Source organism: Triticum aestivum, chromosome 3A, assembly GCF_018294505.1.
Source record: "Triticum aestivum cultivar Chinese Spring chromosome 3A, IWGSC CS RefSeq v2.1, whole genome shotgun sequence".
Classification (NCBI taxonomy): Eukaryota; Viridiplantae; Streptophyta; class Magnoliopsida; order Poales; family Poaceae; genus Triticum; species Triticum aestivum.
Genome location: NC_057800.1, coordinates 347204809 through 347348987, shown reverse-complemented (window position 1 = coordinate 347348987; position 144179 = coordinate 347204809). Strand labels below are relative to the sequence as shown.

Genomic DNA, 144179 nt, shown 5'->3' with positions numbered 1-144179 from the left:
CATCGACCACTATCCAACATGCATCTAGAGTATTAAGTTCATAAAGAACGGAGTAACACATTAAGCAAGATGACATGATGTAGAGGAATTAACTCAAGCAATATGATGAAAACACCATATTTTTATCCTCGATGGCAACAATACAATACGTGCCTTGCTGCCCCTACTGTCACTACGAAAGGACACTGCAAGATCCAACCCAAAGCTAAGCACTTCTCCCATTGCAAGAAAAACCAATCTAGTTGGCCAAACCAAACCGATAGTTCGAAGAGAATTACAAAGATATCAAATCAAGCATACAAGAATTTAGAGGAGATTCAGATAATATTCATAGATAAGTTGATCATAAATCCACAATTCATTGGATCTTGGCAAACACACTGCAAAAAGTGTTACATCAAATAGATCTCCAAGAACATCGAGGAGAACATGGTATTGAGAATCAAAGAGAGAGAAGAAGCCATCTAGCTACTAGCTATGGACCCGTGGGTCTGAAATAAACTACTCACGCTTCATCGAAAGGGCAATATAGTTGATGTAGAAGCCCTCCATTATTGAACCCCCCTCCAGCAGGACGCCAGAAAAGGCCCCTAGATGGGATCTCACACATACAGAAGGTTCGGCGGTGGAAAAGTGTTTTCGTGGATTGTTCTGGTGGTTTGGGGATATAAGAGTATATATAGGCGAAAGAATTAGGTCAGGGAGTGCATGAGGGGCCCACAAGGGAGGGGCGCGCCCTCCATCCTTGTGGCCGCCTCGTGGCTCCTCCGACTTCATCTCCAAGTCTCCTAGTTGTCTTCTGGTCCAAGAAAATCATCACAAAGGTTTTATTCTGTTTGGACTTTGTTTGGTATTCCTTTCCTGCAAAACACAATAACAGGGAAAAAACAGGAACTGACATTGAGCTCTAGGTTAATAGGTTAGTCCCAAAAATAATATAAAATAGCATATTAATGCATATAAAACATCCGACAGATAATATAATAGCATGGAACAATAAAAAATTATAGATACGTTGGAGACGTATCAGGCGCCTAGATTTGCGGACCGCCTTCCCGCGCCAATCCGAGGCACCATGCTTTCTGCCATGGCGCTTATTCCCGCACCCTACCTGTCTGCCACCTACCCTGTGCAATGCATGCAGCATACATGGCGGAAATGGCAGGCGTGGTGGGAAGAGTGAAATGGCAGTTCCCCCTCCACTGGGGTCGTGCGCGGGCACTTCACTGAACTCCCCGCGAACGTGGGGAGTCGTCTGGCCCGTTACATGGATAGACCCACGCCGTCTGACATCACACAACTCGCGGAGAACCCGTGATTGATTCAATCTTGGGTTAATGAAGAAGCAAGGAAAATCTCAGAGGCTTGGATCCCGCCACGGCAAGGTCATCTTGCCTACCTCTGCAATGTTAGGGCCTACCCAACCGATGCCCAGCAGCACGTGTGGGCCAGGCCCGTGGGCTCCTGTTGGTGCAACAAACATCCATGTTTGGTGACCGAACCATGCATAGGCATGGCGACAATCGCATATTCAATCTCCAAGGCATGGCATCAAGCCAATCGAGAAAATCCGCTCTTCATGAGATCAAGGAGAGCATTAAGAAGAACAAAATAGTTGTGAGCCAGCTTGGGAGGGCCTCCCTTGCCGGGCAAGAAAACCTGGCCAGGTCAAGGCCGCCCCAAGAACAAGGTCAGGTCCGCCCTGGTAGGCTTGCCGGGGCCGCCAAGATCAAACCCCGCCAGGCTCCTTCAAAGGATCATCACCAAGATGCCACCACTCCACCCCATCACACCCAAGTCACTTGTCAGTGTGGTGTCAAGGTGCTAAGCAACAAGGAGGATCCTATCAGGCACGTGGCAGCATCAAAGAGAAGAGCTTTGCTTTATTCACACCCGTCCAGGAGGCGTGTCAAGATGATGAGAAGAGGCGGATTAGTGACGCAACAGGCATGCCGAGATTCGCCCTCGACACGACACCAACTATGAATTTAATGCACCTTTCCTAACTATCAGAGTTAGGTATGATAGCACTATTAGATATCTAATCACATCCAAATGATTTTTTTGCCACTGTGGTCACCCCTTAACCTATAAAAGGAGGCCGAGGAAACCTAGCATAGGGTGTGAACACTTCGACCCCCTGTGCTCGTAAGCTCATGTCGCTCTCCCTGAGGCACCCTTGCCGGGCCAGAGCGCGTCGAGCCTTTGTCCACCTCCAAATCAATCCACCAAAGCAGGAGTAGGGTTTTACGCTGCAAAGCGGCCCGAACCTGGGTAAAAATCAAGATGTCCATCGTCGTGCCATCCCCTATTACTTCTTCTCTTTGTGCAACATGGTCGTCCCCATGCCGAAGCACAAAGGGGCACCCCTGCCCCATTGGTGATCGTGCTTCCACGCCAACACCATTGTATGCGAACGTAGAGTCTATCACACTCGATCATCATGTGGTGCTTCGAAACGATGAACTTTCGCAATGGTGCACACTTGGGGAGAACACAATTTTATCTTGAAATTTTAGTAAATCAAAATTTGCCACAAAACACGATGGTGACCAGTCTACCTCCGTCCTGGTTTATTAGTCCCCATTGCAATCTATGCCAAATTTTGCGCATGTTGAAAGACTTGTTAGATGACGTGGCACTAGTACTTTGAGCATGGTTAATAGTATAGACAACAATCGGCTATATGGAGTTGCCATGTCATATATAGTCAACCTAATAGCTAATGTGTATAGTATAGCTAGTTGCTAAGCAGTACTACTTTATTAATGCATGGGCCACTATACACTGTCACCATGTTTCTTAGAGTCTGTGTTGTAGACGGATGTTAATCTAAAACCCACTTCCCTTCTCTCTTCTCTTCTCTCTCATCCAACTCAACACAAATATAATTGTTTATTCATTATAGCCTGCTGACTGTAACTTATTATACTTGCTCTTCCAGTACATGCAAAGCAAGTAGGAAATAAAATACTAGGAAGTTTTTGTTTCGGGAGATGTATCTTTTTCCAGTCAATATATTTTTGAATAAAATGATGGGGGAGCTCAATGAAGCCACATGGCACATGTGGAGGTGTTGTTTGCCAGCTTCTTGCGTCGATTGATCACACTAACATGTTGATGCTTCCAGAAGAACGTAGACACTGTTGGGTACAATGAGGTTACTGTAGACGCGATCCTAGCCATTCCTAGGCACTTAGACCGTTGGATCAACATCAATGAATGGCTAATATCATGCCACACATGAAATTGAGAATTTCTAAACTGATTATAGAAATAGCCAGCAGCGGGCTACTCATTTTTTGCTCTGAGAGGTTGCGGGCGTTTGGCACCACCACGATGGCCTTTGAGAACGCGGGCCCATGTATGCGTCCAAGAAACGTATGTAATGAGGATTTCTAGTGACCGACTCTTTAAGGAGGCAAATCACATGTTACCCTTTACAAATTAAGTTAGGCGGTAAACTTACAGCCCGTCACAATGGCGTCGCCCCAACACACAGTCGGTGCGGCCTGCCGCTCACCAAAGGGACAGGCATCGGCTTGGTGTGTCACTGACATGTGCGACTGCATGTAAGAAGTAGCACCAACACACGGTCGATCTGCCACTTAGCATGAACATACAGTTTGTCCGGCCCGCTGCTCACCGAAGCGACGTGCATCAGCTTGGTACATCACTTATGTTCGACCACATGTGAGTTGTAGCAAACCGACAGGCCAAGCTCACTCACCTACTGTGTGCCTAAAGCCTGGCCTTTTATTGTAGATCCCTTTAAAAAACTGAATATTTCACATAGGAGTGGACCATGGAAGTTGTGAACACTCGAGTGGTAGTTTCATGGGTAGGGGAGGGGCGTCGTGTGCCAGTTTTGTAATATGCCACGACACTTCTTTTTCTACTGTTGTGTACATGCAATAACTGGCACCGTCGGATACATATCTTAGTTATTGGGGCGTTCGCCAGGAATAGCCTCGTGGTGAGATATTGACTAGTGTTTTTTCACACGCATTACATCGACACATATCATCTCTCTCCCTCTTTCCCACGCACACACCTAGCCTCTTGGGACTTCTCGCACGCACCATCTCTAGCTATCTAGGTCGATGCCACCCACATACACTTGTACTCTATGTTTAGTATGTTGTACATGAAGAGAAGAGGTGCACGCATGCACTCGTCCTCTCTCACACACGCATTTGTAGCTACAAATTGTAGTGTTCTCAACCATCTGATTGGATCTATCATAGGTTCACGTTGCTCCTTGGCCTTAAGATTGAGAAGTTTAAAATGCGGAGGCTCAAGTGGAGGTGTGATGTTTTGGTTTAACGTGTGGGCCGCACACGGCACCAACACAACACGAGCTTGGTCTGCCTGGTGCGCAGTCGGGTGAGTACTACTAGTAGTAGTACTAGCATAGGTTGTTGGTGCATATAGTTGAGCCTAGATTATTTAGGTTTTGTGTGCGATAAATTAAATGCTAGTTTTGTTCCGCTTTTATTCAAGCCTGAACCACCATTGTTTCGAAAACCAGCCATTTCACCCCCCATCTAGGCGATATCCACGTCCTTTCACATTAGCAAGGTCTTACTTCTACCAAGCAATATTGAATTGTGGTTCATGGTAGGCTCCCCTCACGGTGCTCTAGCTCGAAGAACACCCGGTGCCCCTCAAAAGATAGTTCCTCATCATCTCCATTTTTTGATATTTTTTCAACATCTCAAGAAAAGTTAACAAAACCTAAAACAAATGGTAGTAGCTAGAGGAAAAACTAATTGGACCAATGTAGAAGTCACATACAAGGAGAAATCCCTCCAAATAAATGCAAAAATGGAGTTCAAAGCAAAGAGAGTGAAAACCGTTCGCAAAGGAGCAAGAAATCATGCTGAAACTTTTTGTGAATTTTTTCTAGACGTAGGAGAAGGTAGGGCACTAGCATCGCTTGAGAGGGGCAATGTGGGCCCCACATGCCCCATGGTACGCCCTAAGAGGGTGCGCTACTTGGGCGTGTGGAGGCCTGATGGCCCCCTGAGTTGTCTGAGGTACCAATTTTTTATAGAAAAAATCTCCTAATTTTTTAGGTCATTTCAAGAACTTTTTTACGCCTTTTTATTTGTACGAAAGTCGGAATCTGGGCAGAACTGGCTATTCTAAAAGCATTTAAACATTAACATAACTAAATAGATGGCAAAATAAAAATGATAGAAAGTTGTGCTTATAGAATTCATCGATGATATGCTTTTCAAAAACAATCTATTTACAAGGTTGATCAAGTCTTATTAACAAACTATTTTCGAGTAATATAAACCGAAGAATTTATAATACACTAAGTTACCTCAACATGAATAAACATGGTGCCAATCATAATAGTTAGATTTTTGTTTCAGGAACCAGAATAGGGAATTCAAAGTCTCCAATAGTGATAGTCATAATTTTTTCAAGTGGAGTTGAGATTGCATCCCTTGTTTGCTTTCTTGGGCAAATAAACTGTATGCTCATTGACATTGACATGAAAAGTTTGGTCTTATTACAATCAATAACAGTCCCTGCAGTGTTAAGAAAGGGTCTATTAAGTATGACAAAGCCAGTTAACATCATAACTGTAGGAATGAAGTATCTGCACGAGACGGTGGTGAATGGGAGTTTTAAAATTTCTTCAGAAATATCAAAACTCTCGGAACCCAGTAGCAAAGCGAATGTAAACTAACAAACGGAAACTAGAAGCATGCATGAAGGCAAATCACATGATAGATACATTTCGAATGTAAAGAGGAGAAGCAGAGGTAACAAGTGATGCTCTATGGCGACAAGGAATTTGGTAGACTAGTTCGTCCTTCTGCACAAGGACTACGTCTAGTTAGAGGGGTTGTGACTTAACACGGAAGATAAACTCTCTTCGCCCTATTCTCCCCGACAATTGGTTCGTCAACCAATGCCGATCACTCATGGTAGATACTTGAGACGATCTCCAAACCTTTACGGCCTTCTTTGAGAACCCTAATTACTCTTGGTATCTGAAGAAAATGACACCTAACTGTCTAGAGAGTTTGCAGCTCTCAAGAGTAATAGGCGGAGCGTATTGGACATAGATCTGAGTGATGTTGAACCACTATCTAATTTTTTGGCTCTATGTTTTTCTCTCGGTGGATTTTAAACTCAAATCACTCTGGAGTGGGGGTTGCTCAACAATCTTCTCACAATCAAACGGAGCAGCCACCGAACAACATTGGTGCAGGGTGGCTATTTATAGCCACAGGCTTCCTTAGTGGGAAATGACCATTTTGGACACGTGGTCTAGCCAATGGCCAACCGACACGTTTACAATGGTCAGATTGTAAGAGCAACGGTAACATTGCTTGCGGAACAAGTAATGCTAACTCCTCGGTCTGAGACAAATCTCTCACAGCAAAGAAGGTCACAGTCTCTTGGTGGCAAGTATTTGCTCGGAACACAAAGAGATTTCTCTCGCAACTTTCATATGACTTGGATTTAGCATGAGAGAATCAAAGTTTCAAATTCTACACCCCTCTTAATAGTATAGTGGTCCGGTGACTCAATAAAGAGAAGAGAAACAACAAAATAAATGCTACGTCTTTACTTTGTCTTCAATCTCCTCGGTCATAGTCACTTCCTTCAGACAAGCACCGAACCAATTGCTTCGCGTCAGCAATTTTTGAAGGGTCACTCTTGTTATCATAATCTTCATTGATAACCTACTTCAGATGAGTACTCATGGTTGCTTTGTTACCTATTTACCCCCATACCTGGTTGTTGTGATCAGAAGATGGATCCCAGGAGCCAGATGCCGCCACCGACGACTACTACTACACCGAGGGTGCCTACTACTACGTGGAGGCCGCCGACGACTAGGAGTAGTTAGGAGGCTCCCGGGTATGAGGCCTTGCCTTTTTGATCATTGTTGATGTTTGTGCTAGCCTTCTTAAGGTAGACTTGTTTAACTTATGTCTGTACTCAAATATTGTTGCTTCCGCTGACTCATTTGTACCGAGCACATGTATTCAAGCCCTCGAGGACCCTGGCTTGTAATATGAATCTAGTATGACTTTAATTTGTGCTTAGAGTTGTGTTGTGATATCTTCCCGTGAGTCTATGATCTTAATCGCACTACAAAAAACCACTTCCGTGATGATACGTGTTTGTTACAGTAGGTCACGTTTTCTGTCATGCATGTACATCCATGACAATTTTTGTAACGCCCTCGATGCGGCTATATCTCCTACGTGTCGAAGCACGACTTAGAGGCATAACCGCATTGAAAGCAATGTTGCAAGTAAGGTAATCTTCACAACAACCCATGTAAATAGATCAAAGGGGAAAATATACATAGTTGGCTTACACTCGCCACGTCACACAAATACATGAATAACATTACAATCATCCAATACACGCATGGTCCGACTACGGTACCAAAATAAAGATCAACCCCCACATGCAACACGGTCCCCGATCGCCCCAACTGGGCACCACTACTGATCATTTGGGAAAGACACATAGTAACGGCGAGAGTCTTCATCGAACTCCCACTTGAGCTCAAGCGCATCGTCTGGAACGGTATCATCGGTCCCTGCATCTGATTTTGGAAGTAAACTGTGAGTCACGGGGACTCAGCAATCTCACACCCTCGCGATCAAGACTATTTAAGCTTATAGGTAAGGCAAAGGTATGAGGTGGAGCTGCAGCAAGCGACTAGCATTTATGGTGGCTAACCTGTTCGCAAAAGAGAGCAAGAAGAGAAGGCAAAAGCACGGTCGAACAACTATGATCAAGAAGTCATCCTAGAACAACCTACGTCAAGCATTACTCCAACACCGTGTTCACTTCTCGGACTCCGCCGAGAAGAGACCATCACGGTTACACACGCGGTTGATTCATTTTAATTAAGTTAAGTTTCATGTTATCTACAACCGGACATTAACAAATACCCATCTGCCCATAACCGCGGGCACGGCTTTTGAAAGTTCAAATCCCTGCAGGGGAGTCCCAACTTAGCCCATCACAATCTCTCACGGTCAACGAAGGATATTCCTTATCCCGAGACATTCCGATCAGACTCGGCATCTCGGTTACAAGACATCCTCGACAATGGTAAAACAAGTCCAGCAACACCGCACGAATGTGCCGACAAATCCCGATAGGAGCTGCACATATCTCGTTCTCAGGGCACACTCAGATGAGCACTCCATACAACTAAAACCAAACCTCGAGTTTCCCCGACGGGGCGCTGCACAGGGCTCTAGTTTGGACCAACACTCAGAGGAGCACTGGCCTGGGGGGTTTAAATAAAGATGACCCTCGGGCTCCCGAAACCCAAGGGAAAAAGAGGCTAGGTGGCAAATGGTAAAACCAAGGTTGGGCATTGCTGGAGGAGTTTTATTCAAGGCGAACTATCAAGGGGTTCCCATTATAACCCAACCGCATAAGGAACGCAAAATCCGGGAACATAACACCGATATGACGGAAACTAGGGCGGCAAGAGTGGAACAAAACACTAGGCAAAAGGCCGAGCCTTCCACCCTTTACCAAGTATATAGGTGCATTAAGATAAACAAGATAATATGGTGATATCCCAACAATAAACAATGTTCCAACAAGGAACGATCTCCAATCTTCACCTACAACTAGCAATGCTATAAGAGGGGCTGAGCAAAGCGGTAACATAGTCAATCAACAGTTTGCTAGGACATGGTGGGTTAGAGATTTGACATGGCAATTTGGGAGGCATGATAAGCAAGTGGTAGGTATCGTAGCATAGGCATAGCAAAAGAGCGAGCATCTAGCAAGCAAAGATAGAAGTGATTTCGAGGGTATGGTCATCTTGCCTGCAAAGTTCTCAGAGTTGACTTGATCCTCGTAAGCGAACTCAACGGGCTCCTCGTTCATGAACTCGTCTCCCGGCTCTACCCAAACAAGAACAACAAGCAAACTGAACACAATCAACCACGTGCAATGCTCAAACAACATGATGCAAACATGGTATGATATGCGGGATGCGATATGCGATGCATATGCAAGATTTGACAAGGAATGATTGAACCTGGCCTCAACTTGGAAATCCAAGAGTGCCACTAGAAAGGTGAGGTGATTTCGGTTGAAATCGATATAAAGATCACCGGAATCGGATGCACGGTTTGGAAATGGCAAGCAAAACAAATATGGCACCCGTCTGCGATAATCAGCAAATGACCAACTAAATGCATCAAGATAAATATGCTACAGCACTCAAACATGACAACAAAATACATGGCAAGGATCCACTCATGAAGCTTGACAAAAGATGAACACTGAGCTACGGCTAATTCATCCACTAACAGGTTCAAACAAGCATGGCAAAAGTGCAAATGATAACATGTTTCAGACTTAGTGAAATTAACACAAGTCTGGAATTTATCATCAGGAAGCACACTTTAGAGCATGAAAACTACATGCTACAGGAACTTAACATGGCAAATCAAGGCATGGCATGAAGCTACTCAAAGCGCTTAACAAAAGTCCCTTAGTGACCTTGCGCCAAAAGGGATCAGAAAATACAATTGCAAGCATGTGAACATGGCAAAAACACAAACAGATCTCAGACTTAGTGAAACACTGGAGCATGCAAATCAGTTAACGGGTAGGCATGTTTACGAGCTCGATGCACTCACTACAGAGCATGGCATGGTAAATTAAGCATACACCCATCAAGAATACATGGCATAGAAGCTAGACATGGCAAGAACAACAACATAGCATGCACGGATCAATAGCAACATCCTCGGCAAAATCGCTAAACATGTCAACAATCTGCCAGGATTCACTTTATAGCAAAATTAGAGCTTGATTGACTCAAGATAGGGTGCTCCATAAATGCAAACAAAGACATGGATGTATAGAGCACCACAATGTTAACAAAACATCCTTACTGATCATCCTCAAAAGAGGCACGGATCACTAGGAAACAACATGAACATATGGCCTAACGACAAAATCAGGACAAGGACTTAGTGAAATTCTAAGTCCCTAAAATCAGCATTACCGATTACGCTACTTTGCAAGCTTGTGCTAGTCACCACAAATATCACAAAAATACATGGTAAGCACCTCTGTAAAGATGGCATGGCATATAACAAAACTCATGTAGAGCTCAGGATCATAGCATGCACACATTAATCATGGCAAAAATGACAAAATGCCATTTGCTGAAACAGATCTGACAAATTCATCACATAGCCCTCTTCCAACAGCATTTCGGGCATCAAGATGAGCTCAAATAAAAATGATGCAATGAGATAAAATTATGTACTCGTTGAGGCGAACATTTTGATATGATACACGCACGAATCAGAGCTACGGAGAGGAAGTTATGGCATGCCAAAGTTTGCAAAAAGACTAGGGTTAAGGGATAAAAGTCAACCCTCGTTTGAAAATGGATCTGGATCCAGATCCGGTACTGTAGCAGCGCAGATGCCGAGGTTCTCCGGGGACGAAGAACGCGGCAGCCGGAGTGGAGGGGCTCGCAGGGGTGCGCTGGCGACGGAGAGGAGGACGGCGGCGTCGGGCGCGGTGGTCGGTGGCGGCGCCGGAAGCGGATGGCGGCGGGGCTCGGCGCCGGACTTGGAGCGGATGGCGGCGGCGGGCGGCACCGGCATCGAGGCGCATCGGTGGCGGAGGGGGAGGCCGGCGCGGGCGGCGCGGCTCCCTCGCGCGGGGCGCAGGCGGCGGGAAGGCGCGGGCCGGGGAGGGCCTGCCCCGGGCCCGAGCGGGCTGCGGTGGCGGCGGTCGGAGTGGAGCCACTTGGCAGCTCCTGATTGGCGCGGACGGTGGCGGCGGACGCGTCCGGTCCGCTCCGGACGTGTCTGGCGCGGCGAAGGAGCGGGGAGCTAGGGTAGGGTTGGAAATGACCCGAAATTTCGGGGGAGTGTCTATATTTATAGGTAGAAGGAGCTAGGAGGCTCCAAATTGAGCACGGTTTTCGGCCACGCGATCGCGATCGAACGCTCTAGGTTATGGAGAGGGTTTTGGTGGGTTTTGGGCCAAATTGGAAAGGGTGTTGGGCTGCAACACAAACGAGGCCTTCTCGGTCCCTCGGTTAACCGTTGGAGTATCAAACGAAGTCCAAATGGCGCGAAACTTGATAGGCGGTCTACCGGTAGTAAACCAAGGCCGCATGACAAGTCTCGGTCTAATCCAGAAATGTTTAACCCCCACACATGAAAAGAGGTAGAAAGGACCACCGGAGGGCATAGGAGCGCCGGAATGCAAAACGGACAACGGGGAAAATGCTCGAACGCATGAGACGGACACGTATGCAAATGCAATGCACATGATGACATGATATGAGATGCATGACAAAGGCAACAACACACGGAGACAAAAACCCGACACCGAGAAAATAAAATAACTTAGGCCAGAAACGGCAAGAGTTGGAGTACAGATAAGGTAAATTACACCCGGGGTGTTACAGTTTTATGATAGAATCAAGATAGTCATACATGTGTTGTCGTAGAAGTGTTCCATGACAATACCAAAATTATCATCACAGATGTGTCCACTTCCATGACGATAAATCACGTGTCATGGAAGTGTTTTCGTCAAGGGTAACTGACACGTGGCATCCACCATAAGGGTTGCCGTTAAGATATCGGGTTTCGGTTTGGATATGATAACCCGTTAACAACCCTGACCAATGGGGATTTTCCACGTGTAAATTTCTCATTCATCGGAGTATCCACGTGTCGGGATAGATGTCATCCAGCGAATGGACCGGATGCGCCTACGATATGTCGACACGTGGCTCGGGCCAACAGTGGCCCAGTCAGGTCAAAAGGCCGACCTGTTTGACTTGGTCAAAAGGTAGCGGCTCGAACCATAGAAAGCATGTTAATGGCATGTTCGCATATAGCCCATTTACAGCCTGCTAACTCACGGCCCGTTATAACCTATCTGAATTAGGCCCAGTAGCGTCATATGGACCATCCAATATGATTCCATCTCATTGTAACTTCCGGCCCATGTATGGCCCATGACTTGTTTCGGTCCATATGAGGCCCTTTGTAACTCTTGGCCCATAAATGGCCCGTGGTGAAATTGGCCCAAAGTGAATAGTATATCACTTTATACCATTAACGACCCATTATGCCATTCGGACGTTTCTAGCCCATGTTATCTTTCGGCCTTCTAAGGGCGCATTTATTATTGGGCTCATTTCCGGGATTCGGTTACTTACGGTCCATTACTGGCTGGTTCCACTAGTGGGCCAAATTCAGCCCATGGTTAAAGTCGGCCCGTCCGTGGTCCGTTAATCCATTGGGTCGTTTTCATAGAATCATCAAATATGGCCCATTAACGATCTGTTATGCATGCCGACGGAATTAAGCACGTTGTACACATCCGCCTATTAACGGCATGTTATGGTCGGCCCATAAAAAGACGATTCCCATTCTAGCTCGTTTACGGCCCATATTACGGTCCGTTAATGGTCCACGAAAGTACGGCCCATGTTTGGCCAATCGATCATACGGCCCATAGAAGGCCCATTGAATTTGCAGGCCATAGAAGACCCATGGATACTACGGACCTTAGGAGGCCCGCTACAATAGGCAGCAGGACCATGATTACAACAGTCCTTATGTTGCCCATGGTTATTGTAGCCTAGTTCTAAATAAAAAGGTTACCACGGAAAAAGAACTGCAATGACTACAAAGAAAAAAATAAACAAGACAGTAAGGAAATAAATAAGCAAGAAAAATGTTTTCTTGGAGTTTGACATTTTTTGGACGGATTAAAAGAGGGGGATGGTTCCATGTTCAGCATGCTAGAGGCATGTGACAGATGAACGGATTGCATAAATGGATTCATTGGACTTTTTTGAGCAACTTTCATATATAAATTATTTTCATCTAAGTTATAGATTATTTTATATGTTTTTTCAAAGTTTTAAATTATTTTTGAATTTATTGACTAAATTTAATTCGAAAAACATTTAACTGATAAATGCTATGGGTGCACAGAAGTGTACCCATAGATGTGCATGTGTGTGGCTGACATGTGGGGCCAGGGGGCTGAGTCAGTAGGTCAACCTTTGACTTGTTGACTGGTCAACTGGGTCAACAGGGACCCATATGTCAACCATTGTTAGCTTTTAATAAATCTTAACCACTTAAACGGTAGAACGGGCCCACATGTCATTCTCAAGTTAGCTATCAAGGCTATATTTTTAATAAGGTTATTAGGGCCGGCGGGGCTCGGTGTTAGGGAGGTTTAGTGGCGGGTTAGAGGCTAAACTAGCGAGGCCCACGAGTCAGTGACCCCGGGTGTGATACGCCTCCAACGTATCTATAATTTTTGATTTCTCCATGCTATTATATTATCTATTTTGGATGTTAATGGGCTTTATTTTACACTTTTATATCATTTTTGGGACTAACCTGCTAACTGGAGGCCCAGCCCAAATTGTTGTTTTTTTGCCTATTTTAGGGTTTCGAAGAAAAGGAATATCAAATGGAGTCCAAACGGAATGAAACCTTCGGGAACGTGATTTTCTCAACAAACGTGATCCAGGAGACTTGGAGTGTGCGTCAAGAAATGATCGAGGAGGGCACGAGGCAGGGGGGCACGCCTACCCCCTGGGCGCGCCCTCCACCCTCGTGGGCCCCTCGTTGCTCCACCGACGCACTTCTTCCTCCTATATATATCCACGTACCCCCAAACATCCAGGAGCACCACGAAAACCTAATTCCACCGCCGCAACCTTCTGTACCCGAGAGGTCCCATCTTGGGGCCTTTTCCGGAGCTCCACCGGAGGGGGCATTGATCACGGTGGGCCTCTACATCAACTCCATGGCCTCTCCGGTGATGTGTGAGCAGTTTACTTTAGACCTTCGGGTTCATAGTTATTAGCTAGATGGCTTCTTCTCTCTCGTTGGATCTTAATACAAAGTTCTCCTCGATCTTCTTGGATATCTATTCGATGTAATCTTCTTTTGCGGTCTGTTTGTCGAGATCCGATGAATTGTTGGTTTATGATCTAGATTATCTATGAACAATATTTGATTATCCTCTAAATTCTTTTATGTATGATTGGTTTATCTTTGCAAGTCTCTTCGAATTATCAGTTTGGTTTGGCCTACTAGATTGATCTTTCTTGCAATGGGAGAAGTGCTTAGCTTTGGGTTCAATCTTGCGGTGCTCGATCCTAGTGACAGAAAGGGAACCGGCACATATTGTATTGTTGCCATCGAGGATAAAAAGTTGGGGTTTATATCATATTGCATGAGTTTATCCCTCTACATCATGTCATCTTCCTTGAAGCATTACTCTGTTCTTATGAAATTAATACTCTAGATGCATGCTAGATAGCGGTCGATGTGTGGAGTAATAGTAGTAGATGCAGAATCGTTTCGGTCTACTTGTCTCCGACATGATGCCTATATACATGATTATACCTAGATATTCTCATAACTATGCTCAATTCTATCAATTGCTCGACAGTAATTCGTTTACCCACCGTAATACTTATGCTCTTGAGAGAAGCCACTAGTGAAACCTATGGCCCCCGGGTCTATCTTCCATCATATTAATCTTCCAATACTTTGTTATTTCTATTGCCGTTTATTTTAATTTGCATCTTTATTTCTCTTTATCATAAAAATACCAAAAATATTGTCTTATCATATCTACCAGATCTCACTCTCGTAAGTGACCGTGAAGGGATTGACAACCCCTTTATCGCGTTGGTTGCGAGGTTCTTATTTGTTTGTGTAGGTGCATGGGACTCGAGCGTGATCTCCTACTGGATTGATACCTTGGTTCTAAAAAACTGAGGGAAATACTTACGCTACTTTACTGCATCACCCTTTCCTCTTCAAGGGAAAACCAACGCAGTGCTCAAGAGGAAGTAAGAAGGATTTCTGGCGCCGTTGTCGGGGAGATTCACGCCAAGTCAAGTCAAGATTTGACTCCCAACGACGATCCATTACTGGCACCGTTGTTGGGGAGTCTACACACAAGTCAAGACATACCAAGTACCCATCACAAACTCTTATCCCTCGCATTACATTATTTTCCATTTGCCTCTCGTTTTCCTCTCCCCCACTTCACCCTTGTCGTTTTATTCACCCTCTTTTCCTCTCTCCCTCTCTTTACGTTCTCCTTCTCTTTTTCTATTTGCCCTTTTGCCTGTTTCTTGTTTGCTTGTGTGTTGGATTTCTTGCTCGTCACGATGGCTCAAGATAATACTAAATTGTGTGACTTTGCCAATACCAACAATAATGATTTTATTGGCACTCTGATTGCTCCTCTTATCGATGCTGAATCTTGTGAAATTAATACTACTTTGTTGAATCTTGTCATGAAAGATCCGTTTTCTGGCCTTCCTAGTGAAGATGCCGCTACCCATCTAAACAACTTTGTTGATTTGTGTGATATGCAAAAGAAGAAAGATGTGGATAATGATATTGTTAAATTGAAGCTATTTCCGTTTTCGCTTAGAGATCGTGCTAAAACTTGGTTTTCGTCTTTGCCTAAAAAAAGTATTGATTCATGGAATAAGTGCAAAGATGCTTTTATCTCTAAGTATTTTCCTCCCGCTAAGATCATCTCTCTTAGAAACGATATTATGAATTTTAAGCAACTTGATCATGAACATGTTTCACAATCTTGGGAGAGGATGAAATCAATGATACGTTTGCCCATCACATGGTTTGAATTTATGGATGATTATACAGAATTTTTGTGCCGGACTGAATTTTGCTTCCAGAAATCTTTTAGATTCGGCCGCGGGAGGCACTTTTATGGAAATCACTTTACGAGAAGCTACCAAACTCCTAGATAATATTATGGTTAATTATTCTCAATGGCACACTGAAAGATCTACTAGTAAAAAAGTTCATGCAATTGAAGAGATTAATGTTTTGAGTGGAAAGATGGATGAACTTATGAAATTGCTTGCTAATAAGAGTGCTCCTACTGATCCTAATGATATGCCTTTGTCTACTTTGATTGAGAATAATAATGAATCTATGGATGTGAATTTTGTTGGTAGGAACAATTTGGTAACAACGCGTATAGAGGTAATTTTAATTCTAGGCCGTTTCCTAGTAATTCCTCTAATAATTACGGCAATTCCTACAACAATTCTTATGTAAATTTTAATAAGATGCCCTCTGGTTTTTAATCTAATATTAAAGAGTTTATTAGTTCGCAAAAGAGTTTCAATGCTTTGATTGAAGAAAAATTGCTTAAGATTGATGAGTTGGCAGGAACGTTGATAGAATTTCTCTTGATGTTGATTCTTTGAAACTTAGATATATTCCACCTAATAATGATATCAATGAGTCTCTCAAAGCCATGAGAATTTCCATTGATGAGTGCAAAGAAAGAACCGCTAGGATGCATGCTAAGAAAGATTGCTTTGTGAAAGCGTGTTCTTCTAGTTTTCATGATAATAAGGATGAAGATCTAAAAGTTATTGATGTGTCCCCTATTAAATCTTTCTTTTGCAATATGAATCTTGATAATGATGGGACTGAAGATGATCCACCTTTACCTAGAAGGCGTTCCAAAAATTCGGAGTCTTTAGATCTTGATGCAAAAATTGTTAAAAGTGGGATTGAAGAGATTAAAAATTTAAATTGCAATGAACCCACTATCTTGGATTTCAAGGAATTTAATTATGATAATTGCTCTTTGATAGATTGTATTTCCTTGTTGAGATCCATGCTAAATTCTCCTCATGCTTATAGTCAAAATAAAGCTTTTACTAAACATATCGTTGATGCTTTGATGCAATCTTATGAAGAAAAACTTGAGTTGGAAGTTTCTATCCCTAGAAAACTTTATGATGAGTGGGAACCTACTATTAAAATTAAAATTAAATATCATGAATGATATGCTTTGTGTGATTTGGGTGCTAGTGTTTCCACGATTCCAAAAACTTTGTGTGATTTGCTAGGTTTCCGTGATTTTGATGATTGTTCTTTAAACTTGCACCTTGCAGATTCCACTATTAAGAAACCTATGGGAAGAATTAATTATGTTCTTATTGTTGCAAATAGGAACTATGTGCCCATAGATTTCATTGTTCTTGACATAGATTGCAATCCTTCATGTCCTATTATTCTTGGTAGACCTTTCCTTAGAACGATCGGTGCAATTATCGATATGAAGGAAGGGAATATTAAATTCCAATTTATGTTAAGGAAAGGCATGGAACACTTCCCTAGAAAGAAAATTAAATTACGATATGAATCTATTATGAGAGCCACTTATGGATTGCCTATCAAAGATAGCAATACCTAGATCTATCTTCGCTTTTATGCCTAGCTAGGGGCGTTAAACAATAGCGCTTGTTGGGAGGCACCCCAATTTTATTTTTATTCCTTTCTTTTTTTCTCATGTTTAGTAATTAATAATTTATCTAGCCTCTGTTTTGGTTGTGTTTTTTGTGTTTAATTAGTGTTTGTTCCAAGTAGAACCGTTGGGAAGACTTGGGGAAAGTCTTTTTGATCTTGCTGTAAAAAACAGAAACTTTAGCGCTCACGAGAATTGCTGCCATTTTTATTTGGAGAGTGCTATTTAGTTAATTATTTTTGCAGATGATTAATAGATAAATTCCTCACGTCCATAAATTTATTTTAGAATATTTGGGGTTCCAGAAGTTGCGTTAGCTACAGATTACTACAGACTGTTATGTTTTTGACAGATTCTGTTTTCCGTGTGTTGTTTGCTTATTTTGGTGAATCTATGGCTAGTAAAAGAGTTTAAAAACCATAGATAAGTTGGAATGCAGTAGTTTTAACACCAATATAAATCAAGAATGAGTTCAATACAGTACCTTGAAATGGTGTTTTGTTTTCTTTCGCTAATGGAGTTCACGAGATTTTCTAGTTTGAGTTTTGTGTTGTGAAGTTTTCAAGTTTTGGGTAAAGATTTGATGGATTATGGAACAAGGAGTGGCAAGAGCCTAAGCTTGGGGATTCCCATGGCACCCAAAGGTAAAATTGAAGGACACCAAAAAGCCTAAGCTTGGGGATGCCCCGGAAGGCATCCCCTCTTTCGTGTTCGTCTATCGGTAACTTTACTTGAAGCTATATTTTTATTCACCACATGATATGTGTTTTGTTTGGAGCGTCTTGTATGATTTGAGTCTTTGATTTTTATTTTACCACAATCATACTTGCTGTACACACCTTTTGAGAGAGACTCACATGATTGGGAATTTATTAGAATACTCTATGTGCTTCACTTATATCTTTTGAGCTATATAGTTTTTGCTCTAGTGCTTCACTTATATCTTTTAGAGCACGGTGGTGGTTTTATTTTATAGAAATAATTGATCTCTCATGCTTAACTTATATTATTTTGAGAGTCCTTTAGAACAACATGGCAATAATAAGAACTTTCATACAAGTGCATTGAATACTATGAGAAGTTTGATACTTGATAATTGTTTTGAGATATGGAGATGGTGATATTAGAGTCATGCTAGTTGAGTAGTTGTGAATGAGAAATACTTGTGTTAGAGTTTGTGATTACCATAGCATGCACGTATGGTGAACCGTTATGTGATGAAGTTGGAACATGATTTATTTATTGATTGTTTCCTTATGAGTGGCAGTCGGGGAAGAGCGATGGTCTTTTCCTACCAATCTATCCCCCTAGGAGCATGCGCGTAATACTTTGTTTCGATAACTAATAGATTTTTGCAATAAGTATGTGAGTTCTTTATGACTAATGTTGAGTCCATGGATTATATGCACTCTCACCCTTCCACCATTGCTAGCCTCTCTAGTATCGCGCAACTTTCTCCGGTACCATAAACCCACCATATACCTTCCTCAAAACAGCCACCATACCTACCTATTATGGCATTCCCATAGCCATTCCGAGATATGTTGCCATGCAACTTTCCATTGTTCCGTTATTATGACACGCTTCATCATTGTCATATTGCTTGCATGATCATGTAGTTGACATCGTATTTGTGGCAAAGCCACCATTCATAATTTTCATACATTTTGCTCATGCATCATTGCACATCCCGGTACACCGCCGGAGGCATTCACATAGAGTCATATCTTGTTCTAAGTATCGAGTTGTAATTCTTGAGTTGTAAGTAAATAAAGTGTGATTATCATCATTATTAGAGCATTGTCCTAGTGAGGAAAGGATGATGGAGACTATGATTCCCCCACAAGTCGGGATGAGACTCCGGACGAAAAAAGAGGCCAAAAAGAAATAAATGAGAGAAGAAGAGAGAAGGGACAATGCTACTATCCTTTTTCCACACTTGTGCTTCAAAGTAGCACCATGATCTTCATGATAGTGAGTCTCCTATGTTATCACTTTCATATACTAGTGGGAATTTTTCATTATAGAACTTGGCTTATATATTCCAATGATGGGCTTCCTCAAAATTTCCCTAGGTCTTCATGAGCAAGCAAGTTGGATGCACACCCACTTAGTTCTTTTGTTGAGCTTTCATACACTTATAGCTCTAGTGCATCCGTTGCATGGCAATCCCTATTCACTCACATTGATATCTATTAATGGGCATCTCCATAGCCCGTTGATACGCCTAGTTGATGTGAGACTATCTTCTCCTTTTTGTCTTCTCCACAACCACCATTATATTCCACATATAGTGTTATATCCATGGCTCACGCTCATATATTGCGTGAAGATTGAAGAAGTTTGAGAACATCAAAAGTATCAAACAATTGCTTAGCTTGTCATCGGGGTTGTGCATGATTTAAATATTTTGTGTGGTGAAGATAGAGCATAGCCAGACTATATGATTTTGTAGGGATAACTTTCTTTCGCCATGTTATTTTGAGAAGACATGATTGCTTAGTTAGTATGCTTGAAGTATTATTATTTCTATGTCAATATTAAACTTTTGTCTTGAATCTGATGGACCTGAACATTCATGCCACAATAAAGAAAAATTACATTGAGAAATATGTTAGAAAGCATTCCACATCAAAAATTCTTCTTTTATCATTTACCTACTCGAGGACGAGCAGGAATTAAGCTTGGGGATGCTTGATACGTCTCCAATGTATCTATAATTTTGGATTGCTCCATGCTATTATATTATCTATTTTGGATTTTAATGGGCTTTATTTTACATTTTTATATCATTTTTGGGACTAACCTACTAACCGGAGGCCCAACCCAAATTGCTATTTTTGCCTATTTTAGGGTTTCGAAGAAAAGGAATATCAAACGGAGTCCAAACAGAATGAAACCTTCGGGAACGTGATTTTCTCAACAAACGTGATCCAGGAGACTTGGAGTGTGTGTCAAGAAACAATCGAGGAGGGCACAAGGCAGGGGGCACGCCTACCCCCCTGGACGCGCCCTCCACCCTCGTGGCCCCCTCATTGCTCCACCGACGTACTTCTTCCTCCTATATATATCCACGTACCCCCAAACATCCAGGAGCACCACGAAAACCCAATTCCACCGCCGCAACCTTCTGTACCCGAGAGATCCCATCTTGGGGCCTTTTTCGGAGCTCCACCGCAGGGGGCATTGATCACGGTGGGCCTCTACATCAACTCCATGGCCTCTCCGGTGATGTGTGAGCAGTTTACTTCAGACCTTTGGGTCCATAGTTATTAGCTAGATGGCTTCTTCTCTCTCTTTGGATCTCAATACAAAGTTCTCCTCGATCTTCTTGGAGATCTATTCGATGTAATCTTCTTTTGCGGTCTGTTTGTCGAGATCCGATGAATTGTGGGTTTATGATCCAGATTATCTATGAACAATATTTGATTCTCCTCTGAATTCTTTTATGTATGATTGGTTTATCTTTGCAAGTCTCTTCGAATTATCAGTTTGGTTTGGCCTACTAGATTGATCTTTCTTGCAATGGGAGAAGTGCTTAGCTTTGGGTTCAATCTTGCGGTGCTCGATCCCAGTGATAGAAATGGAACCGACACGTATTGTATTGTTGCCATCAAGGATAAAAAGATGGGGTTTATATCATATTGCATGAGTTTATCCCTCTACATCATGTCATTTTCCTTAAAGCATTACTCTGTTCTTATGAACTTAATACTCTAGATGCATGCTGGATAGCGGTCGATGTGTGGAGTAATAGTAGTAGATGCAGAATCGTTTCGGTCTACTTGTCTCCGACGTGATGCCTATATACATGATCATACCTAGATATTCTCATAACTATGCTCAATTCTATCAATTGCTCGACAGTAATTCGTTTACCCACCGTAATACTTATGCTCTTGAGAGAGCCACTAGTGAAACCTATGGCCCCTGTGACTAATAGAGCAACGGTAGCAGAAGCTAGCGGCTATAGTAGGAGGAGTGGTCAGCATAAGGGGAGGTGCGGGCAGTGGCGGGTGACACGTCAGCCAACAGAGGCGGGTAAGGCGGGAGCATGCCGAGGCAAAGGCGGGGCACGCATGGGGGCCAGCAGGCGCGGCCAGAGCACAGCGCGGGGTGTGGCCGTGTTGGCTTCTACGGTAGGGTGCGTCGACTGCAAATTAAAATTTTCCTATGCGCAGAACAACCAAGAACATGCTACGGAAGATGGATCACAAATCATTACCACTAGACACGCAATGCCGTGCAGCGGAAGAAGAGTTGTGGCAACGCGTCCGCGTGGATCGTCTCCTCATCATCCGATCTCCCTCGAACAGCCGGTCGCCGTATCTCACGTACAAGTTCTTCGGAGTGGCAGAGGTGCACTGCCTCTAACAGTATTCACGCGTGCAGGAGGAACGTCGTGCAGTGGACTGCTAGGTCCGATCACACAACCAGCAGCGAGTGGAGTTGTCTATTCACAACAGATGCAAACCCTAGTGACATCGCCATAGTGATCAACCGCATGAGTGTGCCGCACCCCACTTTATATAGGCGTCCATCGTGGGCTCAACACTTGGGCCTCGCACGGACCCTAAAGCCCATAAGTCTACTCGGCCACAATCCGAATACAGCTCGGATCACATCCAACCAGTGTCCCCGGATCCAACCTCATAGGTTCCTTCCCTTAAGCGCGCGACCCCTTAGGTTCAAGCCGGCTTGGTCGTAGATCGGATCACCTCCGAACTGCATGGTTGGTAGCGGCCCCTAGCTGGGCATGCCGAACACCAAGCAGACTATGAAGCTGGTTAGGCAAACCCGTACATCATGCTTTTGTTCCCTTTGCCACACAATACATGTTGTCAGGCTCAAGGCGAGTATGTCATCCTTGTGCTAGCCCGACCTCTTTCTCGTTCCAGTGATGCCGACCACAAACCGGATTATCTCATAATCCATGTCGCATGGCCATGCTTATCTTGGTCGGATCACACGAGGGGCCCATAGTATATCTCTCCTAATCGGAGGGGCAAATCCCATCTTGCTCGACCATGTCTCGCAGCATGGGTATGGACAAGCCCGAAACCTACCTTTGTAACTACCCAGTCACGGAGTAGCATTTGGTTGGCCCAAAGCAAGTCTGTCACCATCCCGAGTACATGCGCCAGCTCAGGTCTTAGGACATAGAACGTATGTTGTACTAGAGACTCACAGATGACATATCGTTGTGTCTCATAGTTGGGTCTGTCCGACTCGGACCTTATCTCGACTTGGATCCGACTACGTCGAATCCGACCAGATCCTTCCAAGTCCATATTATCCGGTTAGCATCCAATGCTCCATGGCTAGTGAGACCAAGCCATTGACCGTGTCATATTCTAGTCTAGTCGGTTGCGCGTCCACACAACCCTTTCGACTAGGGACCTTTTAGGACAGTCATCATACAATGCATAGTCCCACAAACAAGTCACGTACTTCCTGATACACATCATTGATAATGTCCAAGGACTATCTTTATTCATAGACACATAGGACATATCATCATACATGATTTGCTCTAGGGCATATCTCCAACAGTCTCCCACTTGCACTAGAGTCAATCGAATAGACATCGAATGCCCATAGCTCTAACGTGCCCCTCATGCTTGGATTGTGGAAGCGGCTTAGTCAATGGATCTACAACATTTGCATCTGTGTGAATTTTGCATAACTCAACATCACCATTCTTTACGATCTTTTGTATCAGGTGATATTTCTGATCTATGTGTCTGGTCTTGTGGTGATCCCTCGGCTCCTTGGCTTGTGCGATGGCACCAGAATTAACACAATAAAGGTCCAACGATTTTACCAAGGCTGGGAAAATATCAAGATCATCCAGAAAGTTCCGAATCCAAACACCTTCCTTTGCAGCTTCACAAGTTGCAATGTATTCGGCTTCTGTGGTAGAATCGGCCACCGTATCTTGCTTGGAACTCATCCAGCTCACTGCTCCTCCGTTCATGACATACATGAAGCCAGACTGCGATCGACAATCATCTATGTCAGTTTGGAAACTAGCATCGGCGTAACCCCTTACGGCGAGCTTTTCCTCACCTCCATTCATTGAGACGACATCAAATGAACTGTGGTTTAGCAAGAAACCTAAGTTGTCGTTTCGTAAAGTTTGGGGTTGCGATGCTTATGTGAGAAAGCTTCAACCTGGTAAGCTCAAACCCAAATCGGAGAAATGTGTCTTCATAGGATACCCAAAGGAGACTATTGGGTACACCTTCTATCACAGATCCGAAGGCAAGATATCGTTGCTAAGAATGGATCTTTTCTAGAGAAGGAGTTTCTCTCAAAAGAAGTGAGTGGGAGGAAAGTAGAACTTGATGAGGTAATTGTACCTTCACCCGAATTGGAAAGTAGTTCGTCACAGAAATCAGTTCTAGTGATTCCTGCACCAATTAGTGAGGAAGCTAATGATGACTACGATGAGTTCAAGGAGTTGACTACGATGAGACCTTCTCACCCGTAGCGATGCTTAAGTCTTTCCGAATCATGTTAGCAATTGTCGCATTTTATGACTATGAAATTTGGCAAATGGATGTCAAAACTGCATTCCTTAATGGATATCTTAAAGAAGAGTTGTATATTATGCAACCAGAAGGTTTTGTCGATCCTAAAGGTGCTAACAAAGTGTACAAGCTCTAGTGATCCATTTATGGACTGGTGCAAGCCTCTCGGAGTTGGAATATACGCTTTGACAGTGTGATCAAAGCATATGGTTTTATACAGACTTTTGGAGAAGCATGTATTTACAAGAAAGTGAGTGGGAGCTCTGTAGCATTTCTAATATTATATGTGGATGACATATTCTTGATTAATACAGAATTTCTGGATAGCATAAAAGGATACTTGAATAAGTATTTTTCAATGAAAGACCTCGGTGAAGCTGCTTATATATTGGGCATTAAAATCTAAAGAGATAGATCAAGACACTTAATTGGACTTTCACAAAGCACATACCTTGAAAAAGTTTTGAAGAAGTTCAAAATGGATCAGTCAATGAAAGGGTTCTTGCCTGTGTTACAAGGTGTGAAGTTGAGTCAGACTCAATGCCCGACCATTGTAGAAGATAGAGAGAAAATGGAAGTCATTCCCTATGCCTCAGTCATAGGTTCTATCATGTATGCAATGTTGCGTACCAGACCTGATGTGTGCCTTGCTATAAGTTTAAAAAGGAGGTACCAAAGTAATCCAGGAGTGGATCACTGGACAGTAGTCAAGAACATCCTGAAATACCTGAAAAGGAGTAAGGATATATTTCTCGTTTATGGAGGTGACAAAGAGCTCGTCGTAAATAGTTATGTCGATGCGAGCTTTGACACTGATCCAGATGACTCTAAGTCACAAACCAGATACATATTTTTATTGAATGGTGGAGTTGTCAGTTGGTGCAGTTCCAAGCAAAGCATCATGGCGGGATCTACGTGTGAAGCGGAGTACATAGCTGCTTCGGAAGCAGCAAATGAAGGAGTCTGGATGAAGGAGTTCATATCTGATCTAGGTGTCATACCTAGTGCATCGGGTCCAATGAAAATCTTTTGTGACAATACTGGTGCAATTGCCTTGGCAAAGGAATCCAAATTTCACAAGAGAACCAAGCACATCAAGAGACGCTTCAATTCCATCTGCGATCAAGTCAAGGAGGGAGACATAGAGATTTGCAAGACACATACGGATCTGAATGTTCTAGATCCATTGACTAAGCCTCTCTCACGATCAAAACATGATCAGCACCAAGACTCCATGGGTGTTAGAATCATTACTGTAATCTAGATTATTGACTCTAGTGCAAGTGGGAGACTGAAGGAAATATGCCCTAGAGGCAATAATGAAGTTTTTATTTGTATTTCCTTATATCATGATAAATGTTTATTATTCATGCTAGAATTGTATTAACTGGAAACTTAGTACATGTGTGAATACATAGACAAACAGAGTGTCACTAGTATGCCTCTACTTGACTAGCTCATTAATCAAAGATGGTTAAGTTTCCTAACCATAGACATGAGTTGACATTTGATGAACGGGATCACATCATTAGAGAATGGTGTGATTGACTTGACCCATCCGTTAGCTTAGGACTATGATCGTTTAGTTTATTGCTATTGCTTTATCCATAACTTATACATGTTCCTGTGACTATGAGGTTATGCAACTCCCGAATACCGGAGGAACACTTAGTGTGCTATCAAACGTCACAACGTAACTGGGTGACTATAAAGATGCTCTACAGATGTCTCCAATGGTGTTTGTTGACTTGGCATAGATCGAGATTAGGATTTGTCACTCCGATTGTCGGAGAGGCATCTCTAGGCCCTCTCGGTAATGCACATCACTATAAGCCTTGCAAGCAATGTGACTAATGAGTTAGTTGAGGGATGATGCATTACGGAACAAGTAAAGAGACTTGTCGGTAACGAGATTGAACTAGGTATTGAGATACCGACGATCGAATCTCGGGCAAGTAACATACCGATGAAAAAGGGAACAACGTATGTTGTTATGTGGTTTAACCGATAAAGAACTTCGTAGAATATGTGGGAACCAATATGAGCATCCAGGTTTCACTATTGGTTATTGACCAGAAGTGAGTCTCGGTCATGTCTACATAGTTCTCGAACTTGTAGGGTCCGCATGCTTAATGTTCGATGACGAACGGTATTATGAGTTTATGGTTTTTGATGAACCGAAGGTAGTTCGGGGTCCTGAATATGATCACGGACATGACGAGGCGTCTCAGAATGGTCGAGACATGAAGATTGATATATTGGAAGGTTATGTTTGGACACCGGAAAGGTTTCAGATGAGTTCAGGCATATACCGGAGTATCGGGGGCTTACCGAAATCCCCCGGGGCTATATGGGCCTACATGGGCTTTAGTGGGAGAGAGAGGAGGCAGCCAAGAGGTGCCCCCCAAGCTCAATCCGAATTGGGAGGGGGGACGTCCCCCCCTTTCCTTCCTCTCCTCTTCCCCTTCCTTCCCCCACCTATTAGGACTAGGAAAGGGGGGAAACCTACTCCTAGTAGGAGTAGGAATCCCCCCTTGGGGCGCACCATGAAGGGCCGGCCGGCCCCCTCCTCCCTTCCTTTATATACGGGGGAGGGGGCACCCCATAGACACACAAGTTGATTGTTTAGCCGTGTGCGGTGCCCCCCTCCATAGAATTCCACCTCGGTCATATCGTTGTAGTGCTTAGGCGAAGCCCTGCGTCGGTAACTTCATCATCACCGTCATCACGCCGTCGTGCTGACGAAAATCTCCCTCGGCCTCAGCTGGATCATGAGTACGAGGGACGTCACCGAGCTGAACGTGTGCAGATCGCGGAGGTGTCGTGCGTTCGATACTTGATCGGTTGGATCGCGAAGACGTTCGACTACATCAACCGTGTTTCATAACACTTCCGCTTTCGGTCTATGAGGGTACGTAGACATACTCTCCCCCTGTCGTTGCTATGCATCTCCTAGATAGATCTTGCATGATCGTAGGAATTTTTTTGAAATAATGTGTTCCCCAACAGTGGCATCCGAACCAAGTCTATGCTTGGATGTTATATGCATGAGTAGAACACAAAGGAGTTGTGGGTGTGGGTATATACATATTGCTTGTCGTCACTAGTTGATTCTTGATTTAGTGGTATTGTTGGATGAAGCGGCTCAGACCGACATTACGTGTATGCTTACGCGAGACTGGTTCTACCGACATACTTCGCACACGGGTGGCTAGTGGGTGTCTGTTTCTCCAACTTTAGTTGAATCAGATTCAATAAACAGGGTTCTTTCTGAAGATAAAAAAGCAATCACTATACCGCGTTGTGTTTTTTGATGCGTAGGTAAGAACGGTTCTTGCTAAGCCCGTAGCAACCACGTAAAACTTGCAACAACAAAGTAGAGGACGTCTAACTTGTTTTTGTAGAGCATGTTGTGATGTGATATGGTCAAGACGTGATTGTATAAATTGTTGTATGAGATGATCATGTTTTATAACACAGTTATCGGCAACTGGTAGGAGCCATATGGTTGTCGCTTTATTGTATGAAATGCAATCGCCATGTAATTGCTTTACTTTATCACTAAGTGGTAGCGATAGTCGTAGAAGCAATAGTTGGCGAGACAACAACGATGCTACGATGGAGATCAAGGTGTCAAGCCAGTGACGATGGTGATCATGACGGTGCTTTGGAGATGGAGATCAAAGGCACAAGATGATGATGGCCATATCATATCACTTATATTGATTGCATGTGATGTTTACCTTGATGCATCTTATTTTGCTTAGTACGACAGTAGCATTATAAGATGATCTCTCACTAAATTTCAAGGTATAAGTGTTCTCCCTGAGTATGCACCGTTGCTATAGTTCGTCGTGCCGAGACACCACGTGATGATCGGGTGTGATAAGCTCTACGTTCACATACAACGGGTGCAAGCCAGTTTTGCACAAGCAGAATACTCGGGTTAAACTTGACGAGCGTAGCATATGCAGATATGGCCTCGGAACACTGAGACCGAAAGGTCGAGCGTGAATCATATAGTAGATATGATCAACATAGTGATGTTCACCATTGAAAACTACTCCATCTCACGTGATGATCGGACATGGTTTAGTTGATATGGATCACGTGATCACTTAGATGATTAGAGGGATGTCTATCTAAGTGGGAGTTCTTAAGTAATATGATTAAATGAACTTTAATTTATCATGAACTTAGTACCTGATAGTATTTTGCATGTCTATGTTGTTGTAGATATATGGCCCGTGTTGTTGTTCCATTCAATTTTAATGTGTTCCTAGAGAAAGCTAAGTTGAAAGATGACGGTAGCAATTACACGGACTGGGTCCGTAACTTGAGGATTATCCTCATTGCTGCACAGAAGAATTACGTCCTAGAAGCACCGCTGGGTGACAAGCCTGCTGCAGATGCTGCTGACAATGCTAAGAACGTCTCGTAGAGCAAAGCTGATGACTACTCGATAGTTCAGTGTGCCATGCTTTACGGCTTAGAACCGGGACTTCAAGGACGTTTTGAACATCATGAAGCATATGAGATGTTCCAGGAGTTGAAGTTAATATTTCGAGCAAATGCCGGATTGAGAGATATGAAGTCTCCAATAAGTTCTACAGCTGCAAAATGGAGGGGAATAGTTCTGTCAGTGAACATATACTCAGAATGTCTGGGTACCAAACCACTTGACTCAACTGGGAGTTAATCTTCCTGATGATAGTGTCATTGACAAAGTTCTTCAATTACTGCCACCATGCTACAAGAGCTTTGTGATGAACTATAATATGCAAGGGATGGATAAGACAATTCCCGAGCTCTTCGCAATGCTAAAGGCTGCGGAGGTAGAAATCAAGAAGGAGCATCAAGTGTTGATGGTCAACAAGACCACCAGTCTCAAGAAGAAGGGCAAAGGGAAGAAGGGGAACTTCAAGAAGAATAGAAAGCAAGTTGCTGCTCAAGTGAAGAAGCCCAAGTGTGGACCTAAGCATGAGACTGAGTGCTTCCACTGCAAAGGGACTGGTCACTGGAAGCGGAACTACCCCAAGTATTTGGCGGAGAAGAAGGATGGCAAAGTGAAAGGTATATTTGATATACATGTTATTGATGTGTACCTTACTAATGCTCGCAGTAGCGCATGGCTATTTGATATTGGTTCTATTTCTAATATTTGCAACTCGAAACAGGGGCTACGGATTAAGCGAAGATTGGCTAAGTATGAGGTGACGATGCGCGTGGGAAATGGTTCCAAAGTCGATGTGATCGTCGTCGGCACGCTACCTCTACATCTACCTTCTGGATTAGTTTTAGACCTGAATAATTGTTATTTGGTGCCACGTTAAGCATGGACATTATATCTGGATCCTGTATGATGCAAGACGGCTATTCATTTAAATCAGAGAATAATGGTTGTTCTATTTATATGAATAATATCTTTTATGGTCAAGCACCCTTGATGAGTGGTCTATTTTTACTAAATCTTGATAGTAGTGATACACATGTTCATAGTATTGAAGCCAAAAGATATAAGTTAATAATGATAGTGCAACTTATTTGTGGAACTGCCGTTTAGGTCATATTGGTGTAAAGCGCATGAAGAAACTCCATGCTGATGGTCTTTTGGAATCACTTGATTCTTGCGAACCATGCCTCATGGGCAAGATGACTAAGACTTCGTTCTCCGGAACAATGGAGCGAGCAGCAGACTTGTTGTAAATAATACATACCGATGTATGCGGTCCGATGAGTGTTGATGCTCATGGCGGGTATCGTTATTTTCTTACCTTCATAGATGATTTGAGCAGATATGGGTATATCTACTTAATGAAACATAAGTTTGAAACATTTGAAAAGTTCAAATAATTTGAGAGTGAAGTGGAAAATCATCGTAACAAGAAAATTAAGTTTCTATGATCTGATCGTGGAGGAGAATATTTGAGTTACGAGTTTGGTCTTCATTCGAAACAATGTGGAATAGTTTTGCAACTCACGCCACCCGGAACACCATAGCGTAATAACCCAAGTTGTCGTTTCTTAAAATTTGGGGTTGTGAAGCTTATGTGAAAAAGCTTCAACCTGATAAGCTCAAACCCAAATCGGAGAAATGTGTCTTCATAGGATACCCAAAAGAGACTATTGGGTACACCTTCTATCACAGATCCGAAGGAAAAACATTCGTTGCTAAGAATGGATCCTTTCTAGAGAAGGAGTTTCTCTCGAAAGAAGTGAGTGGGAGGAAAGTAGAACTTGATGAGGTAACTGTACTTGCTCCCTTATTGGAAAGTAGTTCATCACAGAAATCAGTTCCAGTGATCCCTACACTAGTAAGTGAGGAAATTAATGATGATGATTATGAAACTTCTGATCAAGTTACTACCGAACCTCGTAGGTCAACCAGAGTAAGATCCGCACCAGAGTGGTACAGTAATCCTGTTCTGGAGGTCATGTTACTTGACCATGACGAACCTACAAACTATGAGGAAGCAATGATGAGCCCAGATTCCGCGAAATGGCTTGAAGCCATAAAATCTGAGATGGGATCCATGTATGAGAACAAAGTGTGGACTTTGGTTGACTTGCCTGATGATCGGCAAGCCATAAAGAATAAATGGATCTTCAAGAAGAAGACAGACACTGACGTTAATATTACTGTCTACAAAGCTTGACTTGTTGCGAAAGGTTTTTTACAAGTTCAAGGAGTTGACTACGATGAGACCTTCTCACCCATAACGATGCTTAAGTCCGTCTGAATCATGTTAGCAATTGCCGCATTTTATGATTATGACATTTGGCAAATGGATGTCAAAACTGCATTCCTTAATGGATATCTTAAAGAAGAGTTGTATATGATGCAACCAGAAGGTTTTGTCGATCCAAAAGGTGCTAACAAAGTGCAAGCTCCAGCAATCCATTTATGGACTGGTGCAAGCCTCTCAGAGTTGGAATATACGCTTTGATAGTGTGATCAAAGCATATGGTTTTATACAGACTTTTGGAGAAGCATGTATTTACAAGAAAGTGAGTGGGAGCTCTATAGCATTTCTGATATTATATGTGGATGACTTATTGTTGATCTGAAATGATACTGAATTTCTGAATAGCATAAAAGGATACTTGAATAAGAATTTTTCAATGAAAGACCTCGGTGAAGCTACTTATATATTGGGCATCAATATCTATAGAGATAGATCAAGACGCTTAATTAGACTTTCACAAAGAACATACCTTGATAAAGTTTTGAAGAAGTTCAAAATGGATCAAGCAAAGAAAGGGTTCTTGCCTGTGTTACAAGGTGTGAAGTTGAGTCAGACTCAATGCCTGACCACTGTAGAAGACAAAGAGAAAATGGAAGTCATTCCTTATGCTTCAGCCATAGGTTCTATCATGTATGCAATGTTGTGTACCAGACATGATGTGTGCCTTCCTATTAGCTTAGCAGGGAGGTACCAAAGGAATCCAGGAGTGGATCACTGGACAGCACTGTCAAGAACATCTTGAAATACCTGAAAAGGACTAAGGATATGTTTCTCGTTTATGGAGGTGAGAAAGAGCTCATCGTAAATGGTTACGTCGATGCAAGCTTTGACACTGATCCGGATGACTCTAAGTCACAAACCAGATACGTATTTTTATTGAATGGTGGAGTTGTCAGTTGGTGTAGTTCCAAGCAAAGCGTCGTGGCGGGATCTACGTGTGAAGCGGAGTACATAGCTGCTTCGGAAGCAGCAAATGAAGGAGTCTGGATGAAGGAGTTCATATCCGATCTAGGTGTCATACCTAGTGCATCGGGTCCAATGAAAATCTTTTGTGACAATACTGGTGCAATTGCCTTGGCAAAGGAATCCAAATTTCACAAGAGAACCAACCACATCAAGAGACGCTTCAATTCCATCCGTGATCAAGTCAAGGAGGGAGACATAGAAATTTGCAAGATACATACATATCTGAATGTTGCAGACCATTTGACTAAGCCTCTCTCACGAGCAAAACATGATCGGCACCAAGACTCCATGGGTGTTAGAATCATTACTGTAATCTAGATTATTGACTCTAGTGCAAGTGGGAGACTGAAGGAAATATGCCCTAGAGGCAATAATAAAGTTGTTATTTATGTTTCTTTATATCATGATAAATGTTTATTATTCTTGCTAGAATTGTATTAACCAGAAACTTAGTACATGTGTGAATACATAGACAAACAGAGTGCCACTAGTATGTCTCTACTTCACTAGCTCGTTAATCAAAGATGGTTAAGTTTCCTAACCATAGACATGAGTTGTCATTTGATGAACATGATCACATCATTAGAGAATGATGTGATTGACTTGACCCATCCGTTAGCTTAGCACTATGATCGTTTAGTTTATTGCTATTGCTTTCTCCATAACTTATACATGTTCCTATGACTATGAGGTTATGCAACTCCTGAATACCGGAGGAACACTTAGTGTGCTATCAAACGTCACAACATAACTGGGTGACTATAAAGATGCTCTACAGGTGTCTCCAATAGTGTTTGTTGACTTGGCATAGATCGAGATTAGGATTTGTCACTCCGATTGTCGGAGAGGTATCTCTGGGCCCTCTCGATAATGCACGTCACTATAAGCCTTGCAAGCAATGTGACTAATGAGTTAGTTGTGGGATGATGCATTACGGAACGAGTAAAGAGACTTGTCGGTAACGAGATTGAACTAGGTATTGAGATACCGGCGATCGAATCTCGGGCAAGTAACATACCGATGACAAAGGAAACAACGTATGTTGTTATGTGGTTTGACTGATAAAGATCTTTGTAGAATATGTGGGAACCAATATGAGCATCCAGGTTCCGCTATTGGTTATTGACCGGAAGTGAGTCTCGGTCATGTCTACATAGTTCGCGAACCAGTAGGGTCCGCACGCTTAACGTTCGATGATGATCGATATTATGAGTTTATGGTTTTTGATGAACTGAAGTTAGTTCGGAGTCTCGGATATGATCACGGACATGACGAGGAGTTTAGGAATGGTCGAGACATGAAGATTGATATATTGGAAGGTTATGTTTGGACACCGAAAAGGTTTCCGATGAGTTCGGGCATATACCGGAGTACCGGGGGGTTAACGGAACCCCCCGGGGGCTATATGGGCCTACATGGGCTTTAGTGGGAGAGAGAGGAGGCGGCCAAGAGGTGGGGGCGCACCCCCCAAGCCCAATCCGAATTGGGAGGGGGGCTGGCCCCCCTTTCCTTCCTCTCCTCTTCCCCTTCCTTCCCCCTCCTATTAGGACTAGGAAAGGGGGAAACCTACTCCTAGTAGGAGTAGGAACCCCCCCCCTTGGGGCGCACCATGGAGGGCCGGCCGGCCCCCTCCTCCCCTCCTTTATATACGGGGGAGGGGGCACCCCATAGACACACAAATTGATTGTTTAGCCGTGTGCGGTGCCCCCCTCCACAGAATTCCACCTAGGTCATATCGTTGTAGTGCTTAGGTGAAGCCCTGCGTCGGTAACTTCATCATCACCATCATCACGCCGTCGTGCTGACGAAACTCTCCCTCGGCCTCAGCTGGATCAAGAGTACGAGGGACGTCACCGAGCTGAACGTGTGCAGATTGTGGATGTGTCATGCGTTCGGTACTTGATCGGTTGGATCGCGAAGACGTGTGACTACATCAACCGCGTTTCATAACGCTTCCGCTTTTGGTCTACGAGGGTATGTAGACATACTCTCCCCCTCTCGTTGCTATGCATCTCCTAGATATATCTTGAGTGATCGTAGGAATTTTTTTGAAATACTGCGTTCCCCAACAGATGCATTACGGAACGAGTAAAGAGACTTGCCGGTAATGAGATTGAACTAGGTATGATGATACCGATGATCGAATCTCGGGCAAGTAACATACCGATGACAAAGGGAATAATGTATGTTGTTATGCAGTTTGACCGATAGAGATCGTAGTACAATATGTAGGATCCAATATGAGCATCTAGGTTCCGCTATTTGTTATTGACCGGAGATGTTTCTCGGTCATGTCTACATAGTTCTCGAACCCGTAGGGTCCGCACGCTTAACGTTCGATGACGATTTGTATTATGAGTTATGTGTTTTGGTGACCAAAGTTTGTTCGGGGTCCCGGATGAGATCACGAACATGATGAGGAGTCTCGGAATGATCGAGAGGTAAAGATTCATATATTGGATGGTTGTATTCAGACATCGGAATGGTTCCAAGTGATTCAGGTATTTTACCGGAGCACCGAGGGGTTACCGGACCCCCCCCCTCCCCCGGGGGGGGGGGGATATTTGGCCTACATGGGCCATAGGGAGAGGGCAGGCAGCCCACAAGGGGTAGCCGCGCCCCCTCCCTTGTCACACCCTGCATTTTGTAACACTTCATTTGCATTAATAAAGCATGAAAATTTGGACCAACAAAAACTTTTGCATTATTTGGCTTTTGTATTGGAGTTGGATTTCTCTGTGTGGTTTTTCTAGTGCTCTTTAAAGTCAACTACTCCACCTTCTGTACTTCATCTCCTTGCCCCAAACTTCTGCCCATTGATCATGCCATGTGTATAGTACAATATAGCATTTTCTTACAAAAATAATTTGGCCAAATAGTATTTTCAAAAATTAGTTTTCCAAAAACCCCTGGATTGAGGTTTGCACTGCAAGTACCTGATTTGGGGTATGAAAAATATTTCAAAAGGTATATTTGAAACCTATTAGATATAGGATTCCCATAAACCCCAAAAATATAATTTTAAAAAGTTATTTTCCTATTTTATTTAAAAGCTTTTTCTAAAGGCCAGAAATGGTCTTTAATAGGGAAAAATTATTTTATTATTTCAAAAATATTTGAGAAAAATCAGGGAAACTCAGTGGCATATATTTTCCATATATATGAGTTTCAACACATGGTTATGATCAAAATATTGGTCAAATCCCTCAAAACCCCTTTCTGGATACTTCAAGCTTTTGAAATATTTCTACAGGAAATATTTTCATAAAAATCCAGGAAAATTCTAGCAAGTCACATATGCATAATGTGATGATCTTGCAAAGTTTCATATCAATCAAAACAAGTTTGGTTCACAAAAGTGCCCCAAAACCCTTTCTGTCCAGAACCAAATTTGAACAACTCTACATTGCCAAGTGTGTCCTTTTAATCTGAATTTTTGTGGACATGTTCAAATCCCCAAATGATGACACTACACCAAGTGGTGCATCAAGGAGAATGGTTTTGCATGACTAGATCTTGGAAAACCCATTTCTGTTGATTTCTAGGGTTTACCAAAGTTACACTCGCAACTTTTCCCAAATGAGCTGAAATTTGGTGGCACACCCTATTTCTAAGTGTCATTCCATCCTGTTAAGTATAATGGCAATTCGAGTTCATTTTCTTTCCCAAACCAACAACAAACACCTTCTGCCATTTTTCCAAAAACACCATTTTGACCCCTTCCACTAATCTCCTTGAGCTCAACTTTTTACCATAGCCCCTCCTAGACCTCCTCTACCTCGAGTAACAATGGCTGCACCTTAGCTCAATAATTGAGGGGTGAAACCACTTCATTTACCCCTCTGGACAGCCCTGTACCCCTCTTCCTCACCTCCCTCCTCACTCCAGTGGGCATCCATGGCATCCAATGCCCCCCTTTCTTTACTCACCCTAGACCTGCACACAGACGCGCCACCATGCATAAAAATGCCATGCCGGCCATTTGGGCGCTCTGGAGCGCTACAGTGCGCTCCCGCACTGTAGCCCCCCTTCCAACCACCTCCGGCCACCTCGGGCCTCCCCGCGCGCCTGCCGATGCGCCTCGGCGTCCGCAACACGCTACGCGGTCGGCCCCCTCCTCTCTCCTCCTCCCGCGCCTCCGCGCTAGCAAACAGGCCGCCCGAGCGCGCCAATGGGCGGCTCACACGCGCGCGCCTCTGACCTCTCCCCACTCCCTCTCTCTATCTCTCCCGCGTAGTCGACGTCCAGGAACACCCCAGACACCACGCGCCCTGACCCCAGCAACGCAGCAACCTCGCCGGCGCACGGGTCATGGGACCGTGCTCGCCTATTTAAAGGCCTCCCCGAGCCCCTCTCCTCACCACTCGCTCTCTCACCCCAAACACCCCCTACACCCCACCCCTCTCCAGACAAGTCCGAGCTCGAGATCGAGCTCGAGCTCCGCCGCCTCGGGTCGCCGTCGATCCACGGTACAGGCCTCCCCTGCTCCTCCTCTGCCTCGATATGGAACCCCCGAGCACCCCTGACCATTTCCCCCATCTCCCCCGCCTCTTTTGCAGCCGGAAACGGCCAGAGCCATTGACGCCCGAAGCCTCTCCGCCGCGGGACCTCGTCGCCGTCGAGCCAGGCAACTCCGGTGACGTCCACCACCTCCACCCGAACGGCGACTCGACACTGAGTCCAGCCGTACCCTCGCCCGACCTCGCCGTGGCCTACATCATCGCCGGTGAGCTCGCCGCCCTCTCTGACCCAGGGTTGACGACAACGGCCATGGGGCCCGTCCGTCAGCCTCACGCCCTGACGCCTGGGCCCCGCCCGTCAGGTTTGAACCTGGCGCGCGCGCGTGCACCAGTGCGCTGGGCCGCCTCTCTGGCTGGGCCTGCTGCCCTGCGGCTGTTCTGGCCCAGCAGGCACAGGGCCCTTTCCTTTTCCTTTTTCTGGAAATTGCAAAAATTCCACAGGGTTAAATATAATCCGAATGCAATAATCCAACTCCATATTTTCTAAAAATTCCACCTATTTAATGGGTGCAACTTCCATTCAAATCCAACCAACTTTTATTACTGTTCAAATTTAAATTCAAATTTGAAGCAGTTTAATCTGCTTTGGAAATCCATATCCCCTCTTATGTAACTCCAAATCCAAAACTAGGAATTTTCCCCTTCTTAGATTTCCACCTAGTATTTTAACAAAAATAAGTTGACATTTTTCTAAGCACTTTGGTTTTTCTGTTTTATTATTGCCTTATTTTTCTCGTATTATTTTGCAACGATAGATTGCGTTGCTGACGAAGGAGTTGGACCAGAAGACTTTGAAGACCCAGAAGACTTGTTGAGCCAGGCAAGCAGCCCTTTGACCATGTCTATGAAACCCTTTTTATGCATTCATATTGGCACTTTATTATTGTTGCAATCGGAATCATGATGAGGGTAACCACTTTGGTGGGTTGCCTCGTTACTTCCTCGTTGATACTTGCATTGTGCATGACCCTACCTCCTTATGAGGGTTATGCCGGTGGGAGTAGATAGGATGCTAAAGTAGTGCTACGCAAAAAGGGACGGGAATATGCATGGTGATGGAGGCAAAGTATTTCAAAGGACTTTTCGAAAACCCCGTCGGGTGCCACTTATGCCCGAGGGAGATGATGAGTTGGGTAACCACTTGATGACGAAGTGGTGTACCGAGGCAAGTGTGTGTGTTGTTTTCGAAAACGGATTGGTTTAAGTTGCGACCTTATTCCAACCTTACATGCGCAACCACTCTACCCTTATATGGGAAAGGGCATTATTGATTACCTAGGCCGATACTAGCTTGGAGCCCGCATTACTAGTGACGGGGGAGAGTTGGTGCTCTCTCTCGGGACGGGGTCGTGCCAGGTAGGGCGGCCATGACTGTTTTCACAGGGCACCGGATACACCGTTGTGTCCCCTCTCGGATGTTACGATCTCGAGTGAGTCTCGTATGATGTACATCGTGAGGATACGGAACAACGAGTGGACTCCTTGTTAGTGTCGTCTAGGGAAAGATAGTGATCGGGTGCTTACCCGGGTACTTGAGGTACCGCGGGTCGTGGATGACACGGAAGTTCCCCGGATCTTGTGGGTAAAGTGTGCAACCTCTGCAGAGTGTAAAACTATTCGAATAGCCGTGTCCACGGTCAAGGACAGTTGGGCGGTGCTGCTTAAACTACGTCCACATGTTTACAAACCAGTGTGGTGTTTGGATAAGTGGGAAGAACTACTTGGGTCAAGTCAAAGGACTTGACATGATTGAGTTGGGTTGATGCCCACTCTATTTATGTTGATATCTGTAACCTGTCCTCATGGTTAATTGAATTCTCCTGATGCATGTCTTACAAGTTGTTGAACATGTCATTGCACTCAAAACTAGCTTTCCGCAAAAATTTACCTATATCATGCATTTTGTACCTTGAACCAAAACATGGGTTGCTTGCGAGTACATTCAAAGTACTCATTGGCTTGCCACTGGTTATTTAATTGGCCAGGCATGGAAGAACAGGAGTTCGAAGAAGAGTTCTTTGGAGACGAACATGCGAACTAGGACGTTTCCCAGTCAGAATGCCTGTAGGGTTAAGGCAGATGGCATGGGTTCTACTTATCGACGAAGATTTCCGCTGCTTGTGTTTCATTTGATGTTCAGCCCTTAAGGCTTTATCAATGTAAGACTTGACCATAATGGTCATAATTTGTGTAAGACGGTATGTATGGATGTAAGACTCTTGTTATTCAGCTTCTGTGTGTTCAGTGAGCATTGATCTCTGGGATCACTGTACACGTGCATTCGGTGATCTCGACTTATGAGTCGGGGTCCCCACAGAGCTGGTATCAGAGCCATCCTGACTGTAGGAAGCCTTAGTTAGCATGGGCGTTAGTTAGCTTGAGACCATCTAAACTTCTCTTCTTTTCTAAAGCTTACCCAACCCAAGATATATTTCCCTTATTGACCTCCCCCATTCAACCTTTGTAGATGGCTGCCGTACCTGAAGACTTCCTGACCACAGGATTTCCCGTGCTTCTCGAGGATAGCCTCAAGAAGTGCCAGTTCCACCGAGCCCCCATTTTCACCTACCATGAGCATTGGATCAATGACACCGAGACGGAGTATCATGTGGAAGTGATCGTGAAGGCCAATGACTCTCCAACAAGCTGGTTCTTCGAGGGACCCCAGATGGCAACACTAGTTCTTGCCGTCGAGACGGCAACCCTCAAGGCTCTCACCCGCCTCCGAGACCTTCTTCCAGAGATGACAGACGAGTTAGCAACCCGTTTCTTGCCTTATCGGAAGGAAGGTGAGGATGAGAGCAGTGCACCAGCTCCACCATTAGAAGAAGGACTTCCACTCCGATTCCAGACCTACTTCAGCCTTTGTGCCGATAGTTTGGCACAACACTTGGCCTCGGAATCAATGGAACTCCGAAAGGAACTTCATGAGACCAAGGCACTTCTTCTTCAAGCACAAGGGAAGACGGATAGGATCAAGAAGGAAGGTGCTCCCCCTGGACAACCCGCAATCGCATACAGAGGCGGAAGACCCCCAAAGGATGGAGAACCACCACAGCAACACCGCATGAGCGCAAAGGAATACCGCAAGCTCTTCGCACCACCGGCAAAGCAACGCCGTGTTGAGCTCCTCCACTCCCCCACCCCTTCAAGTGAAGAGGAAAGTCAGGCCACCGATGACGAGGAGGAAGACCCAGAAGAGCCAGACTACGCGACCGAGCATTCCACCACTTAGGCATCATTCGCAACCCGGATATGCCCGTTAGTAACCCCTACGGTAGGATAGGTCGTGTACCCCTATGCGAAGTCGAGTCCTTGTAATGGTTCATATGAAACCATGTAGTATTGTGTTTGCTTTTGATGTGTTTGATGGACGTCGTACTTTCCTTCGGGAACTTGTAAGCGACTACATCACCCATTTAATGAATGTGTTTGGCCTTTTTGGCCCTTGCATGAAAACAATTAGTGTCATACCAACCCCCTTACTAGGCATCCCATCTATATTGCTTTCCCCATCTTTCCCAATCATGAGACCTTGACCGCTCCAACAGGATGCCTATTGTAACTCGTACTGGTACCTCTACCCAGCAGTAAGAAGCCGGAGAAGGAGCCAGTCAGGACCAAACCCAAGGACAAGCTCCACCACCGCCACCACCTCCAAACATGGACATGGCTCAGCTTCTCCAAGCCTTCCGAGAGGAACGCCAAGCCAACACTGCAGCCCTCCAGATGATTGCTCAAGCTGTCAACCGCCAGCCGGCGGGAAACGGCAATGGACGTTCCACGTTGGTGGAGTTCAAGAAGCATGCACCACCCACCTTCATCGAGACTGCTGAACCCCTGGATGCAGACGACTGGGTCCGCACCATTGAGGATCTGCTGGAACTAGTCGGATGCACTGAGGACTGTGAGAAGGTGGCGTATGCTGCTCACTGTCTCGGGGGAACTGCTAGAGCTTGGTGGGATGGATTCAAGGCCATGCATGCTGAGCAAAACATCACTTGGAATGACTTCAAGGCAGAATTCCGCAAGGCCCACATTCCTTCCGGAATCATGGCCATCAAGAAGCGTGAGTTCCGAGCCCTGAAGCAAGGTAGTAGCACTGTCAAGGAGTACATGCAGAAGTTTAGTGTTCTCTCAAGGTATGCCCCTGAAGATGTCAGCACTGATGCTGCCAAAAGGGAGCGCTTCATGGAAGGCCTTAACCAGACTCTGCAGTACTCGCTTGTTGTGTGTGACTGCCCGACCTTTCCTGATCTGGTGAACAAGGCACTCATGCTTGAGGACAAGCGACGTGCTTTGGATGATACCCGTAAGCGCAAGATGATCAGCAAGGGTAGCTCCAGCAACCAGAAGCCTCGCCCGTGGCAGCCAGCCCCGGTCAAGCCAACCTATCAGCAGCCAAGAGCTCCTGCACCCCGCACCAACTATCCACCTCAGCAGTATGCCAACCCCAGGCCAGCTTACAACAACCCCAATAACAATGCCGGCAAGAGCAGCAACCCCAACCAAGTCACTTGCTTTGGATGTGGTCAGCCAGGACACTACTCCAAGAATTGCCCCAACAAGAAGCCCGACGCCCCGCGCCCCAATGCGCAGAACCCAGGACAAGGCCGTGGAATGCCACCAAGGAACCAAGCTCCCCGCAACCCGCCCAACAACGGCAAGGGTCGTGTGAATCATGTCACTGCAGAAGAAGCCCAGGAAGACCCGGACGTCGTGCTGGGTACGTTCCTTGTCAACTCAACACCTGCAACTGTCTTGTTTGATTCTGGAGCCACGCATTCATTTGTCACCCAAAAGTTTGCATTAAAAAGTGGCATGACCCCTACACCCCTGAATAACCCTATGGTGGTACAAACCCCCGGAGCAGAGATGAGAGCCAATATAGGATGTAAAGGAGTCGGGATTGTCATTAATGGGGTAGACTTCCTAGCAGACCTTATCATCTTAAGATCACAAGGCTTGGATGTGATCTTAGGAATGAATTGGCTCATCAAGCACCAAGGCTTGTTAGATTGTGCCAACCGGACTGTCACTGTGACCAATGACCAAGGAGTCGAAGTTAAATTTGCCTCCAACCCCTCCTCTGCTCAAGCCAACCAAGTCAACTGTCTGTCAGAAGTTGGATTGGAGCAAGTGCCGGTAGTATGCGAATACCCCGATGTCTTTCCTGATGAGCTACCGGGAATGCCTCCTGACCGAGACATTGAGTTCATCATCGAGCTCATACCCGGAGCAGGACCCATCTATAAGAAGCCTTATAGAATGGGATCGGAAGAGTTAGCAGAGTTGAAGAAGCAACTGGAAGAGCAGTTGAGGAAGGGATTTATCCGCCCTAGTGCCTCCCCTTGGGGATCACCTGTTCTGTTTGTGGCAAAGAAGGACGGTACCATCCGCTTATGCATTGACTACCGCTCCCTCAATGAAGTTACAATCAAGAACAAGTATCCACTTCCCAAGATTGAAGATCTGTTTGATCAACTCAATGGGGCCAAGGTGTTCTCCAAGATTGACCTCAGATCTGGGTACTACCAGCTGAAAATCAGACCCCAAGATATTCCGAAGACGGCATTTGTAACCAGATATGGCCTGTATGAGTGCACGGTCATGTCCTTTGGATTGACCAATGCCCCAGCTTACTTCATGTATCTCATGAATAAGGTCTTCATGGAATATTTGGACAAGTTTGTCGTTGTCTTCATTGATGACATTCTTGTCTTCTCGAAGACGGAAGAAGAGCACGAGCAACACTTGAGGATGGTCCTAGACAAGCTTCGAGAGCACCAACTGTATGCCAAGTTCAGCAAGTGCGAATTTTGGCTGCGTGAAGTTGGATTCTTGGGTCATGTTTTGACTGAAGAAGGATTGTCGGTCGATCCCACTAAGATTGAAGCCGTGACTGAATGGCAATCCCCAAGCAATGTGAAGGAAGTCAGAAGCTTCCTCGGACTCGCGGGATATTACCGCAAGTTCGTTGAAGGATTCTCAAGCATTGCCCGACCCATGACTCAGCTCTTGAAGAAGGACAAGAAGTTTGAATGGACGCCGAAGTGTGAAGAGAGCTTCCAGGAGCTGAAGAAGAGACTGACCACCGCCCCAGTTCTGGCCACACCAGATATACACAAGGAGTTTGTGATATATTGTGATGCGTCAAGAACCGGACTGGGAGGTGTTCTGATGCAAGAGGGCAGAGTCGTAGCTTACCTTTCAAGGCAACTACGGCCTCATGAAGAGAACTATGCTACTCATGACCTTGAGTTGGCAGCTGTAGTTCATGCCCTGAAAACATGGCGACATTACCTCCTAGGGAAGCGGTGTGAGATATACACGGATCACAAAAGTCTGAAGTATATTTTCACTCAGAAGGAATTGAACATGAGGCAGAGAAGGTGGCTAGAGTTGATCAAGGATTATGACCTCAGTGTTCAATACCACCCTGGAAGGCTAATGTGGTAGCAGATGCATTAAGCAGGAAGGCTTGTTCCTTGAATGCTATGCTTAAGGAAAGGCTACCCGCCTTGTATGAAGAACTTGAAAGCTTCGGGTTGGAACTGGTTGCACCAGGATTCTTAGCCAACCTTGAAGTCAAGCCTACCCTGATGGATGATATTAAGGAAGCTCAGAAGGGACACGAAAGTATTGAAGGCATCAAGAGGAAGATCAAGGCAGGCAAGGCCCCAGGATTCTCAGAGGATGAGCAAGGAATTGTGTGGTTTGGGAATCGCATTTGCGTACCCAACAAGATTGAGCTCAAGAATTTGATCTTGCAAGAAGCTCATGACACCCCGTATTCCATCCACCCCGGAGGAACCAAGATGTATCAAGACCTGAAGGAAAGATTCTGGTGGCATGGCATGAAGAGAGAGATAGCCACTTTCGTCGCTAAGTGTGACATATGCCAAAGGGTCAAAGCTGAACATCAGCGACCCGCTGGATTGTTACAGCCTCTCAAGGTGCCTGAATGGAAATGGGATAAAGTCGGAATGGACTTCATCACTGGATTACCCAGGTCAAATAAGGGACATGACTCCATCTGGGTCATAGTCGACCATTTGACCAAAGTAGCCCATTTCATTCCTGTCAAAACGACTTACAAGGGAAACCAGCTAGCCAGCCTCTACATTAACAGAATCGTAAGCCTTCATGGTGTTCCCAAGGAGATTGTGTCAGACCGAGGAACCCAGTTTACCTCAAGGTTTTGGAAGAAGTTCCAAGAGGCCATGGGGACCAAGTTGTCCTTCAGCACTACTTTCCACCCACAGACCGGAGGTCAGACAGAACGAGTGAATCAGATACTCGAAGACATGCTCCGAGCCTGTGTCTTAGCATATGGAGCAAGGTGGGAAGATTGCCTCCCTTTCGCCGAGTTCTCCTACAACAACAATTATCAGTCAAGCCTCCAGATGGCACCATTTGAGGTGTTGTATGGACGCAAGTGTCGCACACCCCTCAATTGGTCAGAGACCGGAGAAGGACTAGTCTTTGGGCCCGATATCCTCCGTGAAGCAGAAGAGCAAGTCCAGCTTGTCAGAGAGCGTTTGAAGACTGCCAAGTCAAGGCAGAAGAGCTACGTTGACTCACGTCGGAGAGACATGACCTTCCAAGTTGGAGACCATGTCTATCTCCGGGTCACACCTCTCAAGGGAACCCAGCGTTTCCATGTCAAAGGAAAGCTCGCCCCAAGGTACATCGGCCCCTTCAAGATCACTACCGACAAGGAGAAATGGCTTACCAGTTGGAACTGCCACCTGAACTATCCGATGTGCACAACGTATTCCACGTGTCACAACTCCGGAAGTGTCTCCAAGTCCCAGACAAGCCTGATCTTTACAAGGACGTAAATCACCAAGCCATTGACCTCCAGCCTGATTTGACTTACCGTGAGAGGCCCATCTACATTCTGGATGAGGCTGAGCGACGCACTCGAAGCCGCACGATCAAGTACTTCGAGGTCTAGTGGAGCAACCACACTGAAGCATAAGCAACTTGGGAACGTGAAGACTACCTTAGATCCGAGTTTCCGTATCTCTTTAAAGCCTAGTTTAGGAATCTCAGGGACGAGATTCTTGTAAGGGGGTAGGTCTGTCACACCTTGCATTTTGTAACACTTCATTTGCATTAATAAAGCATGAAAATTTGGACCAACAAAAACTTTTGCATTATTTGGCTTTTATTTGGAGTTGGTTTTCTCTCTGTGTTTTTCAAGTGCTCTTTAAAGTCAACTACTCCACCTTCTATACTTCATCTCCTTGCCCCAAACTTCTGCCCAATGATCATGCCATGTGTATAGTACAATATAGTATTTTCTTACAAAAATAATTTGGCCAAATAGTATTTTCAAAAATTAGTTTTCCAAAAACCCCTGGATTGAGGTTTGCACTGCAAGTACCTGATTTGGGGTATGAAAAATATTTCAAAAGGTATATTTGAAACCTATTAGATATAGGATTCCCATAAACCACAAAAATATAATTTTAAAAGTTATTTTCCTATTTTATTTAAAGGCTTTTTATTAAGGCCAGAAATGGTCTTTAATAGGTTAAAATTATTTTAATGTTTCAAAAATATTTGAGAAAATTTAGGGAAACTCAGTGGACATATATTTCCATATATAAGAGTTTCAACACATGGTCATGTTCAAAATATTGGACAAAACCTCCCAAAACCATTTCTGCCATTTCAAGGATTTGAAATATTTCTACAGGAAATATTTTCATAAAAATCCAAGAAAAATCCAGCAAGTCACAAATGCATATTGTGATGATCTTGCAAAGCCTCATGTCAATCAAGGTCATTTTGGTCACCAAAATGCCCCATAACCCTTTCTGTTCAGAACCAAATTTGAGCAAGTTTGTACTACCAACTTTCTCTCCTTGACCCCAACTTTTGTGAGCATGTTCATATGACCAAATGAGGCCACTACACCAAGTGGTGCATCAAGGAGAAGTGTTTTGCATGACTAGATCTTGGAAAACCCATTTCTGTTGATTTCTAGGGTTTACCAAAGTTACACTGGCAACTTTTCCCAAATGAGCTGAAATTTGGTGACACACCCTATTTCTAAGTGTCATTCCATCCTGTTAAGTATCATGGCAATTGGAGTTCATTTTCTTTCCCAAACCAACAACAAACACCTTCTGCCATTTTTCCAAAAACACCATTTTGACCCCTTCCACTAATCTCCTTGAGCTCAACTTTTTACCATAGCCCCTCCTAGACCTCCTCTACCTCCAGTAACAATGGCTGCACCTCAGCTCAATAATTGAGGGGTGAAACCACTTCATTTACCCCTCTGGACAGCCCATGTACCCCTCTTCCTCACCTCCCTCCTCACTCCAGTGGGCATCCATGGCATCCAATGCACCACCCCATTTCTTTACTCACTCCTAGACCTGCCAGACACCAAAAGACGCGCTCACAATGCATAAAGAATGGCCATGCCGGCCATTTGGGCGCTCTGGAGCGCGCTACAGTGTGCTCCCGCACTGTAGCCGCCCCCTTCCAACCACCTCCGGCCACCTCGGGCCTCCCCCGCGCGCCTGACGATGCACCTCGGCGTCCGCAACACGCTATGCGGTCGACCCCCTCCTCTCTCCTCCTCCCCGCGCCTCCGCGCTAGCAAACAGAGGCCACCCGAGCGCACCAATGGTGCGGATCACACGCGCGCGCCCCTGACCTCTCCCCACTCCCTCTCTCTATCTCTCCCGACGTAGTCGACGTCCAGGAACACCCCAGACATGGCCACGCGCGTCCCCGTGACCCACAGAAACGGCAACAACCTCGCCGGCGCATGGGTCTATGGTGAGCCGTGGCTCGCCTACTTAAAGGCCTCCCCGAGCCCCCCTCTCCTCACCACTTGCTCTCTCACTCCCCTAAACACCCCCTTACACCACTCACCCCTCTCTAGACGAGCCCAAGCTCGAGATCGAGCTCGAGCTCCGCCGCCTCGGGTCACCGTCGATCCCACGGTACAGGCCTCCCCTGCTCCTCCTCTGCCTCGATCTGGAACCCCCGAGCACCCCTGACCATTTCCCCCTTCTTCCCCGCCTCTTTTGCAGCCGGAAATGGCCGAAGCCATCGACGCCTGAAGCCTCTCCGTCGCGGGACCTCGTCGCCGGCGAGCCAGGCAACTCCGGTGACGTCCACCACCTCCACCCAAATGGCGACTCGACGCTAAGTCCAGCCGTACCCTTGCCCGACCTCGCCGTTGCCTACATCGTCGCCGGTAAGCTCGCCGCCCTCTCTGACCCAGGGTTGACAACGACGGCCGTGGGGCCCGTCCGTCAGCCTCACGCCCTGACGCCTGGGCCCCGCCCGTCAGGTTTGAACCTGGCGCGCGCGCGTGCACCAGTGCGCTAGGCCGCCTCTCTGGCTGGGCCTGCTGCCCTGCGGCTGTTCTGGCCCAGCAGGCACAGGGCCTTTTCTTTTTCTTTTTCTGTCACTTTTTCCAAAATTCCACAGGGTAAAATATATGTCCAAACAAATTAATTCCAATTCCTAAATTCCCAAAATATCCACCTATTTAATGGTGCAACTTTCATTCAAATCCAACAACTTTTCTTCACTGTTAAATATTTAAATGTAATTTTAAGCATTTAAATATGCCTTTGAAATCCATTTCTCCTATTCTGCTACTCCAAATCCAAAACTAGGAATTTTCCCCTTCTTAGTTTTCAACCTAGTATTTACAAAAATGAGTTGACATTTTTCTGAGCACTTTGGTTTTTCTGTTTTATTATTGCCTTATTTTCTCGTTATTATTTTGCGACGATAGATTGCGTTGCTGACGAAGGAGTTGGACCAGAAGACTTTGAAGACCCAGAAGACTTTGTTGAGCCAGGCAAGCAGCCCTTTGACCATGTCTATGAAACCCTTTTTATGCATGTCATATAGCACTTATTAGTTGTTGCAACGGAATCATGATGAGAGGGTAACCACTTTGGTGGGTTGCCTCTGTTACTTCCTCGTTGATACTTGCATTGTGCATGACCCTACCTCCTTATGAGGGTTATGCCGGTGGGAGTAGATAGGATGCTAAGTAGTGCTACGCAAAAGGGACGGGAATATGCATGGTGATGGAGACAAAGTATTTCAAAGGACTTTTCGAAAACCCCGTCGGGTGCCACTTATGCCCGAGGGAGATGATGAGTTGGGTAGCCACTTGATGACGAAGTGGTGTACCGAGGCAAGTGTGTGTGTTGTTTTCAAAACGGATTGGTTTAAGTTGCGACCGTTATTCCAACCTTACATGCGCAACCACTCTACCCTTATATGGGAAAGGGCATTATTGATTACCTAGGCCGATACTAGCTTGGAGCCCGCATTACTAGTGACGGGGGAGAGTTGGTGCTCTCTCTCGGGACGGGGTCGTGCCAGGTAGGGCGGCCATGACTGTTTTCACAGGGCACCGGATACACCGTTGTGTCCCCTCTCGGATGTTACGATCTCGAGTGAGTCTCGTATGATGTACATCGTGAGGATACGGAACAACGAGTGGACTCCATGTTAGTGTCGTCTAGGGAAAGATAGTGATCGGGTGCTTACCCCGGGTATTTGAGGTACCGCGGGTCGTGGATGACGCGGAAGTTCCCCGGATCTTGTGGGTAAAGTGTGCAACCTCTGCAGAGTGTAAAACTATTCGAATAGCCATGTCCACGGTCAAGGACAGTTGGGTAACCGCTCTTGGGCTACGTCCACATGTTTACAAACTAGTGTGTGTGTGGATAAGTGGGGAGAACTACTTGGGTCAAGTCAAAGGACTTGACATGATTGAGTTGGGTTGGTGCCCACTCTTTTTATGTTGATATCTGTAACCTGTCCTCATGGTTAATTGAATTCTCCTGATGCATGTCTTACAAGTTGTTGAACATGTCATTGCACTCAAAACTAGCTTTCCGCAAAAATTTACCTATATCATGCATTTTTGTACCTTGAACCAAAACATGGGTTGCTTGCGAGTACATTCAAAGTACTCATTGGCTTGCCACTGGTTATTTAATTGGCCAAGCATGGAAGAACAGGAGTTCGACGAAGAGTTCTTTGGAGATGAACATGCGAACTAGGACGTTTCCCAGTCAGAATGCCTGTAGGGTTAAGGCAGATGTCATGGGTTCTACTTATTGACGAAGATTTCCGCTGCTTGTGTTTCATTTGATGTTCAGCCTTAAGGCTTTATCAATGTAAGACTTGACCATAATGGTCATAATTTGTGTAAGACGGTATGTATGGATGTAAGACTCTTGTTATTCAGCTTCTGTGTGTTCAGTGAGCATTGATCTCTGGGATCACTATACACGTGCATTCGGTGATCTCGACTTATGAGTCGGGGTCCCCACATCCCTATAGGGAGTCCAAATTGGACTAGGGAGGTGGGGCGCCCCCCTTTCCTTCTCCTCTTCCTCTGCCTTCCCTCTTTCCCCCTCCGGAAAAGGAAAGGGAGTCCAACTAGGATTGGGAGTCCTAGTTGGACGCCCCCCTTTGGCATGCCCCCTAGGTCGGCCACCTCCTCCCCTCCTCCTTTATATATGGGGGCGGGAGGCACCCCAAAGACACATCAATTGTTCTTTAGCCGTGTGTGGTGCCCCCCTCCACAGTTTACCACCTCGGTCATATTGTCGTAGTGCTTAGGTGAAGCCCTGTGAGGATCACATCACCAACACCTTCGTCATGCCGTCGTGCTGGCGGAACTCTCCCTTGACCCTCTACTGGATCAAGAGCTCGAGGGACGTCATCGTGCTGAACATGTGCTAAACACGGAGGTGCCGTACATTCGGTACTTGGATCAGTTGGATCGTGAAGATGTTCGACTACATCAACCGTGTTACATACCGCTTTCGCTTTCGGTCTACGAGGGTACGTGGACACACTCTTCCATCTCGTTTCTATGCTTCTCCTAGAGAGATCTTGCGTGATCATAGGAATTTTTTTGAATTACTATGTTTCCAACACATACATGTTAGGATATTTTGATGCATTCCATACTTTGCATGATTCCCATGATAGTGTACACCATATGCATTCCATGAATCACAATGCTCTAGATGTTACTAGGGATGCATTACACAATTGAGTCTCCATTATGTTATACATAACAACAAACCTATCATGATGGATGACATGTTTTTATATCACACATCTCATTTATTTGAGCATTGGATATTTGGTGCTAACCAACAAAAGCATGTGCGCATCATAATGGACGATGTGTACATATACCACACACGCACAATTTTCCCTTTGTATTTGTTTTGTGTAGGTACTTATGAACACTCGTCAACCTCACAATCCCATGAGTTGACGAAACGGGCTCTTGAGAGCAACGAAGATTTGGGATTCCATGGATTATCCTTACCACCGCTCTCTTCGCGCAATGACTTCGTGCATTCCTTTTACTTGGCTCTCACACGGCTATGGGCTATATATTACTTTTCACATTATGCCCATTTTACCATGTTCAGTTTGCATGTTATGCTTGCTTCTATGCTTTTGCCATGCAATTGTGACCCTTGCTTGCACTTACCCATGATTCACCATTATACTACTCCTATGTCTATTTGCATGCTTGGTGGAGATACTTGTTGTTATTGCCATGTTATATACATGCTCTATGCTATTGTTGATTCTTGTGTTGGGAGATTCATGATGTTCCATTGCTATTTACATAGGACTTCTTGCCAATACAATGAACTTACTTTGCTCATATCTTGCTTTCATGCTTGTGCTATGTCATGTGAATTATTCATGCCCACTATTTGCACACATGACATGATTGCCATGATTACCTCTAGTACATTGCATCTTCGCACTACTAGCTTGGACCACTTGATCGCTATGATTGTTTTCCTTGTCGCATCACCCATGTTCCATTCTTACTCGCTTTCTTGGGTTGATGACATATATGTGCATGCCTCTCACATGATATATCTTGATCATTGTCGCTTGTCTCCATTAGTTGCAACTCTCATATCCACTTGTAGTGAGTGCAACCATGCTATGCTTATTGATCTTGGAGACTTTGGCGCCTTACTTGTGATGCATGCTTGTTTTATTGAGCCTATTGTATTTGGTTGTTCTCGCATCATATGCCTCCATACTATGAAATGCTCCCTTGTCCTTTCTTATGATGAGCATGATGCATACACTTGTTGGGTATCTTACCACATGAATCATAGGTTTTGCACTCCCGCTAACCTCATTTGTTTTTCTGAGTGTTTGTCATGTTCTTTCGGTTTCACTAGGCGGTACCATCACAAGACAACTTTGTCATGTGAAGGCATACACGATGTGTGACACCAACATTTTCGACATTCTCATAAAGGTGAACTCCTTCCCTTTGAGCCATCCTCAAATACACATATTGGATGAGTCATTCTTTCATTGTTGTTTCCTTCTTGTTGTCTACATGATACATCTCGCTAATGGAGGAGTGACATTGGAGATGGACTCTATGGACCTTCAAGTTGAGGAGCGCTCGGACTTATTGGATGCACCTTCGAACCTCCACTCATGCCACAACATCGAGCATTGGGACATCAACACTCCTTTGGCACATTGCACCAACACCCCCATATTTGTTGATTGTGCTCACACATGTCATGCTCGATGGACATATCATACTCGCCACAAGTTTGCACCCATGCATGGATTGACTCACATTATGCTTGCCTTGTTGCATCTTGTATTCCCATGTCATCCATGATATATGAGCTTGTACATTTCCTTAGCAAATTTGTTGTGATCTTCCTTGATGACATATTCATACATAATGATCACATTGCCCGCTATCAATTGCATGATAACATAATAGCATTGAGCACCAATTACCATGTTCATGCTTTTGATACACCATCCCATTATGACATCATTTTGCACAATGGTAGAATATGTAGCTTTTGTGCACCATACCAGTGAGTGCACGCTGAATGAATTTGCTCTGATGAATACATTACATATCATTCTACATCTTTTGGATAAGCATCATGTGTCTTGCCACGCACAATCTTGCCGAATGGACTCATACTTACATGATGGACACTTTGTGTGCGCTAACCATTGTATTTCCAAGTGTACTTTGTGTTTGCTCATTTTGCATGTACCACATACCGGAGACACCTTGGAATACTTGGATTGCGCAATATCTTCATCTACGTTCAACTACAAGTTTGTCCACGACAACCATTTCCATGGTGATGACGATCACGATCCGAGGTCAGATCTTTCCCAAGGGGGGGAGATGATGCGGAGCATCCTATGGTCATCCCCATGTACACTATGTCTACTCTTCAAGCCCCAAAAGGACATAAGACGAGACCTCAAGTATACGCCATTGGACACAAGGTTAATTCGCTCCTCTTCGAACCTTCACTTTCCACATGTGAGACATGTCTACTACCTCAAACATATGTGCTATGCTTGACTAGGAACCAAGAGGAAGACCATGAAGCGGCTAGGAGCATTCGACAAGACGGCGAGGAGTCAGAGCAAGAGAAGGAGCTGCCTGCAAGCTACAGCTCTCTGACATCTGATAGCCACCGGACGATCGGTCCATACCAGACATCCGACACATGGAGTTTCCACCTGCCAGAACACCCATGGCTGCTAAAGTCTACAGTGTCTGGACGACCGACCATGGCCGGACGTCCGACGACCATCAGCCACCAGACGACCGACATTGTTCAGAAATCTGGCGCCACCTCATCCGAGCCGAAACGTCAGAAGTCCAGCCTCCTCCGAACGACCAGACGCCGGCGAGCGACCGGACGATCGACACCCGTCAGACGTCCGACGTCTGTCTGCGCATAGTGTATCAGAGCCGAGGCCCATGTACCCCTTCGCCCCTCACTTACCCCTTCGTAGCCCTAGACTATATATACTCCTCCACCTCCTCCATTTTAGGGGCAGCAAAGGATTAGCTCATTTGAGAAATAGAGCTTTGCTCATCCACTTGGTTACTTCTCCATTGGAGTTCACGACCTCTTTGGAGAAGATCCCCCAAGCAGATTCAAGACCCCTCACGAGAAGACCCCCTCAAGGCCTCCGCACAGAGATGAACTAGTTACCCTATGTATCGTCCTTTGTTGACTTTGGATTGTGTATCTCTTTGTGTTTCTAGGATCTAGCACATGTGTAATGAAATCTTGTTGGTTTGAGTGATTTCTCGCGTGTTTCTCTTCGTGTTCTTCGTAGGATCCACTCCATTTCGTGAAAGATCGGGCATCTAGGGTTCTACCCTACATCAAGAATGTTCCACGTTTGCTATGTTGGAGGCATGTGACAGGTATGTGGATAGCATATTCGGATTCTTCTTATATTTCTGATCATTTTTCATATATAAATTATTTTCATCCGAGTTACAGATTATTTTATATGTTCTTTCAAAGTTTTAAACAATTTCTAGAATTCCTGGATTATTCTAAATTTGAAATTAAAATAGAATATACATTTTATACCCACTGTGGGCTACCCATAGTGGATGGCAGGTGGGCCACCGCTTAGTTAGCAACCTAGTCAGCAGTCCAATGGGTTGACTGTTGACCTGGTCACACTTACAAGCGGGGCCCCACTTGTGACGCCCCCGATTTGACCGTACACTAATCATACACGCAAACATGTATGATCAAGATCAGGGACTCACGGGAAGATATCACAACACAACTCTACAAATAAAATAAGTCATACAAGCATCATATTACAAGCCAGGGGCCTCGAAGGCTCGAATACAAGAGCTCGATCATAGACGAGTCAGCAGAAGCAACAATATCTGAGTACAGACATAAGTTAAACAAGTTTGCCTTAAGAAGGCTAACACAAACTGGGATACAGATCGAAAGAGTCGTAGGCCTCCTGCCTGGGATCCTCCTAACTACTCCTGGTCGTCGTCAGCGGGCAGCACGTAGAAGTAGGCACCTCCGGTGTCGTAGGAGTCGTCGTCAACGGTGGCGTCTGGCTCCTGGGCTCCAGCATCTGGTTGCGACAACCAGGTAGAAAGGATAGAGGGAAGGGAAGGAGAAAGTAACCGTGAGTACTCATCCAAAGTACTCGCAAGCAAGGAGCTACACTACATATGTATGCATTGGTATCAACTGGAATAAGGCTATTATATGTGGACTGAACTGCAGAAAGCCGGGATAAGGGGGGATAGCTAGTCCTTTCGAAGACTATGCTTCTGGCAGCCTCGTCTTGCAGCATGTAGAAGAGAGTAGACTGAAGACCTCCAAGTAGCATCGTATAGCATAAACCCTAACCGATGATCCTCCCCTCGTCGCCCTGTGAGAGAGCGATCACCGGTTGTATCTGGCTCTTGAAAGGGTGTGTTTTATTAAGTATCCGGTTCTAGTTGTCATAAGGTCAAGGTACAACTCCAAGTCGTCCTATTACCGAAGATCACGGCTATTCGAATAGATTAACTTCCCTGCAGGGGTGCACCACATAACCCAACACGCTCGATCCCATTTGGCCGGACACACTTTTCTGAGTCATGCCCGGCCTCGGAAGATCAACACGTCGCAGCCCCACCTAGACCAACAGAGAGGTCAGCACGCTGGTCTAAACCTAAGCGCCCAGGGGTCTGGGCCCATCGCCCTTAGCACACCTGCACGTTGCGTGGGCGGCCGGAAGCAGACCTAGCCTAGTAGGTGTTCCAGTCCAATCCAGCGCGCGCCGCTCCGTTGCTGATGTCACGAAGGCTTCGGCTGATACCACGACGTCGAGTGCCCATAATTGTCCCTGCGTAGATGGTTAGTGCGTATATGCCAGTAGCCAGACTCAGATCAAATACCAAGATCTAGTTAAACGTGTTAAGTATCTGCGAACGCCGACCAGGGCCGGGCCCACCTCTCTCCTAGGTGGTCTCATCCTGCCCTGTCGCTCCGCCTCAAAGTAACAGTCGGGGGTCGTCGGGAACCCAGGCCCACCTCTACCGGGATGGAGCCACCTGCCCCTTCAGCCCCCAACTCCGAACAGTACCACAGGTAATGTAATAGTATAAAGTGTATAGTATATGCCCATGATCACTTCCCGAAGTGATCACGGCCCAGTAGTATAGCATGGCAGACGGACAAGAGTGTAGGGCCACTGATGGAACGCTAGCATCCTATACTAAGCAGTAGGATAGCAGGTAATGGTAACAACAGTAGTAGCAAGGACAGGCTATGCATCAGAATAGGATTAACGGAAAGCAGTAACATGCTACACTACTCTAATGCAAGCAATAGAGAAAAGAGTAGGCGATATCTGGTGATCAAAGGGGGGGCTTACCTGGTTGCTCTGGCAAGAGAGAGGGGTCGTCTTCGATGTAGTCGAACACACGGACATCGGCAGCGGTCTCGGAGTCTACCGGAAAGGAGTAACGGAGGGGGAACACAATAAATAACAAAGCAATCAAATGTAACACAAAGCAAGACGCGGCAATACGTTGTAATAGGGGTGACCTAACATAGGGATAGGCGATACCGGCGAAGGGGGGAAACATCCGGGGAAGTATTCCCATTGTTTCGCGTTTTCGGGCAGATGAACCGAAGAGGGAAAGTTGCGTGTTCGCTATGCTAGGGACGTGTGACGGACGAACGGATTGCGCATCCGAATTCGTCTCGTCGTTCTGAGCAACTTTCATGTACAAAGTTTTTTCATCCGAGGTACGATTTATTTTATTTTAATTTTTAAAGCTTTAAATGATTTTTTTAATTCTGAATTTATTATAATTCGAAAATAAAAACAGGATATACTTTCTATACCCATCGTGGGCTAGCCACAATGGATGACAGGTGGGACCAAAGGGTCCAGTTGACATAGTCAACAGTCTAGTCAACAGTCAATTGTTTGACTGTTGACTGGTCAAAACTGCAGATCGGGTCCAGGCGTCATTGACACATATTCAACATTTTCTTTTAAGTGGATAATTAGAGGGGGTCCACCTGTCATTGTCTAGTATTTTAATAGGTTTATTTAACTAGTTAATTTAGAAGCGGGGATCCACATGTCATCTACTATTAGACTAATTAACTAGTACTCCTACTAATTAAACTACTTCTAACTAGCATGACCGGCCACACACGGCTGTGGCACAGCTGGCCACACACACCACACACACTCCCGCACACACACATCACGTAGCTAGGAGTTGATTCTATTATCTAAACATAGCATTTTGCGATTTTTATATGATTTAATCTAGGCATCGAAGAGATTTGGTCCAGTGGGATAAAATAGAGTTCATCATGCAAACTTTCTACTCATACTATTTTTGCTCATGTTAGTAGTTGGTTAACCACCATTTAGAGACAGTTTAGAGGGTTAGTCATTGTAAAAATAAGAAAGCTAGCTAGTAGCATCTACAGTAGCAAGCACCGGGCAAGAGCAGCGGCGGCTAGAAATAGCAGGAGCAGTAAAAAAAGTAGCGCAGCAGCATGCATCAGTAGCAAGCAGCGGCCAGTCGGGGCGAGGGTGCTACCGGCGAGCGGGCGGCGCGGGCTGGCGGCCAACGCCGGGCGCGGTGACGCACGACCTGGAGGGCGTGCGGCGAAGGAAGCAGGGCGCGGCCGCGGTCGGCGCGGCCAGGCGGGCGCAGCAAATAGCAATGGCAGCGGCAAGCCGGCAATAGGCAGCGGCATAGTAGCGTCAGCAACAGAGCAGTAGTAGCGGGCACAAGTAGAGCAGCAGCAGCAAGAAGCAGAGCAGCAGTATGCAGGGGGGTGCGGCCTTTGGCGTACGCGCACGCGCGAGGACGCCGGCCTCAGGCGGGCAGAGGCGCTGGGAGCGCGCCCGGTGTGGCTACGGCAGGGTCTGGCCATGGCGAACTCAGGTGGGGGCGGGTCTACGGCGCCGATTCCAAGGGAAGAAACAAAGGGAACGGGAGGAGGGCCTCACAGTGGAGGACGCATGCGAGCTCGAGGGGTCGGGGAGGCCGGCGGCTGTCGGAGACGACCGAATCGAAGGCGGCGAGCTCGGGGCAGAGCTTGAAGATGATGTCGAGCTTGGCAGCGCCCCGGCTTGAAGTTGAGGGCGGGGACGACGTGGAGGAGTCCGGCGGAGCTCCTGGGCGGGCAGAGACGGCGAGAAGAGGCGGTTGACCGCGGCAATGGCGACGAGGTGGCCTCGGGGGCAACGAGCGAAACGCAGAGGAGCGAGGGGCGCCCAGATCCATTGAGGAGGGGGGGGGAGTGAGGGGAGAGAGCTAGGGTTTGGCCCGGGGCGAGGCCTTATAGGAGTGCGGGTGCCGGCGGATGGCCGCCACGGCGACGACCGGTGCTGTGGCAGGCATCGGCCATGGTCACGGGGTGGTTCGTGAACAGCGGAGGAGAGGAAGGGTGCGCCTGGGCCGGTGGTCCAGTTGGGCCAGGGAGGTGGGGGGTTTCCTTTATTTTTGTTTTTATGTTCTTTTGTTTATTTTCTTTCTGTTTTATTTTAGTTTCACATTGCTATAGTTTAGATAAAATACCAAACTAGTTCCTAATTTAGTTTCATAAATATGTCACAGCCCCATTAGTTTGGGCAATTAAATAAATTAGTTTAATATTTTATTAATTGAATAGGGCATTTAATTATCTGTTTCTGCTACTGTTTTATTTATCTCAAAATATTTAAACAATTTGTAAAAGTGCGGTTACTTCACCAAAATAATTTAGGGATTATTTTCCGCAAACCGAACATTTTAGTTTTACGTTTGAAAACTTTTGATGTTTGCCATTAATCTCAAATTTGAATTTGATTCGTTTTGAACTAACACGAGATTAGCAACAATAACCATCGTGACGTGGCATCATTAATAGACGTTTACTGTACCTTAACTACCCGGGCGTCAAATTCTCCTCCACTACCAGAAATCTCGTCCCGAGATTTTTAGGAGGGGAGTAAGGGAAAGACGTGGCTACGAAATTCTATCGAGTCTTCTCGGTCTTGATTGCTCTTCTCGGAGAGGTTGATCCCTTTCGTTGATGTCTTCATTTTCTCTGCTTTAAGTCACCATGATCAAGTCGGCATCCTTTCTTCGGAACTCCAACGTACTTACGAATAGGTAAGAGACAACTTGGCTATGTCAGAATGTTTATGAGGGAAACAATCTGGGGTTAACCCATGAATGAGCATAAGACTACCTCTCGAGTTGAACAAATGAAACACATCGAGAGCAAAGTAAGACGGTGCAATAAGAAGTTTCGAGCGGATAGGCAATCGTTCATTGCCTGAATCAGAGTGTAAAAGGGGTTCAGAGCAACGGGAATAAGTATTGTGTCCGATACCAGAAGTGATCACTAGGAATGTGGCTCGCAAATTACATACGAAACAAAGCGTAAGGGATAACTTCGAAACAAAGATGTACAGGAGAGTCAGGTTTCGATCATGTGGAACTGTGGGTTATGGGCCCACCATGTGGTTCAAAGTAGGAAAAGCGTTGATATCTTGCACGGTCATGATAGCAAGACATGTCAGAGGGTAGCCTATCAGTTATGTTGGCAACAATGTCGATACCAAGGGCGAGGGACGAAGAGAACCATTTTCCTGCTCGTTGAAGGAGGCGAGCCATTAGGCAAAGTTCTCATCCATCGGTGGCTACCAAAATGTCATCAATTATAGTAATAGGGTCTTACTGGCAGAGTTGTACCACGAGGTGCTTACCTAAGCAGGGAATTACCACGGCTCAGTTAAGTAGATTATAAGAAAGTTTGAACAAAATAATGGAAAGGAAAATGTGTTTAAACACATATATCAGGGGTATACCCTTCCTAAAGTCAAGCAGAGGATGATATCCAAGACAGGATATAAAGTAGAAAATCATTTAGGTAAAGGGAGAGCAATTTCATGACATTACCCAAACAATGGTGTTTGGATAATTGAGCAAGAAGCATTCAGCATTGGGCTAAAAATGTTCTTGCTGAAAATCGGAGTACCATAGACATGCTTCGAGATAGCATTGACATGGTATTCAAGCAAAGGTCGGACTTTGGATAAACGAAGGATTCATCAGGAACAACTTGTAGAATAAGTCTTACAATTTCCTCATGGAAGAATGGATAACCTCGCATAAAAGGAAACTATAACAATAGGTCCTCCGGTCAGATGTGCTAGGCATGACATCACCTTACCAGGTCATAAAAGACCAGTGTTATAACTCTTGGAAAAATGTCCCAACCATCATATCTGACCGAGATTCATATCTAATCGGTGTTAGGATACCTCAGACTCAGGATGCCTGAGAAGAAAATGTGCCAAACAATTTGTCGAGACGACAATGTAAGATCTTCGAGAAATGAACTATGGGAGCGAGTTTCGACACAAGAGTTCATCATTAAACCAAGAAGAGGATGAGGAGGTAGCTGATAAACTCAGCGACAATTCATCGAGACTTCCAAAAGATGGGTTTCCACAATTATGTGAACAAGGAGATAACATTAGTCAGATCAAATGATATACTGATGTATGCTCGAGGAAAACATACTCGGTTAAACATTGGTTGAGAGGTGCACCCGAAATATGGGCTTAAGTAGCATGATCAATGTTAGTATGGTGGTTTGATAACCAATGGTCTAAGAATGAAATATCGACCATTTACTTGAAAGCAATAGGGTGCTAGAGACACGAACACGTTTGTGTTGAACGGAAGGCAATAAAGTGGTCGATGATAACACAAATCATCAAGGACAAGGAGGGTACTTCTCATCATGAATTCAATTAATATCTTGGAAGGGGTCAAAATGTTGATGATGATCATGACAAATCTTGTCGAGAGGTTTCATGAAGATGTAATCAGTCGGCGATGACATCAAGTCAAATGTTGATGCAGCGAAAGCCAAATAATACTTGAAGAAGAACTCATAAGAAGTTATGCAGTTCCGTGATAATCTCGAGATACCAGAGGGGGTAATACTCGATGACATATCAAAGTAGAGGTTGGACTGGGGTATTGCTCTACAGAAGACAAGCGCTTAAACTTGCACGCGAAATGGTATTTAAAGGAGAACATGGTCGGAACCACGATTGCAAAAGGCCAGATCCCGGATATAAGATGAACTTATACCAAAGGAATAATTTAATTTAAGAGAAGCTTTAATGATAAGATCTACATCGTGTCCATGGGCATGAACACAAAGTTCAAGGTCGACTCCCACTCCTCTAATGCATAACCTTTCATTCACTTCTCACTTTCGAAGAAGTTGTAGTGTTGAAATTTTATTTGGCAAAATACCAGAAGTGTATGACTCGTGAAAACTTTTGAGTTCACACAGTTTAGAGAAGGCATATGTTCAACCCATAGGGGCTTCTTAGAAACATATACCACAAGTTTCGAGAGTAAATATCACAAGCTCGAAAGTAGAGTAAGGTTGAGAATGTAGATGATACCATTTACCAAAGGCATTATGTATCTAAGGAAAGGCTCACAAGGTTATTGAATATGAAGGACGCTGCCGGATAAAGTCCATTAAAGGATCTGTCGGTCCATAACAGAGCTGACGTGAGCATCGGCACACAACCAGAGGAAGTAACAATGCAAAGGCATTGGATTATGGAAACAACTGACTAATCCAGAGCTCAAATGCAAAGGAATTATGATTTTCAAATCAAGGGATCAGAAGCAGTGTTCTGATTAGGGACGAATAAGTTAAATAGCCTTAGGGGTACAATCGACGGCAATTGGATTTGTTGAGAACCAGCTCATGTTTAAAATGACGTCTGAGCCGGAAAGATAATTTAGAAGGATCAACTGATGATTGCGTGCATTCGCACTCATGTTGAATCAAAGGGATCAAAATGACGGTGTCTAAGGATACTAACGAATATTGCCAGACACATGGAAAGCATCCATCATGCAAGCAGGCAAGTATTGCAGAGCAATAAGCTACTAAGGATTTTTGGAGGATCGAATAGTATTTCGATGACCATTGTGAAACACATGAACAACTAATGAGCAGATACTCGATAAGTGCGAGAATTATCCGTAGGGGTATTCAGGTGACAAAGAACAGCAAGGCAGTAAGCTCAAAGGATTATCGAAACAACGACGAGTATTTTGGGGTATCTTGTAATAACAAGACCAACTCGAAATAAAAGTAAGAACGACACGTGTAAGTATTTATCCATAGGGATTTTTCGGTGGTAGGGAATTGCAAAAGCAATGGCACAAAGTTTCGGGAGAACATCGGAGAGTATTATCAGAATCTTCTGTTGAAGCAGTCGATCATCTATAATGAAGGGCTCTCCGGGAGAAAGTGATAACGAGATCCTAATGTTAGATTTAGCAAAATTCATTTAACCCGAATAGAAGAGAGTTCAGAGTCCCAGAGTAAGGATCGAGGAGTAAAAGATCCTAATACCACCCAGATGGCGACATGGGCCCGTAAGCCACACAACCATGTTAGTAAAAGTTTTTCAATGACTAGACTCGACTTCGGCCAAGGAGTTGGAAAGGGGGATTCCTACAGGCAGTCGGCTCTGATACCAACTTGTGACGCCCCCGATTTGACCGTACACTAATCATACACGCAAACGTGTACGATCAAGATCAGGGACTCACGGGAAGATATCACAACACAACTCTACAAATAAAATAAGTCATACAAGCATCATATTACAAGCCAGGGGCCTCGAAGGCTCGAATACAAGAGCTCGATCATAGACGAGTCAGCGGAAGCAACAATATCTGAGTACAGACATAAGTTAAACAAGTTCGCCTTAAGAAGGCTAACACAAATTGGGATACAGATCGAAAGAGGCGCAGGCATCCTGCCTGGGATCCTCCTAACTACTCCTGGTCGTCGTCAGCGGGCAGCACGTAGTAGTAGGCACCTCCGGTGTGGTAGGAGTCGTCGTCGACGGTGGCGTCTAGCTCCTGGGCTCCAGCATCTGGTTGCGACAACCAGGTAGAAAGGATAGAGGGAAGGGAAGGAGAAAGCAACCGTGAGTACTCATCCAAAGTACTCGCAAGCAAGGAGCTACACTATATATGTATGCATTGGTATCAACTGGAATAAGGCTATTATATGTGGACTGAACTGCAGAAAGCCGGGATAAGGGGGGATAGCTAGTCCTTTCGAAGACTACGCTTCTGGCAGCCTCGTCTTGCAGCATGTAGAAGAGAGTAGACTGAAGACCTCCAAGTAGCATCGTATAGCATAAACCCTAACCGATGATCCTCCCCTCGTCGCCCTGTGACAGAGCGATCACCGGTTGTATCTGGCACTTGGAAGGGTGTGTTTTATTAAGTATCCGGTTCTAGTTGTCATAAGGTCAAGGTACAACTCCAAGTCGTCCTATTACCGAAGATCACCGCTATTCGAATAGATTAACTTCCCTGCAGGGGTGCACCACATAACCCAACACGCTCGATCCCATTTGACCGGACACACTTTTCTGGGTCATGCCCGGCCTCGGAAGATCAACACGTCGCAGCCCCACTTAGACCAACAGAGAGGTCAGCACGCCGGTCTAAACCTAAGCGCCCAGGGGTCTGGGCCCATCGCCCTTAGCACACCTGCACGTTGCGTGGGCGGCCGGAAGCAGACCTAGCCTAGTAGGCGTTCTAGTCCAATCCAGCGCGCGCCGCTCCGTTGCTGACGTCACGAAGGCTTCGGCTGATACCACAACGTCGAGTGCCCATAACTGTCCCCGCGTAGATGGTTAGTGTGTATAGGCCAGTAGCCAGACTCAGATCAAATACCAAGATCTCGTTAAACGTGTTAAGTATCTACGAACGCCGACCAGGGCCAGGCCCACCTCTCTCCTAGGTGGTCTCATCCTGCCCTGTCGCTCCGCCTCAAAGTAACAGTCGGGGGTCGTCGGGAACCCAGGCCCACCTCTACCGGGATGGAGCCACCTGCCCCTTCAGCCCCCAACTCCGAACAGTACCACAGGTAATGTAATAGTATAAAGTGTATAGTATATGCCCATGATCACTTCCCGAAGTGATCACGGCCCAGTAGTATAGCATGGAAGACGGACAAGAGTGTAGGGCCACTGATGGAACGCTAGCATCCTATACTAAGCAGTAGGATAGCAGGTAATGGTAACAACAGTAGTAACAAGGACAGGCTATGCATCAGAATAGGATTAACGGAAAGCAGTAACATACTACACTACTCTAATGCAAGCAGTAGAGGAAGAGTAGGCGATATCTGGTGATCAAGGGGGGGCTTGCCTGGTTGCTCTGGCAAGAGAGAGGGGTCATCTTCGATGTAGTCGAACACACGGACATCGGCAGCGGTCTCGGAGTCTACCGGAAAGGAGTAACGGAGGGGGAACACAATAAATAACAAAGCAATCAAATGTAACACAAAGCAAGACGCGGCAATACGTTGTAATAGGGGTGACCTAACATAGGGATGGGCGATACCGGCGAAGGGGGGAAACATCCGGGGAAGTATTCCCATTGTTTCGCGTTTTCGGGCAGATGAACCGGAGAGGGAAAGTTGCGTGTTCGCTATGCTAGGGACGTGTGATGGACGAACGGGTTGCGTATCCGGATTCGTCTCGTCGTTCTGAGCAACTTTCATGTATAAAGTTTTTTCATCCGAGGTACGATTTATTTTATTTTAATTTTTAAAGCTTTAAATGATTTTTTAATTCTGAATTTATTATAATTCGAAAATAAAAACAGGATATACTTTCTATACCCATCGTGGGCTAGCCACAATGGATGATAGGTGGGACCAAAGGGTCCAGTTGACATAGTCAACAGTCTAGTCAACAGTCAATTGTTTGACTGTTGACTAGTCAAAACTGCAGATCGGGCCCAGGCGTCATTGACACATATTCAACATTTTCTTTTAAGTGGATAATTAGAGGGGGTCCACCTGTCATTGACTAGTATTTTAATAGGTTTATTTAACTAGTTAATTTAGAAGCGGGGATCCACATGTCATCTACTATTAGACTAATTAACTAGTACTCCTACTAATTAAACTACTTCTAACTAGCATGACCGGCCACACACGGCTGTGGCACAGCTGGCCACACACACCACACACACTCCCGCACACACACATCACGTAGCTAGGAGTTGATTCTATTATCTGAACATAGCATTTTGCGATTTTTATATGATTTAATCCAGGCATCGAAGAGATTTGGTCCAGTGGGATAAAATGGAGTTCGTCATGCAAACTTTCTACTCATACTATTTTTGCTCATGTTAGTAGTTGGTTAACCACCATTTAGAGACAGTTTAGAGGGTTAGTCATTGTAAAAATAAGAAAGCTAGCTAGTAGCATCTACAGTAGCAAGCACTCGGCAAGAGCAGCGGCGGCTAGAAATAGCAGAAGCAGTAAAAAAAGTAGCGCAGCAGCATGCATCAGTAGCAAGCAGCGGCCAGTCGGGGCGAGGGTGCTACCGGCGAGCGGGCGGCGCGGGCTGGCGGCCAACGCCGGGCGCGGTGATGCACGACCTGGAGGGCGTGCGGCGAAGGAAGCAGGGCGCGGCCGCGGTCGGCGCGGCCAGGCGGGCGCAGCAAATAGCAATGGCAGCGGCAAGCCGGCAATAGGCAGCGGCATAGTAGCGTCAGCAACAGAGCAGTAGCAGCGGGCACAAGTAGAGCAGCAGCAGCAAGAAGCAGAGCAGCAGTATGTAGGGGGGTGCGGCCTCGGGCGTACGCGCACGCGCGAGGACGCCGGCCTCAGGTGGGCAGAGGCGCTGGGAGCGTGCCCGGTGTGGCTACGGCAGGGTCTGGCCATGGCGAACTCAGGTGGGGGCGGGTCTACGGCGCCGATTCCAAGGGGAGAAACAAGGGGAACGGGAGGAGGGCCTCACAGTGGAGGACGCATGCGAGCTCAAGGGGTCGGGGAGGCCGGCGGCTGTCGGAGACGACCGAATCGAAGGCGGCGAGCTCGGGGCAGAGCTTGAAGATGATGTCGAGCTTGGCAGCGCCCCGGCTTGAAGTTGAGGGAGGGGACGACGTGGAGGAGTCCGGCGGAGCTCCTGGGCGGGCAGAGACGACGAGAAGAGGCGGTTGACCGCGGCAATGGCGACGAGGTGGCCTCGGGGGCAACAAGCGGAACACAGAGGGGCGAGGGGCGCCTAGATCCATTGAGGAGGGGGGAGTGAGGGGAGAGAGCTAGGGTTTGGCCCGGGGCGAGGCCTTATAGGAGTCGGGGTGCCGGCGGATGGCCGCCACGGCGACGACCGGTGCCGTGGCAGGCATCGGCCATGGCCACGGGGTGGTTCGTGAACAGGGGAGGAGAGGAGGGGTGCGCCTGGGCCGGTGGTCCAGTTGGGCCAGGGAGGTGAGGGTTTCCTTTATTTTTGTTTTTGTGTTCTTTTATTTATTTTCTTTCTGTTTTATTTTAGTTTCACATTGCTATAGTTTAGATAAAATACCAAACTAGTTCCTAATTTAGTTTCATAAATATGTCACTGCCCCATTAGTTCGGGCAATTAAATAAATTAGTTTAATATTTCATTAATTGAATAGGGCATTTAATTATCTGTTTCTGCTACTGTTTTATTTATCTCAAAGTATTTAAACAATTTGTAAAAGTGTGGTTACTTCACCAAAATAATTTAGGGATTATTTTCCGCAAACCGAACATTTTAGTTTTACGTTTGAAAACTTTTGATGTTTGCCATTAATCTCAAATTTGAATTTGATTCGTTTTGAACTAACGCGAGATTAGCAACAGTAACCATCGTGACGTGGCATCATTAATAGAGGTTTACTGTACCTTAACTACCCGGGCGTCACACCACTGCAAGTGACTCAATTAGTAAAACAAGGTTTATCTAGTTCATTAATTAGGTTAATTAGGGGTGGTCCCCGTAGTCATTGCAACATTTTAAAATGAAAGGGTTATTTAGTCGGTGGGGGGTCCACCTATCAGTGAAAGTTTAGGGGGGTACTTAGGCTTAGCCTAATCTTTTGTTAGGCCAGGCCCGCCGACACGTGGGCCAGCCAGCCGGTTTAAACATGCACGCACATAGCGTACGCCGGCGGTGAGCCCGACACGGTGGCGGGTCACCGAATTCGCTCACAGTGACCAAAATGGACAATGGCGACAGTTAAGCGCATGCACACGAAGCGACACATCCACTGATGCTTGTAGGGTAAGCCGGGGACAATGGAAACGACGGTGGTGACCCCGCTTGACGATGGCCGGAGCACATGAAGACGAACTACATAGTTGAAGCTCGGAATCGAGCTTGAACCTTAGGGGAAAGATGCACTGGCTCACTTTGAGGGGGGAGATGAGCTCGGGGAGGTCCGGGGAGAACGAGGCGGCGTAGACCAGCGGCGCGAAGTCCGATGGAAAGACCCGTCGATGTAGTCGTGGTGGTGCAGCCCTGGGTAAACGGGGACTCGGAGGAGAAGCGGTGGTCGATGGTGGTCCTCCCGGACAAGCTCCGGAGGCGTAGGGAGGCTGGTGGCTACCCGGGCGAGTAGGCAATGGCGGCGGCACACTCTCAGACGGTTGCGGGGGCACAAGAAGAGGAGGGGAGAGAGAGTTGCGAGAGAGGAAAGTTTGGGAGGCGGCTAGGGTTCGTCTAGGGTCTCTAGGAGATGATTGAAGGCAATCTTGTCCACACCCATGGTGGTGCAGTGCGAGGGTCACAGCATGGCACTCGGGCGACCTTTGCCCAGGCGGCGGCGGGAGGTAAGGGAAGGTCGGCTTCCGCGGGCTAGGCTGAAGTGTAGTTGCTTAGGACCCAACTGTAGAGTAGGTTTCCCCCTTTTTCCTTCTTCTTTTCTGCTTCCTATTTTAGCCACTATTTTGCATTTTATTTTGCCATCAAATGATTTTTGTAAAATGTGAAACTTGTCACATAATTATATTGTATTATTCTGGATTGGTACAAATTGTTTGGGGCCAATATAAATCCACATAAATTATGTTTTTAAATAAATGGTGTGGTTAAGTACTGTTGATCCACTATTTTAATAACTAGTGCACGAAATAATAGAGCGTTCGAGGAGTTTTTCAACTTGTAACATTGTTCATGGGTTTAGGAGCTCGAATGTTGATGAGGACATGACTACCTTGGATACGACCAAAAATATTTCATACATGTATATTTGTGAGGTGGATTCTAATGCAAACTATGCAATAATTTATTTATATCATCGAGGACAAAAATATTTCACGGACTTTTGTGAAATGTCTAATTGCAGGTGTATGGGACATTTGCGCATCAAAAGATCAGACCCCTCGCCTCTATCAAGTGGTATCAGTTTTCAGGTTGCTTGGTGAGAATTTCCAACTTTCCCTAGATTATATTTATTTTCTTCCTTATTGTCCAAGAAAAAGCCACAAAAAGAAGTTAGATCTATTCATCCTTTGTCCAAACCAGTCCGAGCCTTTGCGAATTTCTTTTCATTGTTTGCACTATTGAATTCTCGGTTGCATCGTCGTGTCGAGTTGTTGGTCTTAGTGTCTAGTTCTTTTAGAGTTTCAAGTTTTGTTCACATTAGTCACGTCGCCACTGCATCATTTTCCCTTCCACTGTCCACCATCCCATCCATCAACTTCCGCCACGTGCTACCCACTGTTCATTGTCATAATCATAGTTGAGATCGTTCACATCTTCCTTGATCCAATCTGCATCTTATCTAGTTGTTTTGGAAAGGGGGGAGAAAAAAGAGAGAGAGAGAGAGAGAGAAAAGTTTAAAAAAGACAGAGAAAAAAAGAGAGAAAGAAAAAGAAAAAAGTGTAAGAAAAAAGGAGAGAAGAAAGAAAAACAAAATTCAGATCTATCTAGACTCAATCTTGTACCTGAATTCGGATTGGAATCTGTTTTGTGCACTGTTCGGTAAAACATGTATAACTTCCTCATACAAAGTCCATTTTGGCTCCGTGGGTACTCAAATTAAAGCTAGTGACGAGCCGCATCTAAGTAGGTTTATAAGCTAGTTCAATATTTGACACCTCAAAATCGGCTTCTAAATAGGTCTTTTTTCCCTCTGAAGTTCGCAAACACAGCTTGTTCCAGTTTTTCAGACCAGTTTAAAAAAAATTGACTCCTCATATCAACTCAGAATTGAGTGATTATCTTTGCGTTTGAAAGCTTGAGTCAGTTCCATTCTTGAGAAAAATTATCAGAAAATTGACACAGACTTTTCTAGAGGAAAGTTGGAGAGAAAGGTGTTGGTATATCCTGCTTGGCAGTTGTTTCACATGATTATCTTTACTGTCGTTGTTATCTTCACTTATATCTTGTTGTGCAGAGCTATTTGTATCCTTTCTTGATGCTAGTTGTGCTACATCGTGGCCTCATTAGTGTTCTAGGCTCGCGTCTCTAGTCCGGTCTAGCCTAGGACCAGCACAGTATCGTCGTTGAGCGTTTATTCAACATTGCATCTCTGAATTGATTAGTGCTAATCTTTTGCTACCATATACTTAAGCATTCCAAGCTCCACATATTTCTACACCGGGTATACGTACGTTTCCCTGGCAATCGCTATACTCAATCTTCGGAGTTATTTGACACCGTTGATTGCCTGTCACCGCCTGGTGCATGGTAAGAACTTGTAAGATATTGATATTCACTATACTGTGAGCGTTTTACCACCACATCCTAGAAGTTCATAGGAACATTATTCTCGGATTTTGTTTCTTGTTTTCTACTAACTATGGCAGGTTCCGGAGTTGTTAGTTCTTGGGCTTCATCGATCGTGGGAGATTTGCCATCACCTAAGAAAATACAACAACTGTCACAAGAGGAGCAACAACATCAGAATGCACATAATCAGGTTAATGTTTCTATGCCACCATTTACTGGTCGTTTAAGCCTGATTTATATATTGAATGGGAGTAAGAAATAAATGCTATATTTTCTTCTCATAATTTTGACGAGCATGGAAAATTTCAAGCTGCATTTATTACTTTGAGTAGCTTTGCTTTAGTTTGGTGGAGCGAATATTGTCGGTTAAATCCTGATTTTATACCTACTACTCGGGATGATTTAAGACTTGTCATGAGAGATAGATTCGTTGATGTTTATTATACTCGTGGCATGATTAAAAAATTACAACATTTAAAACAAGGCACTGACACGGTAACAAAATATTATGATGATTTACAAACTACATTGTTGCACTCATTTTTAGAAGAAAGTGAAGAAGATTTTATGGATAGATTTTGGAGAGGATTAAACCGAGATATTCAAGAGATACTAATTCATGATGAGTGTTATCCTATGGATCATTTGTTTTGTCTTGCTTGCAAAGCTGAACAGGAAATAAAACGACGTGTTTCCCATGAGGAGAACAAGCGCGCGGTGCATATTCCAAGAGTTGATATAGATGTTTCTTCAGCTACTAGGCGTACTACGACAACCGCATCCGTTGTTGCGAGGACTACATCATCTCCACCATGTGACACATCACCACCAAGAGTGCCTACATCGTCTGAGTTGATCATAAGAGGTAATGAAAAAGGCACAGATTTTCCACTTTCACATGAGAATGATGCATGCCTAGTTAACTTGAATACATCATGTGTTGAGTTACCTATTGATTTGAGCACACCAGCTATTTTAGAGAATCATGTTACTATCATGAATGTGTCATGTGATCAAACAGCTGAAATACCAACAATTTTGAGTGCACCCATTGAATTAACTGTTGATGCAAAAGAACCAATGTTTAATCATTTCGATATGACCTCTAATCTTGGTGATGATTCTGTCTCAAATGACTTATTGCATGTTTGCTTATTTAAGCATGTTGTAGCATGTAAATTTGATGCTAGTAAGGTTTATTCACCAATGTTGGGATGGTTTAATGATGAACATTGTCAATCCTTTGATATGAATAAGAGCTTCACTTATATGTGCAAATTGAGTTGCAATATTTTCATGCCTTCTAATACTTGTGATAATATTTTGGCTTTACATTTTATGAACTATGAAAGTTACTCATGTATACATGTGTCATATGTGCAAAAATTAAGGGAATTAAAAATGGATGACATATACATATAAAACATATACACCTTGTCTCTTTTGTTAGCCACATTTCAAGATTAAGCAACGCCGAGGACGGCTTTATTTTCAATAAGAGGAGGATGACGAGCACATGACTACCTTGGATATGACCAAAAATATTGCATACATGTATATTTGTGAGGTGATTTCTAATGCAAACTATGCAATACTTTATTTATGTCATCCACAACAAAAATACTTCACAGACTTTTGTGCCATGTCTAATTGCAGGTGTATGGGACATTTGTGCAATCCACATATGAAGATAAGGGAAAGAGAGAAGTTTATATGTTGTTCAAAAATTCCTCTCACGTCACTTTTGGGCAAAGAGAAGATAGAGTCCAAGTCTCTCACGCCGTCAGGGAAAAAGTCAAGGTTTTCTTCCCCGACTCGCCTCCCACCCCCCTCCCCCCCGCGCCCTCGGCCGCTAGTAGCTATATCCCGGCGCCGCCCGCCGCCTTTCACCACTAGATAGCCATTCCACGCCAGAAAAATAGCAGAGCTTCGCCGCGGCAGCCCCTCCAACAGCAGCTGGGCGTTTCCGGCCGCGGAGGGGCAGTTTAGCGGTGGGTACACGCCCACCGGGTGCAAGGTGTTCGGCGATTTTCCTGCCTCGGGGATGGAGTCGGATGACGAGGAAGCACTCGTCGCGCTGCTGGAGGAGGAAGTCGAGGCCGACGCCTAGGAAGAAGAGCATCTCATGGTGCTCGTCACCCTCGCCCAGCTGCTGGCGAGCAATGAAAAGCCGCGGCGAGGTGGCTCGGCGCCAGGGCGGGTGAAAGCAAAGAATCGACATCGTCTCGAAGGCTACTGCATGCTCTACTCCGACTACTTCATCGATGCTCCACTTCATGGCGAGAAAACATTTCGGTGTCGTTATCGGATGAGCCGAAAGTTCTTCCTCGGGATTGTGAATTCCATCCGGGAGTTCGACAACTACTTCAAGTGCAAGATGGATTGCACCGGCGCCCTTGGATTCACCTCCATCCAGAAGTGCACGACAGCGATGAGGATGCTTGCATACGGAGCTCCCGGTGATTCACTCGACGACTATGGGCGCATGGCCGAGTCCACCAGCATAGAGTGTTTCTACAAGTTCTGTCGGGCAGTGGTGGCTGTGTTTGGACCGCAATACTTGAGAACACCCAATGCGGAAGACACTACTCAGATCCTAGAACAGAATGCAACAAGAGGATTTCCTGGGATGCTTGGAAGCATCGACTACATGCATCGGAAATGGAAGAATTGCCCATTTGCTTGGAAGGGGATGTACAAAGGCGCCAAAGGCGGTTGCAGTGTGGTACTTGAGGCGGTGGCCACACAGGACCTCTGGATTTGGCACTCCTTCTTTGGTATGCCAGGAACTCACAATGACATCAACGTGCTGCAATGCTCTCCTGTCTTTGCCAAGCTTGTTGAAGGTCATTCTCCTCCGGTGAATTTCGAGATCAATGGGCGGCACTACAACAAGGGGTACTATCTAGCTGATGGCATCTATCCGAGATGGTCGACATTTGTGAAGACTATCTCAAACCCTGTGCCAGGAGGCAAGAACACCTGGTTTGCGAAGGTTCGGGAGGCTTGCAGGAAGGATGTCGAGCGGGCATTTGGTGTGCTCCAATCTTGATTTGTTGTTGTCCGCTACCCCGCTCAGACCTGGTCGAAAAATCAAAAGTGGGAGATTATGACTTGTTGTGCCATCTTGCACAACATAATCATTGAGAGCGAGCAAGAAGACCTAGTGTTTGACACTGAACCATACTACAGGCAGGGTCCTCTAGCCGAAGTTGATCACCAGCTACCGGCAACCTGGACTGCCTACCTCAGTATGCGTCAGGAGATCCGAGACCCACAGGTGCATCATCAACTGCAGCAAGATCTGATAGAGCATCTATGGAGGCTCAAGGGCGACGTCGGGCGCGACATGTGATGAAATATGAGTTTTTATTTGTTGAACTATATAATTTGTATTGAACTATTTGTTGTTGTACTATTTTGTTGAAGTATTTGATATTTCTGTGATGAAATATGTGCATAATTGAACGACGAACAACGGCGAACCACGCCGAATATGGGCCTATTGTCGCCCATATGGGCCCTTTATTCGCCGAAATGGGGCTGAAAAGTGTGTCAATATCGACGCCTGGGGGCGACGACTGGGCGCGAAACCGCCTCTAGCATCGATTGTATCGCCAGCTCGCCCCCAGGGGCAATTTTTATGCGTCAGGGGGGGGGGGGCGAACGGCTGGAGATGCTCTATGCTTTGACCCTTGGGTTTGGCTGCCATGTCTGGTTAGGCCAACCAGGGGAAATTCTTTTCATAGTTGTAAACGCTCTGGAAGGTTAATAAAGCTTAGCAAGAGTGTCTCAAAAAAACTTTTTTCATTTTTGTTTATATTTTCAAATATTATACATACATACATACATACATATATAGAGAGAAAATGCATCCTACTACCGGATGTAGCTACACCCATTTATCATATACTACCATGTGGTAGTATATAGTCTACTTCATTATTTTTATTATGTTCACATACTATATCTAAGATACTTTAAAGTAAGTTATATAAAAAAATTACAAGTGAGCTCATGGTTTTATTGTATTTGTGAAATACATACATATTTGTATGCGAAATAGAGTATGCATAAAATATGATGCATACTACCAAAAAAGTAGTATATATACTACCTAAACATTCTTATATACTACATACTACACGTACATACTCTCCGATATGATAAATACTATCTAGAACATATGCAACAAAAGTAGGAGTAACTACACCCGGTAGTAGAAAAAATTTGTATGTATATATATAGGGTCGCGCTATTCGTCACCCTGGGTGAGTAATAGTTATTCTTCATCCCCCTCTATTTTACCATCAATACACCTTAATTTTACGTTCCGTAAGTTTTGTCTTATTTCCGACGCAAAAAGGAACCGTAAGAAAATATATAATCACCGTAAAAAATATGTTATGTTATGTAAAATTACAAACGTAATAATATAGTCTAAAATACACATAAACTGCAAATTTTCTTGTCTTATGACCTATATTTTTATTTTTTATGTCAAATTTTACGTAATTAATCAATAGGAATGTAACTATTTGAATTCAAAATGTAATTTAATTATGAAATGATCACCCAGGGTGCAGCATAGGTTATTCTTCACCCGAATTAATCTTACGATCATTTCATAATTAAATTATGTTTCGAATTCAAATAGTTACATTCCTATTGATTAATTACGTAAAATTTGATATAAAAAATAAAAATATAGGTCATAAGACAAGAAAATTTGCAGTTTATGTGTATTTTAGATTATGTTTTTACGTTTGTAATTTTACATAACATAAAATATTTTTTACGGCGATTATATATGTTTTCTTACGGTCCCTTTTTACGTCGGAAATAAAATAAAACTTACGGAACGTAAAATTACGGTGCATTGATAGTAAAATAGAGGAGGATGAAGAATAACTATTCCTCACCCAGGGTAACGAATAACGCGACCCTATATATATATATATATATATATATATATATATATATAGGACGCCATTTTGGGACACCTAGGTGCCTGGGCACCTTGCCTATCCATCGTTAGATCATGTTCAGTGACAGATTTGGAAACCAATGTAAATGATTTAATTACTAGTTAATTTGGCAGGCTTTAATTCTTTAACTGTCTCATGCATGCATGTCACATCATAGAAAAGGAAGGTGATTAAAATATCATAGTGAATAAAAATCAACATTTATTACCTCCTTATATACCACTTATTGATTCGTAGAATAAATCACTGTGTATGTAAAATACACATGTATGTTACGTAACTTCAGCAGTAGTTATACACATACCCATCATCTAATTGGGTATACACATATACATACCCGTACATGTACCTTTTTTCAAGGCAGGCACATATATACATAATTTTGTTAGTTGATATATGCATAACCGCGTATATACATAATTTCATTAGGGATATATGCATACCCGCATATGTACATAATTTCTTTGGTAGGTATACGCATACCCGCATATGTATATAATTTCTTTTTTTACAGAGGTATGTATATAATTTTGTTCGTAGGTATATGTATACCCATGAATGTACATAATTTCGTTAGTAAGTATATACATATCCGCTACGTATATAATTTTTTAATACCTAAAAACCTAGAATAAATCATTAGATATATACGTACCCGTGTATGTACATAATTTCATTAGTAGGTATATATACCATGGGTATATTTATATTATTTGGAGTCGGCGCACAATTTGTTGATATAGATAATAAAAATATTTTGTCATGAATATCTCAAAATGGTATCAACTTTTATGTATACATTTATTCATCTGTGTGTAGAAAAAATCCACAGGCCGACGAGTCACATTGTGCGTACATACTATATCTGTTTTCTTTTTATTCTGACATTCTCTCTTCATCAATTAATGTGTGTTTTAATTCTATTCAAATCAATAAATACAAATGGGTGGACATATGAGCTATTAAATGCTAGGTGCCCCAAACAATTTTATATATATATATATATATATATATATATATATATATATATATATATATATATATTTAAAAGCTTGGTTAATATTTGTTTCGAATGTTTTATGTATGTATGTATGTATGTATGTGTGTGTGTGTCTATATATATACCAAAATGAAAAAGGTTATATATAAAGAAAATGTTTCTTATGTATATAAAATGTACAATATGTATGAAAAAGTTGATCATGTCTTAAGAAACAATGATGATCAAGTATTTAAAAATTGTTAAATGTGTATAAAACTTAAAAGAATAATAGCTATTATCTTGGAAATCGTCAATACTGGAAAAGTCCATAAAATTTAGGAACATTAGAATTTTCATTAAAATAGACTTTGTCAGTATATGGAAATATATACAAAATATAAAATGTGTATTTTTTTTAAAGATGTATAAAAAAAGTTCCGGGTGTATATGAAAAAAATAAATCATACATTAAATAAAAGTAGACATCAAACAACATATATTTTAAAAATTGAATTATTTATTTGCAAAATTTAAACATGTATGTAAAAAAATCCTGATGTATATGAAAAAGGTACTTTGTGTGTGAAAAAAATTGTTTGTTACAAATTAAAAATGTTCACTGTGTATTGACAAAATGTTGACCCTATATTTAAAAATATTAATCTTATATTTAAGAATGTTAAACATATATTAAAAATGTATTGTATATATACCAAAAATGTATTGTATGAAAAAGATAGATAAACAATTGTTTTCAAAAAATCTTACTCATGTGTTCCAAAATGATAAGCATGTATAACAAGTGTTTATGATGTGTAAGAAAATTGAATGTATACTGAAAAAGGTTGACATGTGTTGAAAAAAAGCAACCGATGAAAATCACCAAAAAATAGAAAAATGAAGAAACTCAATAAAAGGAGAAAAATATAAAATTAAAACCGATAATAATTAATGGAAAAGAATGGAAACAATGAAAACCGGGAAAGAAAGAAAAACAAATAAAGCTGAGAAAATCAAGCAAGTAATGAAGAAAAATGAAGAAGGATATAAAAGCAAAAGGAGGAAAACCAAGAAAGAAAAAACTAGTTAAAGCCGTGAAAGAAACGAAGGAAAACTGGTAAAACGAACAAAAAGATGAAAAAGGACATCTGTAAAAACAAAAACAAATGAAAAGGAAGTCGAAGCGATCGAGCGAAAGCGAACGAATCGTTAGAAATAGAGGAAAAGAAGACGGAAATGTGATGTCCCGTAGCTACACATGGAGGAAACCCTTCAGGGTAAAGCGAGATATAGTCGTCGAGCGCCTCCCTGTCTCACTTTACACGAGACAGAGGGAGGCCTCGCGTGGAGGGAGGCATGAGATGGGCCAGCTCAGGCGCACAGGAGGCCGCGCTTAATTTTTTGTTTGTTTTTGTTTTTCTTTATTACTTATTTTTTACTTTTGTTTATATTTCCAAATATTCTAAATGAATATATTACAAAAAACACTTTACATAAAACATTTGAAAAATATTAATCAAGTATTTAAAAAATGTTAAATGCGTATAGAGAAAATGTTTCTCATGTATACAAAAAATACAATATGTATGAAAAAATATGATCATGTATTTAAAAAAATCAAACATTTGAAGAAATATTAAACAAGTATTTGAAAATGTTAATTAAGCATTTGAAAATGTTAAACGTGTATATAAAAAATGTTGACCATGTATTAAAAATATATTAATAAAGCATTTTAGAAATGTGTATAGAAAAAATATTGATCATGTATTGGAAAAACTGTTAATCTTGTTTTCGAATAATGTTAATGAAGCATTTGAAAATGCTAAATGTGTATCTGTCGATGTATTAAAAAATGTTAATCTTGCATTATAAAAATGTAAATTAAGCATTTGAAAATGTTAAAAATATGTATAGAAAAAATATTGACCATGTATACAAAAAATATTAAATGTATATTTGAAAAATGTATTACTCCTAGATATATACAGGAAATGTACAATGTTTATAGAAAAAAGTAGACATAAAAAATATAAGATTTCAGAAAATATTAATCATGTATTTTGAAATGTTATAATATGTTTCTGATGTATATAAATAATGTTAAATGCGTACTGAAAACCAAGAAAACTGGAAAAAAAAAGTAAACAAAGAACAAGAAAAACCGAAGACAACCGAGAAAGAAACAGAAAAAGTATAGAGAAATAGAAAGAAAAAAACCAATAAAAACCGGGAAGAACCAAAGAAAACCGGTAGAAACAATTAAAAATGATCAAAATGATGAAAAGAAAAAAGAAAACCGAGAAACGTAAAGATAAATAGAAGAAAACAAAAAAAAACTCTACTACTTAAAAAGAACGTAAGATTCCCATTTTATCTTTCTTCGCACCGCCCCTTGGTCTAATCTTTCATGTAATATGATAATTAATCACCTTAATTTACTTACATTCTAAATCAATTCCGATTTACTTACCAAACTTCTAATCAAAATATAAGGTAATTCACAATTAGAATATTATGAACATTTATTTACACAATTGTATTATTACTGACAGGTAAATCGCAAGCTAACATATTAGAATATTTATATCCCGTTGCAACACACATTGTTCCGGTCCTTCAAAAATATTATAGAAGCCTTGGAAAGTTGTCTGCACCTGGATGACCTATCTAGGAATCACGAGTGAATCACAAGAAACCACTACATCGAAAGCTAGGTTAGCAAAAAAGCACAACCATACATATTTTTTTGGCAAAAAATACCATGTCTATCGTAATCTATCTCTATCTCTTCTCTACCATCTCTATACCATTTAAAAAAGAACGTAAGGTTCCCATTTCATCTTTCTTTCCACTACCCCTTCGTCCAACCTTCCATGTATCTCTACTCCTAATGTCTCGGTTGGTAGTCCGCGTTCCGGGTTTTATTCTCGTCCTACCTCACCCGGTCTTTTTTGGTACTTCTTTGGTACTTGCTCCCACCTCCCGCTCAGCCCTGAAAAACCGAAGAAAACCCCGCGATCGAGTGCCAAACACTCCCAACCTCCCATCGCAATTGTACCACCTCGTTCAAAAAAACCATCGAAAACAAACCAACGAAAAATAACCAGCGACAAAAAAACGCCCGAATCTGCGTCCGCCTGCGCCCTTCGATCGAGGTCTCTTGTTCCTCGTGCGAGGAACAGTGGCCTGACTCTACCCTCCTTCGCCCGCCGCCGCCTTTTGATCCTTCACCGCCACCGCTCCATCCCTGCGTCACCGCACGTCAAAACCACCGGACTCCACGAATCCGGCGTTGGTCCCGTTCAGGACCCTCCGCTGAACGCTTACAGGATCCGGCGCCGATCCCTAAGAGGACCCGTCGCCGAAGGCGTCAAGGATCCGCCGCAAAACACCGCAAGGATCCGGCGCTGATCCTGGACCAGATACGCCGCCGGCCTCCGTCTCGAACACGTCCGGGATCCAATATACAGGTATTATTAGATACAACAGTCACATGTCATACATCATTCACATCTCATACATCTCACATCTCGTACATCCATCGCATGTCGTACAGCCATGGCATTATCATTTTACTCCTCATGCGAGTGCTTTCACAGAGATGCTTTCACATAGTAGATGCAAATTTCATGGCTTCCATAAGTACTTTATCTCTAATCACCACTTGAAGACATCCAAAAGCTTGTGCTTCTGCCATACCAAACGAAATCGGTTAGAAATCTTCCAGCTTGTTAAGAAACACTGCAATACTGCAAGTTTATTTTCTGTTCTACACATCTTAGGGTTTGGAATTGGCAATTAGGGTTGTTTTTCGTGATTTGTGACACACTGGGGCACAAGCCAATTTGTTCAACAATAAATGGCACAGAAGCAAACACAAACAATAACTCACCTTGTCTGCAACAAGTATTGCATGGTGCTAATCGTGTGAGATATGAATTCCTGGGACTAAACCTTTGTCGACTTCCACCTGTGCATACTAAAGAGATCCTATTGTCAATACATTTTTGCAACTTAACTATATACAGTATGTCAAATAGCCTATCTTTAGTTACATAGTACAGCAAAATAATACAATGCAAACGCAGTTACCTATAATGCATGAAGCAAGCCAAGCACTCCATGGGAATATGAGAAAGGACCCTGCAGATGAAATGGTGCATAAGCAACCGTGACTAGGAACAAAATGATAAATTGTGAAAGCATTCAAGTAATTTACCATATTGTGCATACGCCATTTCTCTTGCTTTCATCTTGAATCTACTATCTCCATCCGAGTCAGGTTTCCTTTATGTGTCTTCCAGGCCTCAAGACGGAGGTAGCAGTCATTCTAGTTGCGAAGGGGTAATGCAAAAAGCAAAGCCGGTGAACATCAAAAAGAAGAGGACGTAGCTACAGGTATTAAGCATTGCACCAGTTTTACATGCATTTCTGACAGTAACAAGCTTTTTGCATAAGAATGTATAGGTCAAGCAAGTGAACAAAATGTAGAATACAGTCCAACCTTGAAACCCTTTGATGAGAAACATGAAGCTATTTACGCGACGCAACATGGTATATAACTGTATGAAATAAACTGGCTGGTATTGCCTGACATGCATATCTAACAATGTCATGCATCATGCTTAATGTTTCGCGGACGAGACAAATCTGGAAGAATATAATCAAAGGAACGTAACCGTGGCTGCAATTGTTGACCAAATATACACGACCGAAACAGGTAGCTACTTCATAAGTTAGCTACTTCATTGAAGATATAATTTTTTTCTCCATGCATACGAGGCATACATTGGTTTTGTAATCATGCTGACTCGAGCTCTACATATGGATCAGAATGGGTAATGCCTGGACAACATGATGCAGACAACACAGCTTCTGTAAAGGCTGAAACTGGATCTTTAATTAATGAATGTAAAAAATACGCTGAGGAAGCAAGGGAGCAGTACAATGCATGGAAGCGTGCTGCTTATCGGAAGAAAAAAGATAATGATATTGTCAACTTACAAGATAAGAATCAGCCTGATATATATATATATATATATATATATATATATATATATATATATATATATATATATATATATATATATATATATGAACATCAAACTAAGAGCAGCCAGCAACATCACGTTAATCAACTCACTAGACATGATACGTTGTATTAACCTACATCCTTGATTAGAGATGATATGATACTAATACTATGTTGCACATCAGATCATAGGGATCTTATCAACGCTCGTAGGCGGGCGGCTTATCGCAATATCAAGCCAGGTTGTTTGGATAAACATAGTTTCAATGGGCAGTCAGCCCGTTGCCAATCTCTATGTGATATCACAAATGTTCTCGAAGACAGGGAGATAAGTAAACCCAGACGAGATTATCATGGTTGGTAAATTGATCCACGTCCCGTCTGTGCTGTGTTTGCACGAAGGTAGTCACTTTTTACACAACTTAAATAATTATTACGGACCTAGCTTGTTGAATCATATAATTCAGCTAGCTCGGACTATACCTCAGTCTCGCCTAATGATGCAACATACCCTCATGAAGCTACGGGCGCATCTGATGCCCGTTGTGCGAGAGATAAAGAAGGTAATATGATATCATAATCTCCATGTTCATTAGATGCAAAGTCTTTGTTTTCTCATTTGGCTTTAGAGATAATGACATGAATGGCATCGTTATGTGACTTTAATGGCACCAAACTATATACGCGAATGACAGAAGTTTTTTGCAAAATAGACCAAATAAACGCACTGGAAATGGCTTTCAGTCGGCGTAAAAAACATCCTAATGTCCGAGATGAAAATGCACATGCCCTTCATTCATCAGGTGAGGTTATATTGTTTTAACATGAGGGTCCGTACCATCTAAAGCGTTAAGCTGACATATGATTGGACATCCGCGTTTAACCAGACAACCCAACTAGCTCTAACTATACATCAATCTCGCATGACGCGTCAACATTTCCTGGTACAACTACGGTCACTTCTAGTCTCATTAATGACATAGAGCTACAAGGTAAACATATTTTGCCTACTCATTCAGCAATGCCTCTCATGTATCTGTTATATTATCTAATATTGGGGTTTGCCCTATATGACACCAGATGCAAATGTAGTCTTGAATGAGACCAGACGTACAGAGCATAAAACGGAAGAAGAGCGCAAGAGAGACCATAGAAACGCATTGAGGAGGGCTTGATATCGGCGGAAGAAACAACCCAATGTGCGAGATGAAAATGCACTGACCCTTCTTTTATCAGGTAATTTTAAAATGTTAAAACATTGTACTCAGTACCGTCTTAACCACTAAACATTAATATGTTTTGTAATATCTGGTTCACCAGACAACCCAACCAGCACTACAACATTTCCGAGTTCAAATGTTGTCTCATCTGGACTAATCAATGACAACGAGCTTCAAGGTAAACATTGCTTGCATGTATCTGTTTTATTATCTAATTTTCGGGAATGTTCTGAATGACACCAGATATGAGTGTAATCTTGCCTGACACCACAGAAACAGAGCAACAAACGGAAGAAGAACGCAAGAGAGACCATAGGAACGCTTTGAGGAGGGCTTCCTATCGGCGGAAGAAACAACATAATGTCCAAGTTGAACATGCACAAACCCTTAATTTATCAGGTAAGCTTATTATGATTTAACCAGTATGGTCAGAACCGTCTTACTAATTTAGCATTAATATGTTTGGATTAATTTGGTTCAACAGACAACCCCACTAGCTCTAATTATACCTCAATCAAGTATGAGGCGTCAGAATTTCCTGATACAACTACGGTATCATCTGGGATCTTTAATTACAACAATCTACATGGTAATCAATCTTTTTCCTACTAAAACAGCAATTGCGAAAATTTGATTGGTATGATCACTAATTTTCGGGATTGTGTGAAATGTATCCAGATGTGAATTTGAATGACACACAAGTAACAGAGCAGAAAACAGAAGACGAATGCAAGAGAGATCATAGAAACGCCCTGCGGCGAGCTGCTTATTGGAGGAACAAGGCTAAGCGTATCGAAGATCAAAACAAACGTCCATCTGATACTTCAGGTATACGCTTACATTCAGTATCCCTTTCATTGTCAGGCCCTACTAATCAAGATGGCACTCCTCAGAGCCGATAAATCAAACTGGTCTAACTATGTTTTGAAAAATATGATTGAACCAGACGATATGAAAAGCTCTAGTGTTACATAATCAATGAATGAGGGAGCAACATGTCCCCCTTCAACTGTAGACACGTCTGTCATTCAGGACACTATTCTAGCAAGGAGGCAAAGAGACAATGAGCGGAAACGTAACTTAACAAACAAGCAAAGGGAGCAGAAAAACGCAAGTAGCAGAGCATGCCATCAGAAGAAAAATGACGATTTAACGGTGGAGGTCAGAGAAACAATGAATGAAAATATACGAGTGAAGCGCATGCAGCGCCGCAAAAGCATGTCGGTGATTGAGAAGGGGGAGTCAAGTGCACATAGGAAGGCCAATTATGAAAGAAGGAAAAAACACCGTGCAAAGAATGCATCGCAATCCCCCTTACAGGCCTAGCAAACTCAACCTCTGAATGTCCCACTTCCCCAATCCGCGCATCACCCGTCTCCCGGGCCGCACTAGATGATTCATCTGATGGTGATCCCGGGACGAACATGCCGAGATACACTGCCGGTGCTGATGGTATGAAATTGCGATTGTCAGTTTCTTATGCTCTTTCTCACCATGTCGTTCTAACATGATCCTGTCTTTTGCCGCATTCTGTACGATGACAATGTAGAAGAAGTTGATGCATTCCAACGCGGCACCATGGGCGATGAGCAGGAAACACACGACGTGATTGATGAGGAGTACTACATGTTTTGCAATGAAGGTATTGCCAACTCTACGCCATGACACTGTGTAGATTTATTGTTGTGTCCTGTATTATTTGTTACTGTTTTCAACGTGATTTTTTAACAATTGCCCGTAGGATCTGATAATGACATGTTGGATGATGACGAGGAAGCGAGCATGTCTAGCGCTAAACCTAGCGAGATTGATCCATTTGACACTGTCTACTCAAACATTCCAGACCGCACTCACATCCTAAAACTTGACGAAGATTGCAAACACTGCAATGCCATGAAGTTTGAGTCTGAGACTGACGGCTTCTGCCGTCGCAATGGCCAGATCCAGCTTAAGTAGCCGGAACCAATCCCAGAGCTTATGAGGCTATGGTCCAGCATGGATGCAGATTCTAGACATTTTTGGGATAACATACGGTTCTTCAATGGGCATTTCGCCTTCACAACCCTTGGCGTCAGCCTAGATGAAAACTACACGAACATGAAGTCTGGGGTGTACACATTCCGAGCACACGGTACCATCTACCACAATGTCCATTCTTTCGGGCCTAGCTCCCGTCCAGAACATCTACAGTTGTACTTCTATGACGACGACCCTAACCTAAATCATCGTAAGGCGGCCACCAAGCAATTAGACCAGGATGTCGTCAAGAGGTTAGTAGACATACTCAAAGAAAACCCATACTCCCAGCAATTTAGGAGTTTGGGTTCACACAAGGACAACCTTGATGATTATAGGATAGACCTAAACACCGATAAGAGGCTTGACCAAAGAAGATATAATAGACCGGTGTCATCTGAGGTCGCTGCTATTTGGGTTGAGGGCACTGACCTAGCAAAAAGGTTTGACCGCGGGATAACACTTTGTGGTAACAACAACAAAAGGCATAGTATACGTGTGACCTCAGGGGCATATGACCCGTTGTCTTATCCATTATTCTATCCAATGGGGGAGCTAGGTTGGCATCCGAAGCTACCTAAACTAATGTTTCTTGGGAGCTTGTACAAAATCATGGCTTGTGTCATGATGATGAGGATGATGTAGGTATGTCTTTTGTGTATCAATTTGTTACAAATATTTTCTTGTTTCTAAAAATAATGCTCACGCGATGGCACTCAAACTTGTGCAGAGGGGAATAGCAGGTTATGCGTCTCCGTGAGATACTACTACTGTTACATGCTGCAAACACGGCCTGCGATCTTCAATCCAATACTCTGTGGAGCACGCCTACTGCAGCAATGGGCGGTTGACATGTACATCAAGATTGAGAGCTGTCGGTTGAGGTGGTACAGGAAGAACTAGACGCAGATCCGTGCCGATTTGTATAAAGGAGTTGTTGATGCGATCACATTGGGGGAGACGCGAGCAAGCGCTGTTGGGGTGAGAATAGTGCTCCCTGGAACTTACCCTGGTGGCGACCGCGACATGAAGAAGAGACATATGGATGCCATGGCAATTGTCCATACATACGGGAAGCCTGACATCTTCTTGACCATGACTTGCAACCCTAAATGGGAAGAGATAACAAATGAGTTGCTTCCTGGACAGACGGCGCAAGACCGACCTGATATTGTGGCTCGCGTGTTCTATGGCAAACTAGAGGCTATGAAAGACTTGTTGCTCAAGAAGATGGTCCTGGGTGTTGTTGTTGCTTATGTTTACGTAGTCGAGTTCTAGAAGAGAGGCCTCCCCCACGCACATTTTTTGTTGATCATGGATTCAAATTATAAGCTTCTTGTCCCAGAGCAGTATGACCGGCTCATTTCCGTAGAGCTCCCAGACAAACAGAAGTATCCGGAATTGTATGCAATGGTGGTAAAACATATGATGCACGGACCATGCGGTGCTCTTAACCCGAAGAATGTTTGCATGCAAGATAATGAATGCAAGTGCAAATACCCGCGGCCGTTCAATGAGAACACGATACAAGGCAAGGACTCATACCCAGTTTATCGGCGTAGAGACGATGGTAGACGTGCTAAGGTTCGAGGGAAAATGTTGGACAACCGATGGATTGTGCCATATAACCCTTACCTTCTGCGGATGTTTAATTGCCACATCAACGTCGAGGTCTGCTCTAGCATAAAGGCTGTAAAATACATTTATAAGTACATTTATAAGGGACATGATAAGGCTTCTTTCAGCATCGACCAGCCAGACGCTGATGGCAACATTGATGAGATCAAGAGATACGTTGACGCAAGATGGGTCACCCCTCCGGAGGCTATGTGGAGGATATTTGGTTTCCCACTGTGTGCCAATTACCCGCCTGTCTTGCAGTTGCCTCTTCATCTCTCGAATATGCACAGGGTTGCATTCAATGCACGGGCTGACTTGAAGAATGTTGTATCCTTCGAGAATGCTTCAAAATCCATGTTAACGGAGTATTTCAAGGCAAACGAAGAACACCCTTGGGCAAGGCATATATTGTACAAGGATTTCCCCGGAAGCTTCACGTGGGAGAAGAAAAAGAAGTTCTGGAAGAGGCGGGTGGAGCGTTTTCAAATAGGTCATATCGTGTCTGCCAATCCAGCCGAGGGGGAGCGATACTACCTTCGTGTGTTATTGAACCATGTTCCGGGGAAAACATCATTTGAGGACTTGCTCACCGTCGACGGCGTGGTATGTGGGAGCTTTAGAGAGGCTGGTGAAAGGTTGGGACTCATCGAGGCAGACAACACGCTCGACGACTGTCTTACTGAGGCGGAGCAGTGGGCTATGCCATGTTCTCTTAGGAGGCTCTTTGCAACTGTTAGGGAACGTAGCAAAAATTCAAAATTTTCCTACGTGTCACCAAGATCTGTCTATGGAGAAACCAACAACGAGGGGAAGGAGAGTGCATCTACATACCCTTGTAGATCTCTATGCGGAAGCGTTCAAGAGAATGGGGTTGAAGGAGTCGTACTCGTCGTGATCCAAATCACCGGAGATCCTAGTGCCGAACGGACGGCACCTTCGCGTTCAACACATGTACAGCCCGGTGACGTCTCCCATGCCTTGATCCAGCAAGGAGAGAGGGAGACGTTGAGGAAGACTCCATCCAGCAACAGCACAACGGCATGGTGATGGTGGAAGAGCGTGGTACTCCAGCAGGGCTTCGCCAAGCACCGCAAGAGACGAGGAGGAGAGAGGTAGGGCTGCGCCTGGGAGAGATCAAATCGCGTGTGTTGCAGCCCCCTAACCTCAAGTATATATAGGGGAAGGGGAGGAGGGTGTGCCCCCTCTAGGGTTCCCACCCCTAGGGGGGCGGCAGCCCTAGATGGGATGGAGGGGGGCGGCCAAGAGGGGGAGAGGGGGGCGCGCCCTAGGGTGGGCCTTAGGCCCATCTGCGCCTAGGGTTTCCCCTTTCTCCTCCTAGCTGCGCCTTGGGCCTTGTGGGAGGCGCACCAGCCCACTCAGGGGCTGGTCCCTTCCCACTCTTGGCCCATGCAGCCCTCCGGGGCTGGTGGCCCCACTTGGTGGACCCCGGGACCCTCCCGGTGGTCCCGGTACGTTACCGATAAAACCCGAAACTTTTCCGGTGACCAAAATAGGACTTCCCATATATAAATCTTTACCTCCGGACCATTCCGGAACTCCTCGTGATGTCCGGGATCTCATCCGGGACTCCGAACAACATTCGGTAACCACATACAAACTTCCTTTATAACCCTAGCGTCATCGAACCTTAAGTGTGTAGACCCTACGGGTTCGGGAACCATGCAGACATGACCGAGACGTTCTCCGGCCAATAACCAACAGCGGGATCTGGATACCCATGTTGGTTCCCACATGTTCCATGATGATCTCATCGGATGAACCACGATGTCGAGGATTCGATCAATCCCGTATACAATTCCCTTTGTCTATCGGTACGATACTTGCCCGAGATTCGATCGTCGGTATCCCGATACCTTGTTCAATCTCGTTACCGACAAGTCTCTTTACTCATTCCATAACACATCATCCCGTGATCAACTCCTTGATCACATTGTGCACATTATGATGATGTCCTACCGAGTGGGCCCAGAGATACCTCTCCGTCACACGGAGTGACAAATCCCAGTCTCAATTTGTGCCAACCCAACAGACACTTTCGGAGATACCTGTAGTGTGCCTTTATAGCCTCCCAGTTACGTTGTGACGTTTGGCACACCCAAAGTATTCCTACGGTATCCGGGAGTTGCACAATCTCATGGTCTGAGGAAATGATACTTGACATTTGAAAGTGCGTTATATCGACTAGAGGGGGGGTGAATAGGCGATTTTTATGAAAGTCTTCAGAACATGGAAGTTTTGAAGACAAACGGTAAAATTAAACCTATTACCATGCAGCGGAAGGTAGACTACACTAGGCAAACCATAGTCAAGTATTCAATGAAGTGAAAGCACAAAGACTAATAGCAGCTAGGTAGTAAGGATCAGGTAGGAAGATATTGTGAAGCCAAACAGAACACGCAGTCACTCAGTGAAGACAAATGATAGAGCAAACATACAATGACTTCACAAGGAGTAACAGAAAGTAAAGTGAAGTGAAGATGAAACCAGTGACTCGTTGAAGACAATGATTTGTTGAACCAGTTCCAGTTGCTGTGACAACTGTACGTCTGGTTGGAGCGGCTAGGTATTTAAACCTTAGGACACACAGTCCCGGACACCCAGTCCTGAACACGCAGCTCAGGACACCCAGTCCTCACCGTATTCTCCTTGAGCTAAGGTCACATAGACCTCGCCCAATCACTCTGGTAAGTCTTCAAGGTAGACTCCCAAACCTTCACAGACTTCGTTCACTGGCAATCCACAATGTCTCTTGGATGCTCAGAACGCGACGCCTAACCGGCTGGAGGATGCACAGTCCTCAAGTGTAATAAGTCTTCAGATCACATAGACAAGAAGACTTAAGTGATGCCCAATTCTCTCTGGCTCTGGTGGTTAGGGCTTTATCCTCGCAAGGAATTCTCTCTCAAAGGCTTCGAGGTGGGTTGCTCTCAAACGACAAAAGCCGTGCTTTCAATCTGAGCAGCCAACCATTTATGGTTGTAGGGGGTGGGCTATTTATAGCCACTTGGCAACCCGACCTGATTTGTCCGAAATGACCCTGGGTCACTAAGGAACTGACACGTGTTCCAACGGTCAGATTTCAAACTCACACGGCAACTTTACTTGGGCTACAAGCAAAGCTGACTTGTCCGACTCTGGACAAGATTCGCTCTCATAGTCTTCACTCGAAGACATAGGTTTTTGGTTTAGGCATCACTTCAGTCATTCTGACTGGTTCTCTTGGACCCCACTTAACAGTACGGTGGTTCCTATGACTCAACACAAAAGAAAAAGAACTACGAAAGATCTAAGTCTTCGAGCTCCATAGGCTTCATATAGTGTCTTCTCTTGTCATAGTCTTCAATGTGAATATCTTCATATACCACCTTTGACTTCAATGTCTTCATACATTTTTAGGGGTCATCTCTGGTAGTAAAACCGAATCAATGAGGGACTTCTACCTGTGTTATCCTGCAATTCTCACAAACACATTAGTCCCTCAACTAGGTTTGTCGTCAATACTCCAAAACCAACTAGGGGTGGCACTAGATGCACTTACAATCTCCCCCTTTTTGGTGATTGATGACAAACTAGTTGAAGTTTTCAACGGGGAATATAATCTGTGAAATTGTAAAGGATAAGGAATTGTCTTCATAAGTTGCAAGGGCTCCCCCTGAAGATGTGCATATAAGTTAATTTGCTTTTGGAATGCAAATGCACATGGCAGGTTGTACTTGTGGAGATCCACTTCAACTTATGATGACAATCCACTATGCATGTGAAAGTATATGAAGATAATGACATGCATAATGGAAAATGGACGTCTGCAGAATGAGCTAAGTGCGGAATTTATCGTCGCACATGCGGAATTTATCTTCGCAAAACAAGGTGGCAAATAAGTAGCAGACGACCATCTAGTTTAAGTGTTACAACTCATAAGAACCAAATGTAGCAAAAACGAGAGTTGTAAGCACGAAGCAAAATATAAAGCACCCGCCCATATGGACCCGCTTGAAGACTATCAATCTCATATGCTTCTCCCCCTTTTGTCAGTAATGACCAAAAAGGTTTGAAGACATAGAGCCTCTACTCGTTCCCATGAGGAGTAGGTGAAGTAGCAGGGTTGTTGGTGTTGTTTGGCGGTGCAGAAGAGCTTGGAGGTGCTGAAGGAGGTGGCGGTGAAGTAGCATCGTCTTCTTCCTCAATAATTCTGGCAGTCACTGTGGCAGCAGAGGAAGAGAACTCAGAGTCTTCAAGGGATGGAGTTCCTAGCAGCACAACCCTTCGAGGAGGTGTGGAGTCAAACTTGAATCTCTCAGAGAAGCCATCCTCTTGAAGATCAGCTTCAGAACACATCATCGTGAGCCCTTTCCATGTGCGGCGACAGGTTTCATGGGCAACGAAAGCATTCTTGGTGGCAAGATTTCGAGTGCGATTAACATCCACCAAGAGGCTTTTCATCTGACGCTTCAGCCAGTCATGATGCCTATCCTGTTTCTGATGTAGAGCCACAAGAAGCTCTCGGTCGTTGAGAACACGAGTGCGCTTCTTGGGTCTTGGAGCAGTGGCACTGTCAGTGGCTTCAGTGGAAGCAGGGTGTGGTGCACGTGTAGTGCCAGCCAAAGGATACACCCGAGAAACTGCTTCAACGCCTTCAACGTTCTGAGTAAAACTCTGATGGTCTGCATTCTGAAGACTTAGAGGTTGCTTGGCAGGCTCAGAATATATGGCTTCAGTAGACATGTCCACGTCAGGCAAGAAGATCCGATGGTTGCGGGCTGAGGGCTGATACGAGATGGCGGAGTGTAGCTTGATCAGCCGCATGACCCAAGGGGCGTAGAACTTCAAACCAAACAGATCAATGCCTGATGCAGCAAGTTGGCGTATGAAGAAGTCCTGTGCATTGAAGCATTTGCCATGAAGTATATAGAAGACCAAAGTCTTCATTGCACCCTGAAGCTTGGCATTTGGAGAGTGCCCTTTGATAGGCCAGAGAGTTCGCCTGATGATGTGATAGATGGTTCTGGGCAGGTACTCAAGGTCTTCAACGAAGAACTCTGTGGGATAAGCAACATCTTGGGGCAATGGCTTCATCATGCTGAGCATTTGACTCATATCAGGTTCTGGCCGCTGAAAGATGCTCTCAATAGCTTCAGCATGCAGCTGACAGCCTTGCTCGAAGAGATCGCCAGGAGTGGGCAAGCCAGTGAGCTCAATGATGTCAAATGCATTGGCTTCGTGATGAACGTTGCCAGTCATCCACTCCAGGACCCAAGTCTTCGGATCTCTGCTGTACCCTTTGATGTGAAGTGTGGCATAGAATTGTAGCAGCAGCTCTTCATTCCAATGCTCTTCATCAGTAACAAACTGCAGCAGACCCACTTGCTTGAAGCAATCCAACGCTTCTTCTAGACAGGGCAGACCAGCTATAGATTCAACGTCAAGGCGCTTGTGTGGGAAGATGCGACCTTGGTTGTAAAGAATGCAAGAGTAATAGCTTCGCTGAGGATAGCTCCAGAACCGATCAGATGATATCCTTTCCCTTGAGTAGGGGTTCCTGGAGCTATTGAAGAACGTGTTGTCTGCCCTGAAGCCATTGATGTTGAAGGAGCCAGGTGCTGATGCAGGACCTGGAAACCTTGGCAGTCTTGGGATTGGCTTCTGGACCTGAGGCCTGTGCTCAACATGATAGTTGAATTGGGGACCGGCAGCAGACTCAGGAACAGAAGTGGCGGGATCAGTGGCTTCGCTGTCTTCTGAAGCTTTTGCTGGGGAGGGCTCCACATTAGCTTCATTGGTGGTTGTGGCAGCCTCACGATTTTCATCCTCCACTTGACTAGCTGGAGGGTCGGTCACAAGCACATTCTCCTGGAGAACTACTTCTTGGTGGAACAGGGGAGTGGGATCTTGTGGTACTTCTTCTTCTGCGGCTGATGCAGCCGGAATGTCTTCAGCAGAGACTTGAGGCCTTGGACCTTTGCGAAGCCTGCGGAGCGCAGACGACGCCTGTGGAGTTGGAGTGGGCTGGGCCTCATAGTCTTCTTCCTCTTGTGGGCGATCCGCCCATGAAGCATCCTGTGCAATTGGCGTCAGTGGACGACCAATGCTGATGAGTTTGTTGTTTTCAAACTGAGGAAGGACTGCATCATCTTCTACATTGTCATGATGACCAATGTCTTCAGCAGCGATGGGATCAGCTGCTGGAATGTCTTCAGCTTCAGGAGCCTCTGTGGAAGCAGGCTCATGAACTGTCAGTTGACGTTCTGCGTCAGGATGAACCATAGAAATGGGTTCAACTATCAAGGGTTCTGTGGAAGCAGCCCGAGCTTTCTTGGTCTTCCTCTTCTTCTTGGAGGGGGCAGTAGGAGAGGCTTCAGAGTGTTTCCTCTTCCTGGCTTCAGCCTCAGCAGTCCTTGTCTTCTTGAGCTCTGAAGCTGTTGACCGGCTTTTTGGCTTCGAGCCAGTCAGTCTAGTTGGGAAGACAATCGGAACTGCTTCTTGCCTTGGTGCATCAGGTTCAGCCGTAGCAGGCTTCTTCTTCTTCTTTGCGGCCATCCTGGGGTCGATGCCAGGACGCCCAAGTGCCTTGCGCTTCTCAGCCTCATTATAGGCTTGCACACATCTGTCAGCCAGAGTCTTCATGCGCTCACGCGAACCCTGAGCTTCTGCACGCTTCTTCACAAAGGCTTCCTTGAGCTCGTGCATCATTGTCTTGAAGTTCTTCACTTCTTGCACGCTGAGCTTGGCCATATGCTTCTTGAACTGAGCCTTTTCATAGTCAATCTTCTGCTTCAGTTCAACAATGCGCTGGGCAATAGCAAGTTCTGAAGCAATGGCGCCTTGGAAGGCGACACTGAGGCCAATGGGTAGCTGCAGATCTTCAAAGCTGATGTTTGGCGTGTCAAACCACTCGTCAATGAAGTTGTGGATGATGGTGACATCAAAGAGAGGCAGATCATTGAAGATTTCTGCTTCTTCTTTGCTCTTGATGAGTTGCTCAAGAGCGTCATCTGCAAGATCTTCATCACTTGACAGATCAATGTCGTCGTTGCGCAGAATGGCAGCAGCTGTTAGCTCTTTGCCAGTGTGAGACAGAGGCATCTTGGCCTTCTGGGGCTTGGAGACGCGTGATAAGTCTTCAGACTGCACACTGTCTTCAGGAGGTGCAGTTGCCAATGGCTTCGCCCTTGAGATTTTTGGTGAAGGGGCCGGCTTTGAAGCTTTTGGCTTCTTCAACTGCTTTGGCTTCGGCACTGCAGGCGCGTCATCAGACTCAGTGTCAGCTGCAGGCTCATTCACTGCAGTCCCTTGAACCAAGATGTAGGTGATGAGGCCTTCAAGGTTGGCGAAAGGACCGATGACATTGGGTTCTGCATGTCGTGTGCCATCTGCCCTTGGAGATGAGGGACCAGGGTTGAAGTCTAACCCAAAAGTCTTCTTGTTCTGCTTCGCTGAGTTCTGAGCAAACTGGAAGTTGCGCTTGAACAGATTGTCGTCACGACACCATAGCAGTGACGACGAGTGTGCATCAGCAGGCTGTGGTCCACGGACCATGCATGGATAGAAGCCTTGAGCAATGGCTTCATCTCTGGACCTGGGTAGAAGATTCTTGAATAGGATGTCTCCCCACGGTCTCTTGATGGCGTTTTTCTCAGCATACTCCTGGGTCACAAATCTGTATTTGAACCATTGTTCTGCCCAATATCTTCGAATCCATTGGATTCGGGTCTTGCGCTGACTGTAATCCTCTTCAGGATCTGTCTTGTACATTTCTGAGAGTTCATCTGGCAGATCTCTGGAGGTCTCACCACGACGCTTTCTGCCACCCTTCCTTGCTGCTTTCTCTGAAGCCATAAACTTTAACTTGAAAGGCTTCAAGACGTTCAAAGGCTTCAAAGGTTTTCGTTTGCTGGACCAACAGGAACTGGCTTCGGGAGAATTTATGTGATGCTGTAAGAATTCTGCAAATGAATGCAGACTATGAGAACCAAAGGATTCTCCCACGGACATGTACCTGTGACAGCATTAAGGTGCGAGGGAAGGGGAAGAGGTCATATGCATTCTCAGAAGATTTTGAAGATAAATCAGTTTAGAAGACATTGACCTCATCGTGCGAAGACATTCACTCATAGATAAGAAGTTGGTTCCAGATTTGTACGAATCCACAGATCAGTACAAGTGAGGAATCTAACTACTTTGTGAAGCACAAGTGAATATACTAGGCATGTTATGAGATGCAGTATGAGAGAGATCTAGCTTGTGTGAACAGAAACTGCTTGTGGTAGAAAGTGGCAGATCAATAGGATCAACGGTGCTGTAAAAAGGAGTTTTATTTACCACACTGAGAACTGCTAGACGGAGTGGGAGATGAGGCCGAGCAGTTCACTCTTCCGTGCCCTAACTTGGCGACGGAGGACACCTACGGCGACGGCGGAGAGGACGATGTCCGCGGTCGGCGTGAAGACGGCGTCGGAGAGGTTGCGGCAGCGAAGCGCTTCATCGCCGGCGTCGTCGAGAGCTAGCGGTGGCGCTAGGGTTCGTGCGAGGGTGGAAGAAGAGATAATGACCGCTGTGAGTGTGTATTTATAGGCACAAGGGCGGCACTGTGCTATTACACAGGTGCCCCTGGCGATTCGCATCTGAGGAACACGTGGCCATTATGCGGAATATTGGGGTTTGTTCCACGTCCCACGCACGCCTGGATTGTCGGGTGGTCGTTCCTACTTCTCCGGATTTCATGTGGAGGAATGAGCATTGAAAACGGACTTAATGGTTGTCTCTGTATCTTCTGCTGACAAGGACGCAGAGAAGACATTCGACAGTTTCAATAGAATGCATATGACTTGGAGAGATAGAGTTTGAGATAGAAAGCATAGAGAGGTTAGGGTCCGATCACATTCACTTAGTTTAAAAGATTCAACACGAAGACATAGCTATAAGTGAATGCTGTAGAGGACAGAACACTAGTATATATATATATATATATCTATAATCAACATAGTGAAGATAATCATGAAAATATGTTGAGATCGAAGCCAAACCAAATGTGAAGACATTGCAAGGTAACGCCATGAGTGAAACACTTCAAAATAGAAAGTTTGGTGGTGGCGTTACCCACCGTATAGGAAGTATTAGACCCAGACACAGCGCACAATTATCGTGGCGCTCCGAAGTCAAATTCCACATTAATGTATTCACACTTAGAATGTATGTCTTCATTGATTGAAGATATACTTCACTTTGTGTGTTGCACATCTAAGTCATCAATATGCATAAGGGTTAGGATGTGTGCCTGATCACAGGACATTTGAGGATTCCAGGATATTTAGCTCACATCGTAACTTGCAAAACCTCTTCTCATCCAAGGGCTTGGTGAAGATATCTGCCAATTGCTCTTCAGTGTTGACGTGTATGATATCAATGTCTTCCTTCACAACATGATCTCTGAGAAAGTGATGACGAATTTCAATGTGCTTTGTCTTCGAGTGCTGAACTGGGTTGTTGGCAATCTTGATGGCGCTTTCGTTGTCGCAGTAAAGTGGCACTTGCTTCAGATGAATGCCATAGTCCTTGAGTGTTTGCTTCATCCACAGAAGCTGAGCGCAGCAAGATCCAGCAGCAATGTATTCAGATTCAGCAGTGGAGAGAGATACACAGTTCTGCTTCTTTGAAGACCAACATACAAGTGATCGTCCCAGAAAGTGACATGTGCCTGATGTAGACTTGCGATCAACTTTGTCACCAGCATAATCAGCATCCGAGAATCCAACCAGATCAAACTCTGAGCCCTTTGGATACCATAATCCTAGAGTTGGGGTGTGAGCCAAATATCGAAGAATTCGCTTCACAGCTAAGTGATGCGACTCCTTTGGTGCCGCTTGAAATCGAGCACACATGCAAACACTAAGCATAATATCTGGCCTAGATGCACATAGATAAAGTAAAGAACCAATCATGGAGCGGTATACCTTTTGATCGAACTCTTTACCATTGTCGTCAGGACCCAGATGATGTTTGGCTGGCATTGGTGTTGTGAAGCCTTTGCAGTCTTGCATACCGAACTTCTTCAGGCAATCTTTGAGATACTTCTCTTGAGATATGAAGATGCCATTGCGTTGTTGTCGTATTTGAAGACCGAGGAAGAACTTCAGCTCCCCCATCATGGACATCTGATATTGCTCTTGCATCATATATCCAAACTCTTCACTGTACTTCTGATTGGTGCAGCCGAAGATAATGTCATCCACATATATTTGGCACACAAACAGTTCACCATCATATGTCTTCGTGAAAAGAGTGGGATCTAGGGAACCAGGTATGAAGCCTTTGCTCTTCAGGAAGTATTTGAGTGTGTCATACCAGGCCCGAGGGGCTTGTTTGAGGCCATACAGTGCCTTGTTGAGCTTGTATACCATGTCAGGATGTTTTGGATCTTCAAAGCCAGGCGGTTGTGCAACATACACTTCTTCTTCAATCTTGCCATTGAGAAAGGCACTCTTCACATCCATTTGATATAGAAGTATGTTATGATGATTTGCATAGGCCAGCAGTATGCGTATGGCTTCAAGTCTAGCCACAGGAGCAAATGTTTCATCGAAGTCAATGCCTTCCACTTGAGTATATCCTTGAGCAACGAGACGAGCTTTGTTTCTGACAACTTGACCATGCTCATCTTGCTTGTTGCGGTATATCCATTTGGTGCCTATTATATTGTGCTTCCGTGGATCAGGACGCTTAACCAGTTCCCATACATTATTCAGCTCAAACTGTTGAAGCTCTTCTTGCATAGCTTGAATCCATTCAGGTTCCATGAAGGCTTCTTCAACTTTCTTGGGTTCTGCTATTGAGACGAATGCGAAGTGCCCACAGAAATTTGCTAGCTGAGTTGCCCTTGAACGAGTGAGTGGACCAGGTGCATTGATGCTATCAATTATTCTTTCAATCTGCACTTCATTGGCAACGCGAGGATGTACAGGGCGAAGACTTTGCTCTTGCTGTTCATTGTCGTTGTTGGAAGGAATGTCTTCAGGCTGAGCATTGTCTTCATGTTGATCAGGTGCTGAAATGATAAGTTCTTCTTCAGGATGAGCTTCAGAAGGTATAATTTCTCCAGTTCCCATTAGCTTGATTGATTCACTGGATGGAACTTCATCTAGCACATTTGGCAGCTGCTCTCTTTGTGAACCGTTGGTCTCATCGAACCGCACATCCACTGTTTCAACCACTTTGTAATGAAAGAGATTGAAGACTCTGTAGGAGTGCGAATCCTTTCCATATCCAAGCATAAAACCCTCATGTGCTTTTGGTGCAAATTTTGAGGTGTGATGTGGGTCCTTGATCCAGCACCTTGCGCCAAATACTCTGAAGTAACTGACATTTGGCTTCTTGCCAGTAAGGAGCTCATAAGATGTCTTGTTCAGTAGCTTGTGAAGATAAACACGATTGATTGTATGGCATGCAGTATCAATGGCTTCGGGCCAGAATTTTCTTGGGGTCTTGTATTCATCTAGCATCGTTCTGGCCATCTCAATTAGTGTTCTGTTCTTGCGTTCGACGACGCCATTCTGCTGTGGCGTGTACGGGGCTGAGAATTCATGTGTGATGCCCAAGGTATCAAGATATGTATCAAGGCCAGTGTTCTTGAATTCAGTGCCATTGTCACTTCTGATGTGCTTTATCTTGGCGCCAAAATTGTTCATAGCTCGATTGGCGAAGCGTCTGAAGACATCCTGCACTTCAGTCTTGTAAAGGATTATGTGCACCCAAGTATATCTAGAATAATCATCAACAATAACGAAGCCATAGAGGCAAGCAGTAGTAGTTAGAGTTGAGTAATGAGTGGGACCGAAAAGATCCATGTGAAGCAGTTCGAAGGGTCGAGTAGTGGTCATGATTGTCTTCGAGGGATGTTTGGCCCTCGTCATCTTCCCTGCTTCACAGGCACCGCATAAGTGGTCTTTCTTGAACTTGACGCCCTCGATGCCTATGACATGCTTCTTCTTCGCAAGGGTGTGGAGGTTCCTCATGCCAGCATGTCCAAGCCTCCGATGCCAGAGCCAGCATTCTGAAGCCTTTGCTAGAAGACATACTGCAAGCTGTGGCCCTGCTGAGAAATCTACCACGTACAAATCATCTTTTCGATACCCTTCAAACACTAGAGACTTGTCAGATTCCATTAGTACAAGGCAACGATATTTTCCAAACATTACGATCATGTTCAAATCGCAAAGCATTGAGACAGACATTAAGTTGAAGCCAAGGGATTCAACAAGCATGACTTTATCCATGTGTTGATCCCTTGAGATTGCAACTCTACCTAGACCCAATACCTTACTTTTACCAGTGTCAGCAAATGTGATGTGGCTCTTGTCGGATGGACGTAAGGTTGAGTCCATAAGAAGACTTCTTTTGCCAGTCATGTGATTTGTACACCCACTGTCAATAATCCATTCTGAAGACGCTGGTGTCGTACCCTACAGTGCAGTTAGGGGGATAGGCTTCACCAAGAGCATTGTGAAGCAAAAACATTTGACGAACCAGTGGGTTATGAAAGCTTAGATCCAGGTTAGGACTAATAGGGAGAGTAGCAAGCGATTCAGGTACGAAGTACATAGTAAGACCATTTGGGCATTTGATCTTGCGCCCTACAAGATGTTTAAGGTCCCCAGCAATAGCGTCAGACGATTTTGGTTTTCTGCTGGAGACCTTTCCCTGCAAAAGAGAGTTAAGCTTTCTTAGCCACCCACATCTTCAAGGGTGGCTTAGAAGCAATAAGTCTAAGTGCAGCATCTGAGAATTTTGGCTTTGAAGCCCTAGCAAACAGTCTTGCAGGCGGACAATAGTACTCATAAGAATAAGCAGAATAGTTCTTGGTCTTATGAACATGGCGGTTTGATGAACCGCTCTCATATTCATATGCCTGAGTATGGTTTCCCTGCAAAACATTTGCGTTAGTGCGACTCAGGTGAGTCCTCTGTCTGTATGAAGCCTTTGGACCGTATGAAGCCTTTGGTCTGAGGTTTGTCTTCTTCACGTGAGGTGTCATGATGACATTCACAGGAAGATTCTCCAGACACCTTTTCGGAACCCAGATCTTCTTCATAGGCGGTCCATTCCTGCAGTTAGTACCAATGTACCTGGCAAACACTTCACCATTCTGATTCTTAAACAGTATATAGTTTGCATCAAAGGATTCATCAATGATAATGGGGTTAGCACAAGTGAAGCCAGATAGATTGGATGGATCTGCTGAAGGTTCCTTTGCAGCAACCCACATGGTTTTGGGGTACTGCTCAGGTTTCCAGTAAGAGCCATCTGCATTCATTTTCCTTACGAACCCAACACCCTCTTTCCTAGGGTTTCGGTTCAGAATCTGCTTTTTGAGGACATCACATAGTGTCTGATGCCCTTGAAGACTTTTGTACATCCCTGTTTCAAGCAATGTCTTCAACCTAGCATTCTCATCAGCAATAGCGGTGGTATCCTCAGCAGAGGGGTTAGTTACCACATCAACAGTTGAAGATATTGCAACAGCAGTAGCAGTAGAACATTCAGCAACAGAAGTAGCATTATCACGCTCAATGCATTTAAGACATGGTGGTTCAAATCCTTCCTGAGCGGGACTGATCTGTTTGGCGCGAAGTGACTCGTTTTCCGTTTGAAGATCTTCATGAACCGCTCTCAATTTCTCAAGATCTTGCTTCCTTTGAAGATAATCATAGGAAAGCTTTTCATGAGTTGTTGAGAGAGTTTCATGACGACTTTCAAGTTCCTGATACTTAACGTGAAGATTTTTTATGTCTTCAATTAAGGATTCAGATCGAGTCATTTCAGCACCTAACAGATCATCGCTTCTGTCTAACAGTTTTTGAATATGTTCCATAGCTTTCTGTTGTTCAGTTGCAATTTTAGCAAGTGTTTTGTAGCTAGGTTTTGAACCACAATCAGAGTCATCGTCACTAGATGTTTGATAGTGAGTAGTGCGTGTGTTTACCTTGGCACCGCGTGCCATGAAGCAGTAGGTAGAAGCGGAGTAGTCCTTGTCATTTGCATCGGTGTCGGTGATGAAGTCATTGTCTTCAGTGTTGAAGATGGACTTGGCAACGTATGCTGTAGCCAGACTTGCGACGCCTGAGTCGGATTCCTCCTCAGACTCCACCTCCGCCTCCTCAGAAGCAGACTCCTCCTCTGAATCCATTTCCTTGCCAACAAACGCACGTGCCTTGCCAGATGAGCTCTTCTTGTGTGATGAAGACTTTGAGGAAGACTTGGAAGAAGACTTTGAGTATTTCTTCTTCTTCTTCTTGTCGTCAGAGTCATATTCCTTGCTCTTCTTCTTCTTTTTGTTCTCATTGTCCCACTGTGGACACTCAGAGATGAAGTGGCCAAGTTTCTTGCACTTGTGACATGTTTTCTTCTTGTAGTCATGAGCAGGAGCTTCATCATTCCTTGAACTTGATCGGGAAGACTTTCTGAAGCCTTTCTTCTTGGTGAATTTTTGGAACTTCTTGACAAGCATAGCAAGTTCCCTTCCAATGTCTTCAGGATCATCAGAACTGCTGTCAGATTCTTCTTCAGATGAGGAGACAGCTTTTGCCTTCAAGGCACGAGTTCGCCCATAGTTTGGACCGTAGATATCTCTTTTCTCCGAAAGCTGAAACTCATGTGTGTTGAGCCTCTCAAGTATGTCAGACGGATCGAGTGTCTTGAAATCAGGACGTTCTTGAATCATCAGGGCCAGGATGTCAAACGAACTATCAAGTGATCTCAGCAGCGTCTTGACGACTTCGTGTTTGGTAATCTCAGTGGCGCCGAGGGCTTGAAGCTCATTTGTGATGTCAGTGAGTCGGTCAAATGTGTGCTGGACATTCTCATTGTCATTTCGCTTGAAGCGGTTGAAGAGGTTGCGAAGGACACTGATTCTCTGATCTCTCTGGGTTGAGATGCCTTCATTGACCTTGGAGAGCCAGTCCCAGACCAGCTTGGATGTCTTCAAAGCACTCACACGGCCATACTGTCCTTTGGTCAGATGACCACAGATGATATTCTTGGCAGTAGAGTCCAGTTGAACGAATTTCTTGACATCAGCAGCAGTGACACCTTCTCCAGCCTTGGGAACGCCGTTCTCGACGACATACCATAGGTCGACGTCAATGGCTTCAAGATGCATGCGCATCTTATTCTTCCAGTAGGGATATTCAGTTCCATCGAAGACGGGGCACGCAGCGGAGACTTTAATTATCCCTGCAGTCGACATAGCTAAAACTCCAGGTGGTTAAACCGAATCACACAGAACAAGGGAGCACCTTGCTCTGATACCAATTGAAAGTGCGTTATATCGACTAGAGGGGGGGTGAATAGGCGATTTTTATGAAAGTCTTCAGAACATGGGAGTTTTGAAGACAAACGATAAAATTAAACCTATTACCATGCAGCGGAAGGTAGACTACACTAGGCAAACCATAGTCAAGTATTCAATGAAGTGAAAGCACAAAGACTAATAGCAGCTAGGTAGTAAGGATCAGGTAGGAAGATATTGTGAAGCCAAACAGAACACGCAGTCACTCAGTGAAGACAAATGATAGAGCAAACATACAATGACTTCACAAGGAGTAACAGTAAGTAAAGTGAAGTGAAGATGAAACCAGTGACTCGTTGAAGACAATGATTTGTTGGACCAGTTCCAGTTGCTGTGACAACTGTACGTCTGGTTGGAGCGGCTAGGTATTTAAACCTTAGGACACACAGTCCCGGACACCCAGTCCTGAACACGCAGCTCAGGACACCCAGTCCTCACCGTATTCTCCTTGAGCTAAGGTCACATAGACCTCGCCCAATCACTCTGGTAAGTCTTCAAGGTAGACTCCCAAACCTTCACAGACTTCGTTCACCGGCAATCCACAATGTCTCTTGGATGCTCAGAACGCGACGCCTAACCGGCTGGAGGATGCACAGTCCTCAAGTGTAATAAGTCTTCAGATCACACAGACAAGAAGACTTAAGTGATGCCCAATTCTCTCTGGCTCTGGTGGTTAGGGCTTTATCCTCGCAAGGAATTCTCTCTCAAAGGCTTCGAGGTGGGTTGCTCTCAAACGACAAAAGCCGTACTTTCAATCTGAGCAGCCAACCGTTTATGGTTGTAGGGGGTGGGCTATTTATAGCCACTTGGCAACCCGACCTGATTTGTCCGAAATGACCCTGGGTCACTAAGGAACTGACACGTGTTCCAACGGTCAGATTTCAAACTCACACGGCAACTTTACTTGGGCTACAAGCAAAGCTGACTTGTCCGACTCTGGACAAGATTCGCTCTCATAGTCTTCACTCGAAGACATAGGTTTTTGGTTTAGGCATCACTTCAGTCATTCTGACTGGTTCTCTTGGACCCCACTTAACAGTACGGTGGTTCCTATGACTCAACACAAAAGAAAAAGAACTACGAAAGATCTAAGTCTTCGAGCTCCATAGGCTTCATATAGTGTCTTCTCTTGTCATAGTCTTCAATGTGAATATCTTCATATACCACCTTTGACTTCAATGTCTTCATACATTTTTAGGGGTCATCTCTGGTAGTAAAACCGAATCAATGAGGGACTTCTACCTGTGTTATCCTGCAATTCTCACAAACACATTAGTCCCTCAACTAGGTTTGTCGTCAATACTCCAAAACCAACTAGGGGTGGCACTAGATGCACTTACAATCTCCCCCTTTTTGGTGATTGATGACAAACTAGTTGAAGTTTTCAACGGGGAATATAATCTGTGAAATTGTAAAGGATAAGGAATTGTCTTCATAAGTTGCAAGGGCTCCCCCTGAAGATGTGCATATAAGTTAATTTGCTTTTGGAATGCAAATGCACATGGCAGGTTGTACTTGTGGAGATCCACTTCAACTTATGATGACAATCCACTATGCATGTGAAAGTATATGAAGATAATGACATGCATAATGGAAAATGGACGTCTGCAGAATGAGCTAAGTGCGGAATTTATCGTCGCACATGCGGAATTTATCTTCGCAAAACAAGGTGGCAAATAAGTAGCAGACGACCATCTAGTTTAAGTGTTACAACTCATAAGAACCAAATGTAGCAAAAACGAGAGTTGTAAGCACGAAGCAAAATATAAAGCACCCGCCCATATGGACCCGCTTGAAGACTATCAATCTCATATGCTTCTCCCCCTTTTGTCAGTAATGACCAAAAAGGTTTGAAGACATAGAGCCTCTACTCGTTCCCATGAGGAGTAGGTGAAGTAGCAGGGTTGTTGGTGTTGTTTGGCGGTGCAGAAGAGCTTGGAGGTGCTGAAGGAGGTGGCGGTGAAGTAGCATCGTCTTCTTCCTCAATAATTCTGGCAGTCACTGTGGCAGCAGAGGAAGAGAACTCAGAGTCTTCAAGGGATGGAGTTCCTAGCAGCACAGCCCTTCGAGGAGGTGTGGAGTCAAACTTGAATCTCTCAGTGAAGCCATCCTCTTGAAGATCAGCTTCAGAACACATCATCGTGAGCCCTTTCCATGTGCGGCGACAGGTTTCATGGGCAACGAAAGCATTCTTGGTGGCAAGATTTCGAGTGCGATTAACATCCACCAAGAGGCTTTTCATCTGACGCTTCAGCCAGTCATGATGCCTATCCTGTTTCTGATGTAGAGCCACAAGAAGCTCTCGGTCGTTGAGAACACGAGTGCGCTTCTTGGGTCTTGGAGCAGTGGCACTGTCAGTGGCTTCAGTGGAAGCAGGGTGTGGTGCACGTGTAGTGCCAGCCAAAGGATACACCCGAGAAACTGCTTCAACGCCTTCAACGTTCTGAGTAAAACTCTGATGTTCTGCATTCTGAAGACTTAGAGGTTGCTTGGCAGGCTCAGAATATATGGCTTCAGTAGACATGTCCACGTCAGGCAAGAAGATCCGATGGTTGCGGGCTGAGGGCTGATACGAGATGGCGGAGTGTAGCTTGATCAGCCGCATGACCCAAGGGGCGTAGAACTTCAAACCAAACAGATCAATGCCTGATGCAGCAAGTTGGCGTATGAAGAAGTCCTGTGCATTGAAGCATTTGCCATGAAGTATATAGAAGACCAAAGTCTTCATTGCACCCTGAAGCTTGGCATTTGGAGAGTGCCCTTTGATAGGCCAGAGAGTTCGCCTGATGATGTGATAGATGGTTCTGGGCAGGTACTCAAGGTCTTCAACGAAGAACTCTGTGGGATAAGCAGCATCTTGGGGCAATGGCTTCATCATGCTGAGCATTTGACTCATATCAGGTTCTGGCCGCTGAAAGATGCTCTCAATAGCTTCAGCATGCAGCTGACAGCCTTGCTCGAAGAGATCGCCAGGAGTGGGCAAGCCAGTGAGCTCAATGATGTCAAATGCATTGGCTTCATGATGAACGTTGCCAGTCATCCACTCCAGGACCCAAGTCTTCGGATCTCTGCTGTACCCTTTGATGTGAAGTGTGGCATAGAATTGTAGCAGCAGCTCTTCATTCCAATGCTCTTCATCAGTAACAAACTGCAGCAGACCCACTTGCTTGAAGCAATCCAACGCTTCTTCTAGACAGGGCAGACCAGCTATAGCTTCAACGTCAAGGCGCTTGTGTGGGAAGATGCGACCTTGGTTGTAAAGAATGCAAGAGTAATAGCTTCGCTGAGGATAGCTCCAGAACCGATCAGATGATATCCTTTCCCTTGAGTAGGGGTTCCTGGAGCTATTGAAGAACGTGTTGTCTGCCCTGAAGCCATTGATGTTGAAGGAGCCAGGTGCTGATGCAGGACCTGGAAACCTTGGCAGTCTTGGGATTGGCTTCTGGACCTGAGGCCTGTGCTCAACATGATAGTTGAATTGGGGACCGGCAGCAGACTCAGGAACAGAAGTGGCGGGATCAGTGGCTTCGCTGTCTTCTGAAGCTTTTGCTGGGGAGGGCTCCACATTAGCTTCATTGGTGGTTGTGGCAGCCTCACGATTTTCATCCTCCACTTGACTAGCTGGAGGGTCGGTCACAAGCACATTCTCCTGGAGAACTGCTTCTTGGTGGGACAGGGGAGTGGGATCTTGTGGTACTTCTTCTTCTGCGGCTGATGCAGCCGGAATGTCTTCAGCAGAGACTTGAGGCCTTGGACCTTTGCGAAGCCTGCGGAGCGCAGACGACGCCTGTGGAGTTGGAGTGGGCTGGGCCTCATAGTCTTCTTCCTCTTGTGGGCGATCCGCCCATGAAGCATCCTGTGCAATTGGCGTCAGTGGACGACCAATGCTGATGAGTTCGTTGTTTTCAACCTGAGGAAGGACTGCATCATCTTCTACATTGTCATGATGACCAATATCTTCAGCAGCGATGGGATCAGCTGCTGGAATGTCTTCAGCTTCAGGAGCCTCTATGGAAGCAGGCTCATGAACTGTCAGTTGACGTTTTGCGTCAGGATGAACCATAGAAATGGGTTCAACTATCAAGGGCTCTGTGGAAGCAGCCCGAGCTTTCTTGGTCTTCCTCTTCTTCTTGGAGGGGGTAGTAGGAGAGGCTTCAGAGTGTTTCCTCTTCCTGGCTTCAGCCTCAGCAGTCCTTGTCTTCTTGAGCTCTGAAGTTGTTGACCGGCTTTTTGGCTTCGAGCCAGTCAGTCTAGTTGAGAAGACAATCAAAACTGCTTCTTGCCTTGGTGCATCAGGTTCAGCCGTAGCAGGCTTCTTCTTCTTCTTTGCGGCCATCCTGGGGTCGATGCCAAGACGCCCAAGTGCCTTGCGCTTCTCAGCCTCATTATAGGCTTGCACACATCTGTCAGCCAGAGTCTTCATGCGCTCACGCGAACCCTGAGCTTCTGCATGCTTCTTCACAAAGGCTTCCTTGAGCTCATGCATCATTGTCTTGAAGTTCTTCACTTCTTGCACGCTGAGCTTGGCCATATGCTTCTTGAACTGAGCCTTTTCATAGTCAATCTTCTGCTTCAGTTCAACAATGCGCTGGGCAATAGCAAGTTCTGAAGCAATGGCGCCTTGGAAGGCGACACTGAGGCCAATGGGTAGCTTCAGATCAAAGCTGATGTTTGGCGTGTCAAACCACTCGTCAATGAAGTTGTGGATGATGGTGACATCAAAGAGAGGCAGATCATTGAAGATTTCTGCTTCTTCTTTGCTCTTGATGAGTTGCTCAAGAGCATCATCTGCAAGATCTTCATCACTTGACAGTCAATGTCGTCGTTGCGCAGAATGGGAGCAGCTATTAGCTCTTTGCCAGTGAGAGACAGAGGCATCTTGGCCTTCTGGGGCTTGGAGACGCGTGATAAGTCTTTAGACTGCACACTGTCTTCAGGAGGTGCAGTTGCCAATGGCTTCTCCCTTGAGATTTTTGGTGAAGGGGCTGGCTTTGAAGCTTTTGGCTTCTTCAACTACTTTGGCTTCGGCACTACAGGTGTGTCATCAGACTCAGTGTCAGCTGCAGGCTCATTTACTGCAGTCCCTTGAACCAAGATGTAGGTGATGAGGCCTTCAAGGTTGGCAAAAGGACCGATGACATTGGGTTCTGCATGTCGTGTGCCATCTGCCCTTGGAGATGAGGGACCAGGGTTGAAGTCTAACCCAAAAGTCTTCTTGTTCTGCTTCGCTGAGTTCTGAGCAAACTGGAAGTTGCGCTTGAACAAATTGTCGTCACGACACCATAGCAGTGACGACGAGTGTGCATCAGCAGGCTGTGGTCCATGGACCATGCATGGATAGAAGCCTTGAGCAATGGCTTCATCTCTGGACCTGGGTAGAAGATTCTTGAATAGGATGTCACCCCACGGTCTCTTGATGGCATTTTTCTCAGCATACTCCTGGGTCACAAATCTGTATTTGAACCATTGTTCTGCCCAATATCTTCGAATCCATTGGATTCGGGTCTTGCGCTGACTGTAATCCTCTTCAGGATCTGTCTTGTACATTTCTGAGAGTTCATCTGGCAGATCTCTGGAGGTCTCACCACGATGCTTTCTGCCACCCTTCCTTGCTGCTTTCTCTGAAGCCATAAACTTTAACTTGAAAGGCTTCAAGACGTTCAAAGGCTTCAAAGGTTTTCGTTTGCTGGACCAACAGGAACTGGCTTCGGGAGAATTTATGTGGTGCTGTAAGAATTCTGCAAATGAATGCAGACTATGAGAACCAAAGGATTCTCCCACGGACATGTACCTGTGACAGCATTATCCCACGGATTCTCCCACGGACATGTACCAATTCTCTCTGGCTCTGGTGGTTAGGGCTTTATCCTCCCAAGGAATTCTCTCTCAAAGGCTTCGAGGTGGGTTGCTCTCAAACGACAAAAGCCGTGCTTTCAATCTGAGCAGCCAACCGTTTATGGTTGTAGGGGGTGGGCTATTTATAGCCACTTGGCAACCCGACCTGATTTATCCGAAATGACCCTGGGTCACTAAGGAACTGACACATGTTCCAACGGTCAGATTTCAAACTCACACGACAACTTTACTTGGGCTACAAGCAAAGCTGACTTGTCCGACTCTGGACAAGATTCGCTCTCATAGTCTTCACTCGAAGACATAGGTTTTTGGTTTAGGCATCACCTCAGTCATTCTGACTGGTTCAATTGGACCCCACTTAACAGTACGGTGGTTCCTATGACTCAACACAAAAGAAAAAGAACTGCGAAAGATCTAAGTCTTCAAGCTCCATAGGCTTCATATAGTGTCTTCTCTTGTCATAGTCTTCAATGTGAATATCTTCATATACCACCTTTGACTTCAATGTCTTCATACATTTTTAGGGGTCATCTCTGGTAGTAAAACCAAATCAATGAGGGACTTCTACCTGTGTTATCCTGCAATTCTCACAAACACATTAGTCCCTCAACTAGGTTTGTCGTCAATACTCCAAAACCAACTAGGGGTGGCACTAGATGCACTTACAACATTAGAAATGCTTTAGCAAACGAACTACACGATCTATGTGCTAGGCTTAGGGTTGGGTCTTGTCCATCACATCATTCTCCCAATGATGTGATCCTGTTATCAACGACATCCAATGTCCATGGTCAGGAAACCGTAACCATCTATTGATCAACGAGCTAGTTAACTAGATGCTTACTAGGGACATGGTGTTGTCTATGTATCCACACATGTATCTGAGTTTCCTATCAATACAATTCTAGCATGGATAATAAACGATTATCATGAACAAGGAAATATAATAATAATCAATTTATTATTGCCTCTAGGGCATATTTCCAACAGTCTCCCACTTGCACTAGAGTCAATAATCTAGTTCACATCACCATGTGATTAACACTCACAGGTCACATCATCATGTGACCAGCATCCAAAGAGTTTACTAGTGTCACTAAACTAGTTCACATCATCATGTGATTAAGACTCAATGAGTTCTGGGGTTTGATCATGTTTTGCTTGTGAGAGAGGTTTTAGTCAACGGGTCCGCAACAATCAGATTTGTATGTACTTTGCAAATCTCTAGGTCATATTATAAATGCTGCTTCCACGCTCCACTTGGAGCTATTCCAAATGGTTGCTCCACTATACGTATCCGGTTTGCTACTCAGAGTCATTCGGATAGGTGTTAAAGCTTGCATCGATGTAACCCTTTACGCTGAACTCTTTATCACCTCCATAATCGAGAAACATGTCCTTATTACTCCAAGGACAATTTTGACCGCTATCTAGTGATCCACTCCTGGATCACCTTTGTACCCTCTTGCCAGACATGTGGCAAGGCACACATCAGGTGCGGTACTCAGCATGGCATACCGTATAGAGCCTATGACAAAAGCATAGGGGACGACATTCGTCCTTTCTCTTTCTTCTGCCGTGGTCGAGCTTTAAGTCTTAACTTCATACCTTACAACTCAGGCAAGAACTCCTTCTTTGACTGATCCATCTTGAGCACCTTCAAGATCATGTCAGGGTATGTGCTCATTTGAAAGTACCATTAAGCGTTTTGATCTATCCTTATAGATCTTGATGCTCAACGTTCAAGTAGCTTAATCCAGGCTTTCCATTGAAAAACACTTTTCAAATAACTCTACATGCTTTCTAGAAATTCTACATCATTTCCTATCAACAATATGTTAACAACACACACTCATCGGAAATTCTATAGTGCTCCCACTCACTTTTTTGGAAATACAAGTTTCTCATAAACTTTGTATACACCCAAAAATTTTGATCATCTCATCAAAGCATACATTCCAACTCCGAGATGCTTACTCCAGTCCTTAGAGGGATTGCTGGAGCTTTGCATACTTATTAGCATCTTTCAGGATTGACAAAACCTTCCGGTTGTATCACATACAACCTTTCCTCAAGAAAATCGTTGAGGAAACAATGTTTTGACATCCTATCTGCAAGATTTCATAAATAATGTAGTAATCGCTAATATAATTCCAACAGACTCTTAGCATCGCTACGAGTGAGAAAGTCTCATCATAGTCAACTCCTTGAACTTGTCGAAAAAATCTTAACGACAAGTCGAGCTTTCTTAATGGTGATACTTACCATCATTGTTTGTCTTCCTTTTAAAATCCATCTATACTCAATAGCCTTACGACCATCGAGCCGTTCTGCCAAAGTCTACACTTTGTTTTCATACATGGATCCTCTCTCGGATTTTATGGCCTCGAGCCATTTATCGGAATTCGGGCCCACCATCGCTTCTCCATAGCTCGTAGGTTCATTATTGTCTAGCAACATGACTTCCAAGACAGGATTACGTACCACTCTGAAGTAGTACGCATCCTTGTCATCCTACGAGGTTTGGGAGTGACTTGATCCGAAGTCTCATGATCAATGTCATAAGCTTCCACTCCAATTGGTGTAGGTGCTACAGGAACAACTCCTTGTGCCCTGCTATACACTAGTTGAAGTGACGGTTCAATAACCTCATCAAGTCTCCACCATCCTCCCACTCAATTCTTTCGAGAGAAACTTTTCCTCGAGAAAGGACCCGATTCTAGAAACAATCCCTTATTGCTTTCTGATCTGAGACAGGAGGTATACCCAACTGTTTTGGGTGTCCTATGAAGATGCATTTATCCGCTTTGGGTTCGAGCTTATCATCCTGAAACCTTTTCACATAAGCGTCGTAGCCCCAAACTTTTAAGAAATGACAGCTTAGGTTTCTCTAAACCATAGTTCATACGGTGTCATCTCATCGGAATTACATGGTGCCCTATTTAAAGTGAATGTGGTTGTCTCTAATGCCTAACCCATAAACTATCGTGGTAATTCGATAAGAGACATCATGGTATGCATCATATCCAATAGGGTGCGGTTATGATGTTCGGACACACCATCACACTATGGTGTTCCAGGCTGTATCAGTTGTGAAACAATTTCCACAATGTCTTAATTCTGTGCCAAACTCGTAATTTAGATATTCATCTCTATGATCATATCATAGATCTTTTATCCTCTTGTCATGGCGATCTTTCAACTTCACCCTGAAATTACTTGAACCTTTCAATAATTCAGGCTCATGATTCATCAAGTAAATATACTCAACATCTACTCAAATCATATGTGGAGTAAGAACATAATGATATCCACTACATGCCTCAGCACTCATTGGACTGCACACATCAAAATGTATTACTTCCAACAAGTTGCTTTCTAGTTCCATTTTACTGAAAACGAGGCTTTCAGTCATCTTGCCCATGTGGTATGATTTGCATGTCTCAAGTGATTCAAAATCAAGTGAGTCCAGACGGTCCATTTGCATGGAGTTTTTTCATGCATATCTACCAACAAACATGGTTCACATGTCTCAATCCTTTCAAAATGAGTGAGTCCAAAGATCCATCAACATGGAGCTTCTTCATGCGTTTTATACCAATATGACTCAAATTGTAGTGCCACGTTTGTGTGGTACTATCATTACTATCCTATACCTTTGGCATGAAAATGTGTATCACTACGATCGGGATGGTATTATTCAAATAAACAGAGTAACCATTATTCTCCTTAAATGAATAACCGTATCGCGATAGACATAATCCAATCATGTCTATGCTCAATGCAAACACCAAATAACAATTATTTAGGTTTTAATACCAATCTTGATGGTAGAGGGAGCGTATGATATTTGATCAACCTTGGAAATACCTCCAACACATATCGTCATCTCACCTTTTAGCTAGTCTCCGTAGCTTTTATTTCGAGTTACTAACACTTAGTAACCAAACCGGTATCTAATACCCTGGTGCTACTAGGAGTACTAGTAAAGTACACATTAACACAATGTATATCCAATATACTTCTACCGACCTTGCCAGCCTTCTCATCTACCAAGTATCTAGGGTATTTTGCTCCAGTGGCTGTTCCCCTTATTACAGAAGCACTTAGTCTCGAGTTTGGGTTCAACTTTGGGTTTCTTCATTAGAGCAGCAGATGATTTGCCGTTTCATGCAGCATCCCTTTTTGCCCTTGCCCTTCTTGAAACTAGTGGTTTCAACAACCATCAACAATTGATGCTCCTTCTTGATTTCTACTTTTGCGGTGTCAAACATCACAAATATTTCAAGGATCGTCATATATGTCCCTGATATATTATAGTTCATCACGAAGCTCTAGCAGCTTGGTGGCAATGACTTCAGAGAAATATCACCATCTCATCTGGAAGATCAACTCCCACTCGATTCAAATGATTGTTGTACTCAGACAATCTGAGCACAAGCTCAACAATTGAGCTTTTCTCCTTAGTTTGCAGGCTAAGAAAATCGTCGGAGGTCTCATACCTCTTGACGTGGGCACGAGCCTGAAATCCCAATTTCAGCCCTCGAAACATCTCATATGTTTCGCGACGTTTCAAAACGTCTTCAGTGCCTCAACTTTAAACCGTTTAACTGAACTATCATGTAGTTATCAAAATGTGTATGTCAGATGTTCGCAACATCCACAGACGATGTTCGAGGTTCAGCACACTGAGCGGTGCATTAAGGACATAAGCCTTCTATGAAGCAATGAGGACAATCCTCAGTTTACGGACCTAGTCCGCATAATTGCTACTATCAACTTTCAACTAAATTTTCTCTAGGAACATATCTAAACAGTAGAACTAAAGCGCGAGCTACGACATAATTTGCGAAGACCTTTTGACTATGTTTAGGATAATTAAGTTCATCTTATGAACTCCCACTCAGATAGACATCCCTCTAGTCATCTAAGTGATTACATGATCCGAGTCAACTAGGTCGTGTCCGATCATCACGTGAGACGGACTAGTCATCATAGGTGAACATCTTCATGTTGATCGTATCTACCATACGACTCATGCTCGACCTTTCGGTCTCTTGTGTTCCAAGGCCATGTCTGTACATGCTAGGCTCGTCAAGTCAACCTAAGTGTTTCACGTGTGTAAATTTGTCTTACACCCGTTGTATGTGAACGTTAGAATCTATCACACCCGATCATCATGTGGTGCTTCGAAACAACGAACTGTCGCAACGCTGCACAATTAGGGGGAACACTTTCTTAAAATTATTATGAGGGATCATCTTATTTACTACCGTCGTTCTAAGTAAACAAGATGCAAAAACATGATAAACATCACATGCAATCAAATAATAGTGACATGATATGGCCGATATCATATAGCTCCTTTGATCTCCATCTTGGGGCTCCATGATCATCTTGTCACCGGCATGATACCATGATCTCCATCATCGTGTCTCCATGAAGTTGCTCGCCAACTATTACTTCTACTACTATGGCTACCGGTTAGCAATAAAGTAAAGTAATTACATGGCGTTGTTCAATGACACGCAGGTCATACAATAAATAAAGACAACTCCTATGGCTCCTGCCGGTTGTCATACTCATCGACATGCAAGTCGTGATTCCTATTACAAGAACATGATCAATCTCATACATCACATATATCATTCATCACATCCTTTTGGCCATATCACATCACATAGCATACCCTGCAAAAACAAGTTAGACGTCCTCTAATTGTTGTTTGCATGTTTTACGTGGCTGCTATGGGTTTCTAGCAAGAACGTTTCTTACCTACACAAAAACCACAATGTGATATGCCAATTGCTATTTACCCTTCATAAGGACCCTTTTCATCGAATCCGATCCGACTAAAGTGGGAGAGACAGACACCCGCTAGCCACCTTATGCAACTAGTGCATGTCAGTCGGTGGAACCAGTCTCACGTAAGAGTACGTGTAAGGTCGGTCCGGGCCGCTTCATCCCACGATGCCGTCGAATCAAGATAAGACTAGTAATGGCAAGCAAATTGACAAAATCGACGCCCACAACAACTTGTGTTCTACTCGTGCATAGAAACTACGCATAGACCTAGCTCATGATGCCACTGTTGGTGGAACGTAGCAGAAATTCAAAATTTTCCTACGTGTCACCAAGATCTGTCTATGGAGAAACCAGCAACAAGGGAAAGGAGAGTGCATCTACATACCCTTGTAGATTGCTATGCGGAAGCGTTCAAGAGAACGGGGTTGAAGGAGTCGTACTCGTCGTGATCCAAATCACCGGAGATCCTAGTGCCGAACGGACGGCACCTCCGCGTTCAACACATGTACAGCCCGGTGACGTCTCCCATACCTTGATCCAGCAAGGAGAGAGGGAGAGGTTGAGGAAGACTCCATCCAGCAGTAGCACAACAGCGTGATGATGGTGGAGGAGCATGGTACTCCAGCAGGGCTTCGCCAAGCATCGCAAGAGACGAGGAGGATAGAGGTAGGGCTGCGCCTGGGAGAGATCAAATCGCGTGTGTTGCAGCCCCCTAACCTCAAGTATATATAGGGGAAGGGGAGGAGGGTGCGCCCCCTCTAGGGTTCCCACCCCTAGGGGGCGGAAGCCCTAGATGGGATGGAGGGGGGGCGGCCAAGAGGGGGAGAGGGGGGCGCGCCCTAGGGTGGGCCTTAGGCCCATCTGCGCCTAGGGTTTCCCCTTTCTCCTCCTAGCTGCGCCTTGGGCCTTGTGGGAGGCGCACCAACCCACTCAAGGGCTGGTCCCTTCCCACTCTTGGCCCATGCAGCCCTCCGGGGCTGGTGGCCCCACTTGGTGGACCCCGGGACCCTCCCGGTGGTCCCGGTACATTACCGATAAAACCCGAAACTTTTCTGTGACCAAAACAGGACTTCCCATATATAAATCTTTACCTCCGGACCATTTCGGAACTCCTAGTGACGTCCGGGATCTCATCCGGGACTCCGAACAACATTCGGTAACCACATACAAACTTCCTTTATAACCCTAGCGTCACCGAACCTTAAGTGTGTAGACCCTACGGGTTCGGGAACCATGCAGACATGACCGAGACGTTCTCCGGTCAATAACCAACAACGGGATCTGGATACCCATGTTGGTTCCCACATGTTCCATGATGATCTCATCGGATGAACCACGATGTCGAGGATTCGATCAATCCCGTATACAATTCCCTTTGTCTATCGGTACGATACTTGCCCGAGATTCGATCGTCGGTATCCCGATACCTTGTTCAATCTCGTTACCGGCAAGTCTCTTTACTCGTTCCGTAACACATCATCCCGTGATCAACTCCTTGATCACATTGTGCACATTATGATGATGTCCTACCGAGTGGGCCCAGAGATACCTCCCCGTCACACGGAGTGACAAATCCCAGTCTCGATTCGTGCCAACCCAACAGACACTTTCGGAGATACCTGTAGTGTGCCTTTATAGCCTCCCAGTTACGTTGTGACGTTTGGCACACCCAAGATATTCCTACGGTATCCGGGAGTTGCACAATCTCATGGTCTGAGGAAATGATACTTGACATTAGAAAAGCTTTAGCAAACGAACTACACGATCTATGTGATAGGCTTAGGGTTGGGTCTTGTCCATCACATCATTCTCCCAATGATGTGATCTCGTTATCAACGACATCCAATGTTCATGGTCAGGAAACCGTAACCATCTATTGATCAACGAGCTAGTTAACTAGAGGCTTACTAGGGACATGGTGTTGTCTATGTATCCACACATGTATCTGAGTTTCCTATCAATACAATTCTAGCATGGATAATAAACGATTATCATGAACAAGGAAATATAATAATAATCAATTTATTATTGCCTCTAGGGCATATTTCCAACAGTAACAATATTGGTGCACTGTGAGCCAGGCGACGTGCGCGGTTTATGGGATAGACACCTCGAGCCTATGTCCGATGACTACCGTCGGACACGCACGTCCCCGAACGAGGTGGAGCAGATGGTGTTGCTTGACATTAGGGGTATGTTGCAGTCTATGGGTAAAGACATTATTGATTTCGCTCTTCCAACGATCGATGATGCGTTTGACCCAACCGAGGGCGAGGCCAGAGAGATCATCGAGGAATCAACTGTTGAGTTTGATGAAAGTGACACTAAATTGTCATCTTCCTTGAATTTTGAGCAAAGGGCTGCATACGACGAAATACTAGCGGCTGTTGAACGCGGTGATGGGGGTATATTCTTTGTTGATGGCCATGGAGGTACGGGGAAGACCTTCCTCTACAGGGCGATGCTCGCCAAGGTGAGGCGCGAGGGCAAGATTGCTATCGCTACCGCGACGTCGGGCGTCGCTGCTTCTATCATGCCTGGCGGCAGGACTGCCTACTCAAGGTTCAAAATCCCATTGAGTTGTGATGATGGAGCGTCGTGCAGCTTCACCAAGCAAAGTGGGACCGCCAAGCTGCTAAGGATGGCCTCATTGATACTATGGGACGAGGCCAGCATGACTAAGCGACAAGCGGTTGAGGCATTAGATAATAGCATGCGCGACATCATGGGAATACGCGACCGACCCTTTGGAGGAAAGACTGTTGTTTTTGGCAGGGACTTTAGGCAGGTGCTTCCGGTCGTCAGAAGGGGGTCATGCGGCCAGATAATTGATGCAAGCCTCCGAAGTTCTCATCTATGGAAGAGTATGCGACAGCTTCGGCTGATCACCAACATGAGGGCTGGTAATGACACGTGGTTTGCAGATTACTTGCTCAGGGTCGGTAATGGCACTGAGGAAGCCGACGACCAAGGCAACATACTACTCCCTGATGATATTTGTCTGCCATCTACAGGCGAGGTTGACGACCTGGAGAAGCTGATTGACCACATGTTTCCAAGTCTAGATGACAACATGGCAGATTCGAGTTACATGACATCTCGCACAATCCTTTCCACGACAAATGACAACGTCGACAAGATGAACATCCACATGATAGAGCGTTTCCAAGGAGATGAAGTAATCTACCATAGCTTTGACAGTGCGGAGGACGACCCATATGGCTACTATGCTCCTGAGTTTCTAAACGGATTGACTCCCAATGGTCTTCCTCCGCATGCACTCAAACTAAAGCTGAACTGCCCTATGATACTTCTAAGGAACATTGATCCAGCTAACGATCTGTGTAACGGGACTAGGCTTGTTGTTAGAGGTTTTGAGAGGAACACCATTGATGCAGAAATCGTGATTGGACAACACGCTGGTAGGAGGATCTTCCTTCCTCGAATACCTCTATGCCCATCTGACAACGACATGTTTCCTTTCAAGTTTAAGAGGAAGCAATTTCCTATAAGGCTTAGCTTTGCTATGACAATTAACAAGGCTCAAGGGCAGACCATCCCAATTGTTGGTGTGTATCTACCTAATATAGTGTTCTCTCATGGTCAACTCTATGTTGCTTTGTCTCGAGCCACCGCGAAGAGAAACATTAAAATACTTATTCAGAAGGAGAAGCCAAAGGATAAGGCCAAGAAGCAACTTAACAACCCGAAGAAGCGTAAAAGACCGACCGTGTCCTTGCTGACCTCAATGAAGAACATCGTCTACAAGGAAGTACTTACAGGCTGAAGTCTGTTCTTATAAGACCTGTTGTATTTATATATGCAATTTACTCTTCCGATGGTCAAGAATTGCTGTAATTCGGTTCTATGTCATATTTTTTCATTTGGTATCTTGGTTGTTAGAGGTATACACCAATCAGTTCAAGTAATAATTGCATTTCAATAAATGTATACTGTGCTATGTGTAATCTGACATTGTACATGTCACACAGCGTACTGTGTTGTGTGTAATACTAGAATCAGAAATAATGATTGTCTTCATGAAGATCTGCATCATGTTTAATTATTTTTTTACCTTTATCACTGTTATTTGCTTTCCACTATCGCAATGTTTTCGGCAATGTACATGTCACACAGCATACCGTGTTATTTGTAATCTGAGATTCCGAAATAATGTGTGGCTTCATATAGAGCATATTCCGAAATAATGTTTTAGTACATACAGGATTAGGTCATAACAATGTATTTTTAATGATCATACCTTTAAATGTCACATGAAAATAGAACATATCCTAACTTCTCTAACCATTTTCTATTATTTGCTTGAGGAACAAGCAACATGAATATTTGTATTCAAGCTCCCAACAAAGTTACTACTGTTGTCAGAAATATAGTTCTGTTGTATGTATACTTAATTTCCCAAGATGTAGATTTTATTCTTATCTTACATGTTATTTTTTTTTCTTTTTCTGCTTGTGAAAAAACTCAGTTTAAAAAAAATAGGTCCTCATTCTAAAGGAGTAACTTCTTGAACCAGCAGTAGATATTGTGTCAGGAAGGACGAGGAGCAGGAGCATTGGTTCAGATTTTCTCTGATGGCCTTGTGTTTGTTTACCGATTATTGGCTTGACATGAAGATTGATCAGGTGCGTGGATGTCATGTGCATGTTCTTCTTAGTTTCAATACACTTTAATTGGATTATACTTCAAGTACTCCGAGTACTTGCTCTTGTAAACTGACAACTATGTTTTTGTTTGCATTTTAACCCTTGTTAGTATGTTTTCCAAGCTACATGGCATGTTGCAACGCTTTTCGGAGTCAAACCCTTGGGATGGTCCCTCAAACATGATGGGTCTAGCTATTACAAATTAACCAAGATCAGCAGGACTAAGAAAATACATGTTTGACACTATTTGAGATGGTCCCTCAAACAGCCACGCCGCCACACCTGCCGACCCCTGCGCAGCACACCCACCCCTGCGCTTGGCCACCGTGGTGGCGGCGGCCCGGCTCTAGCGCGCCGGCGGCCGCGGTGGAGGCCCCGGAGGCGGTCGTCGGGGCGGGCGGCGCGAGGTGGGAGCCGATGGGCGCGCGGGAGTACTACGACTACCGGCGGCCATCTACGGCAACATCACGCACAAGGCCATCCTCGTCGACGCCCCCGGCACCATCCTCGCCCCCACCGAGTCCATGGCCCCATGTTCCTCTGTTTGTTCCACTCGATTCTGCTGGCCGTTCCCATGGTTGACGGAGGCTTGCATGTTTTCTATGCGGTGCACACGCTGAGACAATGTGTGGCGTTTGGATCGACCTGATCCGTGCTCCCATAGCCCGTTCCGTTCGTGTATGTTCGTAGATTCGGGTTGTGAGAACCTGGGCAGATATGTTTCTGCTATTCATTTCTGGGTTGTGTGGATTTGTTTCTCCATGCATAACGAATTACTGATAAAAATCTCCCTTTCCTCTGTTAATTGGGTATGCATATGGTGGTTTGATTAATATGGCTTGTGTTCTAAATGTTAATTCAGGTGTACAGAACAGTAGGCGAAAAGTATGGGGTGAAGTACTCGGAGGACGAGATCTTGATGAGGACCTCGAGGCCTCGGAGAGCCCCTCCGAACAAGACATGCACGGGAGCTCTGCCTTGATGGGGAAAGTAGCGGAGTTGGTGCAGTGGCGAATGTGGGCGGGGTCGGCCGTGGAGGGAGACTTACTGGTCGGAGCAGTAGGAGCAAGAAGGTTGAGGCGGTTCAGGTTTGTCTCTATCTTCCTCCCCCTCTCTTTCCCCCCTTGTCTCATGGATGAGGTCATTGGTGCACGCAGGGAGTGGGTTGAACGCGAATCATAGCAAGAGCAAGGAGCTGGACGTGGTTCATGGTTTGCCTTTAGTTCCTCTCTCTCTAGATCTCTTGACATGGGTCTTTTTGTCCATATAATGAGCCATGAAGTTGTAAGTTCATGTTCTTTATATTTGTACAGATATTTAACTGCATTAGTGAATGTTCTGGGTCTGATACAATAGCTAAGCTTAGGTGATTCCTCATGTTCTATGTGGATCACATAGAAAATAGAAATCCTAATTTCTGAAAATAGACTGAATCATGTATATATTTGCAGGGCAAGACAAGAACATTTAGTTGGATCCAGAGTATTGAGATTGCAGAGGACTCAACAAAGGGTCTGCACTTATTCTATAAATTCAGTATCACGTTAGTGCCTCTATTTAGTGATTATATAGAACTACCTTTTGAACTTGCAGAAATTGAATGCATATAAGAATCGAGGACCTTTACAGTGGATGCATGATGATGATCATCCACCGAGCAGCACATCATCTTGGAAAAGCAGATGCGAATTTCTGCTAGGTTTGCTTCTCCGGTTGTCCCTCCCATCAACTCTCTCAGCTCCCAAACCATTAACCCCGTCCTGGTTGTTCCTATATTTTCTTTTTGTTTTGTTTTTACCAATGCACTTTTCTTGACATGTTTTAGTGTGTTCCTTCCTACGGCCATCTCGACCATTTGCTCCGCAGGGAGTTTTTAGCTCAGAAGGAGCAAATAATTTGAGAATGCATTGGTCTTTTCTGCAATCTGTTGTTCCTAAGTCATAACTTGTTCCTTTTCTTTTTCTTAGTTGCATGTTTTCATCCAAGTCAAAAAATTTATGTGCACTTGATAACTAACCATGCTTGTACAGAGACATATAATACATCACATTCGTTCCATAGGTAGGTGTAGGGTTAACCAATAATAATTGCCTCCATTTTATTTTCTAAAACTTACATTCAAAATATGTCCCTTTAGGGGATCCCCTAGAGTGTTCAACATACCAGTATGCAAGGACTAATCAGTAGTCTTGTATGCTTTTTTTGTGCTTACATGTCTAAAATTTGTTAAGGTGGATGTCAAGCATGCTTTAGTTGTAGATTCCCTAAGTTCATTGTTTGATTGTCGTAAAGCGTCCATGTATAATAAGTTTTGTGTGGTATAACCCTTCAGCTTATTAGTTGACCGTTTACATGTTCGAATAACCTTACCTCATGCTAAAGCCGAAAAGGTGGTCAGGTAGAGAGTCTCAACTCACCATTGGATCAAAACTATTTAGTAAGCTATTGTTCTCTATTTTCTCAGCGAATGAGCACAAATTCAGAAGGGTACACAAAAGAACCCATGTACAAAGTCTCTACTCTTTTACTAGGCTATCCACCGTCTACACAGCAGGATTCACAAAGGATGCTAGCAAAGTGATAAAATTTGGATGTTTTTGGAACTATAGCATCACAAGCCCAATAAGAGAAAAAGCAAACATCATGAAGAATGCATTAGGATAATGATTTTACCTTGGGGTTATACTCTGCATTGCGTGCCTGGAGAGCTATTGCTTCCAGTTCCAATTTACAGACCAGGTTGACCGTCGACACAATATTCTTGTCATCAGATCAGACACCCGAAAGTAGAGTATACCCAGGAGAAATCAGACCAGTAAATAGCTCCGGCTCATACTGTCAAGCAACCATATAAAATATCAGTTCCAAAACAAGGAAAGAGACAATTTCTTGGAAAGAAAGAAAAAATATCATACATGATAAAATAGTGCTGACATAACAGATTTCAACTTAGTAACTTACAGAGTTACACTTCAGAAAGCGTCGTGAGAATATGTGAGGCCCTGAAGCCTGATAGCCAGTTTCAAATAACGTAAGATCTCAGTGCTCCAGTTTTAATGTGAAAAGGGTACTGATATGCTTTTATATACTAGAAAAGCTAGGTATGAGATGCCTCTGGTATCTACGTACCACTGTGTAACTCTGGAGTGAGGCAATTGTAATCATATAGTAGATCACTACATTTTAGGCTTAGGGTGTGTTTCAGAGAGCTCCACCCCACCCTCGACTTCAGTTAACTTCCAAACTCCACTCTACCTCTAAAGTTCTAAACTCTCAAGCTACGTATGCTCCAGATTCACATTACATGGAACGTTTTTGTTTTAGTACCAATTACCCTTCTTTTTAATTTTTTTATAGGTGGTTGCTCTAGGGCCTTCACTACTGCTATTTTCTGTTCTCTAAGAGACAAATTACGAAGCAAATCAAACAGTACAAATATATTAGAGGTTGTATTCATTAGTTCATGTATATCCAAAAATTAATAATTATCACCCTAAGAGAAATTAGTAGTTATAGCTATCAGCAAGAATTCATGAAACCAACGGAAATCAAATATCATGTAGGAGTATATTGTTTTCAGTTTTCCTGTCGAACAACATTTATTAATAGTTCACCATGTATCACTCAGTTGATTTGGTACTACACACTGGACCGCTTGAACGTCTGAACAAGCACGAGGATAGCTTTTGAGTGTGGACCAATTGTCTGAATCAATTACTAAGTAATTGATGCTGCCTGAACTCTGAATAAAAATGCATAGACGCTCATGTAGCCTGAATTTTCATCAGGTAATTCCCCCATTCATTCATTCAGATCCATTCAACATCAACCGAATTTAAGAACACAAATTATATACAACCTGAACGAACACCACAAAAAACGAAGAAATAGACAACCAAACAGTAATCAGGAATCCACCATGTCAGAATATGGAAACTCACCAGTAGTAGACTGCTTTGTAGCCTCACTGGAACAGCTCGAGCGACATGAGGAAGGAGGCAGAGCTGTGGCTGGATGCAAATGAGAAGGGCGACCGGGGAGATGAGGCCACCATGCGACGAGCAGGAGAGTCAGCAGCGCCACAGCGGAGCGCGGCGGCCGGGGAGTGGGGCATGCGGCCGGCGGGAGCAGCTGACCTGCGGCGGCGGCAGGCCGCAAGATGCGTGACAACTTCTCCCACGACCAGCTCTAAGGGAGGTAGTGCCACCTAGATCCAGACAGCGCGCTCTTCCGCCCATCCAAGTCGAATCTGACTGCCGAGGATCGCGGATCTACGAGCGCGTGGGCTCGGTGCCTAGCAGTGGCGCGAGATGATAGAGGCGAGGGTCCCGATCTTTCGATGAGATGATAACTATCGATTTGGTGGAGACGACTTTGACGATCCGACTACAAACGTGCACGACATTGCGCCTTAGCAATCGCTAAACCAATCTCCTGAGGTTACTGACGATGCTGGAAGCACGGTCAGCCTAACCACGAAGGTCTATTCCTGCAAGCAATCGAAGAACGAGCAAGAATATGATAAAGCAATCTGAATATTGCAAATATATATGAAGTATTGATAATGGTGGGGATCCGGAAGCGGTCTTGGTCTGGTCGTTGGACACAAACGAAGTACACGAAGTTGCAATGGCTAATTTTTAACTAAACAAATCCCCAGGAAAAAGCTACTAGATGGATCTACTTATATAGGAGCAAGGGGTGGCGGCCAAGGAGGTGGGAGGACGTCCCAAGGCAGCCTAAAACTAACCCTAGCTCGTACAAGGCTCATGGGCCCAAGTGGAGGTGATGCAACACCTTTGGGCTTCTAGTTTGACTCGGATTCTGCTGCAACGTCAGATTGTTTCGTCCGTAACTCAACGCTCCGGACGACTTTGAAGGTGAATCCAATTGGGATGGAAAGAGCACGAAATCTAGTTTCCAACAAAAAAAGAATCACCCAATTCGGAGTCCGTATGAAAAAGTTGTTAGCATTTTGAGTCAGGTATGTCTGTGCAGTCCGAATCTGAATCCAGAACGTGAGAGACTTGGACTCTATCTTCTCTTGGCCCAAAAGTGACGTGAGAGGACTTTTTGAACACAACATAAACATCTCCTTTTCCCTTATCTTCATATGTGGATTGTACAAATGTCCCATACACCTGCAATTAGACAAAACACAAAAGTGTGTGAAGTATTTTTGTTCTGGATAACATAAATAGACTATTGAATAGTTTGCATTAGAAATCACCTGACAAATATGCATATATGTAATATTTTTGGTCGTATCCAAGGTAGTCATGTCCTCATCATCCTCCCCTTTTTGAAAACAAAGCCGTCCTCGGTATTGCTTAATCTGAAATGTGGCTAACAAAAGAGACAAGGTGTACATGTTGTAAATGTATATGTCATCCATTTTAACTTCCCTTGATTTTTGCACATATGTCACATGTATACATGAGTAACTTTCATTGTTCATAAAATTTAAAACCAAAAAATTATCACAAGAATTAGAAGGCATAAAAATATTGCAACTCAGTTTGCACATATAAGTGAAGCTCTTATTCACTTCAAAAGATTGGCAATGTTCATCATTAAACCATCCTAACTTCGATGAATAAACCTTACTTGCATCAAATTTACATGCTACAACATGCTTAAATAAGCAAACATGCAATAAGTCATTGGACACAGAATCATCATCAAGATTAGAGGTCATATCAAAATGATTAAATATTGGTTCTTTTGCATCAACAGTTAATTCAATGGGTGCACTCAAAATTGTTGATATTTCAGTTGTTTGATCACATGACGCATTCATGACAGTAAAAAGAGTCTCTAAAATAGGTGGTGTGCTCAAATCAACAGGTAACTCAACACATGATGCATTCAAGTTAACTAGGCATACTTCATTCTCATGTGAAGTTATATCATCAAGACCTTTACTGTTACCTCGCAGAGATGTAGCTGATGTAGGTACGGACGTTGACAATGTACCATACTCTTGAGATGATATCGCGCTCACAGTCCGAGGTGCGGCTGCTCTAGTAGGTGCAATAGTGGAGTAACCAACCGGCGGTGGTGAGCATGAACTGGAATAGTAGTTGTTGTAGTCACCCAATGCATCCTCCTGTATTTGTCTCTCAAAGGCACAAGCACGGACATACATACCAGTAATGCAACGAGGAATATACTGAAATCTTGCCTGAATATCATGGTTCAAACCACCAAAAAATCTATTCATTGTATCATCCTCAGATTCTTCTATGTCACAATGATGCATATAAGATTTGAACTCTTGGTAGTAAGCATGAACAGTGTTACTGCCTTGTTTTAATTGCTCCAATTTGCGACGCAATTCACGACGAAAGTAAGGAGGAAAAAATTGTTGTCTCATTACAGCTTTCAAAACTTTCCAAGTTGTGGGTTGGTTATCAATGTTTTTCTTACAATGTACACTCCATCAAACAGAAGCAAAACCAGTAAATGCTCTAATGGTAGCTCGTACTCTCTCAAGTTCAGAAAAATCATGGTGACTAAAAACTTGTTCTACTTCAAGCTCCCAAGCTAGATAAATAGCAGGATCAAATCTACCATCAAATGATGGTAAAGAGATAACCTGACCATATGCTTGTGTGTGTTGTCCCAACTCTCGTGATGGTGAAGATGTGTCCGTCATCCAAGAACTTCTATCTCTGGAACCTGTCATGATTAGTAGAAACAAGAACCAAATTTCGAGAATAATGTTCCTATGAACTACTAGGATGTGGTTGTAAAGTGCTCACAGTAAAGCAAATATCAATATCTTACAGGTTCTTACCATGCGGCAGGTGGTGACAGGCAACCAGCAGTGTCAAATAACTCCGAAGATTGTGTAAAATGATTGCCAGGGGAACGTACATATACACGGTGTAGAAATATGTGGAGCTGGGTTGGCTATATATGGTAGCAAAAGATTAGCAATAATCAATTCAGAGATGCAATGTTGAATAAACGCTCAACGACGGTACTGTGCTGGTCCTAGGCTAGACCAAACTAGAGACGCGAGCCTAGAACACTAATGAGGTCACGTCGTAGCACAACTAGCATCAATAAAGGATATGAAGTAGCTCTGGACAGCAAGATATAAGTGAAGATCACAATAGCAGTAGACCTATTTAGAAGCTGATGTTGAGGTGCCAAATACTGAACTAGCTTCTGCAACTATTTAGATGCGGCTCGTCGCTAGCTTTCATTTGAGTACTCGCGGAGCCAAAACAGACTTCATATGAAGAAGTTATGCCTGTTTTACTGAACAGTGCACAAAACAGATTCCAATCCGAATCCAACTACGAGATTGAGTCTAGATAGATCCAAATTTTGTTTTTTTCCTCCTCTTTTTTTTTTCTCACACTTTTTTTCTTTCCCTTTCTTTTTTTTCTCTGACTTTTTTTTACTTTTTTTCTCTCTCGTTTTTTTTCTCTATCTTTTTTTTCTCTCTCCCTCTTTCCAAAACAAACTAGATAAGATGTAGATTGGATCAAGCGAAAATGGGAATGATCTCAACTATGATTATGACAATGAACGGTGTGTAGCACGTGGAGGAAATTGATGGATGGGTGGTGGACAGCGAAAGGGATAATGATGCAGCGGCGACGTGACTAATGTGAACAGAACTCGAAACTCTAAACGACCTAGACACTAAGACCAGCAACTCGACACGACGATGCAACCGATAATTCAACTATGCAAGCAATGAAAAGAAAATTGCAAAGGCTCAGACTGGCTTGGACAAAAGATGAATAGATCTAACTCTTTTTTGTGGATTTTTCTTGGACAATAGGTAAGAAAATAAATCTAATCTAGGAAAATTTGAAATTCTCACCGAGCAACCTGAAAACTGATACCACTTGATAGAGGCGAGGGTCCCGATCTTTCGATGAGATGATAACTATCGATTTGGTGGAGACGACTTTGACGATCCGACTACAAACGTGCACGAGTTGCGCCTTAGTAATCGCTAAACCAATCTCCTGAGGTTACTGACGATGCTGGAAGCACGGTCAGCCTAACCACGAAGGTCTATTCCTGCAAGCAATCGAAGAACGAGCAAGAATATGATAAAGCAATCTGAATATTGCAAATATATATGAAGTATTGATAATGGTGGGGATCCGAAAGCGGTCTTGGTCTGGTCGTTGGACACAAACGAAATACACGAAGTTGCAATGGCTAACTTTTAACTAAACAAATCCCCAGGAAAAAGCTACTAGATGGATCTACTTATATAGGAGCAAGGGGTGGCGGCCAAGGAGGTGGGAGGACGTCCCAAGGCAGCCTAAAACTAACCCTAGGTCGTACAAGGCTCATGGGCCCAAGTGGAGGTGATGCAACACCTTTGGGCTTCTAGTTTGACTCGGATTCTGCTGCAACGTTAGATTGTTTCGTCCGTAACTCAACGCTCCGGACGACTTTGAAGGTGAATCCAATTGGGATGGAAAGAGCACGAAATCTAGTTTCCAATAAAAAAAGAATCACCCAATTCGGAGTCCGTATGAAAAAGTTGTTAGCGTTTTGAGTCAGGTATGTCTGTGCAGTCCGAATCTGAATCCAGAACGTGAGAGACTTGGACTCTATCTTCTCTTGTCCCAAAAGTGACGTGAGAGGACTTTTTGAACACAACCTAAACATCTCCTTTTCCCTTATCTTCATATGTGGATTGTACAAATGTCCCATACACCTGCAATTAGACAAAACACAAAAGTGTGTGAAGTATTTTTGTTCTGGATAACATAAATAGACTATTGAATAGTTTGCATTAGAAATCACCTGATAAATATGCATGTATGCAATATTTTTGGTCGTATCCAAGGTAGTCATGTCCTCATCACGAGAGGTCATACGGCGGCGGAGGGATCGAACCACCGGGTGACGGCGCCGAGAGAGCGTTCGGCGAGATGAGAGAGGAAGAGAGTGAGGCAGTGACAGGAGTCTGCGTGAGTTTGCTTTTTCTTTTTCTAGAAACTTTTTTAACATACTGTGCAGCAGCGCCGTATCCGAACCATCCGGTGCATCGCACACAAACACACAAGCCGTCGTCAAACAAGGAAAAAAATCTCTTTCGCATGCTGTGCATTCTGATGTTCATTTTGCACCCCTCGCTGCAGTCTACTACGACTATGCTTTGCAAGATTGTTGCGAGGCTTGCCTCTCTTTGCTTATTAGCATCATCATGTTATCGGTAGTAGGCCATCAATTTGCTTATTTATGCCAGTCAGTCCTATAAGCATCCATCACCACATAAATAACATTTTAGGGCATGTACGTGTTATCATATCATCAGTTCAAGCTCTCAAGGATGGCCTGATTTTGGCGGGTACCGTTGGCTGCCATAACATAATTCTTGAAGCTGATTGTATGGAGTTGATTGACGTAATGGTCAATGGGGGTAATTTGCTAGGACCAGCAACGGCCATCTATGAAGAATGTTCCTTTCTTAGTTGAAATTTTTCTTCTATTACTTTTAATCATTGTCATAGAGAGGCCAACATGGCGGCGGACATTTTAGCTAGCAAGGTGGGGTGCGATCGATCCATTGTTTGGCAATCGGAGCCTCCGGATTTCTTGTTGATGTTTTGGAAAACGATGCATCCATATTTGAGCCTGAAATATAAAACACCATGTTGGTGTATTGCCCTATCATAAGTTTACTTCTGTTGTTTATATAATGATCAAATGTTAGGAGCACTTACCCAATTGTTTGAAACAATTGCCACTTTTTCCTACATAGCTAATGTATTACTTTGAAGGGTATCTTTCTTTTAGAAAGAAAAGGGCACCATATTGTTTAGGATAACTGTAATTTTTTCATTGTATAACAAATTATTTCGAGAAAACGTTATCGCCTTTTTAAGAAACAATTGCCATATTTTGTTTACACAGCCACCGCACACAGAGATGGTGGTGTGCACATCTTCCTATGAGAACTTCCGAACATTTTTTAGAATATTTTTTATATAATAGATTTCTTTGAACTGTTTTATATAACAGATTGGGAGCCTGTGTATGTTTGCTATATTCCAGTTTCCCGCTGAAGCCCAAACTAAAGCATTGTAATATTGTTTTTAAAGGTCATCCCACGAGGTACTTAATTTCACTGTGGTTATGATCATTTCATTTTTATTGGTTGTAGTTAATTTGACTCACGCGTGATAGATTATGCCTGCGCCCTTGAAGCTACATTTATATGGTCACGTAAATTACTGGTTGGTATTATAAAGATATTAACTTCGACATGTAAATCATTGGTTGGCATTCCAACGAGCCAGGACAGTTGAATACTTGAAAATCATTACTTGTATTATTTCTTTGTAATAACATCAAAGATAATGATCAGTGATAGTGTATTCATCTACCTAATTGCTTCATCCATTTTGCACGGTGAGTATTTTATAATGCATATTCTTACATATTGCACATAATAGCCTCATGCTAACGACATATATTGCTCGTGTGGGATAGTTACAATCTTTGTACACTTGCTTAAATACCATGTGAATTACGCCAAAGACAACATATCTAAGTTATACATGAATTTCTTAAACGTGTCAAAGTAGATATGTTACATTACTTAGCATTGTTTTCTATACTTTATACAAGTACGGCCTGTTATAACATTTTGGCCATCGCGGGTGGCCCAAATTTTGGGGAGCTTGAGCTGGTTGCATGGTTAGATTTTGCGGAGTCTATTGGGCGCCGCTTGGATGTATGAGTGACAAACACCGTGGGAATGAAGCTAAAGACAACTTTCCTGATATTGTTAAAGAATTTCTTAAGTGCATCATCTAGATATTGATAATTTTGTAATAGATGTTTAGATAAAACATCGCTCAGCTTGTTACATGGACATGTCGTTAGTCTTTCTTTTTGTTATCAATTTTCATTACAAAATGGACTTCAATTGTTCAGTAATTGTGTTTGTGTTATATTGTTTATGCATGTGAAATTTAACATGTAACTCTTGTAAATTTTGTCAAGAGCCCGTGGCAACGCATGGGCACTCTACTAGTATATGATAATCAATCACTTTAATTTACTTACTTTCTGAATCAATTCCACTTTAATTTACTTACCAAACTTTTAATCACAATATAAGGTAAAAATTGATGAATATTTATTTACACAATCGTATTATTATTGAGAGGTAAATCACAATCTAACGTAGTAGAATATTTATATCCCGTTGCAATGCATGGACATTGTTCTAGTTTTTTTTTGAAGGGGGCGGACATTGTTCTAGTACTAATAAAAAACTGGGGCAAACCGACCCAGTGGACGGAAAAAACAGTATATGGGCCGGGCCAGTTTCTACAGGTGGGAGGGAATCTTCAGGCGAGACTTTCTTCCGTCTCGCTTTGAGCCAGATATAGCTCTCGCGATAGTCGCCGCGCTAAACCACCACAGGGGGAGAGAGAGACAGGCTTTGGACTGGGCCAATAGAGTCTGCACTCTTTTCCTTCACGCGTCGAAAGGAAACAAAATTTCCAACAAAAGAGGTTGGGGTCGTCGCGTCGGCGTTGCCCAATCCTCTCCCATCTCCCCCACCTCTCCTACTCCGCGCCGGTTGCCGATCTGGCCTCCAGTCAACTCCGGCGAGGTAAGAATATTTGTTCGTCCAAATTCGTCTAGTCTAGGGTTTGTGCGGAATTGTTCTTATGCTTTCTGTCCCAAACTACCTACTCAGATTGGATTTGATTGGATTGAAGTTTACTGGACTGGAGCCGATCCGATCCGATCTGATCGGACTCTGCTGGCGTCTAGAGAAGCTTGAGGAGGGGTCGCTTGCTGTCGCAGGCCACAGATCTGCCGCGTCCGCCATGGACGGCAACAAGGACGACGCTGTCAAGGCCATGCGCATCGGCAAGAACGCCCTCGACGCCGGCGATACCGCCCGCGCCCTCAAGTTTCTGTCTAAGGCCAAGCGGCTGGACCCCTTGCTCCCCATCGACCACCTCCTCAACCCCCTCCTCAACAAGGATGACCCGTCCTCCTCACCGGCCTCGTCATCATCGTCATCTGCCCCACATCCCCCACCGCCTCCGCCATCGCGAGCTGCATCATCAGCAGCCGGTGCTGACGGCTTGAGGGAAAGGAAGCAGAAGAGCAAGAAGAAGGATGGGGAGGAGGGTGGCGGTGATACTGCTGGGGTGAGGACGTACACGGAGGAGCAGCTGGAGGTGGTCCACCAGATCAAGAAGCACGCTAGGGATTACTACAAGATCCTGGGCCTCGAAAAGGACTGCACTGTCGAGGACGTGCGCAAAGCCTACCGCAAGCTCTCTCTCAAGGTGCACCCTGACAAGAACAAGGCCCCTGGTGCCGAGGATGCCTTTAAGGCTGTCTCCAAGGCCTTCCAGTGCCTCAGCGATGCAGAGAGCCGCAAGCACTTCGATCTTGTTGGTTCTGATGACCCGCCGGCATACAACAGGAGGGCGGCATCCACTGCCCGTTCATACAATGGGTTCTACGAAGATGACATTGACCCGGATGAGATATTCAGGAACTTCTTCTTTGGTGGGATGGCTCCTGCCACCACCAGGCAGTTTGGGCAGTTTGGGACGTTTCATTTCAGGACTGGCAGGATGCATCATGCTCATGGTGCGCAGCAGGGTTCTGGTGGCTCCACTGTCCGTATGCTTGTTCAGCTGTTGCCTGTCCTGCTGCTTCTGTTGCTCAACTTCCTGCCATCCTCTGAGCCAGTCTACTCCCTATCCCGCTCCTACCCTTATGAGCACAAATTTCAAACTCAACGTGGAGTAACATACTATGTCAAGCTGCCTAATTTTGAGGATCAGTATCCACACCAGAGCACTGAGCGTACAACACTGGAGCGGCATGTTGAGAGGGATTACTACTCGATAATAACACAAAATTGTAGGGTTGAGCTGCAGCGTCGCCAATGGGGGCTAGCCTACCAGACACCACACTGTGATATGCTTCAGAAGTTTGAGGCAACAGCACAGTAATTCCTCCGATGTCGCAAGGTGTGGATTGACTCTCCATGCACATTATTTTGCTGTACCAAACTAGCAATATACTACTACATCTTTAATACTCCTTTGGTGCTTTGCAACCTTATGTGCCTTGTATCTTGATATTTTTACTGCTCTGATGTAATAACCAACACTTTAAGGCCTTCTTTCCTACTTCTATTCAGTCCTTGTTATGGGTGCACACACATGGCAAGCGAGTTCTATGCTTTTCACCTGAATGTCAAATTCAGTCTTGATTGTGAAAGAGATATAGTGGAAGATGTTATTTCATGCTAGTTAATGGACATCTCCGTCCAACACATTAAGTATCTACTGAGTACTTGGCAGTACATAATTACGTAGCTACACAACTGAGTAACTGTAATTTGTTCTGACAGCTAGCAGCTTGTATGGCGGATCGATAGATCATCGAACAATCATATACACATCCGGTTTATATGGTTTAGATTAGTTGTTCTGATACTATTATATGGATTTCAGTATGAAACTTATAGCCAGGCTAAGCCATGTAAGCTGCACTAGTACTAATGAATGCCTGCCACTTTTCCTAGTTTTGAAGAGTTACCGAAGTTCTGCAGATTCTTAGATTTGTTTGTCATAACCGTCCTGGCTAGATTAATTGATCTTCCTATGCTTGGTTTTGTAACCAGTGGCGTGCCCATACGAAGCTGTCAGTTCTAGATTTTCAGTCTAGCCATGTAACCAGTGGCATTCCCATACGTTCTTGATATTTGTTAAGCCTCTTGTTCTGGCTGTATTTTTTGATTTTTTTATTACCTTTATGTGCGGGATGGTACATTTGAGTGTGTGCATTGGACAGTTGCCTATGGACGTAACCCCAACACTAGGCGTGTGTAGTGTCATTAATGAATTCAACAGGCATGTTGTAGCAATGCATTAAGTGTTGGTGTATACATGCCTCGATTCTTTTGCTATTGAGTTTTAAGAAGTGATTGAATTATATTTCTCTGTTACAAAATTGACATGGCTAGTGATTGCAGAATAATGAATGGGGTTACGCCTAGGCGGGGGACCAAATGCCTAGGCGAGAGGTTAATAACTCCTTGAATCGTGATTTAACAAATAGAAGATCCTATGTTTCAAAGCGGTTTTGTAGCCTTTTTCAGTAAGCTGGCTGACGGGATATCTGCTACTAGTAGGACCTTGAGCTATGCAATCCTTGTTACACTCCTAGATTTAGATTATTGATGAGTTGATCCCAAGGATGATGTAAGGTAGCTTGGCTAAGTTAAATACCTTATGCCCTATTTGTTTGCATAATAAACAAGCAATGCTGATATAAAAATGGTGAACATAGCTCAGTTCATGAACTACATGAAATTAATGTGCAGACGAGCATTCTTTCCAAGCACCACACCCTAAAAACAGCTCGATGCACTTACCTTTTTGTAGCTATCACAGGTTTTCATATACTATGTTATTTCTAGTCAACAGCAATTTGTATATTTTGTTTTTCTATATGTTGACAAAAATATCAAGTAATGTTTGATGCTTTGATCATGAATATAAGTTGCAGTGAACATAATTTGGATAGAAATCCATGGGTGATATATCATCAACAACAATACATGAGAAATGCAATTTTTAGTTTTTGCTCCCTTAGGTTCCCACTTCCTTGTCTGTGGGAAGTAGAAAACCAAATGCACTAAACTCAGTTGGATTCACCATGTTTCATTGTCTGTTGGTGAGCCGGCTGGTTATAGCCATGGGGTCACACTTCAATGGTTACCTTCTGACATGGACGATGTGACCCATTACCTCATACTGTCTACTAATTATTATTTTTACCAGTATTGCTCATTAATTTGTTGCTGTACATTTACTCTCACTTGCTCATTTGGATTAGTAAGTTTGCACGTGCATTGCATGTTGTGTTAATGGGAGGTGGCCTCTTGCTAATTGGATTAGTAAGTCTGCACAGGCATTGCATGTTGTGTTAGTGAGGTGGTCTGGTTACTTCTTACTCAGCTTGATTTGTAAAGGAAAAAAAATCTAAAGTAAACCGCATGTTATTTGAGAATAGTTGGGTGTATTTGATCAAAAACTGTCATGAGCTGTTCATAACAGAAAAATCAGCGACAAACCCTAGTATAGTTTTGGACGGCTTGTTCCTGAATATTTAATGGATAGGAGTATGTGCTAGTGGCACTATGCATTTTTCTTTAAAATTACTCGGAAGCATTGTTTCTTTTATATTTTGTTACGTGACAGTTTGCTGATACTCCATTTTATAGGGTCGCGGCGAAACAGGAACTTTGGTCATGGTGTAAAGGTTTTCCAATACTGCTCCGTTGATTATCTGTTTCAAATTGGAGGCGGAACAAGTTAGTTTGGACTAGTAGTAAATTTTGTGGAATAAGTGCATTCGATGACTATACTCACCGCCTTGATGTATCTTAACAGTGTTAAGGCGTATGCAGCCGTAACTACTTGAAATGATATGCAATTTGTTAGTACGTTTCTTAGGGGCTGAACACAGTGCAGACATGCATATGTATATGAATCATCTATATTTCTTCTTCTGATGTTATTGAAGAATATATACCTGACCTAGCAGGCTGTTTTGTTTTTTTGTTTTTTTGAAGAGTACTCAACTTTTTTCCTGAAATCCCTGCAAAAGAAGAAATTATACCTCTTTCTATAAGATTTAATGAAAATTGATAAATCATTTAATGTAATTGCTATGTTTAGTGTGTGACTCGTTATTTTTTTTCTTTTTTTTAAGAAAAAAACAACTACTTACAATAGCTTTATATATATAGAAGAAAAAAGAGACGTATGTTATAATCACGACGGATGAGAAGATAACACCCCTCACAGATCGCATTGACTCTCCAGCTAAAGCCCTATCTTTTTTTTGAGGGAAAGCTAAAGCCCCATCTTAAGCTCTTGCGTAATGAGATTGACGAGCTCAACTTCATTAACATAATTCACCTGATGTTCCACATGATGTCATATCATCGCACAACATGCATGAAAAAAAGCTTACTCCCACTACCATATGTCTCTCAATATACGAGCATGTCGCTTCATCATGACATGCATGAAAAAAACCCGTCTCAGCGTGTAAACATATGAGGATTTTCATTTTATTATGCTATATTTACTCATATGTGTAAACATATGAGTAGTAATCAAGCATAATAAATTATATGTATTTTTAGTTTTAGTTTTTTATATTATTACTTCAAACATTCCTGTTTCATACTATGAATCACATTCAAATATGCTGTAGAATATTCTCGCAACAACATGCGGGGTATCATCTAGTTGTTTAAAACCCTTCTGTCTGGCTTTGGGCATTAATTTACTGGCATATCACCATATTTTTATAGAAGATAGAAGTTGAATTACAAGACACTATAACTTGATGCGAGCAACAAGTATAGCAAAGACTTCACACGCGAGCTAATCAACATATTAGCCACCATGATAATTGCAAACACAACGCAAAAGGTCCTGCCCTAAACCAATCATCTAGCTGCGCCACAATAAACGCCGATCACCACAAGAGCAAATAACTTTAGCCAGACTTTCTTTGTCAACGCACTACCCACCCTTGAATGCCTAAGATGAGACGACGAGCGGATAGCCCTTGGATGCCTAAGAGGAGACGACGAGCGAATAGCGGGACTCGGTCGGACTTGAGAAAGCCAACGTCTTGGGGCATTGACACCCGCGTACTTAGCGCCTGTGAAGATCAATTCGGACTAGCGGCAAGCACCGGAGAACCGCATCATAGGACCTCCAAGCCAAGTCTCTGCTTGTGATGCTCTGAACAGAGTAATGACACCAAGACGCCGCCATCGCCGGTCCTACAACGGACCAAGGCTTTTGGCCGAAGACCACAACTCAATCAAGAAGGGAAGATGCCGACAACCTTGGCGTCGCTTCCAAGGAGGGAAACGACGCCCACGGGCGCGTCGTCACGAGCTCCGACCAAAGCCAAGCAGGATTTTCATCCACACCATCGCACACCTCCCACCCCTACCATCAGGTTTGGCCGAACTCAGTGGCAGAGCTACACCCCAGGCCTGGGGGGCCTTGGCCCGAGTCGTGGCAGGAGTAGCCTTTGTTGATTGTAGTAGAAATGGTATTGTTAGTCACTGTACATCACTGTAGCAATGAAGCAGGCCTGGGGCCCAACTCTAGCCTAGCTCCGCCCCTGGCCGAACTATCGGGGTCACGCCATCGTTGCCGCAGTACCTCACCGTCATGATCAAACCGTCGTGGAAGAACGGCCCTCACACGACCGAGAGCACTCAAACTAACACCTAGCTCCTGCACGGTCGAAGAAGACAGGCTCCAAACCACTCACAACCAACATCGCTCAGATCCGCCGACACCACAAGCGGGGGTTGGACACGCCACCTCCTGACAGCCAGCCAAGCTGTGGCAGTGACCCAGGGCCTTGCACGCGAGAGGTAGCGTGCCGCGCCAACCGCACGTGGGTGACCGCCCCTAACGGCATACCCGGCCGCAAAGCGCTGGACCGAGCTTCCAAAGCCACCCTGGGCAGTCACCCACACCCCAAAGTGCCACCTTCCATGTCCACTCCGGCGACATCAGTAGTCGCACCGTGCACCCTAGCCTCCGCAATGGCTTCTGGCCGCCTCTCCCGACCACCCCATCCTGGTCGAGATCTGCTGCCACCAAGGCCCATCCACACCGCGACCTCCAGCTCCAACACCGCCGCCCCGAGAAGACCACATCTCCTCCCTTCTCGGCCGCGCTTTGCCTCTTCCCGCACTCCCCTCATGCGCCGCAACACCAGAGACAGACACCTCACCGCCCGCTTGATGAGCCTCCCCGCGCGAAGGAGGCTGATATGTTTCAAACATATCTATAACTTTTACTATTAAATGCGATTATATTATCATTCTTACATACTTTGGCCATAATTATATTTTTTTTACTAACATATTAATCCAGTGTCCAGCGCCAACTGTTGCTTTCCGCTTGTTTTTGGTTCTACACAAAATCGATACCTACGAAGGTCCAAACACGACAAAACTTTTTAACACTTTTTTCTGAAACATAAGAAACCCCAGAAGCTCTGGGGAGAGACCAGAAGATCCACGAGGGGGCCACAAGCCCAGAGGGTGCGCCCTGGGGGTAGGGGGCACCACCCTGGCTTGTGGGTCCCCTGATGCTTCGCTTACCATAATCTCCGGCCTATAAATTTACATATATTTTGAAAACCTCGGAGCGAGACCTGAAACAATTTTATCGCCGCCAAGGTCTGTGTTCCGACGCGGTCCCATCAAGAGCCCTGTTCTGGCACTCTGTTGGAGGGGGGGGGGGGTCATTGGGGAGGCCATCTTCATCAACCTTCCCACGTTCAAAATGATGCGTGTGTAGTTCTTTCAGGACCTACAAGTCCATAGTAGTAGCTATCTCTCTCTCTCTCTCTCTTGATCTTCAATACAATGATCTCTCCAGATATCCATCTGATGTAGTTCTTGTTGTGTGTTTGTTGGGGTCTGATGAATTGTGGATTTATGATCAAATTGTTCATTGAATTTATATGAATCTTTTGAAGTTTCTTTGTTGCGTAATTCTATAGCTTTGTATTTCTCTTCGATCTTTCCATCTGCTTTGGCCAAGTGTGAATGATTTATCTTTAGTGGGAGAGGTGCTATGTAGTGGGTTCAATCTGGCAGTGACTTCTATATGTTGGGAAACGTAGTAGAAAACAAATAAATCGCGCCTACGCACACCCAAGATCAATATGAAGATGTGTAACAGGATGAGATCACGATCGTTATCATCACCGAGTTGCAGCGGAAGAAGAACGTGTCGTTGTAGATCATACTTGGAGTCCCTCAAACCATCAATGAACGATCCCGCAAACCACCCATGAATAATCCCTCAAACCGAAGACCGAAAGCACGACCTCTTTACTTGGTTGCAAGCATGCAACCTTCACAATCCGGTAGCGCTTCGTCGTCCAGAGCTAACGTAACACTCCTGATAATTGTGTTTAAACACATTTTCCTTTCCATTGTTCTGATTAATATACTAATCATATTTTCCTTTCCATTCTTTTGTTTAACCTTTCTAGTAAACTAACTTATCTCAGTAGAGATAATTTCCTGCTTAGGTAAACACCTCGGTGTACAACTCTGTCAGTGTGACCCTGATACTATTGCTGACAACATCCTGGTAACCCCCGAAGGACGAGAACTTTGCCTATTGGTCCGCCTCGTTCAACGAGTAGGAAAATGGTTCTCTTCGTCCCTCGCCCTTGGTACCAACGTTGTTTCCAACATAACTGACAAGTTATCCTCTGCCATGCCTTGGTACCATAACCGTGCAATATGTCGGCGTCCTTCCTACTTTTGAACCACATGGTGGGCCCATAACCCATAGTTCTACAGGATCGAAATCTGACTCATGTACATCCTTGATTCCGAAGTATCCTTTTTCACTTGACTTCGTATGTAATTCATGAGCCACCTTCCTAGTGATCTATTCTAGTATCTAACGCAATAATTTTTGTTGTTGTTGCTCTGAACCCCTTTCACCTTTTGATTAGGCATCGAATGATTGCCTGCCCGTTAAAACTTCTCATGGTACCTTCATACTTTGCTCTTGACGTTTATTAAGTTTCAACTCGAGAGATACTTCTGCCTCATTCCCTGCATTGTTCACCAGACAATTAACCCTATATGGGTCAGTTCTCCCGAAGTTACTCTTTACTTCCCCACTTAAATTTTGGGACGAGATTTCTTGTAGTGGAGGAGATTTGTAACACCCCCAGTGTCATGCTACAGTACTCCCCTGTTAATGGTGCCAGGTCACCATGCTCAGTGAGCTAATTATCACTTGATGAAAATTCAAATTCAAATTCAAATTCAAATTCTGAGTAAAATTCAAAATTTCTCAAACATGAAAACTAAAATGTTCTTCATGTGCCAAATAATCCATAACTAATATTGGTAGTGAACCAACATTTTTGCAAATGTCTAAATGCCCTAAACCACTTTAAAACAGTGGCTAAAACTATAGTTTAAATGCCTTTTTAAATTATGAAGGTTGCAAACTATTTCTAAAGCCTCACAATCTTTTGTGGCAGTGCCAAGTACTACAATGTAATTATGTGGCCCAGTCCCACACTTTACAAAATCCTTTTGGCAACTCAAATATTTCATAGCCTTTCCCTATAAAAATAAAAGAGCATTAGAAATAAAATAAAAAGGAAAAAAGGGGCCAGGCTGCACTGTGCACTTGGCCCAGCCGCGCAACAGTGCATCCCGGCCCACCTAACCCTGCCGTCCCCTACCTCTGTTCACCAGGGGCTGGGTGGACGCGCGCGCCGTCCATGGCCGTCGATGACCACAAGGCGGCCATCCGGTGGCTCCTCGGCGCCTACTAGGTCGCCCCTGCCCCGGACGAACCCTAGCGTCCTTCCCCACTTGCCTCCTCTCCGCCCCAGATCCACCCCGCTCTCCCTCTGGCCTCTTCCCCCACGTCGTCTGCTGTCATCGCCATTCTTCTCGCACTGCCATGGCGACCGGTGAACCCAAGCTTCACCAACGCCTCCACGAGCTCCGACGTTCTCCGCTCCTTTGTCTCCGACCATCAACAGGAGCTGGTAGGCTCCGCTGAGGGCATTCTTCTCCGCCCCCTTCCGCCTCTGTCACCGACGATCCTCATCATCTCCGACGAACCCGACAGCTACTAATCCGTCGAGGGCTTTTCTTGGCCGCTCGGTGAGCTCCTCTCTCCCTCCTTTCCTTCTTCCCGCAGCCACGTTCGTCCCTAGCTAGTTTGCCGCCATTGCCGTGCCTTTGCTTCCGCCGGCGTGCTCGTAGCCGTGTCGTTAGTGCCCGTCGAGCTCAGATGATCTCGGGATCGTGCTCAGCATGTCCGTGCGGGCCCGTTGCACCCCTCCCTCGCGCTTTGTCGAGCCCCATAGCGCCGACCCCGTGCTCCGACCGGATGTGCCTCCGCGTAGCTCATCGCCGGCGTCGTTCTGGCGACCTTTTGGTCTTTTGCTCGCGCCCACCTTGCTCGCGCGTGCACATAGGCCTCGCCCCGCTCTCTGGATAGCCCGAACTCGCGCCGTACCACCGTTGTCATTGCTCACCCAAAGCACCTCGCCGCCGGTGAGATCGAAGCACTCGCCCCCGTCCGTTCCAGCCACTCCGGCCACCTCCATTCGATGCGCGACGCCAAGCCGTGTCGAACGTGCCCAGCCAGAACCCCGCAGACCCCCTGTGCGCGAAATCCGCGACCCTCCCGAGCCGCGCCGCTGCGTTTGGCTCGCCGGAGTCAACTCCGGCACGTCTCCGACCGGTGTTCGACGTGGCACCCAGGTGGCACCGCTTGGGCCACTGACTGGTGGGCCCAGGGCCCCCCTTTGACATGTTGACTTGGGTTAACTTGGGTCAACACTGACGTGGCCGCACCCAGTACCACTGACATGTGGGCCCTGCACTAATTAAACAGGTTTTATAAGTAGATAAAACGTTAATTAATCTGTTAATTAGTTTTAATCACTAATTAGTCACTGACTAACGGGGCCCACACCCCTAACTAGTACTGTTAGTCAAATTAATCCACTGATTAACCCACAGAGGCTGACATGTGGGTCCCGGTGGCCCCACTAGTCAGGTTTGACCTGGTCAGTGCGACTGTTGACTGCTGACGTCATCTTCATGTCATGCTGACGTCATATTCCTTTTCTGTTGTTTCTATTAATTTAAATAATTCCAGAAAATGTTTAAATCTTTAAAAAATCATATAAACTAAACTGTAACTCGGATGAAAATGTTTTCTACATGAACGTTGCTCAGAAAAATCCAACGAATCTGAATACGCGGTCCGTTCATCTGTCACATGCCCCTATCTATCTGAACATGGAACATTCCCTCTCCGGTCATCTGTCTGACACAGGTCCAGAACCGGGAAAACATTCCCGGTTGAATTCCCCCTTCACCTATATCATGTAGCCATATGTTAAGTCACACCCGGCACATCATCGTGCCACGTTATGCTTTGTGATGCTATGTTTGCCTTTTATTTACTATTTCTTCCCCCTCTTCTCTCCGGTAGACCCCGAGACTGATGCTGCCCCTGTGATCGACTACGTCGACGACGACCCCCTCCTTGCCAGAGCAACCAGGCAAGCAAACCCCCCTTGAGCATTCTGATATCGCCCATTTCTTTCCCTCTCATGCTTGCATTAGAACTACTACTGCTTTATGTATGATCCTACTCTGATACATAGCATGTTTTTGTTACCTGCTTTCATACCTTACCTGCTTATTCTAAACAGCTTAGTATAGGTTGGTTAGTGATCCATCAATGACCCCCACCTTGTCCCAGTTGCCACGCTTTATGTTTGATGACTCGATCAACGTGATTGACGTCCAGGCCTCGACACTTCACATCACCCCCTAGTGAACGACTCTGCAGAGTTACCATCGAGTGCCGAGGGTGGAACCTCTTACATCACTCCTGATGAGATCTCTATAGTGTAGCTATTTAGTCGTGGTCATCGAGGGTGATTTCCTCCTTAACCACTTCCGATACGGCTCTGTCGTGCAACCCCTCAAGTGTGAACCTCGAGGGTGGATCCTCTTATGTTCACCTTGATGACAACATCAAGTGGAATTCATCGGGGGTGATTCCTCGGGTTTTCCCCTTGGTGTTAGACACACAGTTACTATGGTTACTATGACTTTGCACTAAGCCATGTTACTAAAGACGGGTCGGCCCCGAGGGGTACCCACACGAGCTTAATAGCAAGTGATGTGGAGTTGGGTTGATCTGGGAGGTGCCCGCGAGATACTTACGAGGCGTGGCCGGGCAATCTTAGCCCTTGCTGCAAGTACTCGAGATGGGGCGACGGGGCCACATCGATCGTGAGTCTCTGCTCGTTACCGCGTGCTCCTAATCCACTACGATTTGGATATTTGATCCGAGGGGCCTCTGGCCTGATAGCACTAACCATCACGTGGGCATAGTATGGGCGTTCTGCATCGTATACATCCGCCGAAGCTTAATATACGTTAGCGACTAAGCGGCGCGCGCCTGGTTGGACTGGTAAACACCTGCCTTTTTGAAGGAGGTAGCTAGGTCTGCTCACCGACCGCGTATGCAACATGCAGGAGTTCCCGAGGAGATGGCCCATGACCCCTGGGGGCATAGGTTTAGTCCGGCGTGCTGACCTCTCTATTAAGCCTAGGTCGGGTTGCGGCGTATTGCTTGGCCGAGGCCGGGCATGACCCAGGAAAGTGCATGGTGGGTAAGTTGGTGCACCCCTGCAAGGAAGAAAACATCTATCGATAGCCTGCCCTACGGTAACGGACACTTGGAGTTGTATCCCGATCGATATAGCTAGAACTAGATACCTGAGATGAGAAATGGAAATGAGAACTGGATAGTATGGCTCTGGGATTGCTTTCTCGCTAGGAATCGAGAAAGGATCTCTGGCCGAGGTTGATAACACCACTACTACTTTACATTATGTTGATCTGTACTCTTCTATATGCTGCAAGATGCTTGAAGATGCTTGAAGATGCTAGTCCTCGATAGGCTAGGCTTTTCCCCTTCTTTTCCGGCATTCTGCAGTTTAGTCCATAGATACAACCCATTCCTTTGATACAGATGCATACTTAGTTTAGATCTGATGTAAGTCTTGCGAGTACTTTGGATGAGTACTCACGGTTGCTTTGCTACCTCTTTTTCCCCCATACCCGATTGTTGCGACCAAATGACGGATCCCAGGAGCCAGACGACGCCACTGATGACTACTACTACCCCGAGGGTGCCTACTACTACGTGAAGACCACCGGCGACCAGGAGTAGTTAGGAGGCTCCCAGGCAGGAGGCCTTGCCTTTTCGATCAATGTTGCTTTTGTGCTAGCCTTCTTAAGGCAAACTTGTTTAACTTATTTCTGTACTCAGATATTGTTGCTTCCGCTGACTCTTGTGTATTCGAGCTTATGTATTTGAGCCCTTGAGGCCCCTGGATTGTACTATAAAGCTTGTATTATTTTAATTTGAGTCTAGAGTTGTGTTGTGATATATCTTCCCGTGAGTCCTTGATCTTGATCGTACACATTTGCGTGTATGATTAGTGTACGGTCAAATTGGGGGCGTTAAAGCTAATCGTCCTTGAAGAATTAGAGGAGATTAGAACCACACATGGCTTCTAATTAATTATGAGGATTAATCTAGTTCTGATTAGTTAATTAGGACCAGCAAGAACTAGAACTAGAAAAACTAGAGGAGGCTCCAGAACTTGTACTGCCTTCTTCCGAATTACTCGTCGCAGAAATGGATGTATCTAGAAAATACATCAAGATACATCCATTTCTGCGACGAGTAATTTGGAACGGAGGGAGTATATCAAAAGGGTGGAAATCCTCTAGTATATATAGGTTGGAGGGGAGAGAAGGGGCGCCACATGGGGACGGAGGCACCTCCCCACTTGGGCCTTTGTGGCCCAAGTTGTGTGACGCCCTGACTTAATCGTGCACTAATCATACACGCAAATATGCACGATCAAGATCAGAGACTCACGGGAAGATATCACAACACAACTCTAGACACAAATTAAAATATACAAGCTTTATATTACAAGCCAGGGGCCTCGAGGGCTCGAATACACATGAGTTAGTGGAAGCCACAATATATGAGTACAGATATAAGGTAAACAAGTCTGTCTTAAGAAGGCTAGCAAAAAATAACAACAACGATTGAAAAGGCAAGGCCTCCTGCTTGGGAGCCTCCTAACTACTCCTGGTCGCCGGCAGCCTCCACGTAGTAGTAGGCTCCATTGGGGTAGTAGTAATCGTCGTTGGTGGTGTCATCTGGCTCCTGGGATCTGTCATTTGATCGCATCAATCGGATATAGGGGAAAAAGGGGGGTAGCAAAGCAACCATGAGTACTCATCCAAAGTACTCGCAAGACTTACATCAGAACTATGCTAAGTATGCATTGGTATCAAAGGAATGGGGCTATATCTTTGGACTAGACTACATAAATGCCAGAAGAGAAGGGAAAGCCTAGCCTATCAAAGAGTAGCATTTGGAAGCATCTTGCAGCATTAGAAGAGTGAAGATTAGCATAATATATAGTAGTAAGTAAGTCGTAGCATCCACGCCCAGAGATCCTTCCTCGACTCCCTGTGAGAAAGCAATCCCGGAGCCAACATATCCTTTTCACGCCTCGAGTATCCAGTTCTAGTTGTATAGATCGGGATACAACTCTGAGCGCCCGTTACCGTGGAGACGACTATTCAAATAGATTAACTTCCCTTCAAGGGTGCACAAAACTTACCCAACATGCTTGATTAACTCAGGCCGAACACACTTTCCTGGGTCATGCCCGGCCTCGGCTGATCGACACGCTGTAGTCCTACCTAGGCTCAATAGAGAGGCCATCACACTGGTCTACACCCTAAGCGCACAGGGGTCTTGGGCCCATCTCCCTTTGCACTCCTGCATGTTGCGTACGCGGCCTGGAGCAGACCCACCCTTCTATACAAGTGCAGGTGGTTACCGTCCAACCGGGCACACGCCGCTCAATCACTGACGTATGAAGAGCTTTTGAAGAATCACACAACGTCGAATGCCCATACTTATTCCCGTGTGGTCGTCAGTGCAAAAAGGCCAGAGGCCTACTCACATATCCAAACTGCTAGTGTCTTAGGAGCGCGCGGAGATGATCAATGATCCACGATATGTAGTCCTGTCACCCCATCTCACGTACTTACGATAAGGCCAAGGAATGCCCTGCCGTGCCGCATAATCATCTCGTGGGTACCCTCCTGGTCAAGCCAACTCCACATCACTCTCGCGGGTACCCATCGGGGCCGACCCGACTTCAACATGGTTCTAGGTAAATTCAAAGTAACCATGTGTCCATAACATCAAGGGGGAACCTCGAGGAATCACCCTCGATGTAACTGTCAAGGTGAACTTGGAGGAATCACCCTCGAGGGGTTCACACTTGTGGTGTTGCATGACAGAGTCATTATTAGGAGTGGTGAAAGAGGAATCACCCTCTGTAGACCACGACCGATTAGCTACACTACAGAGATCTCATCAGAAGTGCTAAACGAGGTATCACCCTCGACACTCGATAGTAGCTCTGCAGAGTCGTACAACTAAAGGGGTGTGAGGTGATGTGTCGGGCTTTGGACATCGATCACGTTGTTCGAGTCATCTGGTAAACCAACGGGGTAACAAGGACAAGGTGAGGGGTCACTGATGGATCATTAACCAACCTATACTAAGCATATAAGATAAGCAGGTAAGGTACAATAGCAGGTTACAAAAGCAGGCTATGCATTAGATAGGAGCAATCAATTACAATAGCAAAATCTAATGCAAGCATGAGAGAGAATGGAATGGGCAATATAGGAATTATCAAGGGGGGTATGCTTGCTGGGAAGCTCTGCTGAGAGTGGCTGAACATCAAGGGTGTAGTCGTACTCGGCAGCATCATCGGTCTCGGTGTCTACCGGAGGGAGGAGGGGGAAGAAACAATAAATATAAAGCAAACAGATGCATCACTATGCATGACATGGCAATATGCAGTGCTAGAGGTGACCTAACACATTGCTACACGAGACAGATGAAGCGGGAAAACATCTGGGAATGTTTTCCCGATGTTTGGCATTTTTCAAACAGATGAATCAGAGGGGAAGGATCCATGTTCATCATGCTAGAGGCATGTGACAGATGAACGGAAAGCATATTTGGATTCTTTACATTTTACTGAGCAACTTTCATGTATAAATTATTTTCATCTGACTTACAGATTAATTTATATGAATTTTCAAATATTAAAACATTTCCAAAATTATTACTATTTCAAATAATTCGAAAATTAGATTTATTCTGTCAGCAGTCAACATAGTCAGTTGACTGGTCAAACAGACAAGTGGGACCCCACTGTCAGTGACTCAACTAAATTAACAGGTTTAATTTTAACTAAATTAGTTAATTAACTAGAAGGGCCCACATGTCAGTGTCTAATTAGGTTAAATTAATTAGTTTAGTTAATTAAATTAGCGGTGGGGCCACACATCAGTGACTGGACCCACTCCAGTCAGCATGTTGACTAGTCAACATGGTCAACATGACCCACTAGGGCACTAGCAGTGACCCAGGGTGGATCCCGAGCAGTGCCATGTCAGTGGTGGCGTTGGTGCGCTGGCAGAGGAGCTCTGACATCTCAAAATGTGGTGGAGTGCACGGGACTTCATCGAAAAAGTGCTAGGGGGGGGTCTTTTGGTGCACGGGAGGCACCATTCGGACGCGTGCTCGAATCCACGTCGGATGGTGGTGGTGACCGGAGCTAGGGCTGCTGGAAACGGCACCGGCGACGAGCTATGGAGGCGTCGGTGTTCGGCCATGGTTGGGCTCGTGGCTAGAGGGCATAGTTTTGGGACCGGCCAGGTGCGTTCGAACGCACGCGTTGGCGCGCTTCAAGTGGGGGCAATGTCACAGGTTGAAGTGGCCGGGAACAGCACTGGCGATGAGCAGAGGCAGCGGCGGTGTTCGGGAGCTCGGCGAGATGGTGCTAGGGTGCATAGGAGGAGGAACCGGATGTGGCGTTGGCCTCCTAGGAGATCCAGGAGCGTGTCTGTGGGCTCAGACACGGGTGACAACAGCGGTGAGCGCGGCGACGATGGAGATCGGCCTCACGGAGAGCTAGCTAGAGGGGACGCGCACGACAGCCAGAGAGAGGAGGAGGATCAGGGCTCACTAGCATTGCAGAGAAGGCCCAAGGACGACTCGAGGTGGCCGGAGTCGACGATGGCGCTTGTTGGGGCCAAGGAAGAAGACGAGGATGGAGCGGGCGATGCGATGGCTCCCGGCTCGAGCTCGTAGTCGCAGACGGCGTAGCGGAACACGGCGGAGGTCCTAGACATGCTAGTGGGGTTCGGGGGTGCCGGTGAGCACGAGGGCGACAGTGGCCATGGCGATGTGGCATCGGGCACTAGAGGATATGGAAAGCGAGGGGCAAGAGGCGTGGAGAGGGCGAGTAGGGGGCTAGGGTTTCGGTCAGGGTCACGGGCGAGTTAAGTAGGACGCTGAGGGGCGTCGAGGTGGTGGCGGATGGCCGACGCGTGGCCATCCGTGCCATGGACGCGGACGCGTCGTCCACCGCGACAGTGAATAGGGCGATGAAGGGGAAGGCTCGGGGCTGGGCCAAATGGGCTGACACTATGCACAATGCCCCTTTTCCTTTTCTTATTTGTTTTCGTTTTCTTTTTTGTTTTTCTTTTATGTAACTATGGTTTTCTTTTTGTTTTCAATGTTATTTTAGTTTTATAAAATAAAAAACTTGCTCCACAATTAGAGTTATAAACTAATCCACCGTCACAAAAAGTTCGGGATTTAAATAAAATAGTTTGTATTTTCATAAATTTGAAAAGGCATGTTAAATAATGATTTGACCCCCTTTTTAATTATTTTAGGGCACTTAACCACTTCATAAAATGTTGGTTCCACCATGACATTTATCCAGTGATTATTTGCAACACTTTGAATTTTTTTTCATGTTTTGTGAATTTCTTTATTTCACTTATAATTTGAATTTTGATCAAGTGACAAATGGATTAGCAAAGAGGTGATGACATGGCACCATTAGGGGGAGATTACTGTAGCATGATTATCGGGATGTTACAATTTGCCTTCCACCTCTTGTCCTTTCAAGGCCCGTTGATATTTAATTAAATATAAAATAGTTCTAAATACTTTTAGACCATTATATATATAATTTAACATCTCCAGAAGCATTTTCCACACACACACACACATATATTTATCGGTAATATCTGGTATTACCTGATATTCATCGAAACCCTTCCGGTGACCTCGTAACGCTTCTGGGTCCTCTTGGAACTATTCAGAATATTAATGAAACAATTCCACAAATATATTGGCCTACTAACATTTAGGAGATCTTGATTACCTTAAACTTGTGACCCCGTAGGTTCGGTAACTCATAGACATGAACAAAACCCCTTCGTTCAATGATGTACAATGGAA

The 144179-nt window shown here is 44.6% G+C and overlaps 1 protein-coding gene across 2 annotated transcripts; it reads left to right on the top strand.

The window, feature by feature from the left end:
- Positions 1-126474: 126474 nt before the first annotated feature.
- LOC123061274 (chaperone protein dnaJ 49) lies at positions 126475-130712 on the top strand. 2 transcript variants are annotated; one of them, XM_044484295.1, is made up of 3 exons: positions 126475-126742; positions 126830-128129; positions 130394-130712. In XM_044484295.1, exon 2 carries the CDS (start codon positions 126963-126965, stop codon positions 128109-128111), a length of 1149 nt encoding a protein of 382 aa, XP_044340230.1. In that variant the 5' UTR covers positions 126475-126742; positions 126830-126962; the 3' UTR covers positions 128112-128129; positions 130394-130712. The 2 variants fall into 2 exon arrangements, with proteins under 2 accessions (XP_044340230.1, XP_044340231.1); XM_044484296.1 differs by having other exon boundaries at positions 126547-126742; positions 126852-128129.
- The last annotated feature ends 13467 nt before the right edge of the window (positions 130713-144179 follow it).

Excerpts from the sequence above, each read along its gene's own strand:
- LOC123061274 (XM_044484295.1), top strand. The coding sequence starts at position 126,963 with ATGGACGGCAACAAGGACGACGCTGTCAAGGCCATGCGCATCGGCAAG.